Raw genomic sequence first — 144,179 nt, forward strand, 5'->3', positions numbered from 1 at the left:
TTTGCTTAATCCATTAATCCTCGTGGGATCAACACTCATTCACTGTGAATTTACTACTTGATACGACCCGGTGCACTTGCTGGTAGTTATGCGAGATTGTAAAATCCCGTATCAATCCTTGGTGTCATATATGAAGGATAAGGTTGCAGAACTACATAATACTATCCTGGTCCTTAACAAAAACCAAAGGTAGTTGAAGGACAAGGTTGAATATTGGCCTCGTCAATTTTTTTATATACTCAATTAAAAACACACTTTCTTGTGCTTGCATGTTTAAAATCTTTTACTAGCTTAGGATTACACTTTAGGAATTCTTTTTTTATCTTTGAAGATGTGTGATTGGAAGAGGTTCTAATAAATCCAGGATTCTTGACTTCAGTTGCTACATTTTATTTGATGCTATAATTGTAGTGTAACATGGTAAGAACCTTTCTCTTGATAGGGTTATTGATTACCACACTCCACATATATCCTACAGGAGACCAAGTTGCTAAAGAGTGACAGATGGCCACATGCTTACTCACAATATTTGGAGTCAGCGCATACAACGAGCTAAAAGTAAGTTGAGGTAAACAGATTTTCTCAACAACAAATATGCTTAAGCCTAAGAATTTTAGTCTTTTTTTCAATTTAACAGAATCTTCTAATTGTATCAAATGGAATTAGAGATGAGTAGGACCACAATTTTTGTTGCTATACAAGGCCATAGCTGTGGCTGTATGTGCATTTTGATTGTAAGTCAACCAGGGTATTCTAGTTTGGGATTGGCAAAATTAGCCTCCTCATGAGGCTCGTACAGAGTGGATTGTTGTCCACTACTAGCGTGTTGCACATATAAAAGTATGTGCATTGCTGAATGACTTTGTAATCTAACAAAGAAAATTTCAGTCTTGTATGGAAATTTTATTCTCCCCCAGCACATGGTCTAATGCGTGAATAATAAATATTGAGATGCCAAGTTTTTGAAATATTTGTATATATTCATTTCTGTGCTTTATGGACTGAACCTTTTATTTGTTTGTTTTTTTTCTTTCATAATGCAAGCCTTGGAAATTTTATAAGTCCTCTTAATTCAGACCTTGTTGTTGATACCCATTCTTCTTCTTTTCCTTCTTTTCAGTCTCTCAAAACTCTTCTTGACTGTACTGCCAGCCCGTATAATCTGAGAAAGAGAGAGATGTTGAAAGCTTTGATCTTTGGAACACCCTCCAGCTAAAGCTTCTTCACAAGTTGCCAATAAAGTTAAAGGAAGCATCAAGAAAAATGGCTCAGAGGGTTTGGGTAGTAAGAAGAAGAATAAGAAGAGAAAGATAAAGGATGATACTAATATGGAAACTAAAGCTCCTAATGAGTTGAGAAATCAAAGAAGAAGAAGAAGAAGAAGAAGAAGAAGAAATCAACAACCAAAACAGTGAAGCAAAATACTCCAATCATGAAGGGGAAGCGCCACAAGCTACAGTGTTGAATGACAACAGTAATATTACTAATCGATAACAATGCAATGGTTGGATTTGTTTTTCAGTAATATTATTGTAGGAGTGTGATTATATGCGGAAACTATTTTGCCTTTTTTTCTTTTTTTATTTATGTATTTATTTATTTATTTTTGCTTCTTTATTTGTTGGGTGATATTTTCAGTCAAGATGCTTGTAATAATCCTACAAAGGTATATGTGGGAGGAATTCCCTATTACTTAACCGAAGATGATATTCAAACTTATTTTGAGAGCTATGACACCATAACTGAGGTTGATTGCATGTGTTTTTCCTGAGAATGGCAAGTTTAGGGGGATTGTCATTATTAATTTTAAGGTCAGTACTAGTTACTTAAGTACTATGCATTTCATTGTATTTCATGTTAAATATATTATGGAATCTCAAGTTGAATGAACGGATTTTTATTTGAGCTTTCTTGTATAGTATGTTTAATTGCAACTATACTTTACTAATTTTATGATTCCTATGGCATCCATTTTATCAGAAGGCTAGAATAGGAGTACATATTAGTTCTCATTTTATGCAGGTTTGGATTCAAGTTGTCTAATGATTTTCGGATCCAGTTCGGGTCTATTTTTTCTAGGCCAGACTATGTCCCAAAAAAAACACTAACCAAAGTAAATATATAATGAAGAATAAATTCCCAAAAGAGTTGAGCCTTTATTTTAAATAATAACAAAGGAATATACATAGCTGTGAGCATTCAGGTTGGGGAGGATTGTGATTTCATTAGCGTTTCTCTATGATTGAAGAACGCATGCAGCACTATCTATTTTTTGCTGTCACGAAGGGGGCTCGCCCGAGTGTTTACTCAAATTGGGAGGAGGCGAATGAGCAGGTGTCTAATTATAGTTTTCCTGAGTATCATGGTATCAATATCTATGAACACGCATTACGGTGCTTTAAATCGAGAATGGCTTCCATTGATATTGACAAAGCTGCAAATGCGGAAATGTTTGAAACACAGAGCGAGGGAGTATCTGGAGTGAAGGGTGTGTTCTCTTCCGGCAGTAGCCGGTGGCATGGATTGGTTTCATGTAAGTGCTTATAACCTGTCATGAAAGTTGTGGTATACAATTTTGTAGTATGAATATAACTGTTGACTACCAAATGATTTTGTTCAGGGCTTCCTATAATTCTTGAAGAGGAACTAAATTCTATTCCTGAGTTTGCCATAGTCATCAACATGGAGTCATGGCTGGTGAAGATTTGCCATAATTTTGAAATACCTGGTCCATGCTTTTTTAAACAAGAAAGATCTCTGAGAGAGTTTGCTCCATTTTATGGATTCACAGTGGTAATTCTTGGCAATCCATTTTAAGCTGCTTTGGTTACAAAGGGTCATTTTTCTTTGGTTAAAAAGGCTGCCCGCGAAGATGCAGCTTTGGAAATGCTTGGTTGGTTACTAGAAACCACTGGTAAGAAGATTCGCGATTATAACTACTTTAAATTTAAGCTATTTTGTGACTCAAACAAGGCACTTGGGGCAAAGGTTAGTGTTCCGAGGGTTACCTGAAACTGAGAGGTCGATCTCGGAGGAGATCTTCTGGATTGATCAAGGCAGTTGTGTCCGACTTGTTGGAGTGGGAGGTGCTACTGGTCTTCACTCACCGGAGGGGGGTGGTACCTGCAAGAGACTCCGATGCTTAAGTTAGCAAAGGCTTTTGGCAGGTTTTCTGTAGAATTGGAGTATATCTTATAACTGGGTGCTCCAGTGTATTTATAGTAATGCTTGACGATCTTCCTTTGAGATAAGTTGGTTATCTTATCTTATCTTTTAGGGAGGAGATCTTTATCTTTTGGTTAATCACCTTCTGGTGGGCGGTGTCCATTTGTTCTAAGCCTTCTTGGGCCTCTATTGCGGTCTTCTGAGCTCTTTGTAAAGAGGTCGGTAATGGACCAACCTTTCAAGAGGTCGGTTTATTTGTTTTAGGCCAGCTCATACCTTGTAGCTCAGACCGGTATACAAGCAGTGCCCCTGCTTGAGCTTCATCCTTTCCATGAGGTCGTGCTCATTTTTTAGCTTTGGCCTCTTCGGGGAAGTCGTGCTCAAGCATCTTCCGGTCCGTTCTGTCCGTCCTCTTCTTGAGCAAGTTTCGTGTTTTTAAGACGCGAAACATTTTAAATGTGGTGTCGTTCCCAAGTGCATCACCCTAGGTCTTAAGTGAGCACTTTTAAAGACTTTTAATAGGGCTTTTAATTCCCTTTGGGGTTTCATTCCTAATGAGCGGATAATTTATACGCTTTTTGGCATTATTTTTAGGTAGTTTTTAGTAGGTTCTAGCTACTTTTTAGTATGTTTTTATTAGTTTTCGTGCAAAATTCATATTTCTGGACTTTACTATGAGTTTGTGTATTTTTCTATAATTTCAAGTATTTTTTGGCTGAAATTAAGGGATCTGAGCAAAAATCTGATTCAGGCTGAAAAAAGACTACTAATGTTGTTGGATTCTGACCTCTCTGCACTCGTAATAGATTTTTTGTTGCTACAAAAGTCCAATTAGCACGCTCTCAATTGCATTTGAAAGTAGACATCCAGGGCTTTCCAGAAATATATAATAATCCATACTTTTCTCGAAGATAAATGACGTAAACTAGCATTTAACGCCAGTTCCATGTTCCATTCTGGCGTTAAACGCCAGAAACATGTTACAAGTTGGAGTTAAATGCCCAAAACAGTTTACAACCTGGCATTTAACTCCAGAAATAGCCCAGGCACGTGAAAAGCTCAAGTCTCTGCCCCAGCACATACCAAGGGGGCCCCGAACGTGGATTTCTGCATTATCTATCTTAGTTTACTCATTTTCTGTAAACCTAGGTTACTAGTTTAGTATTTAAACAACTTTTAGAGATATAATGCAAGCTTCTTGTGTTCCTTCTATTTTTGCAAGCTTCCTCTCCATTCTCTAAGCCATTCCTGCCCTATAAAGCCTGAAACACTTAATACATAGATCACAACATCGAATGGTATAATGGAGAATTTAAAATACACAAATTAAAGACTTCTAGGAAGCAAGTTTTCAACCTTAGATCTAGACTAGGAAGGAGTTGTAAAGCCATGCAAATCATATGAATAAGTGGGCAAATACTTGATAAAAATCACTCAATTAAACACAAGATAAACCATAAAATAGTGGTTTACCAAAATGCTTAGCTCAAGGAGATAAAATAAATGAGTAGGAAAAAGTAAGACTCATGCAATGCAATGGAACCTATGAATGCAACTATATGCTAAGATGATATTGTCTACTTGGTTAAAAGCAAATAAGTTCTTCAAGACAAACATAAATCAAATTCCACTAATTCAAATCATATAATAAAAGACAAGTAAACTTGTAAGAAGATAGCTCATAAAAGTAAGGAACATAGAATCAAGCATTGAACCCTCACTGATAGTGTATATGCACTCTAGTCACTCAAGTGTATAGGGTAATTACTCTACTCTTCTCTAGTCATGCTTTCTAAACTTTGTTCTTCACCTAACCAATCAACAAGTGTTTAATGTACCAATGCAAACATCATGAGGTCTTTTCAAGGTTGTAATGGGGTCAAGGTAAGGGTAAGGACATATGTATGGCTAAGTGAGCCATAAATTGAATCCTTGACTAACATAAGCTCTCACATAAACACACACACTCTATATAACTTCTTAAATCATGCCTAGCTACCCAAGATTCCCACTTTTGCATCATATACTCATGTAACAACTTTTCTTTTAATTTGTATCACATATTCATTGATCTTTTATTAACTTAACATTAGGGTAATTTTGTCCCCTTATATATATATATATATATATATATATATATATATATATATATATATTGAATTAAAAATACAAAAGTAAACATAACATATCAATGCACATAGATTTTTATTTTTTTTGGTCTCACATGAGTAGGTACCCAAATTCCTAATATTTAAATAAAGTATAAATATAACCTATTCCTATCAACCCATGTTCCCACAGTTTTTCCACACTTAATTGACACACAATCTCTAACTTAAGCTAACCAAAGATTCATTTGGGGTCGTTAATTATTTTTTCGCTTAAGGCTTAGTGATGTGGTAAAATATAGAATAAATGGGGGTTAAAAGGCTCAAAGTGGCTAACAAAGGTAAATGGAAGGGTAGGCTATTTGGGATAAGTGAGCAAAAATAAATAATGGCCTCAATCATATGCATACATTTAAATACACTAAACATTGGACCTATAGGATGGAACAAAATAAAAATTACAATCATAGAGAAGAAAACACACAAGAATAAAATATTACAGTTAAATAATGTAACCATGTAATCAATCTCAAATCTCACAAGATTGTGTGTTCTTAGCTATCATTTTATGTTTCCGATACAACTTCAAACAAGTTTTAACAAAAGATTTTAATTTAAATTAGTGAAATTTTTCAAAAATAGGGTCTTAAAAGAAAACTTATTATTTTTCAATCAAGTAGAACATGCATGCAAAAACCTATTACTATGCAATTTATCCTATTCTAACAAAAGAAAAATAAATATCCTATTGGTGTTTAAGAAAGAGAAGTTACCTCCGAAAGTTAGGTACTGACCGACCTCCCCACACTCAAAGCTTGGCATCATCCTCGGTGTCATCAGTCAGGAACAAAGGTGGGCTGGTAGCAGCGTCTCCACAAGCGGGACCGTCATGGCTCCCTGTGCTGGTAAATGAAGTGGAGTCCGGACCTTCTTCGGGTGGGTGGTTACCAACAAGCAGCTCCTTGAGGTATGCAAATCGGTGCTTGTTACGACGCTCTCGTCACTTTTCTTGCCGGTCTAGCCGGTCCAATCTCTCAAGTATCTGATGGAGCATTTGGTATGTTGGAGGTGCTTGTGATGTGAAAGGAGAAGGAATATCTCCGACCGGTTTTGTAGGCCGGCTAGTCGTGGCTGCTGGAGGTCTGATGTACTTCCCGTTAGGGACATACTGATCATCCCGTGGAATCATGGCCTTGGTGTCCCCAGCTCTGTAAGAGACTCCGGCTGCTGAGACCAGATCTGAAACCAAGGCGGGAAAAGGTAGGTTGCCCGCAATTTGGACGTGTCCCATGGCGTGACGGATGTGTCTTGGTAAGTTGAGAGGCTGTTCTGTAAGGATGCACCAGAGTAGAACAGCCATGTCTGCAGTGAAGGAGGACTCGTGAGTGCTCGGAAAAATGTAGTGGGACATAATCTGCGCCCACACTCGAGTCTCCAAGATAAGTGCTGAAGCCAATATCCCTTTAGGTTAGGAACGATGGTATCCATAGATCCATCTGCTGCCAGGTTGTGCTATAACACTGAGAATGGCGTCCCAGTCAAATTTGTATGTCTGGCGTTGGACAGAGGCTTCTTGAAATGCGTTCAATCCTTCAGGGGCAGGGGGAAGATATAAAGCTCGCTGAATTGCCTCTTCAGTTATGGGGACTTGCTTCTGACAGAGATAGACAGACTGCAGTGTTGGCATGTGAAAATTGGAGTAGAATTCAACTATCCATGATAGATTAACCTGTTGTGGCTGTCTTTGTAAGAATCCCTATTGTCTTCGCTCAATGCGGGGTTTAACAAATTCAACAATGTGGGTCGGGAGGATGAGTAGGTACTCATTGTTATAGTTTTGCTCAGCCAGTATTGGGAACATCTGCTCACAGTAGCGGTTAGTGAACCGTGCAGTGTCCCTTGCTGGAAAGGCTTTCTCTTTTTCATCGACCTTGATGATCCTCTTGATTCGCTTTGTTGAAGGCTTTACTGTTATTGAGGAAGGTTCCGCAGCTAGTGCTCTTTTTGTTCCTTTCCTTGCTGGTGGTTTGGAAGTAGCTTTCTCTTTACCCTTCTTGGTGGCCATCCTGAAAAAGGAAAGGGAAAGTAACATGTAAAGCTAAGGGTTTGAACAAGGAAGAGAGCAGCGCAAGTGATACTCATTGCACGGTAAAGAAGGATGTCGTTAACACATGGTCGCGACTACATGTGATAAGGTCATCAATGAAAATATAGCAAGTGCATGTTATGGCAAGTAGATGCAAGGTGTTTATTGGCATGCCGGCAAAGGCATGAGTAGCATAGATCAAGCATTAATTGCCCAATTTGATTATCAAGTGTTTCAAACTAACAAACTATTTGTATTGACAATTATATTTAATCAATAATATATGAAAAGGGGATTTGTGAAAAACAGGCATTAAAGTAGTAGGATAGAATGATTTAAAAAGAATGCATAATATCATATGGGCTTTTTCACAAACACTTAGCATGCATGGTAAATATGTTATTGAAAGCATTAAATTGAACATGCAAGCAACCCTTTTAAAAAGTAATATTAAGTGTCAAGCAATTTCTTAATACACTCACAAGCAAAATATAGAAGAAAACAATCACCGAATTAAATTTCTAACACCAATCAAAAGAAAAAAAGAAAAAGAAAACATATATAATGAATGGAAAAAGAAAAAAAAAGAAGAAAACATAAATAAAAGTAATAATGGAAAAGTAAAAAGGGAGAGAAGAAAAGAAACCTTGATGAAGAAGATTAAGAGTGAAGGAAGAAAGGAAAAATTAGAGAGGAATAAAAAAGAAAGAAGGAAGAAGAAAGAATTGATAAGGGAGAAAAAATAATTATGATTAGGAGAGAAAAGAAGATATCTGGTGCTGATCTAGTAAAACTGTGCGTCGCATGTGACGCCGACGCGTGCATCACACGTTCGCATGAGTTGTGATGTTTCCAAGAGACACGTACACGTGGGGCATGCATACGCATGACTTGAGTTGTGCTATTGGCGCGAGAGTAGCCTCATACACGCACAACTCTCTGGCTCATACGCACTATTGCCGAAAATTCAACTGACGCATGTGCGTGAAAGACGCACATGCGTGGATGATCTGGTTGGGAATAATGATGCGAAAGCGTCAGGGACACGTACGCGTGATACGGCTGGTGGTTCCAGCACCATTCTGGCACTACTCCATCCTAACTCTCTGCCCATACACCTTTTTACGTCGATCTTCAGGGTCACGCGTGCGCGTGGGTGACGCGCACGCATGTCAGGGCTTATTTCGCAAATGACGCGGACGCGTCAAAGATGCATTCGCGTGGGCATGTTTGTGCCTAGGGCACGCTTCCAGCCAAGCTCCCGCGTAACTCTCTGCTTTTTTTCTTCTTTGTTTCGAAAGCACATATGACGCGTACGCGTCAGCGACGCTCGCGCGTCATGTGCCTCCCCCTTCTTTTTTTTTTGCAGAATGCAGAATGCAAATTATATGCAATACTAATGTGAAGAGTTACTAAAATAAAACTAAGAAAAGAAAGAACGATCATACCATGGTGGGTTGTCTCCCACCTAGCACTTTGCTTTTACATCCTTAAGTTGGACGGTCCACTAGTTCAGTCTTCTACTGTTGGTGGGTCCTCCAGGAGGAAGATCTCTAGTTCCTTATTTTTCTTCATCTTCTCACCATGATACAGCTTCAAGCGATGTCCATTGAATTCGATGAATTCGGAGCTTGAAGGATGACTCAAGTGAAATACTCCGTACGGCTCTGCCTTATCTACTCTATAGGGACCTTCCTATCTTGATCTCAACTTGCCTGGCATGAGCCACAACCTGGAGTTGTAAAGGAAGACTAAGTCCCCAGGTTGGAACTCTCTCCTCTTGATATGCTTATCATGCACAGCCTTCACCTTCTCTTTGTACAGCCTGGAGTTTTCATAAGCTTCTAGGCAAAGGTTCTCTAGTTCCTGTAGTTGCAGCTTCCTTTCAGCTCCGGCTTTCTCAAATCCCATGTTGCATTCTCTTACCACCTAGAAGGCATTATGCTCTACCTCAATTGGGAGGTGACAGGCCTTTTCATAAACTAAGCAGAAGGGGCTCATCCCGATTGGTGTCTTGTATGCAGTCAGATATGCCCAGAGCGCATCTTGTAGCCTGGTGCTCAAGTCCTTCCTATGAGGCTTGACTATCTTCTGCAATATGCATTTTATCTCTCTGTTAGACACCTCGGCTTGCCCATTAGTTTGGGGATGGTAAGCTGTTGCGATCTTGTGAAGGATGCCATGTTTCTTCAGTAAGCCTGTTAATCTCCTGTTACAAAAGTGAGTGCCTTAATCACTCACGATTGCTCATGGTGATCCAAAGCGACAGATAATATTGTTTCTAACAAAGGAAACAACAGTGTTAGCATCATCAGTATGGGTAGGAATTGCTTCCACCCATTTAGAGACATAATCTACAGCTAACAGTATATAAAGGTAACCACTAGAGTTTGGAAATGGACCCATGAAGTCAATGCCTCAAACATAAAAAATTTCACAGAAAAGCATAATCTGTTGAGGCATTTCATCCCTCTTGGATATATTACCAAACCTTTGGCATGGGGAACAAGATTTACAAAGATAGCAGCATCTCTAAAAAGAGTAGGCCACCAGAATCCACAGTCTAAAATTTTTCTAGCTGTTCTTTGAAGGCCAAAATGTCCTCCACTCTCAGAAGAATGGCAGGCCTCTAAAATAGACTGGAATTCTGATTGGGGTACACACCTTCTAATTACTTAGTCAGCACCACACCTCCATAAATATGGATCATCCCATATATAATATTTGGACTCGCTTTTCAGCTTGTCTCTTTGATGCTTAGTAAAATTTGGAGGGAAAGTATGGCCAACTAGATATTAGCTATGGGTGCATACCAATGAGCTACTTCAGATACTGCATGCAAGCTATCAAATGGAAAAGCATCATTGATAGGAGTGAGGTCATCCTTAATGTGCTCAAGGTGACTCAAGTGGTCTGCCACTAAATTCTGGTTACCACTCCTATCCTTAATTTCTAAGTCAAATTCTTGCAGCAACAGTATCCAACGTATCAACCTTTGTTTGGACTCTTTTTTAGCTAATAAATATTTTAGAGCTGCATGGTCCGAGTACACTACCACTTTAGTGCCAGGTAGATAGGCTCGGAATTTATCCAGAGCAAAAACAACAGCGAGAAGCTCCTTTTCAGTAGTAGTGTAGTTAGACTGAGTAGTGTCTAAAGTCTTAGATGCATAGAAAATCACAAAAGGGTCCTTACCTGCATGCTGGGACAGCGCTGCTCCTATAGCATGGTTGGAGGCATCGCACATAATTTCAAAGGGCTGGCTCCAGTCTGGTCTTCTCACAATTGGAGCTTGAGTCAGGGCGATCTTCAGCTTATCAAACGCTTCTTTACAGTCTGCACTCAGCTTAAATTCAACATCCTTCTGTAGCAGTCTAGATAGGGGCAATGCTACCTTACAAAAGTCCTGGATAAAGCGCCGGTAGAAACCTGCATGATGAAGAAATGAGTGGACTTCCCTCACAGAAGAGGGGTAAGGTAACCCAGAAATGACATCTACCTTTGCTGGATCTACTGAAATACCAGCATTAGAAATAACATGTCCTAGAACAATACCTTGTTGGACCATAAAATGACATTTTTCAAAATTTAGAACAAGGTTTGAGCTAACACATCTGTCTAATACTCTAGCTAAACTATCCAAGCAAAGGCTAAAAGAATCACCATACACACTAAAGTCATCCATAAAAACCTCCATACAATTCTCAAGAAGATCTGAGAAAATACTCATCATGCATCTTTGGAACGTTGCCGGTGCATTACATAGGCCAAAAGGCATCCTCTTATATGCATGTGTTCCAAAGGGACATGTAAAAGTAGTTTTCTCCTGATCTTCAAGAGCTATATGAATCTGAAAATAGCCAGTGTAACCATCTAAAAAGTAGTAGTGTGATTTACCTGACAGGCGATCATGCATCTGTCGATAAAGGGCAGGGGGTAATGATCCTTGCGGGTAACTTGGTTGAGGCGCCTGTAGTTAATGCACACTCTCCAGGCGTTCTGCACTCAGGTTGTAATGAGCTCTCCATGCTCATTCGTCACTGTAGTAACTCCAGACTTCTTGAGCACCACTTGCACTGGGCTGACCCATTCACTATCCGAGATTGGATAGATGATGTTAGTTTCGAGCAGCCTAGTTACTTCTTTCTTGACCACCTCTAGAATGGTGGGGTTCAGTCACCCCTGAGGTTGACAGACATGCCTTGTTCCCTCTTCTAAAATATCTGATATTCGCAGACTCGAGGACTGATGCCTACTATATCCGCCAAGCTCCACCCAATGGCCTTCTTGTGTTTTCTTAGCACACTAAGCAGCTGCTCCTCCTGTTGGGAAGTGAGTTCCCTTATAATGATAACTGAGAGTGTCTGATTATCCTCAAGGTAAGCATACTTGAGGTGAGGTAAAAGGAGTTTCAACTCTATTTTCTGCTCATGGGGAGGATCTTGATCATTTGGAGCCAATTGTGGTAGCAAGGTATCTGCAGTAAGCTCAGGGGTTGTCCCCACACTTGCTTCTTGCTCCCTAAGCGTTTCTTCTACCTCTGCTTGGTGAACTTCAGCCACAGTCTCATCAATAATATCACGCTGGAAGATGGAGTTGATGTGTGGAAAATGATCCAACACAAAACTCACCGGCAAGTATACCGGGTCGCATCAAGTAGTAATAACTCACAAGAGTGAGGTCGATCCCACAGGGATTGATGGATCAAGCAACTTTAGTGGGTGATTAGTTTAGTCAAGCTAACATTGAGTGAATTGTGTGAAGTTGATCAACAGAAAGTAAAATTGTAGAAATCTTAAAGATGTAGAAAGTAAAGTTGCAAGTAACTTAAATAACAAGAAAGTAAAATAGCTGAAACTTAAATTGCAAGAAAAGTAAATGACAAGAAATGTAAATTGCAGAAAATGTAAAGGGGGTTGGGTGCAGGGAATTTAAAATCCAACAAGAAAATGTAAAGAGCAATCAAGCAGAGAAGTAAAAGATGAAATAAGTGCAGCAGATTTAAACAGAAATGGAAAATTGCTTGAAGAAGGAACACAGAATGTAACTCAGCTTGATTTTGAAAATTAAAGAGACAAGATCTCAGGGAATCAATGAGACTAGAAAACAAGTCTAGATCTCACTCCCTTCCTTGATCCAACCAAGAAACAGATTGAAGAAGAAATGAAGATGGAAGCAGTAAATGAAAACTCATATTCAATTCTCAATTTTCTGAAATTATGCAGAAGAAGAACAAGAGATTTCAGATCAAGTGAAACAGAATTCCTTCAATTCTTGATCCAAAATTTCAAAATAGCAATGAAAACTAAGAGAGAGCTCTCAAATCCTAATACTCCCTAGTGGAGCTTGCTTTTTTTCTTTTTCGAGCTCTAATTGACGCCTTTATATAGGCTTTACAAAATAAAAAATGAAAATGAAATTAAAACAAATTACAAAAATGAAAATCCTAATTTAATTGATCCATGTGCCTTTGAGTGATGATGTGGGCTTTGCTTGCTTTGGATTTGAGGAAAAATGGGTTTGGTTGGCTTTGATTCAATTTGGTGAGGAATTGAATTTAAATGGAATTTTGGTTGAATTTTGGCCCATGAATGTTTGCTCCCAAGAGGCTGCCCTGCCCTTGTGGAGGGCAGGGCAGAAAATTGTGCATCTGGCCCATGGTGCATGCGTGTGGTGCGTTGATGTGTGCAGGACGCTGCCCTGCCCTCGCAGAGGGCAGGGCAGAATTCTTTGGTGCGCCAGATGCGTGCTGCTGGTGCTGCCGAGTGATGCCTGTGCGCCAGAATGATGCTGCCGAGCCTTCCCTTGGTGCGCCAGAGTGGTGCATGTGTGTGCATCACCAAAATGCTGCCCTGCCCTCGCGTAGGGCAGGGCAGTGTTTCCAAAAGTGAAGTTCCAAGTTTGAAACTTGGTGGATGCACACGCTACTTCTTTTCCTTGGTTTTCTTGACACCAAAGTAAGGCCTAGTTTCTTGCTTCCTCATGGCCCTTAAAGATGCCTTTCGTTCCTGCCTGAATTATACGCCAAATATGGATTGCTATATATCGTTGGAAAGCTCTGAATGTCAGCTTTCCAACGCAACTAGAAGCACATCAATCGGACGTCTGTAGCTCAAGTTATACCCCTTTGAAATAGGCATGGTCATGCTGTGAGCGGCCAGATTTTAACTTAGCAAAAATTTGCTCCACCCTCACTTTGTTTCATCATGATTCTGCCCTGCCCTTGCCAAGGGCAGGGCAGTGTGCGTGCTGGCTGCTTCCTTCTTTGATTTGGTCATGGTCCACACTTTTAAAAGCGTGGCCTAAGGCTCCAAAGTGTACCCCAACTTCAAAGTGTACCCCAAAGATCTTTTTTTCTCCTTTTTTTGTGCTTCTTTGCTTCTTTTTCTTCTTATTTCCTACAAGATTTATAAAATTAAAAGATCAAGGAAATCTTCCAATTAAGTACAAAAGAATGCAATATTTAAGCACTAATCATCAATTTCTTGTATGAAAAAGCATAGAAAAATAGGTATATGATGACTTGTCATCACAACACCAAACTTAAACCTTGCTTGTCCCCAAGCAAGAAAAGAATCATGCAATAGAAATTGACAATCCAAGGTAAGAAGAGTAACTAGTTAATGTTCTTGGCAAGCTAGTTTTCTATGCATGCTACAATTACAAAAGAGATGTAGATGATTGATGCTTCTATCTAGCTTATTTTATGAAATCTTTTTCTTATAATTCTTCCTTGAAACAAGCTTTTGATTTTTTTTTTTTTGCTTCTCCTTTTGGGTGCTTTGCCCCATGAGTTAATAACAAAGCTACGACTTCTAAATGCTTTGTTTTCAAGTATTACCACTTGATACATAAGCACCACAAGCATTTAATTAGAGGACTTCATTAAGCTCATTTTTCTTTTCTTTTCTTGACTCTCTAATCATTGATGCTCAGAACCTTGAGCTTTGAGGGAGTGCTTTTGCACTTGAGCCTAGCCTTGACTTCTAAGTGTTTTGTTTTCAAGCATTTGGCTTGATACATAAACACCACAAGCACTTAGCAAATAAATTGCCATTGGTACTCAGAGCCTTCAGCTTTCTCATTCTTTCCCTTTTTCTATTCTTGCTTTAATTGTATTTGCTTCTTCAATGTTTTCATGATTTCAAAAGATTTCACAAAATATACTAGATGAAAAACTTCAATTAAATAAAATCCAATGCAATTGAGCAACAATCAATCACACTAGCTTTCCAATACTTGTATGCACATGCTAAATTCTTCTTTAATTTCTTGTTTGTTTATGATCATGATGCTTTTTTGCTTTTGAATTCACAAAACTCAAGTTGGTAGTCATAATGTCACAACAACATATTTCAAATCAAATTTAAGCTATGCTTAGTCATACCACACATGTATACAGAAAATATAAAGACAATCATGCAATTTAAAGTGCTGGAAATAAATGAGAGGAAAAGGAACTTTACAACCTTGTAGTTCATCTTCATTATTGTTGTCCTTTTTCCTCTATTCTTCCTCTTTCCCTTGCCAAACTCAGTATGCTTGTTCATCCTCAAGCAATAATTAGAACAGTGGCTATGGGGCTAAGATAGATCATGAATGTCTTACATAATGAAATGTTAGCATTACATGTGTTGCAAAGCAAGCAAAAATGAAAAATAACAATCAAGGCACAAGAGACAGCGACATTTTTGATTGCAAGCATAAGAAGGTGTGCACAATACTTTGCATAAAGAATAAGTGGCACATCAAACTTAGTGTGACACTTTCACTTGGAATTGATGCAAGTATCTAATAGATATTGGAACCAAATTTTGTTGCATAGCAACACCAAACTTAGAATGCAATCATATGTCAATTTATTTGAATTAAAACTAAGCAGGTGAAACTGTTATTTGTTAAGTACAATCACCAAGCCAAGAATCTGTCATGAATAAAGCTCTCTTGGTAATGTATTAACAAACACAGTAAATAAGCAAACTAAAATGAAAGCATTTAAAAACAGAAAAATGACTAAAGAAAGTAGAATGACAAAGTGTCAAATTAAAAGAAAAAAAATAACACTGTAGAGGCATTATGATTATGCAGACAAGTAGTGTTGCTTGAATGAATTGCATAGAAAATAAGTGGCACATCAAACTTAGAATCTTGGTGTGTCACTTTCATTTTTGATTTGATGCAATCATCCAAAAAGATTGAAAATAATTTGTTGCAAGGCAACACCAAACTTAGAATGTAATCATATGCCAATTTATTGAAATTTAAACAAAGCATGGAGAAGAAATGTACCTACTGTCTACCTGTTCTTTACTTTCTTCCTCTTCTTCCATTTTGTTAAGAGGAATGACCTCAAAGGGGGAGAGGATTCAGCTACTGTCCCTTGCCTTGGCTTTTTCCTCAGCAAGCTTCCTTTTGCAAATGGCTTGATTGATCTTGCTTGTTGGATTAGGGACAGAATTGGTGCTCTTGTTAGTTGCCTTCACTTCTTTGGATTCATGAATTGGTTGCTGTGGCTTTTTGCATTGGTGGTTCCATGAGCTTTTCTTCTATGTACTTCTCTGCTTCACTTGAGTTTGACTTCTCTTGAGTATCCTCCTCACTAGCTTGTTCTTCCACTTCCTCTTTTACACTCAACATTTGCTTTAGTAGCTCTTTCATGGAGGAGGTTTGTTGATCTTCCCAAGCTTTCTTCATCTCCTCTTCATATTTTTCGATCAGTGTTGAGCATCTTTGGTCCAGGGGAGTTTGAGGAGGTTGTGAGTGTTCAGGTTCTCTTGTCATCTCAAGTGCAGTTTTAGGTTCAAATGTTTCCACCACATCTTCCTTCTTTGCAATTTCACTTGATGCAGTAGCCTCTTCCTCTTGTTTTTCCTCCTTCTTCGTTGCACTCACCAATTGAGCTAGCTGCACTTCCATGTTTTTGAGGGAGTTTTCTTGTTCTTTCCAGACTTTCATTGTCTCCTCCTCATATTTTTTGAACATGGACTCAAGCTTTGAGAGCCTTGAGTGGTTCATGGAAGTTTGTGTGGGTGGTGAGTTTTGAAAGGGGCTTTCTGTTGAAGTATGGTCAAGTGATGATGTCTTTGGATGAATATCATATGGAGCACTAGAATTCCCTTCCCAGCCACCATTAGAATCATGACTTGCATCATTTTGTGGTGGAAGGAAATATCCCATATGGTTTTCTTGCTCATCTTGTGTCTGTGAAGCAAATCTCCATGGATTGGAGTGCTTAGAATTTGTATTTTCTTGGTGATATTCCCAAACACCATTAGAAATCGGTGATGGTGGGTGATATCCCATAAAATTTTGTTTGACCATAAGATGAGTTGAACTCCATTTGTATTTTGTAAACATCAATGAAATTTGAAATTCATATCACAGAGAAAAAAATTTCTTAGTGAGGCAATAACTCAAACACCTTGCTATCAATTTAAAACAGAGAACAAAAACAAAAAAAATGCTTGATCTAGACTTCTCACCCACTTAATCATTGTTGAACTAATCAATCCCCGGCAACGGCGCCAAAAACTTGATGGTGTTTTTGTGGAAAACGATCCAACACAAAACTCACCGGCAAGTGTACCGGGTCGCATCAAGTAGTAATAACTCACAAGAGTGAGGTCGATCCCACAGGGATTGATGGATCAAGCAACATTAGTGGGTGATTAGTTTAGTCAAGCTAACATTGAGTGAATTGTGTGAAGTTGATCAACAGAAAGTAAAATTGCAGAAATCTTAAAGATGCAGAAAGTAAAGTTGCAAGTAACTTAAATAACAAGAAAGTAAAATAGCTGAAACTTAAATTGCAAGAAAAGTAAATGACAAGAAATGTAAATTGCAAAAAATGTAAAGGGGTTGGGTGCAGGGAATTTAAAATCCAACAAGAAAATGTAAAGAGCAATCAAGCAGAGAAGTAAAAGATGAAATAAGTGCAGCAGATTTAAACAGAAATGGAAAATTGCTTGAAGAAGCAACACAGAATGTAACTCAGCTTGATTTTGAAAATTAAAGAGACAAGATCTCAGGGAATCAATGAGACTAGAAAACAAGTCTAGATCTCACTCCCTTCCTTGATCCAACCAAGAAACATATTGAAGAAGAAATGAAGATGGAAGCAGTAAATGAAAACTCAGATTCAATTCTCAATTTTCTGAAATTATGCAGAAGAAGAACAAGAGATTTCAGATCAAGTGAAACAGAATTCCTTCAATTCTTGATCCAACATTTCAAAACAGCAATGAAAACTAAGAGAGAGCTCTCAAATCCTAATACTCCCTAGTGGAGCTTGCCTTTTTTCCTTTTCGAGCTCTAATTGATGCCTTTATATAGGCTTTACAAAATAAAAAATGAAAATGAAATTAAAACAAATTACAAAAATGAAAATCCTAATTTAATTGATCCATGTGCCTTTGAGTGATGATGTGGGCTTTGCTTGCTTTGGATTTGAGGAGAAATGGGTTTGGTTGGCTTTGATTCAATTTGGTGAGGAATTGAATTTAAATGGAATTTTGGTTGAATTTTGGCCCATGAATGTTTGCTCGCAGGAGGCTGCCCTGCCCTTGTGGAGGGCAGGGCAGAAAATTGTGCATCTGGCCCATGGTGCATGCGTGTGGTGCGTTGATGTGTGCAGGATGCTGCCCTGCCCTCGCGGAGGGCAGGGCAGAATTCTTTGGTGCGCCAGATGCGTGCTGCTGGTGCTGCCGAGTGATGCCTGTGCGCCAGAATGATGCTACCGAGCCTTCCCTTGGTGCGCCAGAGTGGTACATGTGTGTGCATCACCAAAATGCTGCCCTGCCCTCGCGGAGGATAGGGCAGTGTTTCCAAAAGTGAAGTTCCAAGTTCGAAACTTGGTGGATGCACACGCTACTTCTTTTCCTTGGTTTTCTTGGCACCAAAGTAAGGCCTAGTTTCTTGCTTCCTCATGGCCCTTAAAGATGCCTTTCGTTCCTGCCTGAATTTTACGCCAAATATGGATTACTATATATCATTGGAAAGCTCTGAATGTCAGCTTTCCAACGCAACTGGAAGCACATCAATTGGACGTCTGTAGCTCAAGTTATACCCCTTTGAAGTAGGCATGGTCATGCTGTGAGCGGCCAGATTTTAACTTAGCGAAAATTTGCTCCACCCTCACTTTGTTTCATCATGATTCTGCCCTGCCCTTGGCAAGGGCAGGGCAGTGTGCGTGCTGGCTGCTTCCTTCTTTGATTTGGTCATGGGCCACGCTTTTAAAAGCGTGGCCTAAGGCTCCAAAGTGTACCCCAACTTCAAAGTGTACCCCAAAGCTCTTTTTTTCTCCTTTTTTTGTGCTTCTTTGCTTCTTTTTCTTCTTATTTCCTACAAGATTTATAAAATTAAAAGATCAAGGAAATCTTCCAATTAAGTACAAAAGAATGCAATATTTAAGCACTAATCATCAATTTCTTGTATGAAAAAGCATAGAAAAATAGGTATATGATGACTTGTCATCAGGAGTGATCTTCCAATGGGTGCTTCATAGCTTTATCCAGATTGAAGCTTACTGTTCTGCAATCTATCTCAAAAGAATAGGTTCTTGAGAAGGCATCCAGCTTGAACCTTGAAGTCTTCAGAAATGGTCTTCCAAATAGGATGGAAGATGGTCTTCTTGATTCATTAGGGGGCATCTCCAAAATGAAAAAATCAAAAGGGAATGTGAGGCCTTTAATGCTAACAAGTAGGTCCTCAGCAATTCCAGCCACTGAGATAATGCTCTTATCTGCCAAAACAAAATGTGTTGCCGACTTTTTTAAGGGAGGGAGTCTCAAAGCTTCATATACAGATAATGGCATGATACTCACACACACGCCTAAGTCACACATACAGTCAGAAAATTGTACGCTATTAATAACACAAGTAACCATGCACGGACCTGGATCTCCACATTTTTTCGGTATGGCACCCATTAAAGCAGAAATAGAGCTACCTAGGGGGATAGTTTCTAATTCATTTATTTTATCTTTATGCATGCATAGATCTTTTAAAAACTTAGCATATTTAGGTACCTGGTGAATCACATCAAAAAGCGGAATGGTTACGTCAACCTTTTTGAAGATCTCCACCATCTTGGGGTCTAGCTCCACCTGCTTTCTGGGTTTCCTAGCAAGGTGCAAAAATGGAATAGGAATGGCGCCCCTTGTAATGCCTGTGCCTCTGGGTGCTTCATTCCTTGGTGTGGTTGCTTTTTCTTCAACCACCTTTTGTACTTTTTCCTCTTCTTTAGCATCCTCTACCTCCACAGTGCTTGCAACTGAAATGTCTGCTTTTGAACTTGGCTCCTCATAATTCCTCTCTTGCAAAGTGGTCCCAGACCTTAGAGTAATGGCATTGATTCCTCCCTTGGGGTTTGGTAAAGGTTGAGAAGGAAGTACACTGGAGCTTGTAAGTTGGTTATTGGAGGTGTTTGATGATCCAATCTGGGAGACGAGAGCTTGTATAGCAGAGGTTAGACCACTACTTTGACTTTCCACAGTCGTTTGTCTTTGTGCAACAGATTGAAGCAACTCGTCATTGGAAGAGGAAAGCGGGCCTTGTTGTTGGTTGTTTTGAGATCCCTAGTTTTGCCTTTGATGAGGTGCGCGATAGGGCTGGTTCTGGTTCTGCTGAGACCAGTTCTGCTGATTATTGTTGTTGTTCCATCTCTGATTTCCACCATTGTCTCGGCCTCCTTGGTTGTAGTTGTCCCTCCATCCTTGGTTGGAGTTACCTCACCATCCTTGGTTGAGGTTGTCTTACCAACCTTGATTGTAGTTCTCACCTTGGTTATAATTGCCGCCCTACTGAAAATATCCTTGATTTGGGCGGTAATAGAAGTTATGAGTAGCTGCTAAGGTGTTGTTTCCTGTTGTAGTTGCGGACATTCATCAGTGTAATGAGTATTGCATGCATATATTTCGCAAACTCTCTGAGGGGCTGGTGCACGAAATTGCAATGACACTCTTGCAATTCCGCACAACTAACCAGCAAGTGCACTGGGTCGTCCAAGTAATACCTTACGTGAGTAAGGGTCGATCCCACGGAGATTGTCGGCTTGAAGCAAGCTATGGTTATCTTGTAACTCTTAGTCAGGATATCAATAATTCTCAGGTTTAATTGTGAAGAGTAAAAGAACATGAAATAAATACTTGTTTTGCAGTAATGGAGAACAGGTTGAGGTTTTGGAGATGCTCTATCTTCTGAATCTCTGCTTTCCTACTGTCTTATTCTTCATGCACGCAAGGCTCCTTCCATGGCAAGCTGTATGTAGGGTTTCACCGTTGTCAATGGCTACCTCCCATCCTCTCAGTGAAAATGTTCAACGCGCTCTGTCACAGCACGGCTAATCATCTGAGCCTTCAGGAGTTTGAAGCTCGTCACAGTCATTCAATCCTTGAAACCTACTCAGTATACCACAGACAAGGTTTAGACCTTCCGGATTCTCTTGAATGCCGCCATCAATTCTAGCTTATACCACGAAGATTCTGATTAAGGAATCCAAGAGATATTCACTCAATCTAAAGTAGAACGGAGGTGGTTGTCAGGCACACCTTCATAGGTGAGAATGATGATGAGTGTCATGGATCATCACATTCATCAAGTTGAGGAACAAGTGATATCTTAGAATAGAAGCAAGCGTGATTGAATGAAAAATAGTAGTAATTGCATTAATCCATCAAGACACAGCAGAGCTCCTCACCCCCAACCATGGGGTTTAGAGACTCATGCCGTAGAAGATACAATAAGAAACGTGTAATGTGTCATGAGGTAAAGATACAATGTCAAAAGGTCCTATTAATAGTGAACTAGTAACCTAGGGTATACAGAAATGAGTAAATGACGTAAAAATCCACTTCCGGGGTCCACTTGGTGTGTGCTTGGGCTGAGCATTGAAGCTTTCATGTGTAGAGACTTTTCCTGGAGTTAAACGCCAGCTTTTGTGCCAGTTTGGGCGTTTAACTCCAATTTTTGTGCCAGTTCCGGCATTAAACGTTGGGAATTCTGAAGCTGATTTGCAATGCTGGTTTGGGCCATCAAATCTCAGGTAAAGTATGGACTATTATACATTGCTGGAAAGCCCAGGATGTCTACTTTCCAATGCAATTGACAGCGCGTCAATTGGGCTTCTGTAGATCCAGAAAATCCACTTTGAGTGTAGAGAGGTCAGAATCCAACAGCATCTGCAGTCCTTTTTCAGCCTCTGAATCAGATTGTTGCTCAGGTCCCTCAATTTCAGCCAGAAATTACCTGAAATCACAGAAAAATACACAAACTCATAGTAAATCCTAGAAAAGTGAATTTTAAATAAAAACTAATAAAAACATACTAAAAACTAACTAAAATGTACTAAAAACATACTAAAAACAGTGCCAAAAAGCGTATAAATTATCCGCTCATCACAACACCAAACTTAAATTGTTGCTTGTCCCCAAGCAACTGAAAATCAATTAGGATAAAAAGAAGAGAACATACTATAGAATCCAAAACATCAATGAAACTTAGCTCCAATTAGATGAGCGGGACTAGTAGCTTTTTGCTTCTGAACAGTTTTGGCATCTCACTTTATTCTTTGAAGATTAGAATGATTGGCATCTATAGGATCTCAGAATTCAGATAGTGTTATTGATTCTCCTAGTTAAGTGTGATGATTCTTGAACATAGCTACTTTATGAGTCTTGGCTGTGGCCCAAAGCACTCTGTCTTCCAGTATTACCACTGGATACATACATGCCACAGACACATAACTGGGTGAACCTTTTTAGATTATGACCCAGCTTTGCTAGAGTCTCCAATTAGAGGTGTCCAGGGTTCTTAAGCACACTCTTTTTGCCTTGGATCACTCATTAAATTTTATTAATCATGAATTAAAAACAAGACTCAAAGATAAACATAAGATAAGACTAATAGTAATAGAGAACAAAAATTTAAATGACTCTAAAATAGACTCCTAATGATAGAGGTTATCACAGAGTTAGGACTCAACAACCTTGATCTTGAGAAGTGGATGCTCCCTCAACTTGTGGGGTATTTGACCCTTCAAGGGAGAGCTTCTGGCGCTTCAGTTTTGATTCTACTGTTCTTCCTTAATTTGTTCCATAGCTTCTTGCAGCTTGGCAGCAGATGCTTCTAGGCGGGTCCAGTAGTCAATTTTAGGGAGTTCAGGGAGGAACTCCTGCACCCTCCTTTTGATAGAATTATCTTGCATTTGTCCTTCCATTAACTTCTTGGTGATTGGATGTTCAATTGGGATGAATTCATCTATTCCCATCCTCACCCCAGCATCTTTACATAGCAAAGAGATTAAGCTTGGGTAAGCCAGTTTGGCTTCAGTGGAATTCTTGTTTGCAATTGTGTAAATCTCACAAGCAATCAGATGATGAACCTCCACTTCTTTTCCCAGCATAATGCAATGAATCATTACTGCTCTCTTGATAGTGACCTCAGAACGGTTGCTAGTGGGCAATATGGAACGCCCAATGAAGTCTAGCCAACCTCTTGCAATTGGTTTGAGATCTCCCCTCTTGATTTGGTTTGGGACACCTTTTGAATTGGTTGTCCACTTAGTTCCAGGGAGGCATATGTCCTCTAAAACTTGATCCAACCCCTTATCTGCTCTCACCATTCTCCTATTAAAGGATTCAGGATCATCTTGCAGTTGAGGCAATTTGAAGACCTCTCTTATTTTGTCCAGATGGAAGTAAATAATTCTCCCTCTGACCATGGTTCTGTAGGTATGAAAAGTAGTTCCAGTCATTCTCTGCTTATCTGTCAGCCACAGATTTGAGTAGAATTTCTGAACCATGTTTCTTCCAACCTTTGTCTCAGGGTTGGTTAGAACTTCCCATCCTCTGTTTCGAATTTGCTCTTGGATCTCCGGATATTCATCTTCTTTCAGATCGAATTTAACTTCCGGGATCACTGACCTTAGACCCATTATTTTGTGGTAATGGTCTGCGTGTTCTTTGGTTAAGAACCTCTCTTGACTCCAAAGATCCTTTGGAGCATTCTCTTTCTTGCCTCTAGAATTGGTTTGTTTTCCTTTGGGAGCCATGATCTTGATGAGCCTTAGCTTAGTGATCACGAAAAAGCACACCAAACTTAGAGGGTTGCTTGTCCTCAAGCAAAAGAAAAGAAAGAGGAGAGAGAGGAGGAGAGCAAATTCGAATGGTGGGGAAAGGGGAATGGCCGAGCTTATAATTATAAGGGAGGGGGGAGAGATTTCAAAAATTTTGAAGGAGATTTGAGAAGATACGGAAGGAAATTGTGAGATATTTGAGTTTTTGAAGAAGATTTGGAAAGGATTTGAAAGAGATTTGAAGAATGATTTTAATTTTTAAGATTTGAAGGTGAATGATGAAAGTTTGAAATGTGTTTATGCAGAAAATTATGGATCAAACAAAGAAAGTTTGAAAAAATTTGAAGTGGAAACCAAAATCTCTGTCCCCCACCTATCGGCGTTAAACGCCCAGAATGGTATCCATTCTGGCATTTAACGCCCAAATGTTGGCCAATATGGGCGTTTAACGCCCAGCTAGGTACCCTGGATGGTGTTAAATGGCAGAAACCCCTTCATCACTGGGCGTTTTGCTAAACGCCCAGGATGCTGCACACCTGGCGTTAAACGCCCAGAATGGTGCCCATTCTGGCGTTTAACGCCCAGAGTACCCTTTACTGGCATTTTTTTGCCAGCAAGCTCCTTTTCTCTGCTTTTTGCACTGAATCCTTCTGTAACTCTGTGAATTCCTTCAATTTTGATGATCTCCCTTTGAGAATATGTATCAAACTTTTATTAAATAAAACAGATAACCTGCTAATGACTGGGTTGCCTCCCAGCAAGCGCTTCTTTATCGTCTTTAGCTGGACCTTTTACTGAGATTCATTCAAGCCTCAGCTTTGAGCATTCTTGCTCAAAATTGCTTTCAAGATAATGTTTGATCCTCTATCCATTAACAATGAACTTTTTATCAGAATCAATATCCTGATGCTCAACATATCCATATGGTGACACTCCTGTAATCACATACGGACCCCTTCATCGGGATTTAAGTTTTCCTGGGAATAGTCTGAGCCTAGAGTTGAAGAGCAAAACTTTTTGTCCTGGTTCAAAGACTCTGGATGACAACTTTTTGTCATGCCACTTCTTTGCCTTTTCCTTATAGATTTTTGCATTTTCGAAGGTGATGAGCGGATAATTTGTACGCTTTTTGGCATTGTTTTTAGTATGTTTTTAGTATGATCTAGTTAGTTTTTAGTATATTTTATTAGTTTTTAGTTAAAATTCATTTTTCTGGACTTTACTATGAGTTTGTGTGCTTTTCTATAATTTCAGGTATTTTCTGGCTGAAATTGAGGGACCCGAGCAAAAACCTGATTCAGAGACTAAAAAGGGCTGCAGATGCTGTTGGATTCTGACCTCCCTGCACTCGAAGCGGATTTTCTGGAGCTACAGAGGCCCAATTGGCGCGCTCTCAACGACGTTGGAAAGTAGACATCCTGGGCTTTCCAGCAATATATGATAGTCTATACTTTGCCCAAGATTTGATGGCCCAAACCGGCGTTCAAAGTCACCCTCAGAATTCCCAGCGTTAAACGCCGGAACTGGCACAAGAATGGGAGTTAAACGCCCAAACTGGCATAAAAGCTGGCGTTTAACTCCAAGAAGAGTCTCTACATGAAAATGCTTCAATGCTCAGCCCAAGCACACACCAAGTGGGCCCGGAAGTGGATTTTTATGTCATTTACTCATCTCTGTACACCCTAGGCTACTAGTTCTCTATATATAGGACCTTTTACTATTGTATTGAGAGCTTTTGATCATGTTTTTATGATTGAACCCTCTTTGGGAGGCTGGCCATTCGGCCATGCCTAGACCTTGTTCTTATATATTTTCAACGGTGGAGTTTCTACACACCATAGATTAAGGTGTGGAGCTCTGCTGTACCTCGAGTATTAATGCAATTATTATTGTTCTTCTATTCAATTCCGCTTGTTCTTGTTCTAAGATATCACTTGTTCTTCAACTTGATGAATGTGATGATCCGTGACACTCATCATCATTCTCACCTATGAACGTGTGCCTGAAAACCACCTCCGTTCTACCTTAGATTGGGTGAATATCTCTTGGATTCCTGATACACGATGCATGGTTGATCGCCTGACAACCGAGCGCTCGCCTGACAACCGAGCCAGCCATTCCGTGAGATCAGAGTCTTCGTGGTATAGGCTAGAACTGATGGCGGCATTCAAGAGAATCTAGAAGGTCTAACCTTGTCTGTGGTATTCTGAGTAGGATTCAATGATTGAATGACTGTGACGAGCTTCAAACTCCTGAAGGCGGGGCATTAATGACAGACGCAAAAGAATCACTGGATTCTATTCCGGCTTGATTGAGAACCGACAGATGGATAGCCGTGCCGTGACAGGGTGCGTTGAACATTTCCACTGAGAGGATGGGAGGTAGCCACTGACAACGGTGAAACCCTTGCATAAGCTTGCCATGGAAAGGAGTAAGAAGGATTGGATGAAGACAGTAGGAAAGCAGAGAGACGGAAGGGACAAGCATCTTCATACGCTTATCTGAAATTCCTACCAATGAATTACATAAGTATCTCTATCTTTATCTTTATGTTTTATTCGTATATCATCATTCATATCCATTTGAGTCTGCCTGACTAAGATTTACAAGGTGACCATAGCTTGCTTCATACCAATAATCTCTGTGGGATCGACCCTTACTCGCGTAAGGTTTATTACTTGGACGACCCAGTACACTTGCTGGTTAGTTGTGCGAAGTTATGTTTATGCCATGGTATTGAACACCAAGTTTTTGGATTCATTACCGGGGATTATTTGATTTGTGAAAAGTATTGATCACAATTTCGTGCACCAAGTTTTTGGCGCCGTTGCCGGGGATTGTTCGAGTATGGACAACTGACGGTTCATCTTGTTGCTTAGATTAGGTATTTTTTTTCTTCAAAGAGTTCTTAAGAATGAATTCTAGAGTTTCATGATGATCTGTTGAAATCTGGCTGGCTATGAAGCCATGTCTAATTTCATTGGACCGAGGTTTCAACTTATCATCACAAGAGCTTGTTGATTTCTATCAATCTTGCTATTGGAGCAGTGATCTGCTAAGGCTTGGATGGCCTTTGGCCATGTCTAGTGTTTTGGACCGAAGCTTTCTTTGAAAGCTTGGCTGGCTGTGAAGCCATGTCTAATTCCTGGACCGGAGTCTTAGACTAAACATTGCATGATTCCTGGAATTCTCATTAAGAATTTTGATACCTTCATTTTCTTTTTCCACTTAAATTTCGAAAAACCACAAAAAAAAATTTAGAAAATCATAAAATCCAAAAATTTCTTGTTTGAGTCTAGAGTCTCATTTTAAGTTTGGTGTCAATTGCATGTTTCTGTTTTTCTTGCATTCATTCATGTGTCTTATTGATCTTCAAGATGTTCTTGATGATTTCATCACTCTGATCTTTAATTCCTCTTGACTTGAGTGTTTATGTGTCTCATATGCATTCTCATTAGTGTCAGTAGTATACAAATTGCTAAGTTTGGTGTCTTGCATGCATTATTATTTGATTTTAGTTGCATTTTGATTATTCCTCACTATTAAAAATCCAAAAATATTTTTAATTTGTGTCTTTTCATGTCAATAATACAGAGAATTGAAGATTCAGAACATACAGCAGAGAAATTATACAGAAAAAGCTGGGCGTTCAAAACGCCCAGTGAAGAAGGACAGACTGGCGTTTAAACGCCAGCCAGGGTGCCTGGTTGGGCGTTTAACGCCCAAAAGGGTAGAGTTTTGGGCGTTAAACGCCAGAATGTGCACCATTCTGGGCGTTTAACGCCAGGATGGCACAAGAGGGAAGATTTTGTTTTCAATGCAAATTTTTTTCAAGTTTTCAAAATCTTTTCAAAATCAAATCTTTTTCAAATCATATCTTTTCAATAAAATCTTTTTCAAATTCAATTTCTTTCTATTTTCAAAGATACTTGCTATCAATTAATGATTTGATTCAACATTTCAAGTATGTTGCCTTTTCTGTTGAGAAAGGTTTATTGTTTGAATCATATCTTTTCTTGATAGCCAAGTCATTAATTTTCAAAATCAAATTTTTTAAAAATGTTTTTCAAATCATATCTTCTCAATCACATCTTTTTAAAACCAATCATATCTTATTAACCACATCTTTTTCAAAATAACTTTCAATCAAATCTTTTTGATTTCTAATTTCAAATTCCTTTTCAGAAATCACTTGATTTCTTTCCCACTTTTATTTTCGAAAATCAATTAGTGTTTTTCAAAATGTTTTCAAAATCTTTTACTTGATTTTCGAAAATTACTTCCCCTCTTCTCACATCCTTCTATTTATGGACTAACACTATTTCTTAATGCAAAATTCGAACTCCATCTTCTTTGATAAGTTCGAATTTTCTACTTCTGCCTTCTATTTTTCTTTTCCTCTGACACCTCAAGGAATCTCTATACTGTGACATAGAGGATTCCACATTTTCTTGTTCTCTTCTCTTTCTTATGAGCAGGAGCAAGGACAAAAGCATTCTTGTTGAGGCTGATCCTGAACCTGAAAGGACCTTGAAGCGAAAGCTAAGAGAAGCCAAGGCACAACTCTCTGTAGAGGACCTAACAGAAATCTTCAAAGAAGAAGAACCCATGGCAGCCGAAAACAACAACAATGCCAACAATGCAAGGAAGGTGCTGGGTGACTTTACTGCACCTACTCCCGACTTCTATAGGAGAAGCATCTCTATCCCTGCCATTGGAGCAAACAACTTTGAGCTTAAGCCTCAATTAGTTTCTCTAATGCAACAGAATTTCAAGTTCCATGGACTTCCATTGGAAGATCCTCATCAGTTTTTAGCTGAGTTCTTGCAAATCTGTGACACTGTCAAGACTAATGGGGTTGACCCTGAGGTCTACAGACTTATGCTATTCCCTTTTGCTGTAAGAGACAGAGCTAGAATATGGTTGGACTCACAACCTAAAGAAAGCCTGAACTCTTGGGAAAAGCTAGTCAATGCCTTCTTGGCAAAGTTCTTTCCACCTCAAAAATTGAGTAAGCTTAGAGTGGAAGTCCAAACCTTCAGACAGAAGGAAGGAGAATCCCTCTATGAAGCTTGGGAAAGATACAAACAATTAATCAGAAAGTGTCCCACTGATATGCTTTCTGAATGGAGCATCATTGGAATTTTCTATGATGGTCTCTCTGAACTATCCAAGATGTCTTTGGATAGATCTGCTGGAGGATCTCTTCATCTGAAGAAGACGCCTACAGAAGCTCAAGAGCTAATTGAAATGGTTGCAAATAACCAATTCATGTACACTTCTGAAAGGAATTCTGTGAACAATGGGACCAATCAGAAGAAAGGAGTTCTTGAGATTGACACTCTGAATGCCATACTGGCTCAGAATAAAATATTGACTCAACAAGTCAATATGATTTCTCAAAGTCTGTCTGGAATGCAAAATGCACCAAGCAGTACTAAGAAAGCTTCATCTGAAGAAGAAGCTTATGATCCTGAGAACCCTTCAATAGAAGAGGTGAATTACATGGGAGAACCCTTTGGAAACACCTATAATCCTTCATGGAGAAATCATCCAAATCTCTCATGGAAGGATCAACAGAGACCTCAACAAGGTTTCAACAACAATAATAGTGGAAGAAACAGGTTTAGCAATAGCAAGCCTTTTCCATCATCTTCTCAGCAACAGACAGAGAGTTCTAAGCAGAATACCTCTGACTTAGCAACCATGGTCTCTGATCTAATCAAAACCACTCAAAGTTTCATGACTGAAACAAGGTCCTCCATTAGAAATTTGGAGGCACAAGTGGGTCAGCTGAGCAAGAAAATTACTGAACTCCCTCCTAGTACTCTTCCAAGCAATACAGAAGAAAATCCAAAAGGAGAGTGCAAAGCCATCAACATGGCCGAATTTGGAGAGGAGGAAGAGGCAGTGAACGCCACTGAGAAAGACCTCAATGGACGTCCACTGGCCTCCAATGAGTCCCCCAATGAGGAACCATGGGAATATGAGGCTCAAAATGAGACCATAGAGGTTCCATTGGACTTACTTCTGCCATTCATGAGCTTTGATGAGTATTCTTCCTCTGAAGAGGATGAGTATGTCACTGAAGAGCAAGTTGCTAAATACCTTGGAGCAATCATGAAGCTAAATGACAAGTTATTTGGAAATGAGACTTGGGAAGATGAACCCCCTTTGCTCACCAAGGAACTGGATGACTTGTCTAGGCAGAAACTGCCTCAAAAGAGACAGGATCCTGGGAAGTTTTCCATACCTTGTACCATAGGCACCATGACCTTCAAGAAGGCCTTGTGTGACTTAAGGTCAAGTGTAAACCTCATGCCTCTCTCTGTAATGGAGAAGTTAGGGATCTTTGAGGTGCAAGCTGCAAAAATCTCACTAGAGATGGCAGACAATTCAAGAAAACAAGCCTATGGACTTGTAGAGGATGTTCTGGTAAAAGTTGAAGACCATTACATCCCTGCTGATTTCATAGTCCTAGAGACTGGGAAGTGCATGGTTGAATCCATCATCCTTGGCAGACCCTTCCTAGCCACAACAAGGGCTGTGATTGATGTTGATAGAGGAGAATTGATCATTCAAGTGAATGAAGAATCCTTTGTGTTTAAGGCTCAAGGATATCCCTCTATCATCATGGAGAGGAAGCATGAAGAGCTTCTCTCAAAACAGAGCCACACAGAGCCCCCACAGTCAAACTCTAAGTTTGGTGTTGGGAGGCCACAACCAACTTCTAAGTTTGGTGTTGAACCCCCACATTCAAACTCTAAGTTTGGTGTTGGGAGGTTCCAACATTGCTCTGAGTAATTCTGAGGCTCCATGAGAGCCCTCTGTCAAGCTACTGACATTAAAGAAGCGCTTGTTGGGAGGCAACCCAATGTTATATTTTATCTATTTTCCTTTGTTATTTTATGTTCTTTTGTAGGTTGATGATCATGAGAAGTCACAAAATCAATTGAAAAAGCAAAAACAGAATGAAAAACAGAAAGAAAAACAGCACACCCTGGAGGAGAGCGTGCTGGCGTTTAAACGCCAGTAAGGCTAGCTGTTGGGCGTTTAACGCCCAGTCTGGCACCATTCTGGGTGTTTAACGCCAGAAAAGGGGCACCAGACTGGCGTTAAACGCCAGAAAAGGGCAAGCATTCGGCGTTAAACGCCAGAAATGGGCACCAGCTCGGCGTTTAACGCTAGAATTGGCTCAACACGCATTATTACTTGCCACTTGGTGCAGGGATGACTTTTCCTTGACACCTCAGGATCTGTGGACCCCACAGGATCCCCACCTACCCCACCACTCTCTCTCTTCTTCACCCATTCACCAATCACCTCAACACCTCTTCCCCAAAAACCCTTCACCTATCAAATCCCATCTTTCTCTTCACCACTCACATCCATCCTTCATAAAACCCCACCTACCTCACCCTTTAAATTCAAACCACTTTCCCTCCCAAACCCACCCATACATGACCGAACCATGAGCCCCCCCACTCCTATATAAACCCACCTTCACTCCTTCATTTTCACACAACCAAACCACCACTTCTCCCCCTTTTTTGGCCGAACACAAAGCCATTCCCTTCTTCCTCATTTCTTCTTCTTCTCCTCTCTTCTTTCTTCTTTTGCTCGAGGACGAGCAAACCTTTTAAGTTTGGTGTGGTAAAAGCATTGCTTTTTGTTTTTCCATAACCATTTATGGCATCCAAGGCCGGAGAAACCTCTAGAAAGAGGAAAGGGAAGGCAAAAGCTTCCACTTCCGAGTCATGGGAGATGGAAAGATTCATCTCAAGGGTGCATCAAGACCACTTCTATGAAGTTGTGGCCTTGAAGAAGGTGATCCCTGAGGTCCCTTTTTCACTCAAAAAGAGTGAATATCCGGAGATCCGACATGAGATCCGAAGAAGAGGTTGGGAAGTTCTTACCAACCCCATTCAACAAGTCGGAATCTTAATGGTTCAAGAGTTCTATGCCAATGCATGGATCACCAAGAACCATGACCAAAGTGTGAACTCGGATCCAAAGAATTGGCTTACTATGGTTCGGGGGAAATACTTGGATTTTAGTCCGGAAAATGTAAGGTTGGCATTCAACTTGCCCATGATGCAAGGAGATGAACATCCTTACACTAGAAGGGTCAACTTTGATCAAAGGTTGGACCAAGTCCTCACAGTCATATGTGAAGAGGGCGCCCAATGGAAGAGAGATTCAAGAGGGAAGCTGGTTCAACTGAGAAGGCATGACCTCAAACCCGTGGCTAGAGGATGGTTGGAGTTTATCCAACGCTCAATCATTCCCACTAGCAACCGGTCCGAAGTTACTATAGACCGGGCTATCATGATCCATAGCATCATGATTGGAGAAGAAATAGAAGTTCATGAGGTGATATCCCAAGAACTTTATAAGGTGGCGGACAAGTCCTCTACCTTGGCAAGGTTAGCCTTTCCTCATCTCATTTGTCACCTCTGTTATTCAGTTGGAGTTGACATAGAGGGAGACATCCCTATTGATGAGGACAAGCCCATCACTAAGAAGAGGATGGAGCAAACAAGAGACCCCTCTCATCATCAAATCCCTGAGATGCCTCAAGGGATGCACTTTCCTCCACAAAACTATTGGGAGCAACTAAACACCTCCCTAGGAGAATTGAGTTCCAACATGGGACAACTAAGGGTGGAGCACCAAGAACACTCTGTTCTCCTCCATGAAATTAGAGAAGATCAAAGAATCATAAGAGAGGAGCAACAAAGACAAGGAAGAGACATTGAGGAGCTCAAAGCACTCCATAAGATCTTCAAGAGGAAGAACAAGCCGCCATCACTAAGGTGGACCCGTTCTTTAATTTCCTTGTTCTTTATTTTCCTATTTTTCGAATTTTAGTGCTTATGTTTGTCTATGTTTGTGTCTTGTGATCATTAGTGTCTTAGTGTCTATGCCTTAAAGTTATGAATGTCCTATGAATCCATCACCTCTCTTAAATAAAAAATGTTCTTAATTGAAAAAGAGAAGAATTGCATGAATTTTGAATTTTATAACAGTTTAATTATCTTGATGTGGTGGCAATACTTTTGTTTTCTGAATGTATGCTTAAACAGTGCATATGTCTTTTGAATTTGTGGTTCATGAATGTTGGCTCTTGAAAGAATAATGAAAAATGAGACATGTTACTGAGGATCTGAAAAATCATAAAAATGATTCTTGAAGCAAGAAAAAAGCAGTGAATACAAAAAACATTTCGAAAAAAAAGAAGAGAAAGAGAAAAAGAAAGAAATAAAGTTGTGATCCAAGGCAAAAAGAGTGTGCTTAAGAACCCTGGACACCTCTAGTTGGGGACTCTAGCAAAGCTGAGTCACAATCTGAAAGGGTTCACCCAATTATGTGTCTGTGGCATGTATGTATCCGGTGGTAATACTGGAAGACAGAGTGCTTTGGGCCATGGCCAAGACTCAATAAGTAGCTGTGTTCAAGAATCATCATACTTAACTAGGAGAATCAATGACACTATCTGGATTCTGAGTTCCTAAAGAAGCCAATCATTCTGAATTCCAAAGGATAGAGTGAGATGCCAAAACTGTTCAGAGGCAAAAAGCTAAAAGCCCCGCTCATCTAATTAATATTGATCTTCATAGATGTTCTTGGAATTCATTGCATATTCTCTTCTTTTTATCTTATTTGATTTTCAGTTGCTTGAGGACAAGCAACAATTTAAGTTTGGTGTTGTGATGAGCGGATAATTTGTACGCTTTTTGGCATTGTTTTTAGTATGTTTTTAGTATGATCTAGTTAGTTTTTAGTATATTTTTATTAGTTTTTAGTTAAAATTCACTTTTCTGGACTTTACTATGATTTTGTGTGTTTTTCTGTGATTTCAGGTATTTTCTGGCTGAAATTGAGGGACCCGAGCAAAAATCTGATTCAGAGACTAAAAAGGGCTGCAGATGCTGTTGGATTCTGACCTCCCTGCACTCGAAGCGGATTTTCTGGAGCTACAGAAGCCCAATTGGCGCACTCTCAACGGCGTTGTAAAGTAGACATCCTGGGATTTCCAGCAATATATGATAGTCCATACTTTGCCCAAGATTTGATGGCCCAAACCGGCGTTCAAAGTCACCCTCAGAATTCCCAGCGTTAAACGCCGGAACTGGCACAAGAATGGGAGTTAAACGCCCAAACTGGCATAAAAGCTGGCGTTTAACTCCAAGAAGAGTCTCTACACGAAAATGCTTCAATGCTCAGCCCAAGCACACACCAAGTGGGCCCGGAAGTGGATTTTTATGTCATTTACTCATCTCTGTACACCCTAGGCTACTAGTTCTCTATATATAGGACCTTTTACTATTGTATTGAGAGCTTTTGATCATGTTTTTATGATTGAACCCTCTTTGGGAGGCTGGCCATTCGGCCATGCCTAGACCTTGTTCTTATGTATTTTCAACGGTGGAGTTTCTACACACCATAGATTAAGGTGTGGAGCTCTGCTGTACCTCGAGTATTAATGCAATTACTATTGTTCTTCTATTCAATTCCGCTTGTTCTTGTTCTAAGATATCACTTGTTCTTCAACTTGATGAATGTGATGATCCGTGACACTCATCATCATTCTCACCTATGAACGTGTGCCTGACAACCACCTCCGTTCTACCTTAGATTGGGTGAATATCTCTTGGATTCCTGATACACGATGCATGGTTGATCGCCTGACAACCGAGCGCTCGCCTGACAACCGAGCCAGCCATTCCGTGAGATCAGAGTCTTCATGGTATAGGCTAGAACTGATGGCGGCATTCAAGAGAATCTGGAAGGTCTAACCTTGTCTGTGGTATTCTGAGTAGGATTCAATGATTGAATGACTGTGACGAGGTTCAAACTCCTGAAGGTGGGGCGTTAGTGACAGACGCAAAAGAATCACTGGATTCTATTCCGGCCTGATTGAGAACCGACAGATGGATAGCCGTGCCGTGACAGGGTGCGTTGAACATTTCCACTGAGAGGATGGGAGGTAGCCACTGACAACGGTGAAACCCTTGCATAAGCTTGCCATGGAAAGGAGTAAGAAGGATTGGATGAAGACAGTAGGAAAGCAGAGAGACGGAAGGGACAAGCATCTTCATACGCTTATCTGAAATTCCTACCAATGAATTACATAAGTATCTCTATCTTTATCTTTATGTTTTATTCGTATATCATCATTCATATCCATTTGAGTCTGCCTGACTAAGATTTACAAGGTGACCATAGCTTGCTTCATACCAACAATCTCTGTGGGATCGACCCTTACTCGCGTAAGGTTTATTACTTGGACGACCCAGTACACTTGCTGGTTAGTTGTGCGAAGTTGTGTTTATGCCATGGTATTGAACACCAAGTTTTTGGATTCATTACCGGGGATTATTTGATTTGTGAAAAGTATTGATCACAATTTCGTGCACCAGAAGGCACCGAGTCTGAACTCCTCTAGCTCATTTAGCTGGAGCAATCTTTTTTCACCAGCTAACTTAGCATCCATGTTTAGGAATCTGGTTGCCCAGTAGGCTTTATGTTCTAGTTCCACGGGCAGATGACAGGCCTTCCCACACACAAGTTGGTATGGAGAGGTTCCTATAGGAGTCTTGTATGCTGTTCTGTATGCCCACAGAGCATCATCCAAGCTCTTTGCCCAATCCTTTCTACGGAGTTGCTACTTTACGGCTAATTCCATATCGAACCATAGCAGAGTACAGTTGTTTATTGCAGAAATGAGTGCCCCCATCACTGATTAGTACTCTGAGAACACCAAACCTGCTGAAGATGTGTTTCTGGAGGAATTTTAGCACGGTCTTGGTATCATTATTGGGTGTGGCAATTGCTTCTACCCATTTAGATACATAGTCTACTGCCACCAGAATATAAGTGTTTGAGTAAGATGGTGGGAAGGGACCCATGAAGTCAATTCCCCATACATCAAACAATTCAATCTCTAAGATCCCTTGTTGAGGCATGGCGTAACCATGAGGCAAGTTACCAGCTCTTTGGCAACTGTCACAGTTACGCACAAACTCTCGGGCATCCCTATAGAGAGTAGGCCAGTAGAATCCACATTGGAGGACCTTAGTGGCTATTCGCTCACCTCCAAAATGTCCCCCATAATGTGATCCATGGCAATGCCACAGGATTCTTTGTGCTTCCTCTCTAGGTACACATCTGTGGATTATTCCGTCTACACATCTCTTAAAGAGATATGGCTCATCCCACAGGGAGTACTTGGCATCTTAAATTAATTTTTTTCTTTGCACTCTGCTGTACTCCTGTGGTATGAACCTCACAGCTTTATAGTTTGCAATGTCTACAAACCATGGAGCTTCCTGAATGGCAAAGAGTTGCTCATCTGGAAAAGTCTCAGAGATCTCAGTAGAAGGGAAGGACGCCCCTGCCACTGGTTCTATTCGGGACAAATGATCAGCTACCTGGTTCTCTGTCCCTTTTCTGTCTCTTATTTCTATATCAAACTCTTGCAGAAGCAACACCCACCTTATAAGCCTGGGTTTTGAATCCTGCTTTGTGAGTAAGTATTTAAGAGCAGCATGGTCAGTGTACACAATCACTTTTGACCCTACTAAATAGGATCTAAACTTGTCAATGGCATAAACCACTGCAAGTAACTCTTTTTTTGTGGTTGTGTAATTCTTCTGTGCGTCATTTAGAACACGGCTAGCATAAAAAATGACGTGCAAAAGCTTGTTATGCCTCTGTCCCAACACTGCACCAATGGCATGGTCACTGGCATCACACATTAGTTCGAATGGTAATGTCCAGTCTGGTGCAGAGATAACTGGTGCTGTGACCAGCTTGGCTTTCAGGGTCTCAAATGCCTGCAGACACTATGTGTCAAACACAAATGGTGTGTCAGCAGCTAGCAGGTTGCTTAGAGGTTTTGCAATTTTTGAAAAATCCTTTATAAACCTCCTGTAGAATCCTGCATGTCCCAGAAAGCTTCTAATTGCCTTAACATTGGCAGGTGGTGGTAATTTTTCAATTACCTCCACCTTTGCTTGATCCACCTCTATTCCCTTGCTTGAAATTTTATGCCCAAGGACAATTCCTTCAGTCACCATAAAATGACATTTCTCCCAGTTTAAAACTAGGTTGGTCTCTTGGCATCTTTTCAGAACAAGTGATAGATGGTTAAGGCATGAGTTGAATGAGTCTCCAAATACTGAAAAGTCATCCATGAAGACTTCCAGAAATTTCTCTACCATATCTGAGAAGATAGAGAGCATGCACCTCTGGAAGGTTGCAGGTGCATTGCACAGACCAAAAGGCATCCTTGTGTAGGCAAATACTCCAGAAGGACATGTAAATGCTGTTTTTTCCTGGTCTTGAGGGTCTACTGCAATTTGGTTATAGCCTGAGTAGCCATCCAAAAAGCAGTAATAATCATGACCCGCTAGTCTTTCTAGCATTTGGTCTATAAATGGTAAAGGAAAATGATCCTTTCTGGTGGCTGTATTGAGCCTTCTATAGTTAATACACATGCGCCACCATGTAACTGTTCTTGTAGAAACCAGTTCATTCTTTTCATTATGAACCACTGTCATGCCTCCCTTTTTGGGGACAACTTGGACAGGGCTCACCCAGGGGCTATAAGAAATAGGATAAATAATCCCAGCCTCTAGTAATTTAGTGACCTCTTTCTGCACCACCTCTTTCATGGCTGGATTTACCCGCCTCTGTGGTTGAACCACTGGCTTGGCATTATCTTCCAATAGGATCTTGTGCATGCATCTTGCTGGGCTAATGCCCTTAAGATCACTTATGGACCACCCAAGAGCTGTCTTATGTGTCCTTAGCACTTGAATTAGTGATTCCTCTTCCTGTGAGTTTAAAGCAGAGCTTATAATCATTGGAAAAGTGTCACCTTCTCCCAGAAATGCATACTTCAGGGATGGTGGTAATGGCTTGAGCTCGAGTTTAGGAGGCTTACCCTCTTCCTGAGGAATTTTCAGAGGTTCTTTTATTTCCTCTGGTTCCTCCAGGTCAGGCTGAACATCTTTAAAGATATCCTCTTGCTCTGATTCGAGACTCTCAGTCATATTGATCTCTTCCACTAAAGAGTCAATAATATCAGCGCTCATGCAGTCATTTGATGTGTCTGGATGCTGCATAGCTTTGACAGCATTCAACTTGAACTCATCCTCATTGACTCTCAGGGTCAATTCCCCCTTTTTGTACATCAATGAGAGTTCGTCCAGTTGCCAGGAAGGGTCTTCCTAGGATGAGAGTTGCACTCTTGTGCTCCTCCATTTCCAGCACTACAAAGTCAGTTGGAAAGGCAAATAGCCCAACCTTGACAATCATGTCCTCAATTATGCCTGATGGATATTTAATGGAGCCATCAGCAAGTTAAAGACATATTGGTGGACGAAATTGTGATCACATCAATATAGCATCAATATATTTATTGTAGGATTGTGGAACTTAGGATTTTTGGTATGAGTGGGCACAATTCCGTTCAACTGACCAGCAAGTGTACTGGGTCGTCCAAGTAATACCTTACGTGAGTAAGGGTCGAATCCACAGAGATTATTGGTTTGAAGCAATCAATATTTACTTTATTGATCTTAGTTAGGATGTCAACAAGGATTAATTTGGATTAAAAGTGAAATTATTGGAATTTGATAAAAGAGGGAACAATGTTACTTTGATTTGCAGCACTAGGAAATATGTTGGAGTTTTGGAGATGCTTTGTCCTCTGATTTCAACTCTTCCTTGAGATCTTCTTCTCACACGCAGGTTCCTTCCATGGCATGCGCTATGTAGGGTGTCACCGTTGTCAATGGCTACTTCCCATCCTCGCAGTGAAAACTATGCACGCACTCTGTCACAGTACGGCTAATCACCGGTTGGTTCCCGCTCCTACTGGAATAGAATCACTCTTTTGCGTCTGTCACTAACGCCCAGCAGGTTAAAGTTTGAAGCACGTCACAGTCATTCAATCCCGGAATCCTACTCGGAATACCACAGACAAGGTTTAGACTTTCCGGATTCTCATGAATGCCGCCATCAATCCGGCTTATACCACGAAGATTCTGTTGGGGAATCCAAGAGACATTCATTCAGTCTGATGTAGAACGGAGGTGGTTGTCAGGCACACGTTCATGGGTTGAGGAAGGTGATGAGTGTCACGGATCATCACCTTCTCCACAGTTAAGCGCGAATGAACATCTTAGATAAGAACAAGCGTGTTTGAATGGAAAACAAAGGAATTATATTAAATCATCGAGACGCTGCAGAGCTCCTCACCCCCAACAATGGGGTTTAGAGACTCATGCCGTCAAAGAGTATGTAATTCAGATCTGAAAATGTCATGAGGTACAAGATAAGTCTATAAAAGTTGTTTAAATAGTAAACTAGTACCCTAGGTTTACAAGAAATGAATAAACTAAGATAATTGGTGCAGAAATCCACTTCTGGGGCCCACTTGGTGTGTTCTGGGGCTGAGACTAAAGCTTTTCACGTGTGGAGGCCTTTCTTGGCGTCAAACTTCAGGTTGTGACGTGTTTTGGGCGTCCAACTCCGGATAATGACGTTTTTCTGGCGTTTAACTCCAGACAGCAGCATGAACTTGGCGTTTAACGCCAAGTTACGTCGTCTATCCTCGCTCAAAGTATGGACTATTATATATTGCTGGAAAGCCCTGGATGTCTACTTTCCAAAGCCGTTGAGAGCGCGTCAATTGGACTCCTGTAGCTCCAGAAAATCCATTTCGAGTGCAGGGAGGTCAGGATCCAACAGCATCAGCAGTCCTTTTTCAGCCTAAGTCAGATTTTTGCTCAGCTCCCTCAATTTCAGTCAGAAAATACCTGAAATCACAGAAAAACACACAAACTCATAGTAAAGTCCAGAAATATGATTTTTGCCTAAAAACTAATATTATTCTACTAAAAACTAACTAAAACATGCTAAAATCTACATGAAATTACCCCCAAAAAGCGTACAAAATATCCGCTCATCACAACACCAAACTTAAACTGTTGCTTGTCCTCAAGCAACTAGATGAATAAAGTAGGTTCTAATAGGGATAAAGAAACAATAATATTCTCGAGTTCTAAATGAGGCTCAGATTCTTATTAGATGAGCGGGGCTTGTAGCTTTTTGTCTCTGAACAGTTTTGGCATCTCCCTGTATCTTTAAATTTTCAGAATGATTGGCATCCTTAGGAACTCGGAATTCAGATAGTATTGTTGATTCTCCTAGTGTAGTATGTTGATTCTTGAACACAGTCATTTTATGAGTCTTGGCTGTGGCCCTAAGCACTTTGTCTTCCAGTATTACCACCAGATACACAAATGCCACAGACACATAACTGGGTGAACCTTTTCAGATTGTGACTCAGCTTTGCTAAAGTCCCCAGTTAGTGGTGTCCAGAGCTCTTAAGCACACTCTTTAGCTTTGGATCACGACTTTAACCACTCAGTCTCAAGCTTTTCACTTGGACCTTCATGACACAAGCACATGGTTAGGGACAGCTTGGTTTAGCTGCTTAGGCCTGGATTTTATTTCCTTGGGCCCTCCTATCCATTGATGCTCAAAGCCTTGGATCCTTTTTACTCTTGGCTAGTGCTCATGGCTTGTGAATATTGTTTTTTTTTTTTTTTTTGAACTGCTTTTTCTTGCTTCAAGAATCAATTTCATGATTTTTCAGATCATCAACAATATTTTTCGTGTTCCTCATCCTTTCAGGAGCCAATATTCATCAAATTCAAAGTACATATTTATGCACTGTTCAAGCATTCATTCAGAGAACAAAAAGTATTGCCACCACATATAATTAATTATAAATTTTATTATTAAGAACTCGAAAAATATAAATTACTTCTTTATTCTAAAAGAATCTACTATTTTATTCATGCCTAATGATGATGAGAAAAATAAATTATAGCTTAATTGGAAATAAAATCAAAATAGACATCCTAATTACTGCTAAATATCTTCTAAGGTCAATTTCTAAAAGGAATAATCTCTACTAAGTTGAAACAGAGAAATTGGAACTCAGCAACCTGTTGTTTTGAGGAGTGGATGCTCCTTTGACTCTTTGGGGTGTGGTTCAAGGATTAATTTTTGGCGCTTCAGTTCCCTTAGATCACGCCCTTGCTCCTCTTGTTCCTTGAGCAGTTTGCAGATCATGCTACCTTGATTATTCTGTTCTTCCTTTATTTGATCCATAGCTTCTTGCAATCTGGAAACAGAAGCCTCAAGTTGTTCCCAATATTCATATTGGGGCAGTTCTGGGAGGGCTTCTTGTGCTCTCCTTCTGACAGGATCCTCTTGTTGCTGTTGCCTGACCATTGATATTCCAGTAATGGGCTTTTCAATTGGGATATATTCAGTTATTCCCATCTTTACTCCAGCCTCTTTGCAAAGCATAGAAACTAGGCTTGGATAAGCCAATTTGGCGTCCTTAGAATTCCTGTTTGCTATTTTATATAGCTCACAGGAGATCAGCTGATGGACTTCCACTTCTTTTCCCAACATGATGCAGTGAATCATGACAGCTCTTTTGATGGTAACTTCAGAATGGTTGCTGGTGGGCAAGATGGAACGACAAATAAAGTCCAGCCAGCCTCTGGCTACTGGTTTTAGATCTTCTCTTTTGAGTTGGACTGGGATGCAGTTGTACTGGTAGTCCATTTGGCTCCAGGGATGCATATGTCCTCCAGAACCTTATCCAGCCCTTTATTGACCCTTATCATTCTCCTATTAAAGGAGTCTGGGTCATCTTTCAGTTGAGGGATCTTGAATACCTCCCTGATCCTGTCAGAATGGGTATGAATGATTTTTCCTCTGACCACTGTCTTATGGTCAAAGATAGCAGCTCCAATGATTCTTTGCCTTTCTGTCTGCCATAGATTAGCATAGAATTCTTGAACCATATTCTTCCCCACTTTCGTTTCAGGATTGGCCAGAATTTCCCAATTCCTGTTCCGAATTTGCTCTTGGATTTCTGGATATTCATCTTCTTTCAGATCAAATCTGACTTCCGGGATCACTGATCTGTGACTCATTATCTTGTAGTAATGGTCTGAATGTTCTTTAGTTAAGAACTTCCCTTGGTTCCAAAGTGGCTTTGGAACGCTTTCTTTCTTTCCTCTTGGGGTGGTTTGTTTCCCTTTAGGGGCCATGATCAAGAGACACAATAGTTTTTGTGATCACGGGAAAACACACCAAACTTAGAGCTTTGCTTGTCCTCAAGCAAAAGAGAGGAAAGAAGAGGGATAGGAGGAGAGCAATGTGGAATGGTGATGATGAGGAGGGCGCCGAACACAAGATATAGGGAGGGGGGGTGGGTAATTTTCGAAAAAAAAATAAGAAAGAGATAAGATAAAAGATATAATTTTAAAAGATATGATCAGAAAAAGATATAATTTTAAAAAGGAAAAGATATAAATCAAAATTTAAAAGATATAATTGAATTTTTAATTTTGAAAAGGATTTTTTTAAAAGGAGTTAAAGATGTGTTGGAAACAAATTTGAAAAGCTGATGGCTTAAATTGGAAAGCCATTTGTTCTTTTGGGTTAAGATAAATCTAAAAAATTTGCAATCATTGGATTTTAGAAATTAGGATAAAAACTTTTGGAATTGAAAGTGATAATTTAAAATATGTTTATGCAAGAAATCATGAATTGAAACATAAAAATTTTGAAAAAATGCAAAGAAAAATGAAATTGTACCTCCTCCCACCATCCTGGCGTTAAACGCCCACATGGTGCATGGTTTGGGCGTTTAACGCCCAGATGTTGCTTCTCCTGGGCGTTCAACGCCCATGTGATGCTTCTTCCTGGCGTTTAACGCCAGGAGGTCCTTCTTTACTGGGCGTTTTTCTAAACGCCCAGAATGCTAGCAGATTGGCGTTAAACGCCCAGAAGGTGCATCTTTCTGGCGTTTAACGCCCAGAAGATGCTTCTTCTTGGCGTTTAACGCCCAGAAGGCTACCCTTACTGGCGTTAAACGCCCAGTGGGTGCTTCTTTTGGGCGTTTAATGCCCAAAGTATTTCTTACTGGCTTTTTCATGCCAGTGAGCTTCCAAATTTCTCTGTAACTCTTGGGACTTCAATCAATTACTAATTCACCTTTGAAGATACTTGGACTCAAACCTGTAAAGAAAAGAAAATTTATTTAATCAGTAGATAAACTTTGTAAATGGCTGGGTTGCCTCCCAGCAAGCGCTTCTTTAATGTCATTAGCTGGACTGACACTGATATTCAATGTAATCTCAGTCTTGAGCATTCTTGCTCGAAATTATCTTCAAGATAGTGTTTAACTCTTTGTCCATTGACAATGAACTTTTTGTTAGAGTCACTATCCTGAAGTTCTATGTATCCATATGGTGATACACTTGTGATTACATATGGACCTTTCCACCGGGATTTTAATTTCCCAGGGAATAATTTGAGCCTTGAATTAAATAGCAGAACTTTCTGTCCTGGCTCAAAGACTCTGGATGACAATTTCTTATCATGCCATCTTTTTGCTTTCTCTTTGTAAATTTTTGCATTTTCGAAAGCATTGAGTCTAAATTCCTCTAGCTCATTTAACTGGAGTAGTCGTTTTTCTCCAGCTAACTTGGCATCAAGGTTCAGGAATCTGGTTGCCCAATAGGCTTTGTGTTCCAGTTCCACTGGCAAGTGACATGCCTTTCCATACACAAGCTGGTATGGAGAGGTCCCTATAGGGGTCTTGAATGCTGTTCTATATGCCCACAGAGCATCATCCAAGCTTCTTGCCCAATCCTTTCTACGGTTAATTACAGTCCGTTCCAGGATTCTTTTAAGTTCTCTATTTGAGACTTCAGCTTGCCCATTAGTTTGTGGGTGATATGGAGTAGCCACCCTGTGGTTGACTCCATAACGTACTAGAGCAGAGTAGAGCTGCTTATTACAGAAATGAGTACCCCCATCACTGATTAACACTCTAGGGATACCAAATCTGCTGAAGATATGTTTCTGGAGGAATTTTAACACTGTTTTAGTGTCATTAGTGGGTGTTGCTATAGCTTCCACCCATTTGGATACATAATCCACTGCCACCAGAATATAGGTGTTTGAGTATGATGGTGGGAAAGGTCCCATGAAGTCAATGCCCCATACATCAAACAACTCAATTTCCAAGATTCCTTGTTGAGGCATAGCATAACTGTGAGGCAGGTTGCCTGATCTCTGGCAACTATCACAGTTAAGTACAAATGCTCGGGAATCTTTATAGAGAGTAGGCCAGTAGAAGCCACTCTGGAGGACTCTTGTGGCTGTTTGTTCACTTCCAAAATGTCCTCCATACTGTGATCCATGGCAATGCCAGAGGATCTTCTGTGCTTCTTCTTTAGGCACACATCTACGGATTACTCCGTCTGCACATCTCTTAAAGAGATATGGTTCATCCCAAAGATAGTACTTTGCATCTGTGATTAATTTCTTTGATTGCACCTTACTGTAATCTTTGGGTATGAATCTTACTGCTTTGTAGTTTGCAATGTCTGCAAACCATGGCACTTCCTGGACGGCTAGTAATTGCTCATCCGGAAAGGTTTCAGAAATTTCAGTGAGAGGGGGGGATGCCCCTTCCACTGGTTCTATTCGGGACAGGTGATCTGCTACTTGATTTTCTGTCCCTTTTCTGTCTCTTATTTCTATATCAAACTCTTGCAGAAGCAACACCCATCTAATGAGTCTGGGTTTTGAATCCTGCTTTGTGAGTAGATATTTAAGAGCAGCATGATCAGTGTACACAATCACTTTTGATCCTACTAAGTAGGATCTGAACTTGTCAATGGCGTAAACCACTGCAAGTAGCTCTTTTTCTGTGGTTGTGTAATTCTTCTGTGCATCATTTAGCACACGGCTGGCATAGTAAATGACATGCAGAAGCTTGTCATGCCTTTGTCCCAACACTGCACCAATGGCATGGTCACTGGCATCACACATCAGTTCAAATGGTAATGTCCAGTCTGGTGCAGAGATGATTGGTGCTGTAACCAATTTAGCCTTTAGAGTCTCAAATGCCTGCAGACACTCTTCATCAAAGATGAATGGCGTGTCTGCAGCTAGCAGGTTGCTCAGAGGTTTGGCGATTTTTGAAAAATCCTTTATAAACCTCCTATAGAACCCTGCATGTCCCAGAAAGCTTCTGATTGCCTTAACATTAGCGGGTGGTGGTAATTTTTCAATTACTTCTACCTTAGCTTGGTCCACCTCTATCCCCTTGTTCGAAATTTTGTGCCCAAGGACAATTCCTTCAGTCACCATAAAGTGACATTTTTCCCAGTTTAAAACCAGGTTAGTCTCTTGGCATCTTTTCAGAACAAGTGCTAAATGGTTAAGGCAGGAGCTGAATGAGTCTCCAAATACTGAAAAGTCATCCATGAAGACTTCCAGAAATTTTTCCACCATATCAGAGAAAATTGAGAGCATGCACCTCTGAAAGGTTGCAGGTGCATTGCACAGGCCAAATGGCATCCTTCTGTATGCAAATACTCCAGATGGACATGTGAAGGCCGTTTTCTCCTGATCCTGGGGATCTACTGCAATTTGATTGTAACCTGAATATCCATCCAGGAAGCAGTAGTATTCATGACCTGCTAGTCTTTCTAGCATCTGGTCTATGAATGGTAAAGGAAAATGATCCTTTCTGGTGGCTGTGTTGAGTCTTCTGTAATCAATGCACATGCGCCACCCTGTAACTGTTCTTGTAGGAACCAGTTCATTTTTTTCATTATGAACCACTGTCATGCCACCCTTCTTAGGGACAACTTGGACAGGGCTCACCCAGGGGCTGTCAGAAATAGGATAAATGATCCCAGCCTCTAGTAATTTAGTGACCTCTTTTTGCACCACTTCTTTCATAGCTGGGTTCAGCCGCCTTTGTGGTTGAACCACTGGCTTGGCGTCATCTTCCAACAAGATTTTGTGCATGCATCTGGCTGGGCTAATGCCCTTAAGATCACTAATGGACCACCCAAGAGCTGTCTTGTGTGTCCTTAGCACTTGAATTAGTGCTTCCTCTTCCTGTGGCTCTAAGGTAGAGCTTATAATTACAGGAAAGGTTTCACCTTCTCCCAGAAATGCATATTTCAGGGATGGTGGTAATGGTTTGAGCTCGGGTTTTGGAGGTTTCTCCTCTTCTTGAGGGATTTTCAGAGGTTCTATTATTTTCTCTGATTCCTCCAAATCAGGCTGAACATCTTTAAAGATGTCCTCCAGCTCTGATTCGAGACTCTCAGCCATGTTGACCTCTCTTACCAGAGAATCAATGAGATCAACACTCATGCAGTCATTTGGGGTGTCTGGATGTTGCATGGCTTTAACAACATTCAACTTGAACTCTTCCTCATTGACTCTCAAGGTTACTTCCCCTTTTTGGACATCAATGAGGGTTCGGCCAGTTGCTAGGAAAGGTCTTCCTAGAATGAGAGTTGCACTCTTGTGCTCCTCCATTTCCAGCACCACAAAGTCAGTAGGAAAGGCAAATGGCCCAACCTTGACAATCATATCTTCAATCACGCCTGATGGGTATTTAATGGAGCCATCAGCAAGTTGAAGACAAATCCTGGTTGGTTTGATTTCTTCAGTCAAACCAAGCTTTCTGATAGTAGATGCAGGTATTAGGTTGATACTTGCCCCAAGATCGCATAAAGCTTGCTTGGTACAAATACCTTCTAATGTGCATGGTATCATAAAGCTCCCAGGATCTTTAAGCTTCTCAGGTAAGCTTTTCAGAATGACTGCACTGCATTCTTCAGTGAGGTAAACTTTTTCAGTTTCCCTCCAATCCTTCTTATGACTTAAGATCTCTTTCATGAACTTAGCATAAGAGGGTATTTGCTCAAGTGCTTCTGCAAACGGAATCTTTATTTCAAGAGTCCTGAGATAGTCTGCAAAGCGGGCAAATTGCTTATCCTGTTCCGCTTGGCGGAGTTTTTGAGGATAAGGCATTTTGGCTTTGTATTCCTCAACCTTAGTTGCTGTAGTTTTATTATCTACAGAAGTGGGTTGGGAAGCCTTTTTAGAAAGGTCAGCACTTGTATGTGACTGATTCCCTACTGGCATTTGAATGCTAGTGGTGGGAGCTGGAGTGGCGTCAAACGCTACTTCCTTGTTTGTTACTGGCGTTTGAACGCCAGAACCATGCTCCTTTTGGGCGTTCAACGCCAGATCCATGCTTGTTTCTGGCGTTGAACGCCAGGAATAAGCATGGTTTGGGCGTTCAGCGCCAGTTTTATCCCTTTCTGGGCTCTGCTTGTCCTCAGAGGGATTTTTAGTAGCCATTTGTTCATCTCCTGTCTTCTTGCTACTTTGAAGTGAGGTATTTAATGTTTTCCCACTTCTTAATTGAACTGCTTGACATTCTTCTGTTATTTGTCTTGACAGTTGCTTTTCTGTTTGCTTTAATTATACTTCCATGTTCCTGTTAGCCATTCTTGTTTCCTGTAATATTTCCTTGAATTCGGCTAGCTGCTGAGTTAGAAAATCTAATTGCTGATTGAATTTATTAGCCTGATCCACCGGACTGAGTTCTGCAGTTACTGTTTTAGCTTCTTCTTTCACGGAAGATTCACTGTTCAGATACAGATGCTGATTTCTGGCAACTGTATCAATAAGCTCTTGAGCTTCTTCAATTGTTTTTCTCATGTGTATAGATCCACCAGCTGAGTGGTCTAGAGAAATCTGAGCTTTTTCTGTAAGCCCATAGTAAAAGATGTCTAATTGCACCCATTCTGAAAACATTTCAGAGGGACATTTTCTTAGCATCTCTCTGTATCTCTCCCAGGCATCATAAAGGGACTCATTATCTCCTTGTTTGAAGCCTTGGATGCTTAGTCTTAGCTGTGTCATCCGTTTGGGAGGGAAATAGTGATTCAGGAATTTTTCTGACAGCTGTTTCCATGTTTTTATGCTGTTCTTAGGCTGGTTATTTAACCACCTCTTAGCTTGATCTTTTACAGCAAATGGAAACAGTAGTAATCTGTAGACATCCTGATTCACTTCCTTATCATGTACTGTATCAGCAATTTGCAGAAATTGTGCCAGAAACTCTGTAGGTTCTTCATGTGGAAGACCAGAATACTGGCAGTTTTGCTGCACCATGATAATGAGCTGAGGATTCAGCTCAAAGCTACTAACTCCAATGGAAGGTATACAGATACTACTCCCATATGAAGCAGTAGTGGGGTTAGCATATGACCCCAGAGTCCTCTTGGACTGTTCACTCATACTTACTTCCATAATGGAATACAAGTTGAGAATTTATAGTTTGGAATGTAGTAATAAAAATGGAATAAATACCAAAAGAAGTTAAAAATATATATATATATATATATATATATATTTTTTTTTTTTAAAAAAATAAAATAAAAACGAAATAAATAAAAGAAAGTGGAAATATTTTGAAATTGAAAATTGAATTTTTATAAAAGATTTTCGAAAAAAAATTGTTCAAAATTAGTTAGAAAAATAAAAATTTTTTGAATTTTGAATTTTATGATGAAAGAGAAAAACACACAAAAGACACAAGACTTAAAATTTTTAGATCTAATGCTCCTTAATTTTCGAAAATTTTTGGAGGGAAAACACCAAGGAACACCAAACTTAAAAATTTTAAGATCAAGGCACAAGAAAAACTCAAGAACACTTTGAAGATTCACAAGAACACCAAGAACACAAGGAAGAACACCAAACTTAAAATTTTTAGAAAACCAAAATAAATTTTCGAAAATTATAAAAATTAACAATAAAACACCAAACTTGGAGTTTGGCACAAGATTAAATCAAGAAAAATTATTTTTGAAAAAGATTTTCAAAAGTACTGGTGCTCCCTTATCAAGAATATAAGCCAATTGGGAATAAATATGACACTTGATGCAGATGTTCTTGAAAAGAAACTATCCTATCAAAATTTAATGACTCTATAACAATAAAAATAAAAATAAAAATAAAAATAAATTATTCCTAATCTAAGAAATAAAATAAACCTTCAATTGTCCAAACTCAATAATCTCCGGCAACGGCGCCAAAAACTTGGTGGACGAAATTGTGATCACATCAATATAGCATCAATATATTTATTGTAGGATTGTGGAACTTAGGATTTTTGGTATGAGTGGGCACAATTCCGTTCAACTGACCAGCAAGTGTACTGGGTCGTCCAAGTAATACCTTACGTGAGTAAGGGTCGAATCCACAGAGATTATTGGTTTGAAGCAATCAATATTTACTTTATTGATCTTAGTTAGGATGTCAACAAGGATTAATTTGGATTAAAAGTGAAATTATTGGAATTTGATAAAAGAGGGAACAATGTTACTTTGATTTGCAGCACTAGGAAATATGTTGGAGTTTTGGAGATGCTTTGTCCTCTGATTTCAACTCTTCCTTGAGATCTTCTTCTCACACGCAGGTTCCTTCCATGGCATGCTCTATGTAGGGTGTCACCGTTGTCAATGGCTACTTCCCATCCTCGCAGTGAAAACTATGCACGCACTCTGTCACAGTACGGCTAATCACCGGTTGGTTCTCGCTCCTACTGGAATAGAATCACTCTTTTGCGTCTGTCACTAACGCCCAGCAGGTTAAAGTTTGAAGCACGTCACAGTCATTCAATCCCGGAATCCTACTCGGAATACCACAGACAAGGTTTAGACTTTCCGGATTCTCATGAATGCCGCCATCAATCCGGCTTATACCACGAAGATTCTGTTGGGGAATCCAAGAGACATTCATTCAGTCTGATGTAGAACGGAGGTGGTTGTCAGGCACACGTTCATGGGTTGAGGAAGGTGATGAGTGTCACGGATCGTCACCTTCTCCACAGTTAAGCGCGAATGAACATCTTAGATAAGAACAAGCGTGTTTGAATGGAAAACAAAGGAATTATATTAAATCATCGAGACGCTGCAGAGCTCCTCACCCCCAACAATGGGGTTTAGAGACTCATGCCGTCAAAGAGTATGTAATTCAGATCTGAAAATGTCATGAGGTACAAGATAAGTCTGTAAAAGTTGTTTAAATAGTAAACTAGTACCCTAGGTTTACAGGAAATGAATAAACTAAGATAATTGGTGCAGAAATCCACTTCTGGGGCCCACTTGGTGTGTGCTGGGGCTGAGACTAAAGCTTTTCACGTGTGGAGGCCTTTCTTGGCGTCAAACTTCAGGTTGTGACGTGTTTTGGGCGTCCAACTCCGGATAATGACGTTTTTCTGGCGTTTAACTCCAGACAGCAGCATGAACGTGGCGTTTAATGCCAAGTTACGTCGTCTATCCTCGCTCAAAGTATGGACTATTATATATTGCTGGAAAGCCCTGGATGTCTACTTTCCAACGCCGTTGAGAGCGCGTCAATTGGACTCCTGTAACTCCAGAAAATCCATTTCGAGTGCAGGGAGGTCAGGATCCAACAGCATCAGCAGTCCTTTTTCAGCCTAAGTCAGATTTTTGCTCAGCTCCCTCAATTTCAGTCAGAAAATACCTGAAATCACAGAAAAACACACAAACTCATAGTAAAGTCCAGAAATATGATTTTTGCCTAAAAACTAATATTATTCTACTAAAAACTAACTAAAACATGCTAAAATCTACATGAAATTACCCCCAAAAAGCGTACAAAATATCCGCTCATCACATATCCAGGTTGGTTTGACTTCTTCAGTCAGCCCAAGCTTTCTGATAGTGGATGCAGGTATTAGGTTGATACTTGCTCCAAGGTCACATAGGGCTGTCTTGGTACAAGCACCTTCTAATGTGCATGGTATCATAAAGCTCCCTGGATCTTGAAGCTTCTCTGGCAAGCTTTTCAGAATGACTGCACTGCATTCTTCAGTGAGAAACACCTTTTCAGTTTCTCTCCAATCCTTCTTATGACTTAAGATCTCTTTCATGAACTTAGCATAAGTAGGTATTTGCTCAAGTGCCTCTGCAAACGGAATCTTTGTTTCAAGAGTCCTGAGATAGTCTGCAAAGCGGGCAAATTGCTTATCCTGTTCCGCTTGGCGGAGTTTCTGAGGATAAGGCATCTTGGCTTTATACTCTTCAACCTTAGTTGTTGCAGGTTTATTTCCTACAGAAGTGGTTGGAGAAGCCTTCTTAGAGGGGTCACTATCAGCACTCTCAGGTGTCTGATTCCTTATTGGCATTTGAACGCCAGGATTGGGTGAGGAATGGGCGTTTAACGCCAACTTTCCCCCCTTTTCTGGCGTTTGAACGCCAGAACTGGGCAAGGAATGGGCTCTTACTGTCCTCAGAGGGATTTTGGGCAGTGGTTTGGTTATCTTCTGTCAGTTGTTCCTTTCTTAGCCTTTTGCTACTTTGAGTAGTGTTATTCAATGTCTTCCTACTCCTCAGTTGAACTGCTTGGCATTCTTCTGTTATCTGTTTAGATAACTGCTGTTTTGTCTGATTCAACTGTGATTCTATATTCTTGTTAGCAATTTTGGTTTCTTGGAGCATCTTTTTGAATTTTTCTAATTGTTTTGTCTTCAGGAGTAATTGCTGATTAAGCTCAACAACCTGTTCTTGAGGATTAGGATCAGTAGTTACTGCCATGGCTTCTTCTTTTGTAGAGGGCTCACTGCTAGAGTACAAATATTGATTTCTAGCAACAGTATCTATGAGCTATTGAGCATCTCCAATCGTCTTTCTCATATGTATAGATCCACCAGCTGAGTGGTCTAGAGACATCTGAGCTTTTTCTGTAAGCCCATAGTAGAAGATGTCTAACTGCACCCACTCTGAAAACATTTCAGAGGGGCATTTTCTTAGCATACCTCTGTACCTCTCCCAGGCATTATAAATGGATTCATTATCCCCTTGTTTAAAGCCTTGGATGTCCAGCCTTAGCTGTGTCATCCTTTTTGGAGGGTAAAATTGATTCAGGAATTTGTCTGATAACTGTCTCCATGTTTTTATGCTTGCTGTGGGTTGGTTATTTAACCACCTCTTAGCTTGATCTTTTACAGCAAATGGAAACAGAAATAATCTGTAGACATCCTGATCCACCTCTTTATCACGTACTGTGTCAGCAATTTGTAAGAACTGTGCCAGAAACTCGGTAGGTTCTTCCTGTGGAAGACCAGAATACTGGCAGTTTTGCTGCACCATGATAGAGTTGAGGGTTTAGCTCAAAGCTGCTTGCTTTAATGGGAGGTATACAGATGCTACTCCCATATGCAGCTGTGATGGGGTTAGCATATGACCCCAGAGTCCTTCTAGACTGCTCAATTCCACTTAGGTCCATGATGGAGAGAGGGAGATGATGTGGATATTATTATATATTTTTTTTGTTTTTAATTAAAAATGACCGAAAATAATAAAATAAATGGAAAAGAAAATAAAGTAAAATTTCGAAAACTAAAAGAAAATAAAATCAAAGCAAATTGAAAACTAAATCAATTAATTAATTAAAAACATTTTGGAATTAGCAATTAAAAAGATATGATTGAAAATTATTTTGAAAAATATTTGATTTTTGAAATGAGGAAAGAGAAAAACAACAAAACGACACCAAACTTAAAAATTTTAGAAAATCAAACACAAATTTTCGAAAATTTAAAGAAAAACACAAAGAAGACACCAAACTAAAAATATGAAACTAAACTCAAATAAAAGACTCTAAACCAACAAAAATAAAACAGTCCTAATCTAAGCAACAAGATACACCGTCAGTTGTCCAAACTCGAACAATCCCCGGCAACGGCGCCAAAAACTTGGTGCACGAAATTGCAACCACACTCTTGCAATTCCGCACAACTAACCAGCAAGTGCACTGGGTCTCCAAGTAATACCTTACGTGAGTAAGGGTCGATCCCACGGAGATTGTGGCTTGAAGCAAGCTATGGTTATCTTGTAACTCTTAGTCAAGATATCAATAATTCTTAGGTTTAATTGTGAAGAGTAAAAGAACATGAAATAAATACTTGTTTTGCAGTAATGGAGAACAGGTTGAGGTTTTGGAGATGCTCTATCTTCTGAATCTCTGCTTTCCTACTGTCTTCTTCTTCATGCACGCAAGGCTCATTCCATGGCAAGCTGTATGTAGGGTTTCACCGTTGTCAATGGCTACCTCCCATCCTCTCAGTGAAAATGTTCAACGCACTCTGTCACAGCACGGCTAATCATCTGTCGGTTCTCAATCAGGTTGGAATAGAATCCAGTGATTCTTTTGCGTCTGTCACTAACGCCCAGCCTTCAGGAGTTTGAACCTCATCATAGTCATTCAATCCTTGAATCCTACTCAGAATACCACAGATAAGGTTTAGACCTTCCAGATTCTCTTGAATGCCGCCATCAATTCTAACTTATACCACGAAGATTCTGATTAAGGAATCCAAGAGATATTCACTCAATCTAAAGTGGAACGGAGGTGGTTGTCAGGCACACGTTCATAGGTGAGAATGATGATGAGTGTCTCGGATCATCACATTCATCAAGTTGAGGAACAAGTGATATCTTAGAATAGAAGCAAGCGTGATTGAATGAAAAACAGTAGTAATTGCATTAATCCATCAAGACACAGCAGAGCTCCTCACCCCCAACCATGGGGTTTAGAGACTCATGCCATAGAAGATACAATAAGAAACGTGTAATGTGTCATGAGGTAAAGATACAATGTCAAAAGGTCCTATTAATAGTGAACTAGTAACCTAGGGTATACAAAAATGAGTAAATGACGTAAAAATCTACTTCCGGGGTCCACTTGGTGTGTGCTTGGGCTGAGCATTGAAGCTTTCATGTGTAGAGACTTTTCCTGGAGTTAAACGCCAGCTTTTGTGCCAGTTTGGGTGTTTAACTCCAATTTTTGTGCCAGTTCCGGCGTTAAACGCTGGGAATTCTGAAGCTGATTTGCAACGCCGGTTTGGGCCATCAAATCTCGGGTAAAGTTTGGACAATTATACATTGCTGGAAAGCCCAGGATGTCTACTTTCCAACTCAATTAAGAGCGCGCCAATTGAGCTTCTGTAGCTCCAGAAAATCCACTTTGAGTGCAGGGAGGTCAGAATCCAACAGCATCTGCAGTCCTTTTTCAGCCTCTGAATCAGATTTTTGCTCAGGTCCCTCAATTTCAGCCAGAAATTACCTGAAATCACAGAAAAACACACAAACTCAAAGTAAAGCCTACAAAAGTGAATTTTAAATAAAAACTAATAAAAACATACTAAAAACTAACTAAAATGTACTAAAAACAAACTAAAAACAGTGCCAAAAAGCGTATAAATTATCTGCTCATCAGGGGCCAACTGTTGATACTATTGCTGTGGAAGAGTGATGAGCGGATAATTTATATGCTTTTTGGCATTGTTTTTAGGTAGTTTTTAGTAAGTTCAAGCTACTTTTAGGGATGTTTTCATTAGTTTTTATGTTAAATTCACATTTCTGGACTTTACTACGAGTTTGTGTGTTTTTCTGTGATTTCAGGTAATTTCTGGCTGAAATTGAGGGACTTGAGCAAAACTCTGATAGGAGGCTGACAAAGGACTGCTGATGCTGTTGGAATCTGACCTCCCTGCACTCGAAATGGATTTTCTGGAGCTACAGAACTTTAAATGGCGCGCTCTCAACGGCGTTGGAAAGTCGACATCCAGAGCTTTCCAGCAATATATAATAGTTTATACTTTATTTGGGAATTGATGACGTAAACTGGCGCTCAACGCCAGTTCCATGCTGCTGTCTGGAGTAAAACGCCAGAAACACGTCACGACCCGGAGTTGAACGCCCAAAACACGTTACAACTTGGCGTTCAACTCCAAAAGAAGCCTCAGCTCGTGGATAGATCAAGCTCAGCCCAAACACACACCAAGTGGGCCCCGGAAGTGGATTTATGCATCAATTACTTACTCATGTAAACCCTAGTAGCTAGTCTAGTATAAATAGGATAATTTACTATTGTATTAGACGTCTTTGGTCTCAGTTTTATTTTATTCTTCATCCGAGGAGACTATTGATCACGTTTTGGGGGGCTGGCCATTCGGCCATGCCTGAACCTTTCACTTATGTATTTTCAACGGTGGAGTTTCTACACACCATAGATTAAGGGTGTGGAGCTCTGCTGTACCTCAAGTTTTAATGCAATTACTACTATTTCCTATTCAATTCTCTTTATTCCTATTCTAAGATATTTGTTGCACTTCAACTTGATGAATGTGATGTTCCGTGACACTCATCATCATTCTCACCTATGAACGCGCGTGATTAACAACCACTTCCGTTCTACCTTAGGCCGGGCGCGTATCTCTTTGATTCCTTAAACAGAATCTTCGTGGTATAAGCTAGATTGATGGCGGCATTCATGAGAATCCAGAAAGTCTAAACCTTGTCTGTGTTATTCCGAGTAGGATTCTGGGATTGAATGACTGTGACGAGCTTCAAACTCCTGAAGGCTGGGCGTTAGTGGCAAATGCAAAAGAATCAAGGGATTCTATTCCAACCTGATTGAGAATCGACAGATGATTAGCCGTGCTGTGACAGAGCATTTGGACCTTTTTCACTGAGAGGATGGGATGTAGCCATTGAAAACAGTGATGCCCTACATACAGCTTGCCATAGGAAGGAATGAAAGAACTGGAAGGAAGAAGTAGGAAAGTAGAAAAAGAAAGGGCACAGTATCTCCATACGCCTATCTGAAATTCCCACCATTAATTTACATAAGTATTTCTATCCTATTTTAATTATCTTTATTTTCTATTTATTATTTATTATTATTCAAAAATCCATAATCAATTATTATCCGCCTGACTGAGATTTACAAGATGACCATAGCTTGCTTCATACCAACAATCTCTGTGGGATCGACCCTTACTCATGTAAGGTTTATTACTTGGACGACCCAGTACACTTGCTGGTTAGTTGAACGGAGTTGTGTCCACACATAGCAAAGAGCCATTATAATTATTCCATACAACAACAAAGAATACAACATTGATGATCACAATTTCGTCCACCAAGTTTTTGGCGCCGTTGCCGAGGATTGTTCGAGTATGGACAACTGACGGTTCATCTTGTTGCTCAGATTAGGTAATTTTCTTTTTATTTTTCTTTTCAAAAAGTTTTCAAAAAATATTTTGCAAAATTTTTCCCTTTGTTTTCAAAAATTTTTCAAAATTTTTTTAGAATGAATTCTAGTGTTTCATGAAACATGTTTTAGCTTGGCTGGCTATTAAGCCATGTCTAACTCATAGGATTTTGATTGAGGACTATGAATTCATTACTTCCTTTTTCCAAAATATGTTTTCGAAAAATTTAGTAAGAAAATCCAAAAAAAAATCATAAAATCATAAAAACCAAAAATATTTTGTGTTTTTTGTTTGAGTCTTGAGTCAATTTTTAAGTTTGGTGTCAATTGCATATTCATATTGTTCTTGCATTTTTTCAAAAAATTCATGCATTCATGGTGTTCTTCATGATCTTCAAGTTGTTCTTGGTAAGTCTTCTTGTTTGATCTTGATGATTTCTTGTTTTGTGTCTTTTGTTGTTTTTCATGTGCATCTTTGCATTCATATTTTCCAAGCATTAAAAATTTCTAAGTTTGGTGTCTTGCATGTTTTCTTTGCATCAAAAAATTTTTCAAAAATATGTTCTTGATGTTCATCATGATCTTCAAAGTGTTCTTGGTGTTCATCTTAACATTCATAGTGTTCTTGCATGCATAATTGGTTTTGATCCAAAATTTTCATGTTTTGGGTCATAATTGTGTTTTCTCTCTCATAAAAAAAATTCAAAAATAAAAAAATTATCTTTTCCTTATTTCCCTCCAAATTTTCGAAATTTTGGGTTGACTTGGTCAAAAATTTTTAAAATTAGTTGTTTCTTACAAGTCAAGTCAAATTTTCAATTTTAAAAAAAAATCCTATCTTTTCAAAATCTTTTTCAAAAATCATATTTTTTTCATTTTCCCTTTTTTTCGAAAACTCCAAAAATCTTTTTCAAAATATTTTCAAAATCTTTTTCTTATCTTTATATCATATTTTTGAAACTACACTAACAATTAATGTGATTGATTCAAAAATTTGAAGTTTGTTACTTTCTTGTTAAGAAAGGTTCAATCTTTAAATTCTAGAATCTTATCTTATAGTTTCTTGTTAGTAAAGTAATTAATTTAATTTTAAAAAAATTAAATCTTTTGCAAACATATCTTATCATATCTTTTATATCTTATCTTTTTATGTTATCTTTTTCAAAATTTTATCTTTTTCAATTTTGATTTCAAAATATCTTATCTTATCTTTTCAAATTTGATTTTAATATCTTTTTAAACTAACTATTTGACTTTTTGTTTGTTTCTTATCTTCTTCTATTTATTTATTTATTTACTAACACTTCTCTTCATCTCTTATCACCTCCCCTACCTTTACCCTTTATTCAGACTATTCATTCTTCCTCACTCCTATTCTATTTCTTCTTCTACTAACATAAAGGAATCTCTATACTGTGACATAGAGGATTCCTCTTTCTTTTCTTGTTCCCTTCTTCCCTATATGAGCAGGAACAAGGAAAAAGACACTCTTGTTGAAGCTGATCCAGAACCTGAAAGGACTCTGAAGAGGAAACTAAGAGAAGCTAAATTACAACAATCCAGAAACAACCTTTCAAAAATTTTTGAACAAGAGAAGGAGATGGCAGCCGAAAATAATAATAGTGCAAGGAGGATGCTGGGTGACTTTACTAGACCCACGTCCAAATTTGATGGAAGAAGCATCTCTATTCCTGCCATTGGAGCAAACAATTTTGAGCTGAAACCTCAGCTAGTTGCTTTAATGCAAGAAAAGTGCAAGTTTCATGGACTTCCATCTGAAGATCCTTATCAGTTTTTAACTGAGTTCTTGCAGATTTGTGAGACTGTAAAGACGAATGGAGTAGATCCTGAAGTCTAGAGGCTCATGCTTTTCCCTTTTTCTGTAAGAGACAGAGCTAGAACATGGTTGGATTCACAACCTAAAGATAGCCTGGACTCCTGGAAAAAGCTGGTCACGGCCTTCTTGGATAAATTCTTTCCTCCTCAAAAGCTGAGAAAGCTTAGAGTGGATGTTCAAACCTTCAAGCAAAAGGATGGTGAATCCCTCTATGAAGCTTGGGAAAGATACAAGCAGTTGATCAAAAGGTGTCCATCTGACATGTTTTCAGAATGGATCATATTAGATATATTCTATTATGGTCTATCTGAGTTTTCGAAAATGTCACTGGACCATTCTGCAGGTGGATCCATTCACCTAAAGAAAATGCCTGCAGAAGCTCAAGAACTTATTGACATGGTTGCAAATAACCAGTTCATGTACACTTCTGAGAGGAATTCTGTGAATAATGGGACGCCTCAGAGGAAGGGAGTTCTTGAAATTGATACTCTAAATGCCATATTGGCTCAGAACAAAGTGTTGACTCAGCAAGTCAACATGATCTCTCAAAGTCTGAATGGATGGAAAAATGCATCCAATAGTACTAAAGAGGCAGCTTCTGAAGAAGCTTATGATCTTGAGAACCTTGCAATGGCAGAGGTTAATTACATGGGTGAACCTTATGAAAACACCTATAATTCATCATGGAGAAATCATCCAAATTTCTCATGGAAGGATCAACAAAAGCCTCAACAAAGCTTTAATAATGGTGGAAGAAACAGGCTCAGCAATAGCAAGCCTTTTCCATCAGCTTCTCAGCAACAGACAGAGAATTCTGAACAGAGCCCCTCTAACTTAGCAAATATAGTCTCTGATCTGTCTAAGGCCACCTTAAGTTTCATGAGTGAAACAAGGTCCTCTATCAGAAATTTGGAGGCACAAGTAGGCCAGTTGAGTAAGAAAGTCATTGAAACTCCTCCCAGTATTAACCCAAGCAATACAGAAGAGAATCCAAAAGGAGATTGCAAGGCCATTGAAGTAATCAATATGGCCGAATGCACAAGGGAGGAGAAGGACGAAAATCCTAGTGAAGAAGACCTCCTGGGACGTCTCTCAAGCAAGAAGGAGTTCCCTATTGAGGACCTAAAGGAATCTGAGGCTCATAGAGAGACCATAGAGATTCCACTAAATCTCCTTCTGCCATTCATGAGCTCTGAAAACTATTCCTCCTCAGAAGAGGATGAAGATGTAACTGGAGAGCAAGTTGCTCAATATCTACGAGCTATCATGAAGCTGAATGCCAAGTTGTTTGGTAATGAGACTTGAGAAGGTGAATCCCCCTTGCTCATTAGTGAACTAGATGCATGGATTCAGAAAACTCTACCTCAAAAGAGACAAGATCCTGGTAAATTCTTAATACCCTGTACCATAGGCACCATGACCTTTAACAAGGCTCTGTGTGACCTGGGGTCAGGCATAAATCTTATGCCACTCTCTGTAATGGAGAAACTAGGGATCATTGAGGTACAGCCTACCTTATTCTCACTTCAATTGGCAGACAAGTCAGTAAGACAAGCTTATGGATTAGTAGAGGACGTGTTAGTAAAGGTTGAAGGCCTTTACATCCCTACTGATTTCATAATCTTAGACACTAGGAAGGAAGAAGATGAATGCATCATCTTTGGAAGACCCTTCCTAGCCACAACAGAAGTTGTGATTGATGTTAGCAGAGGAGAATTAGTCCTTCAATTGAATGGGGACTACCTTGTGTTTAAAGCTCAAGGACCTTCCTCTGCAACCATGGAGAGGAAGCATGAAAAGCTTCTCTCAGTACAGAGTCAAAAAGAGCCCCCACAGTCAAACTCTAAGTTTGGTGTTGGGAGACCACAACCAAACTCTAAGTTTGGTGTTGAGAAGCCCCCTCATTCAAACTCTAAGTTTGGTGTTGGGAGGCCCTCATCACGCTCTGAATATCTGTGAGGCTCTATGAGAGCCCACTGTCAAGCTAATGACACTAAAGAAGCGCTTGTTGGGAGGCAACCCAATTTTTATATATCTAATTTTAATTTTATTTTATTGTTATTTTGTGTTTTATTAGGTTCATGATCATGTGGAGTCACGAAAAAAAAAATACTAAAATTAAAAATAGAATAAAAAATAGCAGAAGAAAAATCACACCCTGGAGGAAGGACTTACTGGCGTTTAAACGCCAGTAAGGTGCATCTGGCTGGCGTTCAACGCCAGAACAGAGCATGTTTCTGGCGCTGAACGCCAGAAACAAGCAACATCTTGGCATTTGAATGCTAGGAATGTGCCTTGAGGAAAGCTGGCGCTGAACGCCAGTAACAAGCATGGAACTGGCGTTCAACGCCAGAAACATGCTACACATGGGCGTTGAACGCCCAGAGTGTGCATCACTTCGGCGTTTAAACGCCAGAATGGTGTGCAAAGGCATTTTACATGCCTAATTGGTGCAGGGATGTAAATCCTTGACACCTCAGGATCTGTGGACCCCACATGATCATCTTAGGATCTGTGGACCCCACAGGATCCCCACCTAACATATTCTCCCCTCTTCTCACTACTCATTCTCTCCTCCCCATAAACACACTTCCCAACAACTTCAATCTCTCTTCCCAATTACCCCCTTCACCACTCACATCCATCCACTCTTCCCCATAAACCCCACCTACCATCATAATTCAAAAATCTTTCCCACCCAAACCCACCCTATATGACCGAAACTACACCCACTCCCCTCCCTATATATACCCTTCCATTCTACTTCATTTTCACACAACACAAACCCCCTCTTCTACACCTTGGCCGAAACACCTTCCCTCACTCTCCTCCGTATTTTCTTCTTCTTCTTCTTCTCTTCTTTCTTCTTTTGCTCAAGGGCGAGCAATATTTTAAGTTTGGTGTGGTCAAAGCATAATCTTTTTGTTTTTCCATTACCATCAATGGCACCTAAGGCCGGAGAATCCTCTAGAAAAGGAAAAGGGAAGACAAAAGCTTCCACCTCCGAGTCATGAGAGATGGAAAGATTCATCTCCAAAAGCCATCAAGAAATCCCTGAGATGCCTCAAGGGATGCACTTTCCTCCCAACAACTATTGGGAACAGCTTAACACTTCCCTATAAGATTTGAGCTACAATGTGGAACAATTAAGGGTGGAACATCATGAGCACTCCATCATTCTCCATGAAATAAGAGAAGATCAAAGAGCAATGAGGGAGGAGTAACAAAGGCAAGGAAGGGACATAGAAGAGCTTAAGGACATTGTTGGTCCTTCAAGAAGAAGACGCCACTAAGGTGGATTCATTCCTTGTTCTTATTTTTTCTGCTTTTCTGTTTTCATATGTTTATCTATGTTTTGTGTCTCTACTTCATGATCATTAGTAGTTAGTAACTATGTCTTAAAGTTATGAATAATTCCATGAATCCTTCACCTCTCTTAAATGAAAAATGTTTTTAATTCAAAAGAATAAAGAAGTACATGAATTCCGAATTTATCCTTGAATTTAGTTTAATTATATTGATGTGGTGACAATACTTTTTGCTTTCTGAATGAATGCTTGAACAGTGCATATTTTTTATCTTGTTGTTTATGAATGTTAAAACTATTGGCTCTTGAAAGAATGATGAACAAAGAGAAATGTTATTAATAATCTGAAAAATCATAAAATTGATTCTTGAAGCAAGAAAAAGCAGTGAAAAACAAAATCTAGCGAAAAAAAATATGGCAAAAAAATAGAAAGAAAAAGAAATAGCAAGCAGAAAAAGCCAATAGCCCTTAAAACCAAAAGGCAAGGGTAAAAAGGATCCAAGGCTTTGAGCATCATTGGATAGGAGGGCCCAAGGAAATGAAATCCAAGCCTAAGCGGCTGAATTAAGCTGTCCCTAACCATGTGCTTGTGTCATGAAGGTCCAAGTGAAAAGCTTGAGACTGAGTGGTTAAAGTCGTGATCCAAAGCAAAAAGAGTGTGCTTAAGAGCTCTGGACACCTCTAACTGGGGACTCTAGCAAAGCTGAGTCACAATCTGAAAAGGTTCACCCAGTCATGTGTCTGTGGCATTTATGTATCCGGTGGTAATACTGGAAAACAAAGTACTTAGGGCCACGGCCAAGACTCATAAGTAGCTGTGTTCAAGAATCAACATACTTAACTAGGAAAGTCAATAACACTATCTGAAATTCTAAGTTCCTAGAGAAGCCAATCATTCTAAACTTCAAAGGAAAAAGTGAGATGCCAAAACTGTTCAGAAGCAAAAAGCTACAAGTCCCGCTCATCTAATTATAATTAATATTCATTGATATTTTGGAATTTATAGTATATTCTCTTCTTTTTATCCTATTTGATTTTCAGTTGCTTGGGGACAAGCAACAATTTAAGTTTGGTGTTGTGATGAGTGGATAATTTATACGCTTTTTGGCATTGTTTTTAGGTAGTTTTTAGTAAGTTCAAGCTACTTTTAGGGATGTTTTCATTATTTTTTATGTTAAATTCAAATTTCTAGACTTTACTATGAGTTTGTGTGTTTTTTTGTGATTTCAGGTAATTTATGGCTGAAATTGAGGGACTTGAGCAAAACTCTGATAGGAGGCTGACAAAGGACTACTGATGCTGTTGGAATCTGACCTCCCTGCACTCAAAATGGATTCTCTGGAGCTACAGAAGTTCAAATGGCGCGCTCTTAACGGCGTTGGAAACTAGACATCCAGAGCTTTCCAACAATATATAATAGTCTATACTTTATTCGGGAATTGATGATGTAAACTGGCGCTCAACGCCAGTTCCATGCTGCTGTCTGGAGTAAAACGCCAGAAACACGTCACGACCCGGAGTTGAATGCCCAAAACACGTTACAACTTGGCGTTCAACTCCAAAAGAAGCCTCAGCTCGTGGATAGATCAAGCTCAGCCGAAACACACACCAAGTGGGCCCCGGAAGTGGATTTATGCATCAATTACTTACTCATGTAAACCCTAGTAGCTAGTCTAGTATAAATAGGATAATTTACTATTGTATTAGACATCTTTGGTCTCAGTTTTATTTTATTCTTCATCTGAGGAGACTATTGATCACGTTTTGGGGGGCTGGCCATTCGACCATGCCTGAACCTTTCACTTATGTATTTTCAACAGTGGAGTTTCTACACACCATAGATTAAGGGTGTGGAGCTCTGCTGTACCTCAAGTTTTAATGCAATTACTACTATTTCCTATTCAATTCTCTTTATTCCTATCCTAAGATATTCGTTGCACTTCAACTTGATGAATGTGATGATCCATGACACTCATCATCATTCTCACCTATGAACGCGCGTGATTGACAACCACTTCCGTTCTACCTTAGGCCGGGCGCGTATCTCTTAGATTCCTTAAATAGAATCTTCGTGGTATAAGCTAGATTGATGGCGGCATTCATGAGAATCTGGAAAGTCTAAACCTTGTCTGTGGTATTCCGAGTAAGATTCTGGGATTGAATGACTGTGACGAGCTTCAAACTCCTGAAGGCTGGGCATTAGTGACAGACGCAAAAAGAATCAAGGGATTCTATTCCAACCTTTATTGAGAACCGACAGATGATTAGCCGTGCTATGACAGAGCATTTGGACCTTTTTCACTGAGAGGATGGGATGTAGCCATTGACAATGGTGATGCCCTACATACAGCTTACCATAGGAAGGAATGAAAGAACTGGAAGGAAGAAGTAGGAAAGTAGAAAAAGAAAGGGCACCGTATCTCCATACGCCTATCTGAAATTCCCACCATTAATTTACATAAGTATTTCTATCCTGTTTTAATTATCTTTATTTTTTGTTTATTATTTATTATTATTCGAAAATCCATAATCAATTATTATCCGCCTGACTGAGATTTACAAGATGACCATAGCTTGCTTCATACTAACAATCTATGTGGGATCGACCCTTACTCACGTAAGGTTTATTACTTGGACGACCCAGTACACTTGCTGGTTAGTTGAACGGAGTTGTGTCCACACATAGCAAAGAGCCATTATAATTATTCCATACAACAACAAAGAATACAACATTGATGATCACAATTTTGTCCACCAAGGAGGCTGAGGTTGTTGTTGATTCAGGTGTATCTGCTTCAGTAATTTGGTCATCTCACATATAGATTGTGCGAGAGCGTTGGTCTCACTACTAAAGGAAACATCTACAACAGCCCTGGGATGGTTGTTTCTATGCTTATGGTTCTGAGCAGACTTAGCTAGGTCACTGATCAGTTGCCCTGCTTCCTCCGCAGTCTTGTACTTTTTCAGCGAACCATTACTCGCACCATCCAATGTAGTCTTATCTTGAGACTTCATGCCTTGTGTAAAGTAGCTGATCAATACCAACTTGTCAATCAGGTGGTGGGGGCATGTGTCCAGGAGATTATTGAAGTGCTCCCAATACTCATAGAGAGTCTCGGATTTGCCTTGAATAATCATCGAGATTTCTTTCCTAAGTCTATCAGTAACTTCAGCTGGAAAGTATTTTTCTAGGAATTCTCTCCTGAGCATATCCCAGTTAGTAACAACTGCTTCAGGTTGAGTGTAGTACCACTCCATTACCTTTCCCTCAAGAGAAAACGGAAAGGCAGTTAGCAGAATAGAAGTTTCATCTGCACCATTACGCTTAACAGTAGAACAGGCTGTCTGAAAATCCCTGAGGTGCTTGAGAGGCTCTTGAGCAGGTAAGCCATGAAACTTCACCAGTAGATTGATTAGTGCAGTCTTCAGTTCAATATCTACACCCAGATTTGGATGACGCACTTGGAAGGGTGGTAGTGTAAAGTTTGGGGCTCTTGCTTCCTGGAGAGTAACCCTCCTGGGAGCTGCCATGTCCTTTGCGCTCAAATCAACCAAATCAGTAGAAAGGGAGCTTATTTCTTCCTTAAATGACGTTTCAAATTAGCCCTCAGAAAAGACTAACCGACGTCGAGCCCGCCTTATACGTGAGATAGTTCTTTCAATTTCAGGATCAAATACGGGTAGGCTCGGATCAGGTAGGGAACACGACATTCAATGAAAGAAACATACAGCTCATGGTAATAAAATAAAATAAAATGAAGTGCAAATAAAATAAAAATCCAACCAATAAATTAGGACACTGTTACAACTCCCCGGCAACAGCGCCGAAAATTGACGTACGGAAAAATCACCGATCAAGAGTTTATAGAGAAAACAACGTTGCAAGTATAGCTCTTAACCAATCTTGATTCCGCGTATCAATTTAGGGGTTGTCACAAAATTTAGAAATAAAATACTGGGAGTATGAATCCCAAGTCGTCTCTGATGACATGTCACCATGTCATGTTTTGCTATGCTTTTTCATTTGTTTTTATTTGGTTTTATGCACTTTTTTGCATTTTAAGTAAGTAATTTGGAATGGAAATGCATGACTTCTTTGAATCAAACAACCACCATATAATTGATGCTAAATCATGAGGTTTGGGCTAAATTTAATTGAGTTTTAAGGATTTATAAACCTTGTGAAATTGGTGATATTTTGATTGGTTGTTTTGATTAATTGTAGGTGAAGAAAAAAAGAAGAAAAGAAGAAAGTGTGGCCAAAGAAGCGTGGCTCAAGGAAGAGCTAAGAGTTAAAAGTGTGGCCAAGAAAGGAGGGAGTGTGGCGCAATAAACCATGAAGCTCTCCCCAAGAGCACCAAGCTCAATAAGTGAGCGCTATACTTACTCCCAGGGAACCAAGGCACAATGCTCTGCTCACTTTGTGAGCTGAGCACAATAGGAAGCCAAGAAACAAGGAAAGGAAAAACAATGCTCAGCTCACCAAGTGAGCATTGTCGAAAGCATTGAAGAAATAATTCAAAGAAAACAAATTGCAAGTGCATGCTCCAAGACTTGAACCCATGACCAAGGGGAATGAGGGAGGCGCTACTCACAAGAAAAAATAAACCAAAAATGGCCAAATGCATTCCCCAAGGTTCGAACTCAACACCTTGAGGAAGCAAGGAGCAAGGTACCACAAGAAAACCCAAGGAAATTGCACCAACGTGCTTCTCTCAAGTTTCGAACCAAGGACCTCCCCTTGGAAGCCAATGCTCAGCTCACAAAGTGAGCAGAGCGCTACTCTTGGTGCACCACACAAACACATGACACGGGCCAAAGGAAATGAGCGCGCAACAAATAACAAGGCCAGGAAGCAGAACGCGTGCAAGATGTGCACACAAGGACTCAATGCTCAGCTCAACTTGTGAGCTGAGCATTCCCCTGATGCCTTCCACGCTACAAAAGGATCCACACAAGGCCTCAATGCTCAGCTCAACTTGTGAGCTGAGCATCCTCCTGGGAGCAATCACATGGGCCAAAAATGCAACCAAAATTCCATTTAAATTCAATTCTTCTCCAAATTGAATCAAGGCCAACCAAACCCATTTCTCCTCAAATACAAAGCAAGCAAAGCCCACATCATCACTCAAAGGCACAAGAACAAGCTAGAATTAGGATTTTCATTTAATTTGTTTTTCATTTCAATTTCACTTTGAAAAGCCTATATAAAGGCATCACTCTCATTTCACTAGGGGAGCCCCATTAAAGAATATTGGAGGGTAGCTCCATTAGAAAGCTCTCTCTCTTTAGTTTTCATTTTCTGTTTTTGAATTTTGGATCGAGGGGAGAAGGAATTCTGTTTCCCTCTTAGTCTAAGATTTCTCTTGGTTCTGCTTCTGCAAACTTTCAAGTGACTTGTGATTTGAATCAAAGTTCTCTTCATTGCTTTCATCTTTAATTTCCTGCATCTTCTCTGTTGGATCAAGGAAGGATTGGAGATCTAGACTTGTTTTCTAGTCTCCTCCACCCCTGAGATCTTCAACATCCTTTTTAATTTGCTGCAAATTAAGCATTGCTTTTCTGTTTTTAATCTTTCAAGCGTTTTTAGTTTCTGTTGCATTGCTTCTAATTTACATTTCCTGCAAGTGCTCTAAGTTCTTGTTCACTGCAATTTTACTTCTCTGCTTACATTGTTCCCAATTTATTCTTCCTGTACTTTTGTTCCTCTGAAATTTACATTTGAGTTGCTGTGAGCTTGATTTAAATTTTCCTGCACTTTAAGCTTCCTGTTACTTGTTCTCAAGATCTCCTTGATTGCTTGCTTCGTTTCTCTCTTTAATTTCCAGCACCCAACCCCCTTTACATCTGATGCAATTTACATTTCTTGCAATTTAAGTTTCAGCTATTTTACTTTCTTGCACTTTAAGTTTCTGCAATTTTACTTTCTGCATTTTGATTTTCCTTACTATTTACATTTTGCTGCAACAATTCTCACTCACCTATGTTAGCTTGACTAAAATAATCACCCACTAAAGTTGCTTGATCCATCAATTCCTGTGGGATTGACCTCACTCTAAGTGAGTTATTATTACTTGATGCGACCCGATACACTTACCGGTGAGTTTTGTGTTGGATCGTTTTCCGCACATCAGTCTCCCGACGAGTTGCAGAGAGAGTGCTATTTTATTAATCAGAGGTTTTCCAAGAAATTTTTTTGAGTTTGAGAAATAGAGAAATAAATAATAGTAAATTCAGATAAAAGCCTTGACCGGGAGATGATTAATTGGAAGTTCTATGCTTGTTGGAAATCCCCAAGTGTAATCGTAAAAGATTGTTGTCTTACTTGGTCATCCCTTAATTAATAAGGGAAAGTCAAGTAACTAACTAACAAACTATATCCTCAGGTCCTAATCCTCTCCTAAGGAAGGGTTAGAGTTAGATACTAGAGTTGTCAGTCATCAACCATCCATTAGGATTAACACTTGAGTATTCCAACTCAAGGTTTTCCTTTTAATCAACTCCCAATCAAGTTAGGGAACTACTCCATTATCATGAATGTAAACTTCACAGAATTAAAAAGGGAATAAAAGGAAGACATAATAAACAATAATTAAAAATCAATTAAAAATAAAAATGGTTCTTTGCATTAATAACTTCCAAAATCATGAACATACTTATCTAAACAGAGTCAATGGGCAATAAAAGAGTAAAGGAATAGAGAACCAAACTAGAATGAAAAAGCTCCAACGGAGGTAATGAATCTTCTCAATATCTAAAGCAAAGCAAAAGCATAAAACTAATAAGCTATGAATGTAAAGAAAACCTAGAGGAAGAGTGATTCTATCTAGATTCTGATCTAAAATCCTAAAACTATTTTAATGAGAATGTGTCTCGAGTCTATGCATGTTTCCTGGCTCTATTCTGTATTTCTGGGCCGAAAACTGGGTCAAAACATGGCCCGAAATCGCCCCCAGCATTTTATGTTAATTCTGCAGATCGCGCATGTCACGCGTACGCGTCAGCCACGCATTTGCGTCGCTAGTCATTTTGGCGTGTCACACGTTCGCGTCAAGCACGCACTCGCGTTATATTGCAGAACTCCAATCCACATGTACGCGTCAGGCACGCGCACGCATCACTGCAACTTTATCCATGTCGCGCGCACGCGTGAGCTGTTGGTGCGCGTCGCTGCTCGTTGGTTATCTCCTTAGCTTCTTGTGTTCCTTCTATTTTTGCAAGCTTCCTCTCCATCCTCTAAGCCATGTCTGCCCTATAAAGCCTGAAACACTTAACACATGGATCACGGCATCGAATGGTATAAAGGAGAATTTAAAATACACAAATTAAAGACTTCTAGGAAGCAAGTTTTCAACCATAGATCAAGACTAGGAAGGAGTTGTAAAGCCATGCAAATCATATGAATAAGTGGGTAAAGACTTGATAAAAACCACTCAATTAAACACAAGATAAACCATAAAATAGTTGTTTATCACCCAGCAAGCAAGGTGAATCAAGCTAATCACAATAAAAGAAAGCTTGTTAGGAGGACTTTATATCAAGGGGCACTAATCTTCACCTCTCCACCCTTGGAGTCATTTCTTTTAACCAACTGGAAGAAGAGGAAGAAAATTCAACAATCAAGTGTCAAGTTAGTGCCATTAATGAAGCACTTGTTGGGAGGCAACCCAACTACTAATATCCTTGGTTTTACAGTTGCTTTGGTTTTAATTTTTTAGTTATTTTGATTTTAGCATTATAGTTATTTTAGTTTGGTTTTAAATTACTTTATCTAATTTTTTTTAGAATTTTTTTCTTGTTTTACATGTGTTTTGATCATGCAGAATGATTAGAACAGGAACAGGAGCAATTAAGAAGAATTTTTGACACCCTATTTTCAGATTTTCTTTGCTTGAGGACAAGCAAACTTTTAAGTTTGGTGTTGTCGCTTCGCTTTTGGCCTTTTCTGTTTATTTTAATAGCACCAAAGGGAGAATGAATGTTCTTCATAGAGGAATGAGATGGCCACCAGCATAACTGAAGTGGTTGAGTTCCTTTCATTCTATTTCTCTTCCGTTCTTATTTTGTTGTCTTCTGTTTTCTGTTGCTTTGATTGCCCGCATGATCTTTAGTACTTTCAGTTCTTAGATTTAGTTTCATTCTGATTTGCTTTTAGTTTAAAAAATAAATTTGTCTCATATATTGCTCACTGAGCTTGAATTCAAAAGAAAAAGAAGTGATGTATTGCATGAGAAATTGAGTTTATATTTAAGAGTAATCTTATTTGCTTAAATGTGGTGGTATTATTTGTGATTCTGAATGCATGACATGAACAGTGCATATTTAAATTTGAATCAAAGGATGCTGATTATAAGGAACAGGAATTTAGAGAACTATTATGAATTCTCTGAAGTAAACAAAAGCTTAATCCTTGAAACAAAAGAAACTGCAAAACAAAAATAAGAGCAAGGTCCAAGGCTCTGAGCATCAACAACTAGGGAGGTCTGACATGATTAAAATCTCAAAGAGTTATTCTCCTAGTCATATGCTTGTGGTGTAATTGTATCAAGTAATCCTTGAGACAGAGCACTAAGAGTCAAGATCAAGTGCATTTAGCAGAGTATGCCTAAGGCTTTGAGCACTACTGTCTGGGAGTAACTGAAAGAAAAATCAGAACTTAAAAAGAGTTTCCCATTTAAGTGCTTGTGGTGTTTCTGTGTCAAGTAAAGCTTGAGACAAAACATTTAAAGTCACGGCTAGGCTCATGGTGCAAAGCACCCAAGAAAAGAGAATTAAAGGAAATTTGCTGTGTTCAAGGATTAAACTGTAGCATAAAATATTAGAGAATTCATAATATTATCCGGATTTTAATTCCAAATGACAGTAACATTCTTCTAATTCAAAGGATAGTAAGGTGCCAAACCTATTCAGGATTGCAATTGTAAACCCCACTTTAAGAAGATACATGAGCTTAATTGAACTCTCACTCTCATGCAAATTCACATCCTAGGCCTATATTAGTTTTGGATGCTTGAGGACAAACAACAATTTAAGTTTGGTGTTGTGATGCATGAGCATCTTCTCTATCTTTTTCTAGTGAATTTTCATTCAAATTGTTAAGTTTAATCAAGATTTAATTACCTTTAGTCACTATGAATGCTACTTTGAGTTATTTGCAATTTCTATTTATTTCAGGTAGCATTCGAATGGATTTGGCAGAGTTTTGTAGCAGAAAAGGAAGAAAGCGAATGATGCTGTTAACCCCGACCTTCTTGCACTCAAACAAAAATAACTTGAGCTATAGAGGTCTAATTGACGTGATTCCAGTAGCATTAGAAAGCTAACTTCCAGAGCTTTCCAATGATATATAATAGTATACCCTTCTTCCATTGGACTCAAAGGAAAATCAGCGTGGAAGCAACACTACCTCCTCCACGCTGAACTTGGGAATTTCCAAGTTCAGCGTGGAGTCCACTTACAAAGGAGGAATCACACATCATCCCACGCTGAACTTGGAAAATTCCAAGTTTAGCGTGGACTCAAGGGAAAGCCAATATATCAACATTGCCTCATCCACGCTGAATTGTTTTCGTTCTTTATCTTATGAATTTGGGTGGAACGGAAGTGTGACCCTTGTTCTAATTACATTCTTGTACAACTTGGAAAAGCTCTTTACTTGAACAACAGCTTGAAAACATATTCTCCTAAATTTCTAATTATCTGGACTTAACGGGATACGTGACATATAATCCTCATATATTTGGGTAATTAGGATTTTTGTGGTATATAAACTAGAATTGAACTTCACCCTCAAATTGGAATTAAGTGACCAAGGAATTAGCGATTGATGAATTTTAGAGGAGACTAAAAAGGTCTAAGGAATTAGGGTTTATTTACATACAGTTTTCCATGAATTAAATCTTGCATGATCAAAATAGTTAGTAAGAAAAGTCAATCAAGAAAATAGATAACTCTGAAACCTTAACTATTTTCTCTATATATTATTCACAACTTATTTACTACTTACTTTATTAATTTTCTGAATTTACTGTTTAATGTATTTGAGACCCAAACACTCTTTTTTATTTGTCTAGCTAAGTAAATCACTTAACCATTGTTGCTTAATCCATTAATCCTCGTGGGATCGACCCTCACTCATCTGAGGTATTTCTTGGTACAACCTGGTGCACTTGCCGGTTAGTTTGTGGTTAGAAATTCCACACCAGTCATCAACCCTTGGTCCTAGCCCAATATGGTTAGGACATTCTCTTCTTCCGAGGTTGATGGATTTTGCAATGTTTCTTGGATGAGGGTTCTATTATTGCCCCATGTTTTGGTGCTGGCTAGTTTCGAAGGGCATCAGCTCGAGCATTTTGTTCCCGAGGTATATGTCGGATCTCGTATCCCATGAATTTTCTGAGCTATTCTTTGGTCTTGTCTAGGTATTTCTTCATGGTGGGATCCTTGGCCTAGTAGCTCCCTTCTATTTGTGAGGTGACTACTTGCGAGTTGCTGAATATGGTAAGCTTTTGAGTTCCAATTTCTCTAGCCAGTTTCAAACCAGCTAGTAGGGCTTCATACTCGGCTTGGTTGTTTGAGGCAGGAAACTCGAACCTTAAAGAGAGTTTGAGTTGGGTTCCCTAGTCACTTTCTAGGATGACACCCGCTCCACTCCCGGCTTTGTTCGATGAACCGTCAACATAGAGGTTCTAGTTAGTGGGGGTACCTGGGATGTCGGTGTACTCTGCGACGAAGTCGGCCAGGTATTGAGATTTGATAGCTATTCCAGCTTCGTACTTAAGGTCAAATTTGGACAACTCCACTTCCCATTGTAGGATTCTTTCCGCTAAATCATTTTTCTGTAGGATACCCTTTATGGGTTGGTTGGTCCGTATTCTAATGGTGTGGGCTTGAAAGTATGGTCGGAGTCGTCAGGAGGTGAGTATAAGGGCGTAGGCGAACTTCTCTATCTTTTGGTAGTTTAGTTCAGCCCCTTACAAAGCCTTACTGATAAAGTAGATGGGCTGTTGTCCATTCTCATCCTCCCTGACTAGGGCTGAGGCTATCGGTCGGCTTCCCATGGCGAGATAAATGATCAGTTCCTCTCCTTGCCGGGGTCGGGTTAGGATGGGTGGTTGCCCCAAGAATGTCTTAAAGTCTTGGAATGCTTGCTCACATTCTAGGGTCCATTCAAACCTCTTTTCTTTGCTTAGTGTTGTGTAGAAAGGGAGAGATCTTAAGGCTGATCCAGCTAGGAATCTAGACAGAGCTGCTAGTCTTCCGTTGAGCTGTTGTACCTCTTTGACACAGGTCGGGCTTTTCATGCTGAGTATGGTCTGACATTTATCTGGGTTTATTTCAATCCCTCTCTGAGTGAGCATGAAGCCCAAGAATTTGTTAGCCTCTGTCGCGAAAGTGCAATTTGCGGGATTTAACTTCATCCTGTGCTTTCTTATAGTGTCGAACACTTCGGCGAGGTCGGTTAGTAGCGCTTCTTCTTTTTGTGTCTTTATCAACATGTCGTCTACGTATACCTTCATCAGTTTTTCGACGTGGTTGGCAAAAACTTTGTTCATCAAGCTCTAGTATATAGCTTCTGAGTTTTTAAGTCCAAATGGCATGACTACGTAGCAGTAGTTTACCCTTGGGGTTAGGAACGAGGTTTTCTCTTGGTCGAGTTGATACATCGGGATTTGGTTGTATCCCGAGTAGGCATCCATGAAGGAAATGTACTTATATCCTGATGAGGCATCGACAAGGGTGTCTATATTCGGAAGTGGATAGGGATCTTTTGGGCAAGCTTTGTTGAGGTCGGTGTAATCGATACACATTTGCCACTTTTCATTTGACTTTTTGACCAATACGATATTGGCCAGCCATAATGGGTACTTAACCTTCCTTATGAACCCTACTTCTAATAGGGCCTGTACCTGTTCCTCCACAACTTGCGATCTCTCTAGGCCGAGCTTTCTGCTCTTCTGTTGCACTGGCTTGGATCCAGGATATACTGCTAATATATGGCACATTAGTTCGGGATCAAATACCGGGCATGTCTGCGGCCTTCCATGCGTATAGGTCAGAATTTTTCCTTAAGAACTTTGTTAACAGCTCCTTTAGATCTCTTTTTAGGTTCGTCCCTATGTTTGTTGTTTTGTCTTGAGTATCTCCGATCTGAACTTCTTCGGTCTCACCTTCTGGTCGAGGACGAAGTTCTTCATGAGCTCAGGTTCCCTCGAGTTCAATAATGTTGGTTTCTTTTTCTCTGGGGTCGCCTTTAAGGTTTAGACTTTCGTTGTAACAGCGTTGCACAAGTTTTTGGTCTCCTTTTATGGTGGCGATCCCTACTGGAATTGGGAACTTCATGCATAGGTGCGGAGTAGAGACCACCGCGGCGAGCTGATTTTGCGTTGTCTGACCTATGAAGACATTGTATGCGGAGCTCACATCGACTACGATGTAGTCTATGCTCAGCGTTCTAGACCGTTTTCCTTTTTCGAAGGTTGTGTGCAGTGGGATGTACCTAAGTGGCTGGATTAGGGCATCTCCGAGCTCGAATAGGCTATTTGGATATGCTCTGAGCTCTTTCTCATGTAGGCCGAGTTTGTAAAAGGTGGATTTGAATAGTATATTCGCAGAGCTTCCTTGGTCGACCAATGTTTGGTGGAGGTTGGCATTGGCTTTTTCTCCTTCATATTGATGTACTTTTCCGTCCGTTCTTGTACCTCGTTCAGAGATGTTGAGTGCTTCTAGGAGATGGAGTGGCTAAAGGGTCCTTCTCGTAGGCCGTTGATGAGCCCCATGATGGCCGCTTCTATTGGAAGATTTTGTATGTCAAGGCATGCTTTATTGAATCTTTCCATGTAGCTGTAGAGGCTTTCCCGATCTCCCTGTTTAATTCCTAGCAAGCTCAAGGGCGTGCTTGGCTTTGTCCTTCTGGATGGAGAACCTGACGAGGAATTTTTTGGCAAGATCGTCAAAGCTTGCGATCGATCTTGGAGGGAGGCTGTCAAACCACTTTATTGCCGTTTTGGTCAAGGTAGTCGAAAAGGCTTTGCAATGGATCGCGTCTAAGGCATCTGTGAGGTACATCCGGCTTCTAAAGTTGCTGAGATGATGACTTGGGTTGGATGTACCATCATATGGGGTCATACCGGGGTCTTTGAAGTCTTTCGGAACTTTAGCCTTCATGATTTCATTTGTGAAAGGGTCTTGGTCCTTTTGGGGGCTATCTTCGTGGTTGAACCGAGTGGTTTTAATTTTGAGATCGGCTTCAAGCTTGAGGAGCTTGTCTTCTAGCTCTCGATGCTGGTGCACGAAAATCACACTCACACTATGTAATTCCGCACAACTAACCAGCAAGTGCACTGGGTCGTCCAAGTAATACCTTACGTGAGTAAGGGTTGATCCCACAGAGATTGTTGGCTTGAAGCAAGCTATGGTTATCTTATTATTCTTAGTCAGGATACCAATAGGGTTCTTTAGTTTTAATTGTAAGAAGTAAAAGAGCATGAAATTAGTAATTGTTACGCAGCAATGGAGAATGTGTTGGAGTTTTGGAGATTCTTTGTCTTTTGAATCTCTGCTTTCCTACTGTCATCTTCTTCACACACGCAAGGTTCCTTCTATGGCAAGTTGTGTGTTGCTGGATCACCATTGTCAATGGCTACCATCTGTCCTCTCAGTGAAAATGGTCTAAATGCTTTGTCACAGCACGGCTAATCATCTGTCAGTTCTCAATCATGTCGGAATAGAATCCAGTGATTCTTTTGCGTTTGTCACTACGCCCAACACTCGCAAGTTTGAAGCTCGTCACAGTCATTCAATCCCCGAATCCTACTCAGAATACCACAGACAAGGTTTAGACTTTCCGGATTCTCAAGAATGCTGCCAATGGATTCTAGCTTATACCACGAAGATTCTGATTAAGGAATCCAAGAGATATTCATTCAATCGAAGGTAGAATGGAGGTGGTTGTCAGGCACGCGTTCATAGATTGAGAATGGTGATGAGTGTCATTGATCATCACCTTCATCATGGTTAAGTACGAATGAACATCTTAGAGAGAAACAAGGGTGTTTGAATAGAAAACAGAAATAATTGCATTAATCCATCGAGACGCTGCAGAGCTCCTCACCCCCAACAATGGAGTTTAGAGATTCATGCCGTCAAAGAGTACAAAGTTCAGATCTAAAATGTCATGAGATACAAAATAAGTCTCTAAAAGTTGTTTAAATACTAAACTAGTAACCTAGGTTTACAGAAAATGAGTAAACTAAGATAGATAGTGCAGAAATCCACTTATGGGACCCACTTGGTGTGTGCTGGGGCTGAGACTTGAGCTTCTCATGTGCCTGGGCTGTTTCTGGAGTTAAACGTCAGGTTGTAACCTGTTTCTGGCGTTTAACTCCAACTTGCAACCTGTTTCTGGCGTTCAACGCCAGAATGCAACATGAACGCCAGTTTCCATCGATTATCTTCGCGCAAAGTATAGACTATTATACATTGCTGGAAAGCCCTGGATGTCTACTTTCCAACCTTATTGAGAGCGCGCCAATTAGAATCCTGTAGCTCCAAAACATCTATTCCGAGTGCGGGGAGGTCAGAATCCAACATCATCAGCAGTCCTTTTTCAGCCTGAATCAGATTTTTGCTCAGCTCCCTCAATTTCAGCCAGAAAATACCTGAAATCATAGAAAAACACAAAAACTCATAGTAAAGTCCAGAAATATGAATTTTTCTAAAAACTAATAAAAATATACTAAAAACTAACTAAAACATACTAAAATCAACATGAAATTACGCCAAAAAAGTGTATAAAATATCCGCTCATCACAACACTAAACTTAAACTATTGCTTGTCCCCAAGTAACAAGATAAATAAAATAAGATAAAAAGAAATCAAGAAGCAATAATATCTCAGAGTTTTAAGTGAAGCTCAGATTCTAATTAGATGAGCGAGACTAGTAGCTTTTTGCTTCCGAACAGTTTTGGCATCTCACTTTATCCTTTGAAATTCAGAATGATTGGAATCCATAGGTACTCAGAATTCAGATAGTATTATTGATTCTCCTAATTTAGTATGTTGATTCTTAGACACAGCTACTTTATGAGTCTTGGCCGTGGCCCTAAGCACTTTGTTTTCCAGTATTACCACTGGATACATAAATGCCACAAACACATAACTGGGTGAACCTTTTCAGATTGTGACTTAGCTTTGCTAAAGTCCCTAATTAGAGGTGTCCAGAGTTCTTAAGCACACTCTTTTGCCTTGGATCACGACTTTAACCACTCAGTCTCAAGCTTTTCACTTGGACCTGCATGCCACAAGCACATGGTTAGGGACAGTTTGATTTAGCCGCTTAGGCCTGGATTTATTTCCTTGCGCCCTCCTATCCATTGATGCTCAAAGCCTTGGATCCTTTTCACCCTTGCTTTTTGGTTTAAAGGTCTATTGGCTTTTTCTACTGCTCATTCTTCTTCTCTTTTTTTTCACTGCTTTTTCTTGCTTCAAGAATCAATTTCATGATTTTTCAGATTAACAATAATATTTCTCTTGTTCATCATTCTTTCAAGAGCCAACAATTTTAACATTCATAAAATTCAATATAAAAAATATGCATTCAGGCGTTCATTCAGAAGATAACAAGTACAACCACCACATATAAATAATTAGAATTTTCCTTATTAAAAACTCGAAAAAATATTGCCTCTTTATTCTAAAATTCTACTATTTTATTTATGTTTAATGATGATGAGAAAAATAAATTATAGCCTAATTAGAGATAAAATCAAAATAGATATACTAATTACTACTACTAATATATAACTTCTAAGGTAAATTCCTAATAAGAATAATTATCACAGAGTTAAGGCAAAGATTAGGACTCAACAACCTTTATTTTGGGAGGTGGGTGCTTGTTTAATTTGTGGGGTGCGTGGTCCTTCAAGAGACAGCTTCTGATGCTTCAGTTCCCTCAGTTCATGCCCTTGCTCTTCTTGTTCCCTAAGCAGTTTGCAAAGCATGCTATTTTGATTTTGCTATTCTTCCTTTAGTTGCTCCATAGCTTCTTGCAACTTGGTGACAGATGCTTCAAGACGCTCCCAGTATTCAATTTGAGGGATTTCCAGGAGGAACTCCTGTGCTTTCCTCTTGATAGGGTCGTCCTGTACTTGTTGTCCTTCCATTGACTTTTTGGTGATCGGTCGCTCAACTGAGATATACTCAGTTACTCCCATCTTCACCCTAGCATCTTTACATAGCATAGAGATTAAGCTTGGATAAGCCAATTTGGCATATTTGGAGTTCTTGTTTGCAATTGTGTAAAGTTCACAAGAAATCAGCTGATAAACTTTCACTTCTTTTTCCAACATAATGCAATGGATCATTACTGCTCTTTTAATGGTGACTTCAGAGCAGTTGCTAGTGGGAAGTATAGAACGCCCAATGAAGTATAGCCAACCTCTGGCGACTGGTTTGAGATCTTCTCACTTGAGTTGGATTGGGACACCCTTTGTGCTGGTTGTCCACTTGGTTCCAGGGAGGCATATGTCCTCTAGAATTTAGTTCAAGACCTTATTTGTTCTCATCATTCTCCTATTAAAGGAGTTTGGGTCATCTTTCAGCTGAGGTAGCTTAAAGATCTCCCTGATTTTGTCAGGGTAGAGGTGAACAATCTTCCCTCTGACCAGCGTCCTATAGTCATAGAAGGCGGTTCCAGCTATTCTCTGACCGTCTATTTGCCACAGATTAGAGTAGAATTCCTGAACCATGTTTCTTCCCACCTTTGTTTCAGAATTAGCTAGGATTTCCCAGCTCCTGTTTCGAATTTGCTCTTGGATCTCCAGATATTCGTCTTCTTTCAGATCAAATTTAACTTTCGGGATCACTGACCTTAGACCCATTATTTTGTAGTAATGGTCTGAATGTTCTTTGGTTAAGAACCTCCCTTGATTCCAAAGTGGTTTTGGAATATTCTCTTTCTTGCCTCTTGGAGTGGTTTGTTTTCCCTTAGGAGCCATGATCTTAGTGGGTATTGGTTTAGTGATCACGGATAAACACACCAAACTTAGAGGTTTGCTTGTCCTCAAGCAAAATAAAGGAAAGGAGAGGGATAGAAGGAGAGCCAATTTCGAATTGTGGAGGAGAGGAGGGAGCTGAACGTGGATTTAAAGGGGAGGGGGTGGTTTTTTGAAAATTTGGAATAAAAGATAAGATAGAAAATATGATTTGTAAAAGATAAGTTTGATAGGGAAAAGATGTAATTTAAAATTTAAAAGTTTGAAAGATATTTGAAAAAGAAAAATCTGAATTTTAAAAAGAAGATATGATGGATTTAAAAAGATTTAAGAAGAATTTAAAAAGATTTGAAAAGAATTCAAAAAGATAATTGAGTTTTGAAAAAGGTTTGAAAAGATATTGAAGAAAAATTAAGAAACATGTTTAGGATTAAAAATTTTTGGAATTGAAGTCGAAAGATGAGAGTTTGTAACATGTTTATGCAAGAAATCATGAATTGAAACATGAAAAATGGAAAAAATTTAAAGTGAAAAAGAATTTACCTCCTCCCCACAATCCTGGCATTAAACGCCCAAACGCTGCATGTTTTGGGCGTTTAACGCCCATTTTTAGCTTCTCCTGGGCGTTTAACGCCCAGCGGTAGCATCTGGCTGGCGTTAAACGCCAGAAAATCCTTTATCATTGGGCGTTTTTCTGAACGCCCAGGATGCTGCCAATCTGGCGTTAAACGCCCAGAAGTTGCTTCTTTCTGGCGTTAAACACCCAGTAGACGCTTTTTTGGGCATTTAACGCCCAAAGCAGCTCTTACTGGCTTTTTCGCACCAGTGAGCTTCTTTTTGCTGTTTTATCCTCCTAATCCTTCTGTAACTCTGTGAACTCATGCAATTGCTATTTGACCTTGAAGATAATTAGTATGAACCTGTAAAATTCAATTAATTAACAAAATGGCTGGGTTGCCACCCAGCAAGTGCTTCTTTATTGTCTTTAGCTGGACTATTACTGAACTTTAATCAAGTCTCAGTTTTGAGCATTCTTGCTCAAAATTGCTTTCAAGATAATATTTGACTCTCTGTCCATTAACAATGAACTTTTTGTTAGAATCATTATCCTGAAGCTCTACGTATCCATATGGTGACACACTTGTAATGACATATGGACCTCTCCACCGGGATTTCAATTTTTCAGGGAATAATCTGAGCCTAGAATTAAACAGCAGAACTTTCTGCCCTGGCTCAAAGACTCTGGATGACAGTTTCTTATCATGCCATCTTTTTGCTTTCTCTTTGTAAATTTTTGTATTTTCGAAAGCATTGAGTCTGAATTCCTCTAGCTCATTTAACTGGAGCAATCGTTTTTCTCCAGCTAACTTGGCATCAAGGTTTAGGAAACTGGTTGCCCAGTAGGCCTTATGTTCCAGTTCCACTTGTAAGTGACAGGCTTTCCCATACACAAGCTGGTATGGAGAGGTCCCTATAGGAGTCTTGAATGCTGTTCTGTATGCCCACAGAGCATCATCCAAACTTCTTGCCCAATCCTTTCTACGGTTAATTGGTGCACGAAATTGCAATCACACCTTTGCAATCCACACAACTCACCAGCAAGTGCACTGGGTCGTCCAAGTAATACCTTACGTAAGTAAGGGTCGATCCCACGGAGATTGTTGGTATGAAGCAAGCTATGGTGATCTTATTAATCTTAGTCAGGATGCCAATAAGGTTCTTTGAAGTTAATTGTAAAAAGTGAAAGTGTTACTCAATAATGGAGAATATGTTGGAGTTTTGGAGATGCTTTGTCCTCTGAATTTCAGCTTTTCTCTTGTCCTCCTCTTCACACACGCAAGGCTCCTTCCATGGCAAGCTGTATGTAGGGCGTTACCGTTATCAATGGCTACTTCCAATGTAACACCCTAATATTCAAATCCTTATGCTCGAGTCATAAGTCAATGATATTACGGTGGTACGACTCTCAGGTGGATTTTTAATATATAAATATAGGTAATTTCGAAAGGAATATTAATCGAGAAGCCTGAAAAGAGTAGAAATAAAATCGTGAAGATGTATTACTCACGTTTCGACAACGAAAAGATAAAACGTGAAGCCAAAAGCGATATACGGACAAGGCATAAAGGATATTAAGAGATAGATAACAGATAGATATATATATCATAAGTAAATAGCCACTAGTCGCGACCCACGAAGTTTAGGCCGGCTAGGGTACAGTATGAAAGTAGTTGACAACAGTACATCCTAATCTCTCCCAAAGGAAACATAAGAGCCTCTATAGGCAAGTTCCAAAAGAGTTCAACACATAATATAATCTTTTCAAATCAAAGGTGGAGAGATTCTAAGCAAAACACAAAGTAGAGAAAATAAATATTTTCGCCGTCTCTCAGACGAACCGCAGCTCACTTTTGAGCACCTGAACCTGTATCTGAAAAACAAGAGATATATACGGAATGAGAACCCCGGGCCCATGGGTTCCCAGTATGGTAAAAGTGCCAAATAAATACAATGCACTGCAATAAAAACTCACCAAGCATCCTAAACTCCTTTTCACCAAGTATCCAGCCTAGATTCTCACTAATCCATAAATAGGCATCTGTCGTAAGGGGATACTAAATCTAGTTCATGTTACACATGTTTCCCAACTCGCTGATTCTTCTACGAATCAGACTCAGAATCATAAGCAAAACCATCACCAGTTGTTCTGCCTCAGAAACTCTATATCAATACATCATACCCTCGCCTGGAGCTAGTGAAATCACATCACTACGTCTACCCAGGGGGCTCAAATTATCTCATTCAAAAATCATCATCATCATGCAATCGCATTATCAATTCATCTCATCAAGAATAGCCCCCAACATCCACCGACACCAACATGAGGGATCTCTCAGTTGTACAAACACAAGCAATACAGACAAGTAATACACAAATAAGGTACAAGTAGAACAAGTAGCACGTAATCAGGTAACATAGCATATATGATATAGAAATCCAAAACAAATAGGCAAACCCAAACAATTCAAATATATGCAAATGATGTATGCCTACCCTATGGCTGATGATATCATCTGTCGGTTATATAGCCAACCCGACATGTCCTGGTAGCTAACCATTGGACAGAAACACCCCTTGCGGAGCAAGTAGGTTTGAGCTACAACCCCCTTGCTACTACCCGCTCAGCCCAGAGCCAGTGGAACAACCACTACTGCGGCTACTACCCAGGCGGGTGTTTAACAGCTCAACCTGGATAGAGTAGATTCACCACTACTGCCACTACTACCCAGGCGTCACAATCTCTGACCTGGAGCAAGTGGGACGAACCACAACCCTTGCTACTGCCCAGGTATCTTAAGCATTAATCTGGAGCAAGCGGGATGAACCACAACCCTTGCTACTGTCCAGGTATCTTAAGCATTAAGCCGGAGCAAGCGGGACGAACCACAACCCTTGCTACTGCTGAGGTATCTTAAGCATTAACCCGGGGCAAGCGGGACGAACCACAACCCTTGCTACTGCCCAGGTATCTTAAACATATATTCATTCAATCTCAATTCATATTATCAATCCTCATTGTTATCAAATCTCAAACATTAACCTGGAACAATTGGGACGAACCCCAACCCTTACTACTGCCTAGGTATCAGAGTTACATTCATTCAAAACTCCATAATTAACTCATTTATCATAAACATCCTTTTCCGTCTCATACCTGGAGCAAGTGGACAACGCCACTGCCTACTACCCGGGGTTACACATCACATTTCAACATTTTCCACTATTATCCATTCAACACATTCATTCATTAATCATATATGCATTTATACTCAGCCATAATCAATAATGGCTTTGCCGTGACCCGGAAATAACTCAGCCATCCAGCTCATGGTTCAATCAAGAACCAGCCATTTATCAATAGATATAGCCCTTCGGCTCATGGCATACACAGTACTCCTACCATCATCCTCCATATCTCATATAATCATCGTTGATCACCATTGATCATAACTTTTCCCCTTGCTTCACTCGCAAGTTACCACATCCCCTAGTTCCTTTCTCATTACTAAGCATATCATAATGATTTAATACATAAGGGGTGAGATCGGAGGCTTAGAAGTATGAGATTTGGCTTCTAGAACTAAAAAATCAACTTTGGGATGAAAACATGGTCACGCGTACGCGTACTCCACGCGCACGCGTGGATGCCCACAAAGCTCATCGACGCGTATACGTCATACACGCGGACGCGCATATTGAAACACAGCCAGACGATGCGTAAGCGTCAGCCACGCGTACGTGTGGGTACATTTGCGCCCCAGGCACAAAACTGGCACAACTCTCGGGAAAATGACTGGGCATTGGGTGCAGCGCATCGACGCGCACACGCACACCACGCGCACACATGGATGGTGCCTTCTCGAAGAACGATGCGTACGCGCCAAGTGCGCCTACGCGTGGAGGGTCATTCTGCTAAAAAAAATTTCTAAGTTAAAAGCTGCAGAATTCACAAATTAAACCCCCAATCTTCCGACAGACATAACTTTCTCATTTTAAATCGTTTTTCACCCGTTCTTCGAACGGCATGGACATCCCGGATCCAATTTCATTTCTAAATAGATTTAGCACAAAACAGAGATCCATAGTCCAAGTTATGTCCCATCAAAGTATGCCCAAAAACCATGTTTTTCATATAAAACCACAAAGTGCCATTTTCAAAACAAGCCATTTTCAACTCTTTTCAAAATTAACCAAAACATGCCAATTTCAACCCTTTTTGAAACCAATCAAAATATACCAAAATCAACATCAAGCCTCCTCAACTCATACATTAACACTTTACCACGATTCACAAAACCGCCATATAACCATCTTTACCCATTTCAAGCAAATGGCTAAATTACAAACATATCAACATGTCATACATCCTTCCTCATCTCAATTTCCAACAATACTATTTCCAATCAACCATCATTATACATAATCAATATCATAATCACTATCACATGGTTTCACCCACAAATCAACATTAATCATTCCTCAAGCATATATCACAATATATATACCTCTCATGCATCATCATACCATCAAGACATCAATAATCATAATCACATATATGACTACATAATATTTCTCAACCCAAAACCAAACATACCTCATCTACATAATTTCACCTTTCAACTCCTCAAACCTTATTATTTAACAATCAACCCAATCATTCGCATATTCATTATATGAAATTCATCCAATCACTTGTGTCATCATACAATGCACACATCAACTTACCTCCCTTAACTCTTTCTGGCCTCCGGCCCAAAATTTACGGCCTCCGGCCCAATTTCACAATTTAAATGCATAAACCACAAATTAATACTCATTACCCAATACATCAAATTTTCAATACACCAAGCATACCAACTATGCATATTAGCATCAACCATTTTCACAATCCAAACTTAATCCTAGGGGCATTTAGCCTAGGAATTCTCATCACACCACACGGTACTTAAATGAAACTTAAACCGTACCTCTTGTAGCCAAATCAATTGAGCCTCTTCTTTGGAAGTCTCCACCAACCTTAGCCCCAAGCCTCACCAAAGCTCCTCAAGCAACACCAATCTCCCAATTGTGCACCAAAACCATCAAATACACTAACATAACCAATATCACATACATACATCAACCTAGGGCTCATAAAAATGACAAATCACAAGGGTTTGAGCACTTCTTACCTCAGCCCATATGAAGTAGGGATAGAACTCACTTAAAATCCATGTTGGAGTATCCCTAAACACCCAAAATCACAAGATTTCAACACTAACTTTCCAAAAACGTGTAACAGTGGGGAATTTCGAAAACTGGGCAGAGATGAATGGAATACTCACCACAAAGCTTAGATAGAAATGTAGAGGATGAGAAGAGTGACGGGTGGCCGCAAACGGCTCGTCAATCGGAGCTCCGTAGCTCAAGTTATGGTGATTTGAAGATCAAAGAGAGTTAGGTTTTCTCTCTTCTCTTCTCTCTTCTCAATTCACCGCTCAACACTCATTCTTTAGGGCAAAATGAGCTGAAATGCTCATAACTAATGTTTATATATGTTGGGTCTTGGGCCCACTTAGGCCCAGTTCACTTATTTTTGTCCGTTGGCTCAATTTTGGACCAAAACCTTTAAGATTAGCGCTCTAAATCGCACTTCAAATATTTCTACCTCCCCTAATTATAATTCCTCATTTCTTAATCTTATTTACTCATAATCAATTTTTTCAGCTGCAGTACCAGACAGATCTCAGCCAGTACTTCCGGTCAAAATTCCACTGCGCGCTTTTACACAGAAAACTATGTTTTCTGACTCGGAAAAATTCACTGAATCCAAATATCATATTTAAATCATCAAATTCCAATTGCCAAATCTTCCAACCATATTCGCTCCTATTTAACTTATTATTTAACTAATTTCGGTTAGACCGGGTATTACATTCTACCCCCTTAACAGAAATTTTCGCCCTCGAAAATTCCATCCATCCCTACGAGTACGCGAGCATAGTATGCCTTTACGTCAAATGCATAACAGTTCCAAGGTCCTTTTACTCTACGCGCTTCCGTTGCCGTGCTCTGATTTCTCTATCTCCAAGGGTCTCGGTCATTTGTTCAACGCCGACCAACAGCCTCGTTCCTTACTTTTACCGTCTCATCAACCCACACCCTATTAAATCTCATCAATAATATTGCCATCATCGTTAATCATAGCCATCATCCCACATCACTATAATCAATCAAAGCTTTCTTTGTTTTTAGAATCCAATGAGTTTGTACTAACAAGCTGACAAACTCTTATGAATCCGCTTTCCTTTAATAATCTATAAAAGCTTTCAAGATACATCTCTTTTGTTGAAGTTACTCAGATCAAAAATCATTTTCAAAAACATAACCAAATACTCCTTCAAATTCTTGGGAAAATTTTCAACAGCACCTCCCCAAAAATTGGAGTTTACCACCCGTCACGGGTTCCCTCAAACCAATCTCAGTACCGCATCAGCATTGCAATTTAAAGGTTTCTAAACGATTTCTCTGAAACCGATCATTACAAATCTTGATCTAAATCCAAGGTCACCATGACCAAACATCATAGCACTCATCTCTCGAACACAACAACTTGCACTCAATCATCATCTAAATCCGACTACGCATCAATGATAATTTCCTCATCTGTTTCAGAACCATTAAGGCTCATAGCCGCAATTAATTCCAATTATCGAGAATTAGTATCTGTATAAGCTCACTAAACTTTTAAGTACTCAAAGCATAAAGCATTTCTAATCATACCCCACTTTTCCTTATTATTACCATACTATGCTAACGCTTTTAGCAAGTTTCCGCTATGCCACTTTGATTTCTTGTCAAGTATTAGCTCCATCACTTATTTCCTCAAGTACCCAACCACAACTTAGCATGACTGGTATTTCAAATCAACGTTTCTAAATCCATCATTTAGGACCATTTCTTATCTATTTAAATCAAAGGAACTAAAAGTCACAGGTTCAATCCGTTTTACCAAAAATCTAGAAATCAACCAACTACAAAACAAACACAAAACATCATTCTCAACAGAAAATTATTTACATCCCAGGCATTCATCCATTTGTATTAAGGCAATTCCTTACTCGGACCATCCGGTTTGCTTCTCAGTCTAATATTAAGCTCGACATTCCCAGTTTTACTGTACAGGCGGTATTATAAAATCACACACTGCCATTTAAGCCTGATTATTGCAATTACCTCAATCTTACTGCCGCAATCGGCCCGCATCCTGACTCTCTCCTTGTTGGCAATTTCTTGATACATGCCCTGGTAACCCGCACTTGTAACATACGCCTGACCCCAATCGGGACGGCCTATTTGGGTGATGACTTCCATACCTCTGACAGCTTGAAACATCAGAAGCAGCCGCTGCCCGTTTTCCCTTACCGTTTCTTTGGGACTCCTCACTCGTCGCAAGGTCATTTCGCCTTTGAGGAAAACGTTGTGGGTATCCTCTTCTCTTAAACTCTTGACCCCTTGTTGGGTATTCTTGATTGTGCTCCCTGCGGTGGGACTCCCGACGGTCATTCTTTGCCTCAACAGCCTTCCTCATACATTCTTCAGCAATACGGCTCTTGTTCACAAGTTCAGAGAAGACCCTGATCTCCATCGGTCCAACGGAGCTCAGGATTTCACTTCGAAGTCCTCCCTCATACTTAATACACTTCCATTCCTCAAAGTCTCCCGAAGCTCCCTGACACATGCGGGAAAACCTGAATAGCTCCTCAAATTTGTCTGTATACTCAGATACGGACATAGCACCTTGCTTCAGCTGCAGTAACTCCAATTCCTTGGCTGTTCTGGCGGAATTTGGAAAGTACTTCTTATAGAATTCCACCTGGAAGGCATCCCAAGTGATAGGATCATTCCCCTGTTGCAGGAGACGTCGAGCCCCTTGCCACCAATATGATGTTTCTCCCGTGAGCAGATAGGTAGCAAATTCAACACGCTGCTCTTCAGGCACTGATGTGTGGAAAACGATCCAACACAAAACTCACCGGCAAGTGTACTGGGTCGCATCAAGTAATAATAACTCACATGAGTGAGGTCGATCCCACAGGGATTGAAGGATTGAGCAATTTTAGTTTAGTGGTTGATTTAGTCAAACGAATCAAGTTTTGGTTGAGTGGGTTGTATTTAACAGAAGCTAAATTGCTTGGAATGTAAAGGGAGAGGGGGAAATTGCAGTAAATTAAAGAGCAGGAAAGTAAACTTGCTGAATTGTAAAGAACAAGAATGTAAATGACTGAAACTTCAAGTGCAAGAAATGTAAATTGCAGTAACTTAAAATGCAAGGAATATAAATTGCTTGAATGTAAAAGGGATTTGAGGACTGGGATTTCAAAATCTAAGCAAAGAGAAATCGAATTGCAACAATTGATAGAGCAGAATTTGAATTAGAAGCAATTAGAACTCAAACAGTAAAGAAATTAAATGTAGCAAAGGTTCACAGAAGAACCAAAAGGAAATTGGGATCTCAGGACTCCAGAGACTAGGTAGCAAAGCCTAGATCTCAATTGCCCTCCCAGATCCAAGTTCTCAAAGCAATTGACAAGAAATTGAAGAAGAAACAGTAAAGGGAATGTAAATGAATTCAATTATGCAGAAGAGAAATTAAAGAGCTCTTGAGTGGAGATTGAGACAGAATTTCCTCAATTCTTAACACCCAAGACTCAAACAAGTAAAGTAGAATTGCTCGAGCAAGAACGAGGAAGAAGAGAGATCAATTCTCCTCCCCAATTCTCTGAAATCTCGGTCAAGTCTCTCAAAGAAAAGTTGCAAAATTCAAAGCTCCAAAAAAAGTGCAAAATTCAAAAGTCAAGTTAAAGGTCCTAATTACATCAAACTAGCTCCTATTTATACACTTTCTATTCTTGGATCTTGGGATTTGGATGGGCTTTTGATTTGGTGAAGAAATAAATTTTATTGGATTTTTAATCCAATTTTAGCCCAAAAACAATAGCTTCCAGGAAGCTGCCCTGCCCTTGTGGAGGGCAGGGCAGAAAATTGATGCGTGGTGCGTGCGTGGTGCGGGCGTGGTGCAGGCTTGGTGCGCAGGATGCTGCCCTGATGATGTTGTGGTGCACCAGGTTGGTGTGCTAGCCGTGCCACAACAAAATGCTGCCCTGCCCTCGCGGAGGGCAGGGCAGTGTTTCCACCTTGAAGCCCCGTGTTCGAAACTTGGATGCTACACACGGTACCCATTTTCCTTCGCTTTCTTGGTACCAAAGTGAGGCTTAATTCCTTGCTTCCTCATGGTCCCGTGTTCAACTCTTGTGGCAAGCATTGGTAGGCATTTTCCTTTGATTTATTTTCCATGAAGGCCCGATACTGCCCTTGAGGAGGGCAGGGCAACATTTTATTCTTCTTGATTCCAAGGCACAGATTTGTGCTCTGCCCTTGTAGTGGGCAGGGCAGAGTTGCCTTTCAAGCTTTGTTCCCTTATGTTGCCCTCCTAGAGGGTAGTGTGCCCTTGTGGAGGGCAATGCTTGCTTCCTCCATTATAAGCCACGCCTTTTTCTCCTTTGGCCACACTTTCTTAGGCCACGCTTTCTCTTTTATTCTTTTCTTCACCTACAATAAACCAAAACAACCACTCCAAGTATCACTAAATTCACAAGGCTTATAAATCAATTAAAATTCAATTAAAATTAGCTTAAACCTCATGAGTTAACATTAATTTCATGGTGGTTGTTTGATTTAAAGAAGTTATGCATTTTCACTCCAAATCACTTACTTAGGATGCAAGAAAGTGCATAAAGACTAATAAAACAAGTGAAATTAGCTTGAAAAATGGGTATATGATGACTTGTCATCACAACACCAAACTTAAATCTTGGTTGTCCCCAAGCAAGCATCAAAATTAAGAGCAATTGAAATGAATTAAGAAAAGAACACATATCCTTATTAGGCATATAGCAGAACTTGATTTATGGGATCTTTATGCAGACAATGATAACTCAATTATTGTTGCTGTTACATAATATACATCTTTCCTCAAAGGCTTGCTAAACTTGCTGTTATAAGACTCACTTTTTAATTACTCCCCTTGCTAACTTTTCTTGGCTTATAATGCTTAACAAGCTTATTATTCTTTTAGAGGTTTGGTGTCTAATGTTGCAGTAATAGCCTTTGGCTTTATTTTTCTTTTCTTTTGCTCAACATCTTTCCACCACAGACACATGGCTCACTAATTCTTCCTAGGATCATTGATGCCCAACATCTCTTTGGATAACTAAATGTTCTGTATCTAAGTTGCTCTTTATTGTGGACTTTCAATTGGCCATCCCAAATCAGTTGATCTAAGTGACCGGGTTTTAAAATACCCCTTAGAATTTACTCATCCAAGCATATCTTAGTACAAGAACACCACAGGCATATGTCCTAGGGTCCAAGCTATTGGTGTCCAACCTTTATTCTTTGTTTTTCTTGCCACTTTAGCTTTTTCTTCTTCCTTTTCTTTCTGTTTTTGTTCTCAAGGGCTTTTTCTTTATTGATAAGAGTCTTTATAACAGCAAGCTAACTCACACTTTAATGAAAATGATACTATGCAACAATTATTTCATGAGTCATGCATTTAATCAAACACATATACCACCATTAACTTCCATTCTTACTTATGCAACATTGGATATTTCACTTTTCAATTCAAACAATTTCTTTTATTCAAGCGTGTGGGAAACAAAACAAAATTTAGCTAAGTGATGGATAACAAGCATTATGCAGATTTAGCATTCAAACAATTTCACTTGCAACTAGATGAACACTTTAGCAAGGCATACAATGGTTTCCAGATTCAAAATGATACACAGCAGCAAGGATTAAGTTTAGATACAACCTTTGAAGTTGCAGCCCTTCGATTTTTCCTTCTGTTGTGTTTTCTTTGAGTTAGGATGTGCAATATCTTCAGTTATTGACTCACGTCCTGCCTAATTCTCAACGTTGCTTGCTTTTCAAGCCCTTAAGTATATGGTTAGTATGCATAAATGGAGTGTGGCCCTTGGATTTGTTTTGGTGTGTGAACACCAAACTTAATTGTTTGCCACTGTCTCAGATGCAACAAGTTAACTATATTTGAAACCCTGTGTCTTTGCTAAAGGTCAATGAAATTAAAGCTAGAAAGCAATTAAACAGTCGAATAATGTGTTTGGTTGCTTGGAACTAGCATCATGCAAGAGGTGAAAATGTGTTTTTAAATGATATTTTTGGTGGAACACCAAACTTAGACTCTTTCATTCTTTCCTCAAATTGTTTTGGTGTGCAACACCAAACTTAGCTCCTTGCAATCCATACCAATTATCCAACGTTGTTATTAAAAAAAACTATGAGAAGAAAACTACCTCAGGTTGGGTTGCCTCCCAACAAGCGCTCTTTTATTGTCACTAGCTTGACATCTTCTGTTCTGCTGATCATGGAGGTTGAGAATCACAGTGCCTTAGCTTGTCTTTCTTCACTGTGAACTTCCTTCCGGTTTCCTCTTTGATGACCTCAATAAATTCTTGTGGAAGGATCTTAGTCACAATGTAGTGATCAGACAACTGTGGGGACACCTTCATGGTTTGAATATTGATCATCACTCGATCCCCTAGTGAAAATTTTCCAGTGGGGATTTTCTACTTTTCTTTAGTTCTATCCTCTGTCTCTCCTTGAAAGAATTCCTTGTTGTGTTTTTCTTGGCTGGTACTCCCTTTGTCCAGTATTTTCTCATTGTCCTCTATGATCCTTTTCCATCCTTCCTTCTTTGTAGCATCTTCGTTGTTGGTTGGTTTGTCTTCAATGGTTTTGAGGAAAGCATTTGGTTTCTTCTCACCCATTTCTGCAAAGTACTTCGCCAGTTGAGCTATCTGCTCCTCAATTCCTCTGATTAACATCTCTTGGTTCCTTGTTGTTTCCTCTTGGTGTTTCATTATTCTCTCTATTAGGATCTCCAAGTCTGTGATTCTCTGAGAGTCTTGTGAGATTGGTTGGTTATGAAATGTTAAAGGTTGGAGGAGTGGGTGTGATGGTGGCATGTAGTGGTTGTTATTGCTGTAATGGTGTTTTTGCTGGTTTGAGAAGTTGGGGTTGTTGTAATTGAAGTTCCTTGGTTCGTGATTTTGGTTTTCAGTCCTTCTCTAGTTGGAGTGAGTCTGACAGTGTGTGTTTTGTGAGTATTGGCTTTGATTGGCACTGGTGGATAAGTGATGTTGGTTGTTTGTGGTCATGGATTTGCCCTGGTTAAAACTTCCTTGTTCTTGATATTGGGCCTCCCCCAGTCTTAGATAAGAATGAGGTCTCCATGGTGGAAATTTGGCATTCACTGCAGCGGACTGCAGGCCATCAACTTTTCCATCCCTCAGCCCCATATGTTGCTGTGTTTGATGTTGCGTTTGATTGTTCAGGTTCATGGATGCCTTCATTCCTTCAAGTTTCATTACTTCTTTTTCAGAAATTGCATTCTGTGGTTTCTCGCATGAGTGTTGGTTGATGACTCCTTTGTCATTGAAATTTGCAACTCCTTGGGTAGTTGTTGTTGCTTTGAGTAGGCCATCTGAGAAGTAATCCACTGCTTTTCTTGTTTCTGGGGTTAGTCCTTCATAAAAAGCTCGGAAGCCCACTTTATCAGTTGCTTTCTTGTATCTTTCCCAGGCTTTGAAAAGTGGTTCTTCCTCCCCTTGTGTGAATAGATGTTCCTCCTCTTTCAACTGGATGATCTGTCTGGATGAGGTGAATTTGGCCAGAAATTTGGTGACTAAATCATCCCAACTAGTGATGCTTCCTTGGGGAAAAGTTTCAAACCATTGTGCAGCTTCACCCTTTAATGAGAAAGGGAATAACAGGATCTTATAAGTGTCATGATCTGGACCATCGGTTTTGATTGCATTACAAGTCTTCAGAAAAGTGGATATGTGCTGCTGAGGATCTTCCGATGGATTTCCGTCATAAGAACAATTGTTCTTGATGAGTGTAATAAGTGGTGGTTTCATGTCATGATACCCTTTGTATGTAGAAACTCGTACGCAAACAATCAAGATGACCAAACAACAGCACGCTTGAGAATTGAGTGCAGTTAATTGAGATAAATTGTTAGCGAGTTAATAGAGGCAATTTCTCAAACAGTTAGTATGTTAGTAAAAATTTAAAACAACAGAAAAGAAAAAGTTCTTGATCTAGATCTCCACTTCACTTAATCATTGTCAATCTATTTCAATCCCCGGCAACGGCGCCAAAAACTTGATGTGTGGAAAACGATCCAACACAAAACTCACCGGCAAGTGTACCGGGTCGCATCAAGTAATAATAACTCACATGAGTGAGGTCGATCCCACAGGGATTGAAGGATTGAGCAATTTTAGTTTAGTGGTTGATTTAGTCAAACGAATCAAGTTTTGGTTGAGTGGGTTGTATTTAACAGAAGCTAAATTGCTTGGAATGTAAAGGGAGAGGGGGAAATTGCAGTAAATTAAAGAGCAGGAAAGTAAACTTGCTGAATTGTAAAGAACAAGAATGTAAATGACTGAAACTTAAAGTGCAAGAAATGTAAATTGCAGTAACTTAAAGTGCAAGGAATATAAATTGCTTGAATGTAAAAGGGATTTGAGGACTGGGATTTCAAAATCTAAGCAAAGAGAAATCGAATTGCAACAATTGATAGAGCAGAATTTGAATTAGAAGCAATTAGAACTCAAACAGTAAAGAAATTAAATGCAGCAAAGGTTCACAGAAGAACCAAAAGGAAATTGGGATCTCAGGACTCCAGAGACTAGGTAGCAAAGCCTAGATCTCAATTGCCCTCCCGGATCCAAGTTCTCAACGCAATTGACAAGAAATTGAAGAAGAAACAGTAAAGGGAATGTAAATGAATTCAATTATGCAGAAGAGAAATTAAAGAGCTCTTGAGTGGAGATTGAGACAGAATTTCCTCAATTCTTAACACCCAAGACTCAAACAAGTAAAGTAGAATTGCTCGAGCAAGAACGAGGAAGAAGAGAGATCAATTCTCCTCCCCAATTCTCTGAAATCTCGGTCAAGTCTCTCAAAGAAAAGTTGCAAAATTCAAAGCTCCAAAAAAAGTGCAAAATTCAAAAGTCAAGTTAAAGGTCCTAATTACATCAAACTAGCTCCTATTTATACACTTTCTATTCTTGGATCTTGGGATTTGGATGGGCTTTTGATTTGGTGAAGAAATAAATTTTATTGGATTTTTAATCCAATTTTAGCCCAAAAACAATAGCTTCCAGGAGGCTGCCCTGCCCTTGTGGAGGGCAGGGCAGAAAATTGATGCGTGGTGCGTGCGTGGTGCGGGCGTGGTGCAGGCTTGGTGCGCAGGATGCTGCTCTGATGATGCTGTGGTGCGCCAGGTTGGTGTGCTAGCCGTGCCACAACAAAATGCTGCCCTGCCCTCGCGGAGGGCAGGGCAGTGTTTCCACCTTGAAGCCCCGTGTTCGAAACTTGGATGCTACACACGCTACCCATTTTCCTTGGCTTTCTTGGTACCAAAGTGAGGCTTAATTCCTTGCTTCCTCATGGTCCCGTGTTCAACTCTTGTGGCAAGCATTGGTAGGCATTTTCCTTTGATTTATTTTCCATAAAGGCCCGATACTGCCCTTGAGGAGGGCAGGGCAACATTTTGTTCTTCTTGATTCCAAGGCACGGATTTGTGCTCTGCCCTTGTAGTGGGCAGGGCAGAGTTGCCTTTCAAGCTTTGTTCCCTTATGTTGCCCTCCTAGAGGGCAGTGTGCCCTTGTGGAGGGCAATGCTTGCTTCCTCCATTATAAGCCACGCCTTTTTCTCCTTTGGCCACACTTTCTTAGGCCACGCTTTCTCTTTTATTCTTTTCTTCACCTACAATAAACCAAAACAACCACTCCAAGTATCACTAAATTCACAAGGCTTATAAATCAATTAAAATTCAATTAAAATTAGCTTAAACCTCATGAGTTAACATTAATTTCATGGTGGTTGTTTGATTTAAAGAAGTTATACATTTTCACTCCAAATCACTTAGTTAGGATGCAAGAAAGTGCATAAAGACTAATAAAACAAGTGAAATTAGCTTGAAAAATGGGTATATGATGACTTGTCATCAGGCACCAACTGCGCTTGCAGTGCTCGCTCCATGGCCTGAAACCAAGTATCAGCTTCAGTCGGATTGGTGGTACCCTTGAACTTAGGTGGATTAACCTTTAAGAAAGTTTCCAGTGTCATCGGGCCCTGAGCTTCCCTTCTGCCATTGCCGTTATTGTTTATCTATTGCCCAAGAGCCTCCGCAGTGGCTTGCATAGCAGCAGCCATATTCTCCAACGCCGCCATAAGATTTACCGGGTTATTCGGGTTGACTTCCGGTTCCTGCGTGCTAGTACGATCTCTCTCACGTCCTCGACCAGGTCCACGAGGCACCATCTGGTTCCTCTACATACCAAACAATCGATATCAAGTTGATCAGTCTCAATATCGGAAGTATAGTGCTTCAAGGTACCAAAGGTACACTCATGGACTTCATGCTAGATGTATCGGTTAGATACCCTAACTAGCACAGGCACAGACTCAGAGTATGCATTGAAGCATAAGCAGTTCCATCCCTCAGGCTCACGAGGACGAACTGCTCTGATACCATAATGTAACACCCTAATATTCAAATCCTTATGCTCGAGTCATAAGTCAATGATATTACGGTGGTACGACTCTCAGGTGGATTTTTAATATATAAATATAGGTAATTTCGAAAGGAATATTAATCGAGAAGCCTGAAAAGAGTAGAAATAAAATCGCGAAGATGTATTACTCACGTTTCGACAACGAAAAGATAAAACGTGAAGCCGAAAGCGATATACGGACAAGGCATAAAGGAGATTAAGAGATAGATAACAGATAGATATATATATCATAAGTAAATAGCCACTAGTTGCGACCCGCGAAGTTTAGGCCGGCTAGGGTACAGTATGAAAGTAGTTGACAACAGTACATCCTAATTTCTCCCAAAGGAAACATAAGAGCCTCTATAGGCAAGTTCCAAAAGAGTTCAACACATAATATAATCTTTTCAAATCAAAGGTGGAGAGATTCTAAGCAAAACACAAAGTAGAGAAAATAAATATCTTCGCCGTCTCTCAGACGAACCGCAGCTCACTTCTGAGCACCTGAACCTGTATTTGAAAAACAAGAGATATATACGGAATGAGAACCCCGGGCCCATGGGTTCCCAGTACGGTAAAAGTGCCAAATAAATACAATGCACTGCAATAAAAACTCACTAAGCATCCTAAACTCCTTTTCACCAAGTATCCAGCCTAGATTCTCACTAATCCATAAATAGGCATCTGTCGTAAGGGGATACTAAATCTAGTTCATGTTACACATGTTTCCCAACTCGCTGATTCTTCCACGAATCAGACTCAGAATCATAAGCAAAACCATCACCAGTTGTTCTGCCTCAGCAACTCTATATCAATACATCATACCCTCGCCTGGAGCTAGTGAAATCACATCACTGCGTCTACCCAGGGGGCTCAAATTATCTCATTCAAAAATCATCATCATCATGCAATCGCATTATCAATTCATCTCATCAAGAATAGCCCCCAACATCCACCGACACCAACATGAGGGATCTCTCAGTTGTACAAACACAAGCAATACAGACAAGTAATACACAAATAAGGTACAAGTAGAACAAGTAGCACGTAATCAGGTAACATAGCATATATGATATAGAAATCCAAAACAAATAGGCAAACCCAAACAATTCAAACATATGCAAATGATGTATCCCTGCCCTATGGCTGATGATATCATCTGTCGGTTATATAGCCAACCCGACATGTCCTGGTAGCTAACCATTGGACAGAAACACCCCTTGCGGAGGAAGTAGGTTTGAGCTACAACCCCCTTGCTACTACCCGCTCAGCCCAGAGCCAGTGGAACAACCACTACTGCGGCTACTACCCAGGCGGGTGTTTAACAGCTCAACCTGGAGCGAGTGGATTCACCACTACTGCCGCTACTACCCAGGCGTCACAATCTCTGACTTGGAGCAAGTGGGACGAACTACAACCCTTGCTACTGCCCAAGTATCTTAAGCATTAACCCGGAGCAAGCGGGACGAACCACAACCCTTGCTACTGCCCAGGTATCTTAAGCATTAACCCGGAGCAAGCGGGACGAACCACAACCCTTGCTACTGCCCAGGTATCTTAAACATATATTCATTCAATCTCAATTCATATTATCAATCCTCATTGTTATCAAATCTCAAACATTAACCTGGAGCAAGTAGGACGAACCCCAACCCTTACTACTGCCCAGGTATCAGAGTTACGTTCATTCAAAACTCCATAAACATCCTTTTCCGTCTCATACCCGGAGCAAGTGGACAATGCCACTCCCTACTACCCGGGGTTACACATCACATTTCAACATTTTCCACTATTATCCATTCAACACATTCATTCATTAATCATATATGCATTTATACTCAGCCATAATCAATAATGGCTTTGCCGTGACTCGGCAATAACTCAGCCATCCGGCTCATGGTTCAATCAAGAACCAGCCATTTATCAATAGATATAGCCCTTTGGCTCATGGCATACACGGTACTCCTACCGTCATCCTGCATATCTCATATAATCATCGTTGATCACCATTGATCATAACTTTTCCCCTTGCTTCACTCGCAAGTTACCACATCCCCTAGTTCCTTTCTCATTACTAAGCATATCATAATGATTTAATACATAAGGGGTGAGATCAGAAGCTTAGAAGTATGAGATTTGGCTTTTAGAACTCAAAAATCAACTTTGGGATGAAAACAGGGCCACGCGTACGCGTACTCCACGCGCACGCGTGGATGCCCACAAAGCTCATCGACGCGTATGCGTCATACACGCGGACACGCGGATTGAAACACAGCCAGATGACGCGTAAGCGTCAGCCACGCGTATGCGTGGGTGCATTTGCGCCCCAGGCACAAAACTGGCACAACTCTGGCACAACTCTCGGGAAAATGACTGGGCATTGGGTGCAGCGCATCGGCGCGCACGCGCACACCATGCACACGCGTGGATGAACGACGCGTACGCGCCAAGTGCGCCTACGTGTGGAGGGTTATTCTGCTAAAAAAAATTTCTAAGTTAAAAGCTGCAGAATTCACAGATTCAACCCCCAATCTTCTGACGGACATAACTTTCTCATTTTAAATCGTTTTTCACCCGTTCTTTGAATGGCATGGACATCCCAGATCCAATTTCATTTCTAAATAGATTTAGCACAAAACAGAGATCCGTAGTCCAAGTTATGTCCCGTCAAAGTATGCCCAAAAACCATGTTTTTCATATAAAACCACAAAGTGCCATTTTTAAAACAAGCCATTTTCAACTCTTTTCAAAATTAACCAAAATATGCCAATTTCAACCCTTTTTGAAACCAATCTAAATATACCAAAATCAACATCAAGCCTCCTCAACTCATACATTAACACTTTACCATGATTCACAAAACCGCCATATAACCATCTTTACCCATTTCAAGCAAATGGCTAAATTACAAACATATCAACATGTCATACATCCTTCCTCATCTCAATTTCCAACAATACTATTTTCAATCAACCATCATTATACATAATCAATATCATAATCACTATCACATGGTTTCACCCACAAATCAACCTTAATCATTCCTCAAGCATATATCACAATATATATACCTCTCATGCATCATCATACCATCAAGACATCAATAATCATAATCACATATATGACTACATAATATTTCTCAACCCAAAACCAAACATACCTCATCTATATAATTTCACCTTTCAACTCCTCAAACCTTATTATTCAACAATCAACCCAATCATTCGCATATTCATTATATGAAATTCATCCAATCACTTGTGTCATCATACAATGCACACATCAACTTACCTCCCTTACCTCTTTCTGGCCTCCGGCCCAAAATTTACGGCCTCCGGCCCAATTTCACAATTTAAATGCATAAACCACAAATTAATACTCATTACCCAATACATCAAATTTTCAATACACCAAGCATACAAGGCCACACAATTCTCAACCCAATCATCAATTCACATTACATACCAACTATGCATATTAGCATCAACCATTTTCACAATCCAAACTTAATCCTAGGGGCATTTAGCCTAGGAATTCTCATCACACCACACGGTACTTAAATGAAACTTAAACCATACCTCTTGTAGCCAAATCAATTGAGCCTCTTCTTTGGAAGTCTCCACCAACCTTAGCCCCAAGCCTCACCAAAGCTCCTCAAGCAACACCAATCTCCCAATTGTGCACCAAAACCATCAAATACACTAACATAACCAATATCACATACATACATCAACCTAGGGCTCATAAAAATGACAAATCACAAGTGTTTGAGCACTTCTTACCTCAGCCCATATGAAGTAGGGATAGAACTCACTTAAAATCCATGTTGGAGTATCCCTAAACACCCAAAATCACAAGATTTCAACACTAACTTCCCAAAAACGTGTAACAGTGGGGAATTTCGAAAACTGGGCAGATATGAATGGAATAATCACCACAAAACTTAGATAGAAATGTAGAGGATGAGAAGAGTGACGCGTGGCCACAAACGGCTCGTCAATCGGAGCTCCGTAGCTCAAGTTATGGTGATTTGAAGATCAAAGAGAGTTAGGTTTTCTCTCTTCTCTTCTCTCTTCTCAATTCAGCGCCCAATACTCATTCTTTAGGGCAAAATGAGCTGAAATGCTCATAATTAATGTTTATATATGTTGGGTCTTGGGCCCACTTAGGCCCAGTTCACTTATTTTTGTCCGTTGGCCCAATTTTGGACCAAAACCTTTAAGATTAGCGCTCTAAATCGCACTTCAAATATTTCTACCTCCCCTAATTATAATTCCTCATTTCTTAATCTTATTTACTCATAATCAATTTTTTCAGCTGCAGTACCAGACAGATCTCAGCCAGTACTTCCGGTCAAAATTCCACTGCGCGCTTTTACGCAGAAAACTATGTTTTCTGACTCGAAAAAATTCACTGAATCCAAATATCATATTTAAATCATCAAATTCCAATTGCCAAATCTTCCAACCATATTCGCTCCTATTTAACTTATTATTTAACTAATTTCGGTTAGACCGGGTATTACATCCCATCCTCTCAGTGAAAATGGTCCAAATGCTCTGTCACAACACGGCTAATTATCTGTTGGTTCTCGATCATGTCGGAATAGGATCCATTGATCCCTTTGCGTCTGTCACTACGCCCAACAATCGCGAGTTTGAAGCTCATCACAGCCATTCAATCATTGAATCCTACTCAAAATACCACAGACAAGGTTTAGACTTTCCGAATTCTCATGAATGCCGCCATAAATTCTAGCTTATACCACGAAGATTCTGATTAAGAAATCTAAGAGATATTCATTCAATCTGATGTAGAACGGAGGTGGTTGTCAGGCACACGTTCATGGATTGAGGAAGGTGATGAGTGTCACGGATCATCACCTTCTTCATAGTGAAGCACGAATGAACATCTTAGATAGGAACAAACATGTTTGAATGGAAAACAGAAATAATTGCATTAATTCATCGAGACGCTGCAGAGCTCCTCCCCCCTAACAATGGAGTTTAGAGACTCATGTCGTCAAAGATTATAAAATTCAGATCTAAAAATATGATGAGATACAAAATAAGTCTCTAAAAGTTGTTTAAATACTAAACTAGTAACCTAAGTTTACAGAAAATGAGTAAACTAAGATGGATAGTGCAGAAATCCACTTTTGGGGCCCACTTGGTGTGTGATGGGGCTGAGACTTAAGCTTCTCACGTGCCTGGGCTGTTTCTGGAGTTGAACGCCATGATGTAACCTGTTTCTGATGTTGAACTCCAACTTGCAACCTGTTTCTGGCGCTGAACGCTAGACTGCAACATGGAACTGGCGTTGAACGCCAGTTTACGTTGTCTATCTTCGTGCAAAGTATGGACTATTATATATTGCTGAAAATCCCTGGATGTCTACTTTCCAACCCAATTGAGAGCGCGCCAATTGGACTCCTGTAGCTCGAAAAAATCCATTGCGAGTGCAGGGAGGTCAGAATCCAACAGCATCAGCAGTCCTTTTTCAGCCTAAATCAGATTTTTGCTCAGCTCCCTCAATTTCAGCCAGAAAAATACCTAAAATCACAGAAAAACACACAAGCTCATAGTAAAGTTCAGAAATATGATTTTTGCCTAAAAACTAATAAAAATCTACTAAAAACCAACTAAAACATACTAAAATCTACATGAAATTACCCCCAAAAAGCGTCCGCTCATCAAAACATCAAACTTAAACTTTGGCTTGTCCTCAAGCAACTAGATAAATAAATTAGGATAAAAAGAAATTAAGAAGCAATAATATCTCAGAGTTTCAAGTGAAGCTCAGATTCTAATTAGATGAGCGGGACTAGTAGCTTTTTGCTTCTGAACAGTTTTGGCATCTCACTTTATCCTTTGAAATCCATAATGATTGGCATCTATAGGAACTTAGAATTCAGATAGTATTATTGATTCTCCTAGTTTAGTATATTGATTCTTGAACACAGTTACTTGATGAGTCTTGGTCGTGGCCCTAAGCACTTTGTTTTCCAGTATTACCACCGGATACATAAATGCCACAGACACATAATTGGGTGAACCTTTTCAGATTGTGACTTAACTTTGCTAAAGTCCCCAATTAGAGGTGTCCAGAGTTCTTAAGCACACTCTTTTGCTTTGGATCACGACTTTAACCACTAAGTCTCAAGCTTTTCACTTGGACCTGCATGCCACAAGCACATGGTTAGGGACAGCTTGATTTAGCCGTTTAGGCCTGGATTTATTTCCTTGGGCCCTCCTATCCATTAATGCTCAAAGCCTTGGATCCTTTTCACCCTTGCCTTTTGGTTTTAAGGGTTGTTGGATTTTCTTTTTCTTTATCCAATGATTCCTTTTTTTTTGCCACTTTTTTTTTGCTTTTTCTTGCTTCAAGAATCAATTTCATGATTTTTCAGATCATCAATAATATTTCTCTTGTTCATCATTCTTTCAAAAGCAAACAATTTTAACATTCATGAAATTCAATATAAAAAATATGCACTGTTCAAGCATTCATTCAGAAGATAAAAAGTATTGCCACCACATCTAAATAATTAGAATTTTCCTTATTAAAAACTCGAAAAATATTGCCTCTTTATTCTAAAAATCTACTATTTTATTCATGTTTGATGATGATGAGAAAAAATAAATTATAGCTTAATTGGAGATAAAATCAAAATAGAGATACTAATTACTACTACTAATATATAACTTCTAAGGTAAATTCTTAGTTTGTTACTTTGTTATGAGTATTGTTGGTTAACAGGTACGTTGAAAATGTAGTAAAGTAGCATATGTTTTATAAAGTATACTAGAAATAAGACACTAACAACATTAAGAAAAGAATGTTGTTTTCTCATTAAATGTATTCATTATTTGTTTTGCCGTTTTAATTGATAGAGAGTAAGAATAAAAAAAAATCCCTCTATCTGAGATGTGATTCAGACTTTTTATATGGTACAAGCTTTGTGTAGAATTTTTATACAAACACAAATCTAATTTACTGGATGTATCCTTTTGGTTGCAGGAGTAACTAGAAGTTTAATATTAGGAGATCAAATTTTTAAATTATAATTACTCTTAATTTTTTAAAAAATTTACAACATTCTTAATCTTAAAATTTTTGTGTGGTTTAGTTATTTTGTTTGTTCTTATGATTTTATTAAAGTTTTTAATTAAGTTTTTATAATTTAAAAGTTTATAATTAAATTTTTGTATTAGATAAAAATTATGATTTAGGTTTCTTCAACCTATTTTTTGTTAAGAAATACAAGTACTTTTTAATTTTTTTTTGTATTTGATGTAAAATACGTTATGATATATTCTAGTATTTTGTATTTTTTGCTAAAAAATAACTAGTAAAAATGTAATTTCAAATTTATATTTAACATAATTAAAATCCAATCATAAATTTTTAAACTATATGAATTTTATTAAAAATTTAGTAAAATTACATAACAAGGAAAATATAATTTTATCGTAATGAAGTTTATGAAATTTGAGTATAAATTTACTAGTTGTGAACCTTGATGAGGGAAAAATGATTCCACACAAACTCGCCGGCAAGTGTACCGGGTCGTATCAAGTAGTAATTACTCACAAGAGTGAGGTCGATCCCACAGGGATTGATGGATTGAGCAATTTTCGTTAGGTGATGAATTTGGTTAAGCAAACAGTTGATGATTTGAGTGAATTGTGATCAACAGAAGCTAAATTGCATGAAAGTAAAAGGGAGAGGGAAAATTGACAGAATTTAAAGTGCATAAAATGTAAATTGAGCTGAAACTTAAAGTGTAAGTAATGTAAATGACTGAAACTTAGATTGCAAGAAATGTAAATGGCTAAAGCTTAAAGTGCAAAAAATCTAAATCACTGAAGCTAAATTGTTGAGAAATGTAAATTGCTTGAAGAGTAAAAGGGATTTGGGTGCTGGGATTCAGAACTCAACAAGAAAATGGAAATTGAAGCAAATCAGAAAGCTATTAGATGAATGGACTCAATTCAGTAGCAAAACAGAAAGGAAAATTGCTTGAAGAAATAAACAGCAAGAAGAAATGATTCAATTATGAAATTCTTAAAGATAAATTGAATATCGAAGAAGAGAAATGAGAGTAGAAAGCAGATCTAGATCTCAATTGCTCTCTTGATCAAGCAGAAAGTAATTGCAGAAGAAATCAAAAGAGAAAATAGCAAATGAAACTTAGATCTAATCCTTAGAACAATTGAGATGAAGGGTGCAAGATAATTCTCAAATTTAGAATCAATGAAGCTCTTCAAGCTCAATTCAAATTCCAAGAACAGATAGCAGAAGTTGCAGAAGAAAAGAAAATAAAAACAGAAAGCTAGATCCAATTCCCTAAATCCCAAATTCAAAGACAAAATGGAAATTTCAAGTGAAAACTAAAAAAATGAACTAAAGGTCCTTTACAAATTGAATTTACTCCTATTTATACACTTCCTATTTTTGGTTTTTAGAATTTGGAGTGGACTTTTCAAATTGGTGAAGAAGTGGATCCAAGATGGCATTTGATTGAAAATGGTCCATGGGTCCTAGCTCCAGTGGAGCACTCGGTTAAGTAAGAAAATGTAGCGCTCACTTAGCTCCTTGTGCTTCCTTCGAACCAAGCCTCTTAATGTATGCAAAGCGCTCAGTTGGGTGAGGCAATGTAGTGCCCTTTGTGCGCATGGTGTGCCCCTCTTTCGAATCTTGGTGGCTTCATCTTAAATATCAATTTCTTTGTAGTAGCACTCATTGAAGTATTTCAACGTAGCTCCCCTTTGCCTGTATATGGGTTTCCATCTTCGAACCATGGCTATCCCATTTGAACCAATTTCCTCATGCCAAGCCTTGTTGTGTAGCGCTCAGTGAAGTGAACCAACGTAGCGCCCCATTGTGCGCATGGTTCCTCTTTCAAACCTTGGCTGTCCCCATTTTTGAGTGTCACTCCTTGTTTTTCTTTTGATGGTCCACGAAAAAGGTAAAAGAGTTAACGTAGCGCTCTCTTCAAAGTGGGCGCTAGTGCCTTGTAGTTAAGCACTCAGTTTGAACACACAACGTAGCGCCCTTGGCCTTGTGTCTTGGTTCCTTGAGTGCTACGCTTTTATATCCTAGGACACACTTTGATATGGCACGCTTTCATGGTTCTTTCTTCTCTTCACCATTTCTTCACCTGCAAGCAATCAAACAATCTAATCAAAGTATCACCAAATTCACAAGGTTTCTAAATCATTCAAAAACCAACAAATTCTATCTTAAACCTTATCATTTTGTGTCAAATAAATTATGGTTGATTGATTTAACATAATCATGACAATTCACTCCAAATCACTTACTTATAGTGCAAGAAAGTGCATAAAACCTAATGAAACAAGTGAAAAATGCTTGAAAAACTAGCATAAGATGACTTTTCATCAAACCCTGATGCATAACGAGGATTGATCGTATTTAACTTTTTAAAATTTTGCAATGGGGCCTTCAAAGATATGCCTTGGATCTGTCCTCACTCAAGAATCCAAATTGTTGACGTATGTATCTCAAACTCTCTATTAGAACTTCATGAATTATAGTTATAATAGTAAATTCTAATTTATTTTCTCCATTTGCCTAGGAATCAACGTCTCAACTGCAAGGAGTTTTTGGTCTCTACAAAAATTGCATCAGTTCTATATTCTTCTGTGCAAGACCATGATGTTTCAAACTTCATGTTTGAAAATACTACTGGTAGGGCAGATAGTTCTAATGTGCATGTATCCAACCAAGATAATGAGGTCTTCGTTGGTAGTCTAGCCATAGTTGCTGCAGATACAGACGATGACAGCCCTGCCGTGCAGGTAACGGCACCGGTTGTTATGAGGAGGAGGTTCTTCCATTAACCAACTCTAACACGTTTTGGATCAGAACCTCCTAAGCGATCGAGGGTTTGTTCAAGAACAAAATTTGTAAGCTAAGATTTAAGGAGATGTTTGATATGGGCTTTAACCACAAAGACACTCTGCTGTTTAATTACTTATTTTCTCAGGGCCATCCGATGGAGTATGTGGATATTTTTTTTAAATTTTCTCTTAAATTATGTATGATTGTGTATGTATGTACCTTAAAAAATAAAATGAACTGAACACAGAGACACTGTGGTGAAAATGTGTGAATCTCGTTTCACTAGGTGTCACATAGAAACTCTAATTCCTGTACATCCGATCGATGGAAGAGTCATTGAAATGGTGGCCATGCGTAACACTTGCTCTGTACAACACTTGAATAATCTATATTTTTTTATGCCTTTCACCTCGTTTTGCTGTGAGTTTATCATTCACCCCGTATTTTCTTCTTTGGGGTTTATTTTCAGTTTGCATCCCCGTATTTACATGCTAGGGGTATTTTTTTAGGAAGATGTTAGTAAGGGGTTGTGGATGGATAAACTTGCTGAAATATATTTGCCATTCTGGGTTAAGCCAAGTCAATTTCTCAATTGAGTAAGTAATTACATTCTTGTCAACTTGTTACAATTGACAATACCGTTATTGCATTTTTATTAGAAAGGTTTTAAACTCCAATTGAATCTAGCATCAAATTTTCATCCCAGTCGAAGACATCTTCTTCCGTGGGTATTGCATCATGGTTGACTTTGCTGATAAAATGGTATACCACCTGGACTAGTATCCAGATCCAAACATGATTGCTGATAGGGAAAGTCTAATCCACAACATGGTAGGCGAACTTGTTAATCGATGGACATCACTTTTTTGTATTTTATATGGTTCATTTTGCCTATTTTTGTATATTTCCAAGATGGCAGGCTCCACGACCTGATGACATATTCCACTTATGGTCCTCTCCAAGCATTTACACTAATAGACCTTTGTGAGTAACCAATTAGGAGATGGCAAGGGATCCCAAATTGCAACATAAGGTTATAGCTATAACTGTTTAACTGCAATTAAATTATCTAATCACATGTGACTATGCTAACTGCAACCCAACTAATTTGAGCGTAGCAGTGATAGTGCGGTAGCTTGGGTTATTTCATGGCTAGATCCAGAAGGAAAGTTCAATTCTTATGACTTTTTGAACATCTTATTATGACGATCGATTTCAAGGCTGGCATTCAAGAGGGCAAGGACACATACCAACTGTAACAGAAATATAAGGACACATGGATAAAGGCATCATCAAATTTGAATTATGTGTGTCTCGTCGTGTCTAATGTCATCATCTAGTTTAAGTCATTGCTGAAAGTGTCACTTATTTTTTGGTATTCGCAGGCATATGAGCATATGCAGTGATAGTGCGGCAGCTTGGGTTATTTCATGGCTGGACCCAGAAGGAAGAAGGTTCAATTCTTATGACTTTTTGAACCTCTTATTATGACCATCGATTTCAAGGTTGATGTTCAAGAGGGCAAGGAAACACGTCAACTGTTACAGAAATATAAGAACATATGGATGAAGGCATCATCAACTTTGAATTATGTGAGTCATATCACGTCTAATGTCATTATCTAGTTTAAGTCATTGCTGAAAGTGTCACTAATTTTTTGTTATTCATAAGCGTATATCTCCTTGAGGAAGCCAATGGTATCTGATGGTAATTGGATTCAGAGAGCGTATTCTACACCATTTGGATGCTTTAATGACTGAAGAAACGAGCATCAGACGAAAAGCCGTCATTCGATTTGTGGTAATTACTCTTTCCATCAAGGAAGTTGATACTGCTTTAATTTGCACCTGTAATAAACAATGCTTCCACTTTATTAACAAATAAGAGTATGAGGTGTCTCGTATGATTGCGACACCACACTATCAACTTGAATTCTCAAAGACTGCCAGAGGAGTGATGTGCTTTGGGATATCAGATGTTAGTGGACTACCATCATTCCAAACATGGTATTTTATTAAACATCTCAGGCTTGTCAATTTATTTGTTGGAAAGCTTTTTTTTTAAATCTAATTGTATTTTGAGCTAAAATGTAGTTACCTGTCACAATAAATAATGCGGCCTCTGGGATTTAGGTACTAAATTAGATGGCAATGGGAGGTGCTTTCCAACACAATCTTCATCCCCAAGTATAAGATGTGACTTTTTGACAGAAACACTACACACTGTTGCTGTTATGGTAAATTAATATCTATTCATGATTATCTATATATAGATGGACGACAACATGGTTAGAATGCATACTGCGCTAGGCCTTTTGATGGCTCCTTTGAATGAGAGTACAGAATGGATGAAGAATAATAGATCAATAGTTTGAGTTTATGGAATTAGAAGGCTTAATGTGAGTATTATTGTAAAACCCGGTTAATTAACGGCTAATTAACCCATAAATGAGAATTTATTCTAGAAAGCCTAAAATGTGATTTTTATGGCTAAATGTGATAGAGGAGATTGAGACAAGAATTTTGGTACCAATTTTATAGAAGTCGGACCAAGATTGGACCAAACGGGCCAAACCGGGCCAATTGGACCCAAAGTGGGCCCTTGGCCCAACATAACTTAACCAAAACCATAGTTTTCAGCACTCTCTCTCCTCATTTGTTACACACACAAGCTGAAATTAGAGAGAAAGGGAGGAAGAACACTCTCTCAAGTTCTCTCCCTTGGTTGATCTTCAAACCACCATAACTTTTGATCTAGAGCTCCGATTGCCGCTCCGTTTATGGCCACGCGTTCACCGCGGAGAGCTCTACAAAACCCATACAATCAATCTTGAGGTAAGCCACGTGTTGCTGTTCGAAATTTCAGCCCTTATTTTCGAGTTTCATGGGTGAAATGTTGAGATTTTGGGTTCTTTGATGTTATAGGACCCAACTCTCTTGAAGGAGAAGGTTAATCTTGTCTCCTTAGACCTTGGGTGTGGTAAGATTCTCAACCCTAGTGTAATTTTGTGATTTTATGATGTTTGGGTTTTGAGATGTTGTGTATGGGTATGATGGTTGTGGCTTAGGTTGTGTATGTGTGGATATTGGAGCTTGATTGGTGATTTTGAAAAGCTTGGAAAGGGCTTGGTGGTGAAAAATCTGTTCTTGGAGGTGTGAGGCCTTGAGAGCTTGTGGATAAGTGATTTGGAAGTGCTCCGGTGGAGCTTGGGAAAATCGGCTAAGGTATGGTTTCGGTTTCCCGTATCTAATATGTAATGTGGTAGGAAATACTTAGGCTAGAGGCCCTAAGATAGGCATTGAATGGTTGATGTTGTTGAATGATTGAGATATATGATGTGGTCATATATGTGATGATGATTATTGATGCCTTGGTGGTATGATGTATGAGAAATATGCATGTTGTGATATATGCTTGATGATTGGTTATGGTTGAATTGTGGATTGAACCATGTTGATGGTGAGTATGATGTTGATTGTGTATAATAATGATTTATTGGGATTGGTGTTGTTGGATTTGGCATGAGGAAGAGTATATGATATGTCAATATGTTTGAGTTTGAGCCACTTGGGTGAAGTGGGTTAAAATAATGAGATAGTGATTTTGTAATTTGTGGTAAAGTGTCAATGTGTGAGTTGAGGAGGCTTGATGTTGAAATTGATGTATTTTGATTGATTTCAAAGAAAAGGGATGAAATTGGCATGTTTTGATTGGTTTTGAAAAGAGTTGAAATTGGCATGTTTGAAAATGGCACTTTGTGGTTTTTATGAAAAACATGGTTTTTGGGCATACTTTGACGGGACATAACTTGGACTACGGATCTCCGTTTTGTGTTAAATATGTTTAGAAATGAAATTGGATCCGGGATGTCCATGCCGTTCGAAGAACGGGTGAAAAACGATTTAAAATGAGAAAGTTATGTCCGTTGGAAGATTGGGGTTTAAATTGGTGAATTCTGCAGCTTTTAACTTAGAAAATTTTTAGCAGAATGACCCCTTGCGCGTGGGCGCACTTGGCGCGTGCGCGCCGTTCTTCCCGAAAATGCCATCCACGCGTGAGCGTGATGTGCGCGGGCGCGCCGATGGTGCTGCACCCAACGCCCAGCCATTTTCCAGAGAGTCATGCCAGAACTGTGCCAGTGTTGTGCCTTGGGCACGAGAGTACCCACGCGTACGCGTGGTGGACGCGTACGCGTCGATTGGCAAGTTTTTAATCCACGCGTTAGCGTGCATGACGCTTGCGCGTCGATAAGTTTTTGAGGCCGCCCACGCGTGCGCGTGGAGTGCGCGTGCGCGTGGCCCTGTTTTCATCCCAAAGTTGATTTTTGAGTTTTAAAAGCCAAATTTCATACTTCTAAGCCTCCGATCTCACCACTTATATCTTAAAACATTATGATATGCCTAGCTATGAGAGAAGGAACTAGTGGATGTGGTAACTTGCGAGTGAAGCAAGGGAAAATGAATAATCAATGAGGATCATTGATGATTATGTGAGATGTGGAGGATGGTGGTGGAAGTGCTTGTTAATCCATTGGCCGAAGGGCCGTAATTGTTTATGAATTGGCTGGTTCTGGATTGAACCGTGAGCCGGAATAGCTGTGTATGCTATGAATATTGGCTGGTTATGGATTTAACCGTGAGCCGGAATGGCTGTGTATGATATGACTATTGGCTGGTTCTGGATTGAACCGTGAGCCGGATGGCTGATATGGATGTTGATCCATGGATGAGAATTCATGCATGTTTATGCTGAATTATTGATAATTGTGATTTGCACTTCCACTATCGGAGATAAGAGTTTCCCTGGGTAGTAGCAGTGACTAGCCACCACGTGCTCCAGGTTGAGGCTCGAAGCTCTTTTGACCCTATGTCATAAGTGTGGCCGGGCACTGTGAAAGACCCGGATGAGCTCGCCCCCGTAAATATTCACCAGTGAGGGTGATGGATATAAATCATGATTATGATCAAGTTTATGACGAGTATAACTCGAGTTGAGGATGCATGACAGAGGGACAGTCCAATGGTTAGCTACCAGGACTTGTCGGGTTGGCTTTATAACCGACAGATGATATCATCAGCCACTAGGGACAGGCATTCATCATATGCATACTATATGAATTATTTGAGATTGCCTATTTGACTGCATATAACTTGCTAATTGTCTAGATGTCTTACTTGTTCCTATTTGTACATTTCTTGTTTGATATAACTGTGTTTGCTACATTATATCCTGCTGGTGGTTGGGAGGTTTGAAGGAATTGGAAAGGGAAGTATTAGTTAGACTGAAGAATCTTTAGTCAGATGCCCTTTTATGGTTTAGCTTGTTTATAAGCTTTGATATTATCTGGAGGAAGTTCTAGGATTGCCTTTGGCTTTCCTCCATTATTATGTATTATATATGTGGAAGCTGTTACCATGCTGGGGACCTCTGGTTCTCACCCATGCGGATTTTGTGGTTTTCAGATGCAGGACGTGAGGTTTCCCGCTGAGGCATGCTGGAGACTTCTAGATTTGCGAAGATCCTTTGTTCTCGGGGCTATGTTTTGGTTTATATGTTTTGCTTAGATACTTTTATCTCCATTAAATAATACAATCTGTGATGACTCCTCTTATGGGTGAATTTTGGAGAATATGTTTTATGTATTTGTGTCCCTTTGGGTTTCCTTTGGGGTTTTCCTTATTTTTTATCATATGTATATATTGTTATGCTCGGATCGGTTATCTTCGCAGCCGGATCTTGAGTCTTGATATTCCTGTTTTTGACACTCCTTTGTATATATATAATCTCACGTTGGTTTATCCTTGTTAGTTACGTTATCGATCGGAGTGTTGCGCTTTTGAGTTGCGATTTTTGTTTACCCCTTTTTCTACAAAGGCTCCTAGTTATAATCAATTATTCATACTACTATACATACTAATTTTTATTTTAGAGGTCGTAATACCTTGCCATCTCTGAATTATGACTTAAGCATAAGACTCTGTATGGTAGGGTGTTACATTATGGTATCAGAGCAGTTCGTTCCTGTAGAGCCTGAGGGATGGACTGATTATGCTTCTGTGCATTCTCTGTGTGTGTGTTATGTGCTATTAGTATATTTGCTTGATATAATTGGCATAAACGTTCATGAGCATGCATTTGGGGCTTTGAAGTACTAGACTTCCGATATTGAGACTGATCAACTTAATATCGATTGTTTGGTATGTATAGGAACCAGATGACGCCTCGTGGATGCGGTAGAGGTAATGCGAGAGGTCGTACGAATACTCTTGCACCGGAGAATAACCCTAACAACCCGGTGAACTTTATGACTGCGTTGGAGAACATGGCTGCTGCTATGCAAGCCACTGCTGAGGCTCTTGGCCAACAGATGAACAACCATGGTAATGATGGAGGTGGAGTTCAGGGCCCGATGACACTGGCAAACTTTTTGAAGGTTAATCCACCTAAGTTCAAGGGAACTGCTAGCCCGACTGAGGCTGATACATGGTTTCAGGCTATAGAGAGAGCGCTGCAAGCGCAAGTGGTGCCTGAAGGACAGCGTGTCGAGTTTGCTACCTATATGCTTGTCGGTGAAGCGTCCCATTGGTGGCAAGGTATCCGACGTCTTCTGTAGCAGGGTGATGACTATATCACCTGGAATGTTTTTCAAGAAGAGTTCTATAAGAAGTACTTTCCGACTTCTGCTAGGACAGCTAAGGAACTTGAGTTATTGCAGCTGAAGCAGGGTACTATGTCCATATCAGAGTATACTGACAAGTTTGAGGAGCTGTTCAGGTTCTCTCGTATGTGCCAAGGGACTCCGGTGGAATATGAGGAATGGAAGTGTGTTAAGTATGAAGGAGGACTCCGGAGTGATATTTTCAGTTCGGTGGGACCAATGGAGATTAGGACCTTCTCCGAGTTGGTAAACAAGTGTAGGGTTGCTGAGGAGTGTGTGAAAAGGGCAACTGCTGAGAAAGGGAGTCAAAAGGGATCATTCCCACAGAACCGAGGGAAGAGCTTTGCACCTAGAGGTTCGTCTTTCAAGAGGGGAAGCTCTTTTAGGAGGCCCAACAACAACAACAACTCCCAATGGAAGAAGTTTGGGAAGCAGCCTCAGAATGATCAAGCTTGTACTAGATGTGGGAGTCACCATCCGGGAGCACCATGCAAGGCCGGATGGGGTTTGTGCTACACTTGTGGAAAGGCGGGGCATAAAGCCGTAAATTGTCCTGAGAAGCAGAAACAAGGTGCTGGAAAAGCACAACAGACTGGTCGGGTGTTCACCACTTCAGCTGTAGGAGCTGAGGGATCTGAGACCCTTATTCGAGGTAACTGCGAGATAGCTGGTCAAACTTTAAATGCTTTATTTGATTCGGGAGCATCACATTCATTCATTGCATTTGAGAAAGCCCATGAGTTAGGATTGAAGATTGTAACTTTAGGTTATGATCTAAGAGTGTACAATGCTACCCATGAAGCCATGGTAACTAGGCTAGGATGCCCGGAAGTTTCCTTTAGGTTCAAGCAGCGTGATTTTGTTCATAACTTAGTCTGCTTACCGATGATCGGTCTTGATCTTATCTTGGGATTGGACTGGTTATCTAAGAACCATGTTCTGCTAGATTGTTCTACAAAGTCGGTGTACTTTATGCCGGAAGATACTGAAGGGACGGTCGTGGTGAATAATTATTATTTGAATTCGATGATGGTGAACTGTTCTGGTGTGGAATGTCAGGGTATCCTGTTGTTAACCGCGGGTGTTTCGGGTGATGATCAAACGTTGGAGCAGATTCTGGTTGTGTGTGAGTTTCCGGAAGTGTTTCCTGATGATATTGATGAGTTTCCACCTAACCGAGAGGTTGAGTTTGCTATTGAATTGGTGCCCGGGTCGGGACCAATCTCAAGTGCTCCTTATAGGATGTCACCGTTAGAGATGAACGAGTTAAAGTCTCAGTTAGAGGATTTGTTGGGAAAGAATTTTATACGACCTAGTGTCTCTCCGTGGGGTGCTCCAGTATTGCTGGTAAAGAAGAAGGATGGGAGTATGCGGCTCTGTGTGGATTACAGGCAACTGAACAAGGTTACAATAAAGAATAAGTACCCATTGCCGAGAATTGATGATCTCATGGATCAGTTACAAGGAGCTGGGGTTTTCTCCAAGATCGATTTGCGATCCGGTTATCACCAGATAAGGGTGAGGGATGAGGATATCCCTAAGACCGCCTTCAGGACTCGTTATGGTCATTACGAGTACACTGTAATGTCTTTTGGGTTGACGAATGCTCCTGCGATATTCATGGATTACATGAATAGAGTTTTCCGTCCGTTTCTGGATAAATTCTTTGTTGTCTTCATTGATGACATACTAATTTACTCCAAGACTGAAAAAGAGCATGCGGAACACTTGAGGACCGTGTTGCAGATTCTAAAAGAGAAGAAACTCTATGCAAAACTGTCTAAGTGCGAGTTTTGGAAGAGTGAGGTGAAGTTTTTGGGTCACGTGGTGAGTAAGAAGGGAATAGCCGTAGATCCAACTAAGGTGGAGGCTGTGATGGATTGGAAGCAACCAACCACCGTAACAGAGATAAGGAGTTTTCTGGGTTTAGTTGGCTATTACCGAAGGTTTATCAAGGGCTTTTCACAAATAGCTTTGCCAATGACAAAGTTAACCCACAAAGACACTCCATTTGTTTGGACTCCTGAGTGCGAGGAGAGCTTTCAGACATTGAAGAAAAAGTTGACCACTGCACCTGTGTTAGTGTTACCCGAGCCGAATGAGCCATTTGAGGTGTATTGTGATGCCTCATTGAAGGGTCTAGGGTGCGTGCTGATGCAGCATCGTAATGTGGTGGCGTATGCCTCACGACAGTTGAGACCTCATGAAGTTAGTTACCCTACGCACGATTTGGAACTCGCTGCGGTTGTGTTTGCCTTGAAGGTGTGGAGGCATTATCTCTATGGGGTTAAGTTCCAAGTTTTCTCTGATCATAAGAGCTTGAAGTATCTCTTTGATCAGAAAGAGCTCAATATGAGGCAGAGGAGGTGGATGGAATTGTTGAAGGAATACGACTTTGAGTTGAATTACCATCCGGGAAAGGCGAACGTAGTGGCGGATGCATTAAGTTGGAAGTCGTTATATGCGGCTTGGATGATGCTTCAAGAGGAGAAGTTGCTCAAGGGATTCGAGAGTCTGAAAATTGGTGCTCGAGAAGTATCCGGAACCTTGTGTTTAAGCCGATTAGAGATCTCAAGTGATTTTAAGTCCGAACTCCTAAAGGCTCATCAAAATGATGAAGCGTTATGGAAGGTGTTACCGGCTATTGAGCAAGGAAAACGGTGGAGAGTATCGGAAGAAAAAGATGGGTTATGGAGATTCAAGGGTAGGATCATTGTGCCGGATGTTGGCACTTTGAGGCAAGATATCTTAAAGGAGGCACACAAAAGCGGATTCTCCATTCACCCGGGAAGTACTAAGATGTACCATGATTTAAAGGCAATGTTCTGGTGGCCGGGTATGAAGAATGATGTGGCGGAATATGTTTCAAAGTGCTTAACTTGTCAAAAGGTAAAGATTGAACATCAAAGACCTTCCGGGATGTTGCAACCTTTAGAGATTCCACAATGGAAGTGGGAAAGTATTGCAATGGACTTTGTGTCTGGATTACCAAGGACTAGGACTGGTTTTGATGCTATTTGGGTGATTGTGGACCGACTAACGAAGTCAGCTCACTTTTTGCCCATACGAATGACTTACACCCTTGAGGAGCTAGCACGGTTATACATAAAGGAGATTGTGAGACTTCATGGTGTACCTGCTACTATAATCTCTGATAGAGATCCTCGTTTCACTTCAAGGTTTTGGGGTACATTTCAGAAAGCTTTTGGAACCCGATTAAGCTTGAGCACGGCTTACCATCCTCAAACAGATGGTCAATCCGAGAGGACGATCCAAACACTAGAAGATATGTTGAGAGCTTGTGTTTTGGACCAACCGGTGAGTTGGGATCGGTATATGCCATTAGTGGAGTTTGCATACAATAATAGTTATCATGCGAGCATTGGAATGGCTCCGTATGAGGCCTTGTATGGGAGGAAATGTCAATCTCCGCTATGTTGGTATGAAACTGGAGAGAAAAGCTTGTTAGGGCCGGAAATGATAGCTGAGACTACTGAACAAGTCAAGAAAATCCGTGATAGGATGCTTACGGCGCAGAGTCGTCAAAAGAGTTACGCCGATCAGAGGCGAAAGCCCTTAGAATTTGAGGAAGGAGATCATGTTTTCCTTAAGGTTACTCCGACTACAGGAGTAGGTAGGGCGATTAAGGCAAAGAAGTTGAATCCTCGATACATTGGTCCATTTCAGATCCTGGAAAGGATTGGGCCGGTGGCGTATCGGATGGCTCTACCACCTCATCTTTCGAACCTGCACGACGTGTTTCACGTGTCGCAGCTTCGGAAGTACACCCCTGATGCTAGCCATGTGTTAGAACCTGAGTCGGTTCAGTTAAGGGAAGATTTGACGAGAATTTTGGTACCAATTTTATAGAATTCGGACCAAGATTGGACCAAACGGACCAAACCGGGCCAATTGGACCCAAAGTGGGCCCTTGGCCCAACATAACTTAACCAAAACCCTAGTTTTCAGCACTCTCTCTCCTCATTTGTTACACACACAAGCTGAAATTAGAGAGAAAGGGAGGAAGAACACTCTCTCAAGTTCTCTCCCTTGGTTGATCTTCAAACCACCATAACTTTTGATCTAGAGCTCCGATTGCCGCTCCGTTTGCGGCCACGCGTTCACCGCGGAGAGCTCTACAAAACCCATACAATCAATCTTGAGGTAAGTCACGTGTTGCTGTTCGAAATTTCAGCCCTTATTTTCGAGTTTCATGGGTGAAATGTTGAGATTTTGGGTTCTTTGATGTTATAGGACCCAACTCTCTTGAAGGAAAAGGTTAATCTTGTCTCCTTAGACCTTGGGTGTGGTAAGATTCTCAACCCTAGTGTAATTTTGTGATTTTATGATGTTTGGGTTTTGAGATGTTGTGTATGGGTATGATGGTTGTGGCTTAGGTTGTGTATGTGTGGATATTGGAGCTTGATTGGTGATTTTGAAAAGCTTGGAAAGGGCTTGGTGGTGAAAAATCTGTTCTTGGAGGTGTGAGGCCTTGAGAGCTTGTGGATAAGTGATTTGGAAGTGCTCTGGTGGAGCTTGGGAAAATCGGCTAAGGTATGGTTTCGGTTTCCCGTATCTAATATGTAATGTGGTAGGAAATACTTAGGCTAGAGGCCCTAAGATAGGCATTGAATGGTTGATGTTGTTGAATGATTGAGATATATGATGTGGTCATATATGTGATGATGATTATTGATGCCTTGGTGGTATGATGTATGAGAAATATGTATGTTGTGATATATGCTTGATGATTGGTTATGGTTGAATTGTGGGTTGAACCATGTTGATGGTGAGTATGATGTTGATTGTGTACAATAATGATTTATTGGGATTGGTGTTGTTGGATTTGGTATGAGGAAGAGTATATGATATGTCAATATGTTTGAGTTTGAGCCACTTGGGTGAAGTGGGTTAAAATAATGAGATAGTGATTTTGTAATTTGTGGTAAAGTGTCAATGTGTGAGTTGAGGAGGCTTGATGTTGAAATTGATGTATTTTGATTGATTTCAAAGAAAAGGGATGAAATTGGCATGTTTTGATTGGTTTTGAAAAGAGTTGAAATTGGCATGTTTGAAAATGGCACTTTGTGGTTTTTATGAAAAACATGGTTTTTGGGCATACTTTGACGGGACATAACTTGGACTACGGATCTCCGTTTTGTGTTAAATCTGTTTAGAAATGAAATTGGATCCGGGATGTCCATGCCGTTCGAAGAACGGGTGAAAAACGATTTAAAATGAGAAAGTTATGTCCGTTGGAAGATTGGGGTTTAAATTGGTGAATTCTGCAGCTTTTAACTTAGAAAATTTTTAGCAGAATGACCCCTTGCGCGTGGGCGCACTTGGCGCGTGCGCGCCGTTCTTCCCAAAAATGCCATCCACGCGTGAGCGTGATGTGCGCGGGCGCGCCGATGGTGCTGCACCCAACGCCCAGCCATTTTCCAGAGAGTCATGCCAGAACTGTGCCAGTGTTGTGCCTTGGGCACGAGAGTACCCACGCGTACGCGTGGTGGACGCGTACGCGTCGATTGGCAAGTTTTTAATCCACGCGTTAGCGTGCATGACGCTTGCGCGTCGATAAGTTTTTGAGGCCGCCCACGCGTGCGCGTGGAGTGCGCGTGCGCGTGGCCCTGTTTTCATCCCAAAGTTGATTTTTGAGTTTTAAAAGCCAAATTTCATACTTCTAAGCCTCCGATCTCACCACTTATATCTTAAAACATTATGATATGCCTAGCTATGAGAGAAGGAGCTAGTGGATGTGGTAACTTGCGAGTGAAGCAAGGGAAAATGAATAATCAATGAGGATCATTGATGATTATGTGAGATGTGGAGGATGGTGGTGGAAGTGCTTGTTAAGCCATTGGCCGAAGGGCCGTAATTGTTTATGAATTGGCTGGTTCTGGATTGAACCGTGAGCCGGAATAGCTGTGTATGCTATGAATATTGGCTGGTTATGGATTTAACCGTGAGCCGGAATGGCTGTGTATGATATGACTATTGGCTGGTTCTGGATTGAACCGTGAGCCGGATGGCTGATATGGATGTTGATCCATGGATGAGAATTCATGCATGTTTATGCTGAATTATTGATAATTGTGATTTGCACTTCCACTATCGGAGATAAGAGTTTCCCTGGGTAGTAGCAGTGACTAGCCACCACGTGCTCCAGGTTGAGGCTCGAAGCTCTTTTGACCCTATGTCATAAGTGTGGCCGGGCACTGTGAAAGACCCGGATGAGCTCGCCCCCGTAAATATTCACCAGTGAGGGTGATGGATATAAATCATGATTATGATCAAGTTTATGACGAGTATAACTCGAGTTGAGGATGCATGACAGAGGGACAGTCCAATGGTTAGCTACCAGGACTTGTCGGGTTGGCTTTATAACCGACAGATGATATCATCAGCCACTAGGGACAGGCATTCATCATATGCATACTATATGAATTATTTGAGATTGCCTATTTGACTGCATATAACTTGCTAATTGTCTAGATGTCTTACTTGTTCCTATTTGTACATTTCTTGTTTGATATAACTGTGTTTGCTACATTATATCCTGCTGGTGGTTGGGAGGTTTGAAGGAATTGAAAAGGGAAGTATTAGTTAGACTGAAGAATCTTTAGTCAGATGCCCTTTTATGGTTTAGCTTGTTTATAAGCTTTGATATTATCTGGAGGAAGTTCTAGGATTGCCTTTGGCTTTCCTCCATTATTATGTATTATATATGTGGAAGCTGTTACCATGCTGGGGACCTCTGGTTCTCACCCATGCGGATTTTGTGGTTTTCAGATGCAGGACGTGAGGTTTCCCGCTGAGGCATGCTGGAGACTTCTAGATTTGCGAAGATCCTTTGTTCTCGGGGCTATGTTTTGGTTTATATGTTTTGCTTAGATACTTTTATCTCCATTAAATAATACAATCTGTGATGACTCCTCTTATGGGTGAATTTTGGAGAATATGTTTTATGTATTTGTGTCCCTTTGGGTTTCCTTTGGGGTTTTCCTTATTTTTTATCATATGTATATATTGTTATGCTCGGATCGGTTATCTTCGCAGCCGGATCTTGAGTCTTGATATTCCTATTTTTGACACTCCTTTGTATATATATAATCTCACGTTGGTTTATCCTTGTTAGTTACGTTATCGATCGGAGTGTTGCGCTTTCGAGTTGCGATTTTTGTTTACCCCTTTTTCTACAAAGGCTCCTAGTTATAATCAATTATTCATACTACTATACATACTAATTTTTATTTTAGAGGTCGTAATACCTTGCCATCTCTGAATTATGACTTAAGCATAAGACTCTGTATGGTAGGGTGTTATAATTATTGCATCAAGTAGTATCGTCGTTGTTTGGTTGCATTTGAAGATTTCGTTTATTGTCGTTGTTTTATTGATTTTGAAGACTACATTTATTGCTATTTGGAACCGAACTGAATTTTATGGTAAGTACTCTATGGACGTTTATCCCTATAAATTATGATGCATTAAATCAATTGTCAGCTATATTAGTTTAAATAATTCTTAAAAACAACAACAACAACAACAACAACAATTATTATTAGGGTTAAGTATGATTTTGTTCCCTAAGTTAAGGGCTAAAAATTTTTTTCGTCCCCAACCTTTTCTTGCTTATAAAATCGTCCCTAAGATTTAACTTAGTTTTAAAATCATCCTTTTTACCAAAATTTTAATTTTTATTACCAAACTACCCCTAACTAAAAAATATAAAATATAAAAAAGAAAAGAAAAACAAAAAAAGGGGTTAGAGGGAATCACGCTTTGGGGGGTGTCAGGGAAGAATGTGGGGAAGGAAAGGGGAAGAGAATTCGCCGCCGCTGCTCCTCGTCATTCGGTCCTCGCCGCTAAATCTCGTTGCTTCTCCTCTTCCTCGCTTGACGTCGACGCCAGCAGATCCGCGAAGGTGGACGTTGCACGCCGCTCGCCATTTCTGCTCGTCCTCCTCGCTTGATCGCCGGTCGTCGCTGATCCTTGCCAGCCATTTCTTTTCCTTGCCATTTCTGTTAATTTTGTTGTTGAATTTGTTTGATTTGTGGATTTGTTGATTTTGTTAATTATATTATTTTTTATTATGATTCTATTATTGTTTTTATTTTAATTTCATTCTACTTTTGGTTGCTTTGCTTCAGGTTCTGCTCCTGCTTCTGGTTGCTTATGCTTTTGGTTCTGGTTTTGTTTCTAATTCCATTGTTTCTGTTTTTGTTTCTGGTTCTGGTGTTGCTTTTAATTCAATTTCATTATGCTTCTGCTTCTAGTTTTGGTTTTGCTACTAATTTCATTGTTTTTGCTGCTTGTGCTTTTGGTTCTGGTTTTGCTTCTACTTCCATTGTTTCTGCTTCTGCTTCTGGTTGCTTTTTTTAATATTTATTGCATTATTTCATTGTTGTTGTTGCTGATGCTTCGATGAAGAAGAAGAAAAAAAGAAGAAGAGATGATGCTGGGATGGACAAAAAGAAAAAAAAGAATAGAAAATGAGGATTTTTGGGAAGAATGGGAAAGGTATTTTGGTCCAAAGAACAATTTTAAAATTAAGTTAAACCTTAGGGACGATTTTTTAAGCAAAAAAAGGTTTGAGACGAAAAAAATTTTCAACCCCTACTTTAGAGACCGAAATCGTACTTAACCCTATTTATTATTATTATTATTATTATTATTATTATTATTATTATTATTATTATTATTATTATTATTATTATTATTTACAGCAATGAGGATCGTTCGCCATATAAGGACATGTTGATATTAACAAGTACTATGAAAAAGATTACCAAATAGTAAAAGTATCTATCTTAAAACTTCATGTTTCTGCTTTATATCAGATACCAATGTAAATAATTATAATATCTAAGGAAGGAAATATTTCATCCTTATTTCACAACTAAAAATGGCTTACATATCCTAAGCCCTTAACATTAAAAAATTAAATAACACTAAACACCACACTCTACACTGATTGTATCCATTAACATTAAAAAGAGTAAGACACTAGTTTACGATCACATTAATCTAAATAAGTATAACATATACAATTTTATTCAGTATAACAGTAGCTTCTATTTCGTTCATAAACTTCACAAGAATCTAAACTAAAGAATTCTATCTAGCAAATGGAAATGAACATAAAGATGCAGGTCATTTAACTAGTAAATGTAACGATCCAATTCCTAGTACGTCATGATCATACTAAAGATCAAGTGTCACCAATTTGCTCACCTAAAACTTTAGCTACTTATTATTAAGCCTGTAATCTACAAAATTTTTTTGGAGAAAAACTTTTCTTTTATAAAAAGATTTGCGAGGACAGCTAATTAAACATACACAAGCCATAGTAAGAAATCAAATAAAGTATACACAAGGCCAACATTATATACAGACATACCATATATCATAGATCATACATACATATAAAGGTGCTACCATATATATCATGAGTTAGCGTACAATCCTTCATATCTTGCTACTATATACATAATTAACGCTCTGGACCCTAGTCCATATAGGAAGCCCCTAAGCTGGCACCCGAAACTAGCCTAACCAGTATTTACAGCTCCTAATCTCTCGGCAGATCTATCCAAAATTGATAGACTAAACCAAAATATCTAAGCTACATTGTAGGCGCCACCCAAAACACACTACCAACTCTTACTATCTCTGATCGATCATTGCAGCCAAAAGACGAGCTCTCTATCACCTTCGTATCCTTCACTAGGTCCTCGTATGTATAGGGGTAATCTTAACTAGAGTTCTTGTTTCCATCTGAAAAGGGAAGAGTAGGGGTAAGAACTGGGGAGTTCTTAGTAGGGTCGGGATGGTTAGTTAAGTCCGTTTTAATACTATACCCAGTCAGCTGCAACAAACGAATCATGCATCAAACACAATAACTAAAGAACATAAAGAGAAAACAAACACAACACATACACAATCATAGAAAATAGAATTTATAGAAGTTATGCTCAAACAATCATGATGGATGTCTATCCCTATGATGAGCGGATAATTTATACGCTTTTTGGCATTGTTTTTAGGTAGTTTTTAGTAAGTTCAAGCTACTTTTAGGGATGTTTTCATTAGTTTTTATGTTAAATTCACATTTCTGGACTTTACTATGAGTTTGTGTATTTTTCTGTGATTTCAGGTAATTTCTAGCTGAAATTGAGGGACTTGAGCAAAACTCTGATAGGAGGCTGACAAAGGACTGCTGATGCTGTTGGAATCTGACCTCCCTGCACTCAAAATGAATTTTCTAAAGCTACAGAAATCCAAATGGCGCGCTCTCAACGGCGTTGGAAAGTAGACGTCCAGAGCTTTCCAGCAATATATAATAGTTCATACTTTATTCGGGAATTGATGACGTAAACTGGCGCTCAACGCCAGTTCCATGCTGCTGTCTGGAGTAAAACGCCAGAAACACGTCACGACCCGGAGTTGAACGCCCAAAACACGTTACAACTTGGCGTTCAACTCCAAAAGAAGCCTCAGCTCGTGGATAGATCAAGCTCAGCCCAACACACACCAAATGGGCCCCGGAAGTGGATTTATGCATCAATTACTTACTCATGTAAACCCTAGTAGCTAGTCTAGTATAAATAGGATAATTTACTATTGTATTAGACATCTTTGGTCTCAGTTTTATTTTATTCTTCATCTGAGGAGACTATTGATCACGTTTTGGGGGGGCTGGCCATCCGGCCATGCCTGAACCTTTCACTTATGTATTTTCAACGGTGGAGTTTCTGCACACCATAGATTAAGGGTGTGGAGCTCTGCTGTACCTCAAGTTTCAATGCAATTACTATTATTTTCTATCCAATTCGAATTATTCCTATTCTAAGATATTCGTTGCACTTCAACATGATGAATGTGATGATCTGTGACACTCATCATCATTCTCACCTATGAACGCGCGTGATTGACAACCACTTCCGTTCTACCTTAGATCGGGCGCATATCTCTTGGATTCCTTAATTAGAATCTTCGTGGTATAAGCTAGAATTGATGGCGGCATTCATGGGAATCCGGAAAGTCTAACCTTGTCTGTGGTATTCTGAGCAGGATTCCGGGATTGAATGACTGTGACGAGCTTCAAACTCCTGAAGGCTGGGCGTTAGTGACAGATGCAAAAGAATCACGGGATTCTATTCCAACCTAATTGAGAACCGACAGATGATTAGCCGTGTTGTGACAGAGCATTTGGACCATTTTCACTAAGAGGATGGGATGTAGCCATTGACAACGGTGATGCCCTACATACAGCTTGCCATGGAAAGGAGTAAGAAGGATTGGATGAATGTAATAAGAAAGTAGAGATTCGGAAGGAACACAGCACCTCCATGCACCTATCTGAAATTCCCACCATTGGATTACATGAGTAACGTTATATTTATTTCCTGTTTATTTTATTTATATTTTGAATATCTAATCCAATCATATTTGATTTTCGAAATTCCATAATCAATTATTATCCGCCTGACTGAGATTTACAAGGTGACCATAGATTGCTTGATACCAACAATCTCCGTGGGATCGACCCTTACTCACGTAAGGTATTACTTGGATGACCCAGTGCACTTGCTGGTTAGTTGTGCGGAGTTGTGACTAAGTGTAATTCACGTGTGAGAGCTACCAAATTATTGGAGCCATTGTTGATGATCACAATTCCGTGCACCACCCTAGTGCAGGTAATGAGCTCATCTGTCGGTTTCGACCCGCTCCTGATACAACTCAGCAACCTTTGTCTAAGTTTGGTTTCCAGTGCCATAACCTCTATAAGCAACCTCTGTCTTACAGGTGTGACTCTCTTGAGCCGATGTATGCAAACATAACCTCTGTAAGCAACCTCGGTCTTACAGGTGAGGTTCTCTCTGGTCGATAACCTATGTAAGCAACCTCTGTCTTACAGGTGCGACCATCCCTTGGATTGACCGATGTATTTCTGGAAGCAAATCTCGGTGGACTCACCACCATATCTCTGCTTATTTTCAGCAGGTACATAATCATCTCAACTCGTTCTCAAGGCTAAACAATGCTTCTACTTATCCCCTTTTCGTTTCATTCTTTCTTTCATTTCCTTTATTCCTACTATCTGCTCTCTTGTGGCAGAGATTCTTTAGATTCTTTTAATCTTTACTCTCTGCCCTTCTGTGACAGAAGTTTCTTTAATATTTTTCTTTCCTTTTTCTTTTCTTTCTTCTTCTTCGTTTCTTTTTTATTATTCTATAATATAAATTATTTTCACATTATTCCCTCACCTTTCCCTAAGTATCTTATGGAAAGAGAAATCAAATATTTTTAAATTAGATTTGTCTTTCTGAAACTTTTGGGATAGTTTTCTTCTTATCCTTTTATTATGTCTTAAATAAAATAATATCTTTTAAATAAAATACTAATATATTATAATGATACAAATAATGCTGGTTTTAAAAATAAAAGAGTGCTATTATTACTATTTTTATATCAAAACTTTTACTTATTAACGTTCTATTCTTTAAACTTTTAAATATTTTACTTTTAACCCAACATTATAGAAATTACTAATTTTAATTTCGTATTTCTAAAAATAACCCCGATCTTTATTAAACTACATTTTCATATTCAACAATAATATTTAAGTTGGTGACAAAAACTCTTTCAAAACTAGAATATTTACTTGTGACCTTTCAAAATATATACTTGATTTTAAGTCCATTTTCAAGCTTTCTCGGTTACCGATTTTTCCTTCACAGCTTTTAATTTAATTCCTCGACCGAAAAATCAGTGAACCGGACCTAGTACTGATTCAGTTTGACATTTGGACCATGCAAAGTATGAAATCGGAACGAATAGGTCAAACTCGGAGTGAATCGGTGAAAATCGGTCAAACTCGATAAGACCGGTCTGATCTAACCGTTTGAAAGTCAAAATTATCCAAAATGGGTTATATATAAGATCAAAACCTTTCCTTGCCGCTGAGCTGTGTTGATTTTCAATAATATATATGTAAATTGTAATATTTATAGATATCTTTCATCAAATAGTTTACTTTTATTTAATTTATTTTAATTTTAGTTATAAACTCACTCATTCTTAAATTAATTATATTTTTATTTAACAATAATTATAAACCCACTTATTTTTTTCATAATTATATAATATATTAATATTATTTTTAATAAATACATATAGCAATTTTCTATTTTACTTATATTTAATTAATTTTAATTTTAAAGTCACTCATTTTTAAATCAATTATATTTTATTTAACTATAAATTTTATTAATATATATATATATATATTAAAAAGATAAAAAATTATTAACCATAATTTATTTTTTCTTTTTATGATTATATGATATCTATTAATATTATTTTTTCAATAAATACTTGTAGTATATAATAATAGGTAAAGACTCACATGCAGTTATCTTCATATGAAGTTAATAATTGAAAATCGTTAGATGATATTTAGTTAAACTTGTCAAATCATCTAACTGTTTTTAAATATCAACTTAACATAAAAATTAACTGTATGTAAGTTTTTACTTATAATAATATAATAATACAATAAATATAAATTGATTAATAAAGTATTAAAATTTGAAAATGATAATTATTTTTATAAAAACAAAATAAAAGTACTTATAATAAAGAAAAAATAATTAAATTTTATATAATTATTTAATTATACCGGGTTAACCGGTTCGACTAATGACTCACCGGTTGAACCAGTAACCCAGTGACCCAGTAACCTTACCGGTTCGATTACCGGTTCGGTTCTGACAACTATGATATGAGTTACTAATATAAATGATATTAGTAATTTAGAGATTACAAGATATTTGATGAAACTTTAGCAATTCTAATTTCATAAAAAAATACCGATAATTACTTCTATCGGTAAAAGTCAGACTTGATAATAATATTAATATTATTATCTAGACTCCATTATAATTAGAACATGTAAAATAAATAAATAACATAATAATAAAATTATATTACTATTTATTTTACTTCGATGTTCGAAATCGACTCGTCAAAAATAATATTCCATCAAAAATAATATCGATTATCCTTTCAAAAACAAACAGACTTCGCTTTCAGCAAATGTCATTTCAACTTGGAAAGTTAAAGATGGGAATTTAGTCAGATCTGAATTTCCTCCAAAAGGACCTTTTGTTATTTCAAATACGGAAGGACATAACCTATTTATGGCCTCTCCTTTCAAAACCAAAAATGTAAATGAAGCAGTCGCCCCAAAAGATATTAAAAATCTTATTGAACAAGCAAATTACACCAACAGATTTTTACAATGTCTGGGTGACAACCTTTCATCTGTAGGATCTCTTTTGTCTTCAAAAAACACCCGTGAAAATTCTATTTCCAAAACTATTGAAAAACCTCTTTTCCAAAACTTTAAAATGAGTAGCAAAGAAAAGCAAAGTCTTAAAACCTCTATTTTAAAACAATAATATAGTGATTCAGAAGTCATGCAAAAGATCGATAAACTTCTAAATCGTCTTACTAGTGTCCCTGAAACTCCTACAAACTCTGGTGAATCTACCTCTCATATTCAAACTCGCTCATCCAAAGCCATTAATGCCCTTGGCCATGATTCCAATGAATCTTCCTCCGAGCAAAGTGATGATTCGGGCAAGTCACCCTCAAGGTCAGCCCTATTATGACCAACTCTCTAACCAAGTGGAAGGCTTTAACCAAACCCTCTGCGTATGGTTATAATTGAGTATCCGCACCGGATCTAGCTCTCGAAGAAAGAGAACTAGGTTTTGTCAGCTTCAATGCCAATAATGTCTATGAATGGAACATAGACGGCAAAACCGAATATAATATCATGAGTATGCTTCAGCATATGACAATGGTAGGCACAGCCTACCAAGCTGCCCATGAAACCTCTGAAGAGGCAATAGCCAATGTTATTGTTTACGGGTTCAGTGGTCAACTCAAAGGTTGGTGGGATAACTACCTTTCTGATAGCCAAAAACATACAATCTTTTCTGCCATAAAAGTCAATGACCAAAATGAACCCATCATTGGAGAAGATGGGGAACCTATCCCTGACGCTGTCAACACCTTAATCTTTACCATAGCAAGCCACTTCATAGGTGACCCATCTCTTTGGAAAGACCGATCTGCTGAACTGCTTTCCAATCTCAGATGCAAAACTTTGTCTGACTTTTGATGGTATAAGGACACCTTTCTTACTAGGGTCTATATCAGAGAAGACAGTCAACAATCTTTCTGGAAAGAAAAATTCCTTGCTGGACTCCCCAAATCCCTGGGAGATAAAGTAAGAGACAAAATCCGTAGCTTAACCCCAGACGGGATAATACCCTATGACGAGTTAAGTTATGGCCAACTCATTTCTTTCATCCAAAAGGTTGCTCTAAAGATTTGTCGAGATGATAAAATTCAAAGGCAACTTGCTCGTGAGAAAACCCAAAATTGTATTGATTTGGGAACTTTCTGTGAACAATTTGGTCTTTCTGCTTGTCATCCAAGGAAATCTAAAATACCATCCAATCGAAAAGTTTTTAAACCTAATCCTGAAAAGAATTTCAGAAGATCTAGAAAAGGTTTTCAAAAACCTAAAAATGAAAAAGGTTTCCAAAATAATTTCCAAAACCACCCAAAAAAAACCCCATTATTTGCTATACATGTAAGAAACCAGGACATATTAGCAAATACTATCGGTTAAAAGGAAAGATTAATAATCTAAAGCTTGATCCTCTATTTGAGGAACAGATTAATAATATTTTGATAGAAAATTCAGATGATGATGATATCAATAACATCCAAGTAGATGACATTGAATCATCCTCAGATTCAGATGTCAAGCAAATCAATGTTTTATCCAAAGATCAAGATCTCTTATTTGATGCTATCGAGGCTATTGATAATCCAGGAAAAAAGAAAGACTTCCTTTTGAAATTGAAAAGATCTTTGCAAAAGGAGAAAAAGCCCAAAAATTTAGTCCTTAGCAATAAATATGACGTCAAACCTATTTTCAAAAAATTAGAAAAATAAGTTATTCATCCTATAACCATCCAGAATCTCCAAACAGAGGTTAACAAACTCAAGAGGGCAGGAAATCAAAAGAAATCAAGACAATCATCAAATCATTCTCTCGCAGATAATACAACAAGAAGAGTCTGATGATGAAGAACTTGATTCTCTTTTAAACCAAACTGAGTGTTCTAAGAAACAAGAAAATGAAATTTCTAACGACAATGAGGGAAAAGAAATTTTGAGAATAATAAATGTGTTCTATTTTATGAAACATCGTATTCATGTCCGAATTGTCGTTAAAGATTTTGTTTTCGACACCATCGCACTCTTTGACTCAGGTGCAGATTCAAACTGTATTAAGGAAGGACTGATCCTCACAAAATATTTCAAAAAGTCTACTGAACACCTTAGCTCAATAACGGGCGAAAGACTAAATATCAAATTTAAACTAACCAATGCTTTTGTTGTAAAGGGTAATCTTAGGATTCCCACCAAATTCATCATAGCAAAGAATATAAAAAATGATGTAGTCTTGGGGACACCTTTCATAATCTTTTTGTTTCCATACCTGGCAGATTTTTCTGGACTTACCTCTTTTATGGGAGGACAGGTAACTTTCTTTGAGTTCCTAGACTCACCAAAGCAAAAATCTCTAAACCTAATTGAATCTAAAACCAAACAGATTTGCTTTTTAAGAGAAGAAATCTCTTTCAAAACCATTGAATCACAACTTTCTCAACCAAAGATTCAAGAGAAAATAAAAAATCTTTCAAGTCAAATTGAAAAGTCTGTCTGTTCTAATTTGCCTCATGCCTTCCGGAATAAGAAAGAATATATTGTTGATCTTCCCTATGAAAAAGATTTTAAGGAATGAAAAATTCCTACAAAAGCCTGCCCCATTTAGATGAATGAGCAGCTTTTGCAGCATTGTCAAAAAGAAATCAAAAACCTTTTGGATAAAGAATTAATTCGCCCTAGCAAGAGTCCTTGGTCTTGCTCTGCTTTTTATGTTAATAAGCAAGCTAAGATAGAACGAGGAACCCCTAGACTTGTCATCAATTACAAACCTTTGAATCAAGCTTTTCAATGGATTCGTTATCCTATCCCAAACAAAAAGGATTTGCTCAATAGGTTAAACCCAGCAAACAATTTTTCAAAATTTGATATGAAATCTGATTTTTGGCAGATCCAAATCACAGAATTAGACTGATATAAAATAGCATTTACAGTTCCATTCGGTCAATATGAATGGAATGTAATACCTTTTGGTCTGAAAAATGCCCCTTCTGAATTTCAAAAAATCATGAACGACATTTTCAAACCATACTCAAACTTTGCAATTATTTATATTGATGATGTCTTAATCTTTTCCCAAACTTTAGATGAACATTTCAAGCATGTTAAAACTTTTATGTACATCATCCAAAAAAATGGACTTGCTGTCTCTAAATAAAAAATTGTTCTTTTCCAAACAAAAATACGTTTTCTTGGTCATATGATTTTCCAAGGAACTATAACTCCTATTGAAAGATCAATTTTGTTTGTAGAAAAGTTTTCAGATTATATCCTTGATAAACCTCAGCTCCAGAGGTTCCTAGGATGTCTCAATTATGTCTCAGACTTCATCCCAAATCTTAACAATCTCATTAAGCCTCTCCATGATAGGCTTAAGAAGAATCTTCCACCATGGACAGACAAACATTCTGATATTATTAGATTTCTTAAAACCAAAGTCCGCAATCTTCCTGGTTTTACCTACCTGTTCCTCATGCATTCAAGATAGTGGAAACAGATGCATCAGATTTAGGATATGGGGGTATTCTAAAAGAAAAATTGCATGATAAAGAATGTATCATTGCATTTACATCCAAACATTGGAATAGTACTCAACAAAACTATTCCACAATCAAAAAGGAAATTTTAGCCATAGTTTTATGCATTATGAAATTTCAATCTGACTTACTCAATCAAAAATTTTTAGTCCGAGTTGACTGTAAATCGGCCAAAGAAGCTTTACAAAATGATGTTAAAAATATCGCATCAAAACAAATTTTTGCCAGATGGCAAGCCATTTTAAGTGTTTTCGATTTTGATATTAAGCACATCAAGGGTAACTCAAATTCTCTCCCTGACTTTCTCACACGTGAATATTTAGACAAGCAAGGATACGACAATGCCTAAAAAGGCAACTTTAGCCTCTGCTAGAGGCAGAGGCGTTCACCTCGCCCTACCTGGGCCAATCAGAAGATCAGGGTCTAGCACCCCAATTGAGGCATCTACCCAACAACCTACCCAACAATCCTCCAAAAGCCCAGCCCAACATTCAATTAAACCAGCATTCAATCAATCCAAACAAACTAAGGTAGACTACGCCTTCCCAATCGAAACCCTCCTGGCTCTACAGGACCAAGGTCTTAGAAAACTTAACAAAAAATCTTGGGCTGACATTTGCAGCGAGTCAGATGAAGAAATTGACTTAACACAAATGATATCCTAAATGGCCAACCAAAAAATAGTCATACAAAAACCCAAAGAAAAGGCTATTATCCAAACACCCCAAACATCCTCAGTCACCACCAAAACACAAAAGGCCCAAACTAATTACATGTCCACAAACAAAACCTCAAACATTATCCATATGGAGCCAGAATTCTGGGATAGCTCACCAAACAAATTCATCCCAAAGATTTTTCCTACTGGATTCCACTTCAGGCCTTTGGCACCCAACAAAACCCGCCAATTCTACGAATTCATCCTAATAGATACTGACTCAGTAGCTATTAAACATTACAAAGACAAAACCAATCCTGATTTTATAACCATTAAACTATCCAAATCCTCCAAATTTTGTCCCCAAAGCAATTTGGGAACAATCTAAATAAAATTCAAAAATTTTTCCAAAATTATGACCCAATAGGTTTTAATTATTGGGACTACATGAAAGCCTGGACTAAAGTATTTTGGTTCCAAAATACTCAGCATAGACATTCATGGTTAATCTATTTTAAAATAAAAACCAATTATGCTTTCCCAAATTGGTTCTTCCAATGGTGGGACTTCTTTGGGCCAATCCCAGAAATCCTACCCTCACCTACGGATGAAGGGTATAAACATTTTCAATCAAAATTTAACAGTCAGAAACATGTGTTCCTGTAATGTTAAAATTTTTCTCAACATTTTCATTGGCATGGGTGTTCTCATGGCAATACAAATACGCAAAGCCAGACCACCCCAAATCTTTTCCAATCCTGCAAAGGCATGGTTACGTCAAATGGTGGTCTCAATTTGATTCATCAATGGCCTATCCAGAAAAGGTCAGGGAATGGTTCAAATCCAATCCCGATAGTCAAAAGATTTTGGATCCAAAAATGGCTTTGTTCCTCAATCAAAAAGCTCAAATTGCTGCAGCCCTCGCAGGAGTTCAATCAAAAGAAACTCTAGCAAAACATCTTCAGCAAATCATGCAGATGATAAAAGAAGATAAAAAACACAAGGAATATCATGTTTCATCAGGAGAGTCCTCAAGCGGTTATAATCAGAATGAAGACGACTGCTTTGGAATTGACCTAGGAGAGGATTAGTCTTTGATCTCAAAATTTATGTAATCACAAAATTAAAAATCGTATCAACTTGTACCATAGAAATAGTACCGGTTATTTTCACCTGTACTGTAGAAATAGTATAATTTCCAATTATAAAAGAAGCCTCATTCTCATTGTGAGGCACCCTTCAGTTTTACAAACATAGAGAGAAGTTAGTGACAGAAGTTCTGAGAGATCCCTTGTAAGCTCTCCAGCTCTTCTTCTTCCCTTTTCTTTCTTTTCCAATCATTCAATAAAACTTTTTATTCAGTTCTTCATTTTTGTGTTTTCATATTTATATTTCTGCACCTGCATATGTGTGCGGACTACCGCCACATCTAACATCATACTAACCTGTATATGCGTGCGGACTACCGCCGCATCTAACTTCATATTTACTTTATTGTTCTTGCATCTGCATTCATTACTCTGACATCTCCCTTCCATTCTTCCCCTTTTCCTCCTTGATCCGTGATAAACCCCAATTTTGTGGTTTATCTTGTGCTTATTTTGGGGGATTTTATCACATTTCTCATATTTATTCAATGAAATAGCATGATTTTGCAATTCTCCCTTGATTTGTGCTTAAATGTGAAAACATGCTTTTTAGGACCTAAAATTGGTGATTTTAATTCACTTTAATTCCATTCGATGCCTTGATGTGTTTGTTGAGTGATTTCAGGTTCATAAGGCAAGTATTGGATGGAAGAAATGAGGAAAAAAGCATGCAAAGTGGGAGAACTCATGAAGAAATGAAGGAACCGTAAAGCTGTCAAGCATGATCTCTTCGCACTCAATCGACTATAACTTGAGCTACAAAGGTCCAAATGAGGCGGTTCCAGTTGTGTTGGAAAGCTAACCTTCGGGGCTTCGAAAAGATGTAAAACTTGCCATAGTTGCCTAATGTCTATGGACGTGCACGCGCACTGTACACATGCACACCGATGGAGCAGCGTGGGTCCATTTTGGGCAACTCGTTGGGGGCGATTTCTAGCTCATTTTGGGCCTAATCCAACTGATTTCTGATGCTATTGAACCCAAGGATTGAAGGGGGAATGAATCAAGTAATCATAGTTTAGTTTTCACCATGTTTTAGGGTAGAATTCTAGAGAGAGAGGTTCTCTCCTCTCTCTAGATTTAGGATAGAAATTAGGGTAATGTTAGGTTAATCACTCTCAAATTTATCTTTCAATTCTTGTTTTGATTTCAACTCTCTTGATATTTTAGTGTTCTATTGTCTTAATCTTCTTAGTTTCTCTTGTTAATTTCTTGTTTTGCTCTCTTTTATGTTTATGAACAATTGTTAGATCTTATTTTTCTTTAATGCAATTTTATGTTTCCATGATCTTCTATGTTTATCTTTATTGTTATTGTTGATTTCTTGCTTATGATAGTTATGGGTTTCACTAATTCTAGCATTTTGTGATGTTTACTTTTCTTGCACTCTAGGTGTTTGTTAAAATGCTTTTACTAGTTTTTGAGTAGTTTCCTTTACTCTTGGCCTAGGCTAAGGGAATTGAGTGACCTTGAGTCATTGGGTCTCAATGAATTGGTGATTTGAGAACCCTTGGTGATCAATTTGATAGCCATTGACACTAGCCTACTACTAGGTTAATTAGTAGTGAGGTTAGACCTTATGGGTTGATGTGATCAAGCCTATTTGATGTACTTCAAGCCTAGGAGTAGATATTACGTACTTAAGGCTTTTGGAAGTAGACTTAATAGGTTGGCCTCTCATGATTATCAATATTTAGTTTGTAGACAAGGATGGTGATCTCAATTACCTATGTCTAGCCAAGAGTACTTTTCCTCTATTTTATTAGTTCTTATCATTTTACTTTCTTGTCATTTAATCTTTCTTGCCATTTTTTTTTCTTGCAAAAATATAAAATCAAACCCCCTTGCATCTTCATAGTCAATAATTAAACACTTCATTGTAATTCCTTGTGAGACGACCCGGAGTTGAAATACTTCGGTTAATTCTTATTTGGGGTTTGTACTTGTGACAAAACCAAATTTAATTTGATGTGAGAGTTGTTTGTTGGTTTGGAGCTATGCTTACAATGAAATTCTTCTTTCTATAAGAGAAATTCCTAACCAACGCAATTCTCGTTCATCAAATTAATGGCGCCGTTGCCGGGGAGTTGCAATGGTGTTACATTATTGGTTATTGTGAATATTGTGAATATGTTTGTCTTTTGCTTGTTTGTTAGTTTTTGTTAGGTTTAGGACTTTATTTCTCATTTTTGTTAGCTTTTGTTTTTCTTTGCTATTATGAATTCTCATGCCTTTGGCTATGAGTTGGGTTCAAACTATATTGTAGGGAATGGGAGCTACAATGGTGACATGCATCAAGGATTTGGGAATCAAAGATGGAAGGAGCCTCAAGGGATTTATCAACCTTATTGGCAACAACCCCCTCCGGTTTCTTATGGGTATAATTCTAATCCTAATGCATATCAATCTAATGGATGTGGTGACCCTTATTGTGATTGTCAACAACCACCACCACATACCTATGAACCACCTTACTCACAAGCCCCTTTTCACCAACCACCTCCATACGACCCCAACCCATATCCACCATACCAACCACCTTGTGAACCATATGAACCATATGAAGAACCACCCCAATTCCACCACCAATACCCTCAAGAACCGCCACCTTCATACTATTACCAAGATGAATTACCTCCCCTGTATGATAACTTTCAACCACATAATGAATTTTCTTTTTCACCACAACCCTCCATGAAAGAACACCCATATCCATCCATCCAAGAGTCAATGGATCGCTTCAAGGAAGCAATGGATTGGCTTCAAGCAATAATCCGTCAAAAAGAGCAAGAGAAAGCCCAAAAGAATTATGAAGTTATCGAGGCTAACCTTGCCAAAATTAAAGCCAACTTGGACTCATGGGACTCATGCAACAAGTAAAGCATCTCCACGGATGAACGTGAGAAATCAACCAAAGAAATGAGCATGAAGGAGATTTTAGAATTTCAACATGAGAACAAGGAGATGGGGTATGTCTTGCAACAAGTGGAGAGTGAAGAAATTGTTAATGAAGAATAAGTGGTTGAAAGCCTAGGCAAAGTTGAACAAGAGGTGGATTTCAAGCTTGAGAACACTTCCACACCAAGTGACATTGTTGATGATTTTGTGGAAGTTGTTGAACCTTCCTCCAATGAGCTTGAATTTGGTGTTGAGGGGGATAATGCGCAACCTCCTAAGCATATAATGAATGATGAAGAATTGGAAGAAGGTGAGCAAATAACAAATCTTCCTCTTGGAGATGAGCCCACACCAACACATGATCCTTTGGTATTTGAGGAATCTTCTCCTCTTGAAATTGAGGTGGATGTTGAGACAAGTTCCACATTACCTCCAAGTTGTGATATGAAGAATGGAAAAGAGCTAGAAGAAGTTGGTGACGAAATGGTTGAATGTGAAGAACTTTGTCAAGAGGAAGAGGTTGAAGTTGACGAAGCTTGCTAAGAGGTGGAGGTAGTTAAAGAAGAGCACAAGGGAATGGAACTTACAAAGACCATTGGAGACGTCCCTTCCTAAGTCACCATCCAACATAACATTCAAGTGGGTAAAATTCTTATCTCTAATCTTTACTTTTCCACTTGAATATGGTTTGCTTGAGATGGATGAGAAACTTAGAGCTCTTTGTGGAGTTAAGAGCAAGAGAGAATTGGTTGATAGGTGGAATTGCCAATCAAGGTTCCTTATGGTTGGAAACTCAAAGTCTAAGTGTAATGGTTGGTATAGTTCTCAACTAAAGGGGTCTAGGAAGATGCTTTGGTGTTTACTTGAGAATTCGGATCACTTCTCACCCAATTGGAATTGTGATGATCAACTAGAAGATGGGTGTGAAAATAAGATATGGAATCCCGGATCACAACATGAAGACCAATTTCGGGAGCTCATATCTTGGGAAGAACTTTCCCCAAGCTTGGTGAGGATGGTTGGAAATTCTGACACCCAATTGAAGAGCAAGCATCCTTGGAGATTCAAGATGAATATAAGCATAAGCCACCATGACAAGGAGCTTCCCATAAGTCCAACTTAAGGACAATAAACAAAGTGCTAGGTGGGAGACACCCTACCATGGTAAACTCTTTTCATTTTTCCCTTTTGTACATATTGGTAATTAGTTTAATTTTATGTTTTGTTGAGTTTGTTGAGTATAATTGGTAGTTTAGTAGGTTAAATAAGATTTTATGGTGTTTGGGTAGCTGTTTGGAGGTTTGGAATGCTTGGTTTGGTGTAAGAACTTGGAAAAATTTTGAAAAACAGAGCATCAACCCACGCGTGCGCGCACCTGGTGCGTACGCGCGCCTCAAGCATTTTTGATCACCCACGTGAACGCGCCATGTACGCGGACGCGTGGATTGAAAAATCTCACCCCTCCATACATTGACCTGAGATTTGTGCTTACACTGTGCCAGCTCCATGCCTGAGGCACAAACCAACACGCTGATGACAAGTCATCATATGCTTGTTTTTCAAGCTAATTTCACTTGTTTCATTGGTTTTTATGCACTTTCTTGCATTACAAGTAAGCAATTTGGAGTGGAAGTGCATGGTTTCTTTGAATCAATCAACCACCCTTTAATTGACACAAAATCATGAAGTTTAAGCTTAAATTAATTGGTTTTTAAATGTATTTTAAGCTTTGTGAATTTTGTGATACTTTGATTGGTTATTTTGATTACTTGTAGGTGAAGAAAAGAAAAAAAATAGGAAAAGCGTAGCCTAAGGAGCATGATCTAAGTAAAGAAAGAAATCGTGGCACAAGGAAGAGAAGCGTGGCTCAAAGAAGGAAAAGCGTGGATATATTCAAGGAAGAAGGGTATAAAGCTCTTGCCAAGAGCTTAAAGCTCTTGTGGAGAGCTTTCCTTCAAATAATCAAGAGCCAAGCTCTTGCCAAGAGCTTTGTCACAAGCATATGGAAGAAGGAAGCAAGGCAAGCTCACATGCAAAGCTCTTGCAAGAGCTTTGCCCAAGAGCTTTTTTGGGCATTCCAAGGGAAAAATCAAGGAGAAAAAGCTCCAATATGCACTCACCAAGACTTGAACCCATGATCAAGGGGAGGGGGCCAGCGCTATTCAACAAGGAAAAACAAGCCAAAATTGGCTTGTTTTCATTCAACAAGGTTCGAACAGGGAGCATTAAGGAAGCAAGGCCTTGTGTGCCACTCACTTGCCAAGGAAAATGGCCAGCAACTTCCTTCACCAAGATTCGAACCGGGTACCTCAAGGAAGCAAGATTTTGGGCGCTACTCTTGTGCCAAGAAAGCTAGCTCCACAAGTGCTCCACCCAAGATTTGAACTCAAGGACAAGTAAAGCTCTTGCCAAGAGCTTTAAGCTCTTGCAAAGAGTTTTGTTCTCTTGTCACAAGGGAGGACCGTGCACACACTTTAGCAAGGAAGGGAACCAAAGCTCTTGGCCAAAGCTCTTGCCAAGAGCCGAGCTTTTCCCTAGGAGGTGCACCATGGGCCAAAATTCACCCAAAAATCCAAATTAATTCATTTCTTCACCAAATTTTAGAGCCCACCCAAATTCTTAGATCCAAATTAGGAAATGTATAAATAGGTGTTAGATAGATGTAGAGAGGGCGGCTTCTGACATTTTTTTGAAATTGTAATTGGAGAATTGGATTATTTTACTTTCTGTTTTGAATTCTGCATGCTCTTTTGGAAACTTCTGCTTGAATTGGAAGGAGACTTGAGTTCTCCTCCTTTGGGCATTCTCGTTTCCTTCTCTGCAAGGCTTGCTTGAGTCTTGGGTGGGAAGAATTGAGGAAATTCTGTCTAAATCTCACCTCAAGATCTCTTTGTTTCTTTCTCTGCATAATTCAAGTTTCTTTACTGGTTTTTTATCATCAATTCTCTTTCAATTGTTTTTCTGAATTGGATCAAGGAAGGTAGTGAGATCTAGACTTGGTTTTCTAGTCTCTTGATCCTTGAGATCTTGCATTTCCATTTAGTTTATCTGCTAAATGCTTCTTCAAGCAAATTTACTTGTCTGTTTGAGATCTCTTTCAATTCAAATAATCCTCTACTCTTTTACTTGTTGCAATGTACTCTTCTGTGTTTAGATTATGCAATCCCAGTTCCCAATTCCTGTTTACATTCAAGCAATTTACATTTCTTGCACTCTAAGCTTCTGCAATTTACATTTCTTGCACTTTAAGTTACTGTCATTTACTTTACTTGTTCTTTAAGATTCAGCACTTTAATTTCTTAGCTCCTTAATTTACTGCAATTTTTCCCTCTCCCTTTACAATTCATGCAATTTAGCTTCTGTCAATCACAAATCACTCAAATCAACTCTTGTTTGCTTGACTAAATCAACCACTAAACTAAAATTGCTCAATCCTTCAATCCCTGTGGGATCGACCTCACTCATGTGAGTTATTATTACTTGATGTGACCCGGTACACTTGCCGGTGAGTTTTATGTTGGATCGTTTTCCACACCATCAAGTTTTTGGCGCCGTTGCCGGGGATTGAAATAGATTGACAATGATTAAGTGAAGTGGAGATCTAGATTAAGCATTTTTTTTCTGTTGTTCTCAACTAACATATTAATTGTTTGACTATTTGCCTAAGCTAACCAAAACTTCATTCTAGCAATAGATTGAAGTTTCACTGGTTTTCTGGTTTTGTGTGTTTCTTGTGTTGTGTTTTGTATGTCAGGCACAGGAAGAGCTACCCCTATTTTCTCTGAAACTGACCAAAGAACTCTTCGAAGGTTGAGAAGAGAAGCTAGAGGGAAGGTTGTTGTTGGAGAAGAAGAGTCAGAAGAGAATTCTAAGAGATGGAAGGAGATCCATCTAATCCCAATCATCCAGAAGGAGGGGTCAACAACAACCCACAACAAAGGAAAGTACTGGCCTCTTATACATTTGCAAATGCTAGACATTGTGGGAGTAGCATTCTTACCCATAATGTTAATGCAAATAATTTTGAACTGAAGGCACAGCTCATCACATTGGTTCAAAACAACTATTCTTTTGGAGGAGGACCACTTGAGGACCCAAATCAACATCTATCTACCTTCTTGAGGATTTGTGACATAGTTAAAAGCAATAGAGTGCACCCTGACATCTACAAGCTGCTGTTATTCCCATTCTCTCTCAGAGATAAAGCCACTTAATGGCTAGAAACATTCCCAAAGGAGAGCATCAACACTTGGGATGATTTGGTGAGCAAGTTTCTTGCCAAATTTTACCCCCTCAAAGGATCATTAGATTGAAAACTGAGGTGCAAACATTCACACAAATGGATGCTGAAAATCTATATGAGGCATGGGAAAGATATAAGGCTCTGTTGAGGAAATGTCCACCAGAGATGTTCACTGAGTGGGATAAGCTGCAAAACTTCTATGAAGGACTCACTCTAAAGGTTCAAGAGGCACTTGACCACTCAGTTGGAGGATCATTGCAATTGATGAAAACTGCAGAGGAGGCTCAAAACCTCATTGATATGGTGGCCAACAACCAATACTTCTTTGCTCAGCAAAGGCAACGCGAACCATCACAGAGGAAGGGAGTGCTAGAATTGGAAGGAGTGGATACAATTTTGGCTCAACACAAAGTGATGCAGCAGCAGATTCAGCAACAATTTGAATAAATGGCCAAAAGAATTGATAGCCTACAAGTTGCATCAGTGAGTGCCACAAGCCAACCAACCACTTCTTGGGGGCAGAATGAAGAGAACCAAGAAGAACAACAGGAGCAAATCCAATATGTGCACAACCAAAATTCTGGACAAAAATGAGGTGCATGGTGACACTTGCAATCCATCTTGGAAGAACCACCCAAACCTCAGGTGGGGAGATAACCACAACCAGAACCAATAACCATAGCAAAGGAACTCAAATCAAAACACCTCAAGGAACAACCAAAACCACAACCAGTAGCAAACTAACCAAAATCCTTACAGAAAACCCCAAAATAATTACCCCAATTCCAACCATTATCCATCCAATAACCAACCCATCAACCAAAATACTTACCATCAATCATCAACACCCCACAACCAACCAATCTCACAAGATTCTTAGAGGATCACTAATCTGGAGATGCTAATGGAGAGAATGATGAAGAGCCAAGAAATGAAAACAAAGAACCAGGAAGCTTCCCTGAAGAGCATGGAGAGGCAGATTGGACAACTCTCCAAGCAAATTTCTATTGAGAGACCTTCAAGCTCACTACCAAGTGACACCATTCATAATCCAAAAGAAGAATGCAAGGCTGTACAACTAAGGAGTGGAAAGACATTGGTGGACAGTAACAAGGAGGCAACCAAGAAGCCTATGGACAGCAACAAAGAACTAACAGAAAAAGAGGAAGCTAGTAAGAAGGACATGATAACAAGCAAAAATGTCTAAGAGAAGCTCAAAAAGAAAGACAACCAGCCACACAGTTCAAAGGAAGAAGCTCAAGGACAGTAGCAAGTGGAGAAGAGCTTTAACAAAGAAGCAAAGGATCAACACTTCCATAAGTTCCTTGAGACTTTCAAGAAGCTAGAGATAAATATTCCCTTGGTTGAGGCATTGGAGCAAATAACCCTGTACGCCAAGTTCTTGAAGGAGCTTATCAACAAGAAAAGAAGTTGGCTGGAGAAGGAGACTGTGCTGCTCACTGAAGAATGTAGCGCCGTGCTTCAAAAAGGAATACCACCAAAGCTTAAAGATCCAGGGAGCTTTGTAGTTTCATGCACCATAGGCAAAATAACCTTAGACAAAGCTCTTTGTGATCTTAGAGCTAGTATCAACTTAATGCCCCTATCCATGATGAGGAAGCTTGCTATAAAAGAACTCAAACCCACCAGGATGTCACTAGTCATGGCAGATAGATCGATCAAGACACCCAATGGAATTTGGAAAATATGTTAGTAAAGGTTGGAGAGTTTATTTTCCCTGCAGACTTTGTAATCTTGGACACCGAAGAAGAAGGAAACAATTCAATCATCTTGGGAAGGCCATTTTTAGCAACTGCAAGAGCTATTATCGATGTGGAAAAAGGAGAAATGATCTTCAGAGTATACAATGAGCAAATGGTCATAAATGTCTTCAAGTCAATGCAACACCCTCCAAAGCAAGAGGATTACTTGAGGGTGGACATGATAGAGAGCCTGGTGGAGGAAATGTTAGATACTAATCATCATGAACAAGAAGAAAAAAGTAGTCAAGAGACAATAGAGGAACAAGCAGCCAAAATCTCTATTGACAAAGAGGTGAATCCAAACAAGAAAGAAGAAGTGCAAAAACAAGAACTGAAGCCGTTACCCAACCATCTCAAATATGCATTCCTTGACACATCAGAGAGCTTCCCAATGATCATCAATTTATCCCTGACAGAAAAGGAAGAAGGAGAGCTTCTTGATGTACTCATAGCTCACAAGGATGCTTTAGGATGGGCCATTGACGATCTGAAAGGCATCAGCCCAGCAGTGTGTATGCATAAGATCCTCTTGGAGGACAATTCCAAACCAGTGGTTCAACCTCAGAGGAGGCTAAATCCCACAATGAAGGATGTTGTCCAGAAGGAAGTAATAAAGTTGTGGAATGCAGGGATAATCTATCCTATCTCCGATAGCTCATGGATAAGCCCAGTTCAAGTGGTACCAAAGAAGGGTAGGATGACAGTCATTGTTAATGAAAAGAATGAACTCATTCCCACAAGAACTGTGACAGAATGGAGGATGTGTATTGACTATAGGAGGTTGAATGATGCCACACGCAAAGATCACTTCCCTCTTCCCTTCATTGACCAGATGCTTGAAAGATTGGCCGGTCATGCTTACTACTGCTTCCTAGATGGGTATTCTGGGTATAATCCGATAGTGGTAGATCCAAAGGACCAAGAAAAGACCTCGTTCACATGTCCCTTTGGAGTTTTTGCCTATAGAAGGATGCCATTTGGCCTGTGCAATGCCCCGGCCACCTTTCAGAGGTGTATGCTCTCCATTTTTTCTGATATGGTTGAAAAGTTTTTAGAGGTCTTCATGGACGACTTTTCTGTTTTTGGTGACAATTTCAATGCTTGCCTACAACATCTGACCCTTGTCTTGAAACGGTGCCAAGAAACCAATTTGGTTTTAAATTGGGAAAAGTGCCACTTCATGGTGCCTGAAGGGATTGTTCTTGGTCACAAAGTTTCAAGAAAAGGGATAGAGGTTGACAAGGCAAAGGTGGAAATCATAGAGAAGCTCCCTCCACCAACTAATGTGAAATCTGTTAGAAGTTTCTTGGGGCATGCAGGATTTTATAGAAGGTTTATCAAGGATTTTTCTAAAATAGCCAAACCTTTGAGTAATCTGTTGATGATTGATAATCCTTTTGTTTTTTATGAAAATTGCCAGCATGCCTTTGAAACTTTAAAAAATAGACTCACAACAGCACCAATCATCACACCCCCGGAGTGGGAACTACCTTTTGAACTCATGTGTGATGCAAGTGATATTGCAATTGGTGCTGTGCTTGGACAAAAGAAGGGAAACTTGCATCATGTCATATATTATGCAAGTAAGGTGTTGAATGAGGCTCAAAAAAATTACACCACAACAGAGAAGGAGCTATTAGCTGTAGTTTATGCATTTGATAAGTTTAGATCATACTTGATAGGATCCAAAATTGTGGTTTATACTGACCATGCTGCCCTTAAGTATTTGATGTCAAAGCAGGATGCTAAACCAAGACTTATCAGGTGGATATTACTCTTACAAGAATTTGATATTGAAATAAAGGACAGGAAGGGCACTAAAAACCAAGTTGCTGACCATTTATCAAGGTTACCACAAGAAACAATACAAGAAGCCTCCTAGCCTGTGAATGAAAGCTTTCCAGATGAACATATTTTACAGATCCAACAAGCACCTTGGTTTGCTGACATAGCAAACTACAAAGTGAGGAGGAAGATACCTCAAGAATTCTCTAAGCAACAAGTGAAGAAGCTAGTCAATGAAGCAATGAAGTTTTTGTGGATGAACCTTTCCTGTTCAAGAGATGTTCTGATGGAGTGATTAGGAGGTGTGTCCCTGAGAGTGAAATAAGGGATATATTGTGGCATTGCCATGGCTCAGCCTATGGTGGACACTTTGGCCCAGAAAAAACAGCCGCAAAGATACTACAGAGTGGTTTTTATTGGCCAACTATCTTCAAAGATGCCAGAGAGTTTGTTCACCAATGTAACGAATGCCAGAGAGCAGGAGGATTAACAAGAAGGAATGAGATGCCTCAGAATTTTATTCTGGAAGTAGAATTATTTGATCTATGGGGCATTGATTTCATGGGACCCTTTCCCCCTTCCTATTCTTTCAGATATATCTTGGTAGCAGTGGAGTATGTCTCATAGTGGGTGGAAACCATAGCCACAACCACCTGTGATGCACAAATTGTCCTTCAATTCCTTAAGAAGCACATTTTCACTAGATATGGAGTGCCCAAGGGTCTTGTTAGTGATGGTGGTGGTCATTTTTGCAACAAACAGATGGAAAAACTTCTCCATAAATATGGAGTCATTCATAAAGTAGCCACACCATATCACCCTCAGACTAATGGCCAGGCTGAATTAGAAAACAGAGAGTTGAAGAAGATCCTAGAGAAAACAGTATGAAGCACAAGAAAAGATTGGGCTAGGAAGCTGGAAGATGCACTCTAGGCATATAAGACAACTTTAAAAACTCCCATTGGGAAGTCCCCCTTTCAGCTATTGTATGACAAATCCTGTCACCTCCCTGTAGAGCTTGAACACAAGGCTTTTTGGGCTACTAAATTCCTAAATCTTGACTCTGAAGTAGCAGGGGAGAAAAGGTTGTTGCAACTAAATGAGTTGGATGAATTTAGGCTAGAAGCCTATGAAAATGCTAAGGTGTACAAGGAAAAAGCCAAGAGGTGGCATGACAGGAAGATCTTGAAGAAAGAATTCAAACCAAGACAGCAAGTACTCTTGTACAACTCATGACTCAAGATTTTCCCTGGCAAGCTTAAATCTAAGTGGAATGGTCCATATTTGGTAACCAAGGTTTTTCCTTATGGAAGTATTGAATTGCTAGATGAAGCAACAAAGAGTCAGTTCACAGCGAATGGTCATAGAGCAAAGCTGTACCTAGGAGGACAATGGGACAAGGAAAAAGAGGTTCAGAACCTACAGCCTTTATGAAGCAAAAATTAAGGATGCCAAGCTAATGACATTAAAAGAGCGCTTGTTGGGAGGCAACCCAACCTGAGGTAGTTTTCTTTTCATAGCCATTTCAATAAAAAGGTTGAATAATTGGCATGCATTGCAAGGAGCTAAGTTTGGTATTTCACACCAAAACAAATTAAGAGAGAATGAAGGATTCTAAGTTTGGTGTTCCACCAAAATTTTATCTAAAAGCACATTCTCACTTTCTGCATAATGCTAGCTCCAAGCAATCGGACAAGTCATTCAACCATTTAGTGGTTTTCTAGTTTTTAGCTCCATAACCTTTAGCAAGGCCAAGAGAATTCATAATTGGTTAACTTGTTGCATCAGAGGCAGTGGCAAGGAATTAAGTTTGGTGTTCCCACACCAAAATGAATCCAAAAGACACACTCAATTCATGCATACTAACTGGTGCACAAAATTGTGATCATCAATGGCGCCATCAACATGGTACGCTCAATTGCAATCTCAACTCTTTATCACAACTTCGCACAACTAACCAGCAAGTGCACTAGGTCGTCCAAGTAATAAACCTTACGCGAGTAAGGGTCGATCCCACGGAGATTGTTGGTATGAAGCAAGCTATGGTCATCTTGTAAATCTCAGTCAGGCAGACTCAAATGGTTATGGAGGATAACATAAAACATAAAATAACGATAGAGATACTTATGCAATTCATTGGTGAGAATTTCAGATAAGCGTATGGAGATGCTTTGTCCCGTCCGTCTCTCTGCTTTCCTACTGTCTTCATCCAATCCTTCTTACTCCTTTCCATGGCAAGCTGTATGTTGGGCATCACTGTTGTCAATGGCTACAGTCCCGTCCTCTCAATGAAAATGTTCAACACGCTCTGTCACAGCACGGCTATTCAGCTGTCGGTTCTCGATCATGTCGGAATAGAATCCAGTGATTCTTTTGCGTCTGTCACTAACGCCCCACAATCGCGAGTTTGAAGCTCGTCACAATCATTCAATCCTTGAATCCTACTCAGAATACCATAGACAAGGTTTAGATCTTCCGGATTCTCTTGAATGCCGCCATCAATTCTAGCTTATACCACGAAGATTCTGATTAAGGAACCCAAGAGATATCCACTCAATCTAATGTAGAACGGAGGTGGTTGTCAGGCACACGTTCATAGGTGAGAATGATGATGAGTGTCATGGATCATCACATTCATCAAGTTGAGGAACAAGTGATATCTTAGAACAAGAATAAGCTGAATTGAATAGAAGAACAATAGTAATTGCATTAATACTCGAGGTACAGCAGAGCTCCACACCTTAATCTATGGTGTGTAGAAACTCCACCGTTGAAAATACATAAGAACAAGGTCTATGCATGGCCAAGAGGCCAGCCCCCATAATCTAAGAACTAGACGTCCAAAGATAATCTAGGGATCTAAAGTGATCAAAAGATGAAAATACAATAGCAAAAGGTCCTACTTATAGAGAACTAGTAGCTTAGGGTTTACAAATATGAGTAAATGACATAAAAATCCACTTCCGGGCCCACTTGGTGTGTGCTTGGGCTGAGCATTGAAGAATTTTCGTGTAGAGACTCTTCTTGGAGTTAAACGCCGGTTTTGTGCCAGTTTGGGCGTTTAACTCCCATTCTTGTGCCAGTTTCGGCGTTTTACGCCAGAATTCTTGAGCTGACTTGGAACGCCTCTTTGGGCCATCAAATCTCGGGAAAAGATTGGACTATTATATATTGCTGGAAAGCCCAGAATATCTACTTTCTAACGCAGTTGAGAGCGCGCCAATTGGGCTTCTGTAACTCCAGAAAATCCACTTCGAGTGTAGGGAGGTCAGAATCCAACAGCATCTGCAGTCCTTTTCTGCCTCTGAATCAGATTTTTGCTCAGGTCCCTCAATTTCAGCCAGAAAATACCTGAAATCATAGAAAAACACACAAACTCATAGTAAAGTCTAGAAAAGTGAATTTTAACTAAAAACTAATAAAAATATAATAAAAACTAACTAAAACATACTAAAAACATACTAAAAACAATGCCAAAAAGCGTATAAATTATCCGCTCATCAGAACACCAAACTTAAATTG

At 39.3% G+C, this 144,179-nt stretch overlaps 1 protein-coding gene and 2 non-coding genes across 3 annotated transcripts; all 3 read right to left on the bottom strand.

The window, feature by feature from the left end:
- Nucleotides 1-11,573: 11,573 nt before the first annotated feature.
- Nucleotides 11,574-85,777, bottom strand: LOC140183545 (uncharacterized). The gene is made up of 5 exons (XM_072231993.1): nucleotides 85,576-85,777; nucleotides 45,284-45,606; nucleotides 43,880-45,190; nucleotides 19,386-19,796; nucleotides 11,574-11,942 (listed from the first exon to the last, which is right to left on the bottom strand). The coding sequence occupies exons 1-5, from the start codon at nucleotides 85,775-85,777 to the stop codon at nucleotides 11,574-11,576; spliced, it is 2,616 nt and encodes an 871-aa protein (XP_072088094.1).
- LOC112793338 (small nucleolar RNA R71) lies at nucleotides 28,445-28,552 on the bottom strand. Its single transcript, XR_003198035.1, has one exon. It is a non-coding gene; the product is annotated as a small nucleolar RNA R71 (small nucleolar RNA).
- LOC112793292 (small nucleolar RNA R71) lies at nucleotides 57,447-57,550 on the bottom strand. Its single transcript, XR_003197991.1, has one exon. It is a non-coding gene; the product is annotated as a small nucleolar RNA R71 (small nucleolar RNA).
- Nucleotides 85,778-144,179: the final 58,402 nt, after the last annotated feature.

Source organism: Arachis hypogaea, chromosome 3, assembly GCF_003086295.3.
Source record: "Arachis hypogaea cultivar Tifrunner chromosome 3, arahy.Tifrunner.gnm2.J5K5, whole genome shotgun sequence".
Lineage (NCBI taxonomy): Eukaryota > Viridiplantae > Streptophyta > Magnoliopsida > Fabales > Fabaceae > Arachis > Arachis hypogaea.

What these genes read in the sequence shown, in the direction of transcription:
- LOC140183545 (XM_072231993.1), bottom strand. Translation starts at nt 85,777, where the DNA reads ATGGAGATCAGGGTCTTCTCTGAACTTGTGAACAAGAGCCGTATTGCT. An exon ending in GCGAAATGACCTTGCGACGA is followed by an intron (nt 45,607 to 85,575) that starts GTGAGGAGTCCC and finishes TGGAGGAATCAG; the next exon opens with AGAAAATAATAGAACCTCTG. An exon ending in TTTTTGATGTGATTCACCAG is followed by an intron (nt 11,943 to 19,385) that starts GTACCTAAATAT and finishes TCCATCTTCCAG; the next exon opens with CGTGATATTATTGATGAGAC.